This window comes from Hypanus sabinus, chromosome 5 (genome assembly GCF_030144855.1).
Source record: "Hypanus sabinus isolate sHypSab1 chromosome 5, sHypSab1.hap1, whole genome shotgun sequence".
Lineage (NCBI taxonomy): Eukaryota > Metazoa > Chordata > Chondrichthyes > Myliobatiformes > Dasyatidae > Hypanus > Hypanus sabinus.
Window position 1 is genome coordinate 151,947,368 of NC_082710.1, and position 118,893 is coordinate 152,066,260.

The 118,893-nt window shown below is 41.9% G+C and overlaps 2 protein-coding genes and 1 pseudogene across 2 annotated transcripts; 2 read left to right on the top strand and 1 right to left on the bottom strand.

The window, feature by feature from the left end:
* Positions 1-9,714: 9,714 nt before the first annotated feature.
* Positions 9,715-30,282, bottom strand: LOC132394784 (nuclear factor 7, ovary-like). The gene is made up of 6 exons (XM_059971191.1): positions 29,770-30,282; positions 28,475-28,570; positions 14,954-15,187; positions 14,842-14,864; positions 14,643-14,764; positions 9,715-10,213 (listed from the first exon to the last, which is right to left on the bottom strand). Exons 1-6 carry the CDS (start codon positions 30,280-30,282, stop codon positions 10,188-10,190), a joined length of 1,014 nt encoding a protein of 337 aa, XP_059827174.1. The 3' UTR covers positions 9,715-10,187.
* A 262-nt stretch (positions 30,283-30,544) lies between these two features.
* LOC132394785 (uncharacterized) lies at positions 30,545-110,153 on the top strand. Its single transcript, XM_059971192.1, has 13 exons — positions 30,545-30,667; positions 40,255-40,708; positions 43,455-43,550; positions 45,658-45,891; positions 56,242-56,264; positions 57,017-57,132; positions 60,113-60,650; positions 69,780-70,230; positions 83,275-83,370; positions 95,152-95,382; positions 104,252-104,274; positions 104,960-105,078; positions 107,606-110,153. The coding sequence occupies exons 2-13, from the start codon at positions 40,295-40,297 to the stop codon at positions 108,127-108,129; spliced, it is 2,865 nt and encodes a 954-aa protein (XP_059827175.1). The 5' UTR covers positions 30,545-30,667; positions 40,255-40,294; the 3' UTR covers positions 108,130-110,153.
* LOC132394461 (general transcription factor II-I repeat domain-containing protein 2-like) lies at positions 45,917-49,174 on the top strand (annotated as a pseudogene).
* Positions 110,154-118,893: the final 8,740 nt, after the last annotated feature.

A 118,893-nucleotide genomic window follows, 5' to 3' on the forward strand; every position in this document is an offset into this window, starting at 1 on the left:
TCTCTTTTGTTTTGTTCACATTAAGAGACAGGTTGTTGGTTCTGCACCAGTCCGTTAGCCGCTGTACCTCCTAACTGTAAGCTGACTCGTCGTTCTTGCTGATGAGACCCACCACGGTCGTGTCATCTGCGAACTTGATGATGTTCGACCTACACCCGTGTCCGTCATATCGGCCAGTGTTCTCCAGAAATTTTTCCCAATTCCACCAACCCGACAGGCTGAACAACACAGCTGCTTATCTTTAACTCAAACCTAAAAATGCTAAAGCAGAACAGACTGCTCTTACAGAACAGCTAAAATCACAGCAGTAAAAATCTGAACCAGAGCGTTACACAGTATGATAAATCATTTAGCAGCTGCCATGGTGTTCAGTATTGGTTTCTGAATATCTCGGAAGATTCATCACTTCCAATACTTTACCATTGTACTAAACATGCATAGGACAAACTGCTGGATGCACTGCTGGCGTCAGGTAGCATTTGTGGAGGGAAAATTATAGTCGCTGTCTCTAATCAAGAACCTGCCTCAAGGAGAATGACGGTGGATATTTGAAGTCGTTTCTAGCATCACAGTTTCATACGTCCTTACTAAATTTCTATTGTCATATACCCTGCGATTATTCCTGCTCAATAACTATTTACTGTCACCACATCCGCGTCGAAATGTGTGCATATGTACAAACTTTGTATTTTCAACTTGCTCAGCTGGAGGATGCCCTGTTACTGTCTAGGCTGTGACACTGGAAAGGGTTTGCCGCATTAGCTTCCCCGTCCCGTTTGAGAGCTGGCATATGTTGCCAATTTCGGAATTCATGCCAGTTTGTGAAACGGTGGACTCCTTCGTCCATATGCTGAAATTAGGCTGAGAATGAAAATATCTTTATTGCTCCTCAGCAACAGAACAATGTAAAGACCACTAACTAGGCTACTTGAGCTATTGCCATATTTCAACAGTTAAATCCATAGCACTACGAATCAGTGATCTTTAATGTACTATTTAATATTAGACCAGAGAAGCATAGAGTCACTTGGGTATCAACTGACATTTTCTGAAACTGATGTCTTCAGATTCACAGCTGATGCATGAACAAGCCCATGTAATTTAACTCAAAGCAGATGCCCTTACCCACTAACTTGGTGATCCTGATATTGGCTCCTGTCTCAATCATTTCAAAATGACAAATCGTTTCAGTGAGCCCCGCATAGCTTCTACCATGCAATATCCTCCAGCACCTCAACATCTCACATCTCTATACTCCTGTGTTCAGGAAGAAGGAAGATGTCTTAGAGGAACTTTCATGCAAATCTTTCACAATTGGAGCAAACATGATTCAAATGAGCAACCAGGAGCTTCCCTATAGATACAGGATTTCCATTCTTCTCTCTGGCTTTTTCCCTATCATACTAGACCACATGATATATATATATATATATATCCTGCAATTCTACTCCCACAACCCCACCAACTCCCTCAGATATTGCATAAGCCTTGCACTTGCTAACTCTCTCGACCTAACCACATCACTGTGCAGCATCCCCAAACAGCTGACTCTTCCGCACATCTATAGGAGTGGAAACGTTACAGTTACAGTGGTTCTCCAATATAAACCATAAATATGTGTCGTTGGAGTCAATGCACTAATTCTTCTGATCACCCTTTAGAAGCTGTCCAACAGAGGATGCCTAATTTTTCTGAATCTTGCTTTCTGTCTGCCAACTATAAGGCATTCGAGAGACCTCAGGGGACAGTGAGCAGTTTTGACCCCCTTAGTTGAGAAGGTATGTGTTGGTATTGAAGATAGTATATAGGTGATTCATAATCTTGGAATTAAAGAGTGACAATATGCGGAAAATTTCATCACTCAGAGCCTTTACTTTCTTGAGTTTAGAAGAATGAGAGGGGATCTAAGTGAAAGCTATTGAATACTGAAAACAAGAAGTTGAGAGGATACACACAACAACACACACAAAATGCTGGTGGAACACAGCAGGCCAGGCAACATCTATAAGGGGAAGCACTGTCGACGTTTCAGGCCGAAACCCTTCATCAGGACTAACTGAAAGGAAAGATAGTAAGAGATTTGAAAGTAGTGGGGGGAGGGGGAAATGCGAAATGATAGGAAAAGACCGGAGGGGGTGGGATGAAGCTAACCGCTGGAAAGGTGCTTGGTGAAAGTGATACCGAGCTGGAGAAGGGAAAGGATCATGGGACGGGAGGCCTTGGGAGAAAGAAAGGTGGGGGCTGATGAAAGCACCAGAGGGAGATGGAGAACAGGCAAACAACTAAATATGTCAGGGATGTGGTAAGAAGGGGAGGAGGGGCATTAACGGAAGTTAGAGAAGTCAATGTTCATGCCATCAGGTTGGAGGCTATCCAGCCGGTATATAAGGTGTTGTTACTCCAAACTGACTTTGGATTCATTTTGACAATAGAGGAGGCCATGCATAGACATATCAGAATGGGAATGGGACATGGAATTAAAATGTGTGGCCACTGGGAGATTCAGCTTCCTCTGGCGGACCGTGCATAGGTGTTCAGCAAAACAGTCTCCCAGTCTGCGTCGGGTCTCACCAATATATAATAGGCCACACCGGGAGCACCGGACTCAGTATACCACACCAGCCGACTCACAAGTGAAGTGTCTCCTCACCTGGAAGGACTGTCAGGAGCCCTGAATGGTGGTGAGGGAGGAAGTGGAACGGCAGTTGTAGCACTTGTTCCACTTACAAGGATAAGTGCCAGGAGGGAGATTGGTGGGAAGGGATGGGGGGGACGAGTGGACAACGGAGTCGCATAGGGACGATCCCTGTGGAAAGCAGAAAGGGGGGGGGAGGGAAAAATGTGTTTGGTAGTGGGATCCCATTGATAGGATATTTCTTATAGCGGTGAGTCCAGGACCAGCGGGCATTGCCTCAGAATAGAAGGAAGCCCCTTTAGAATAGGGATGAGGAAGAATTACATCAGCTAGATGGTGCTGAGTCAGTGGAATTCACTGCCACAGATGGCTGCGGAGGACAAATCGGGGATATTTTTAAAATTGATAGGTTCTTGAATAGTGAAGGCATCTGAGGTAACAAGGAGAAGACAAGAGAATGGAGTTCAGAGGGATATATAAAAAAAAATCAGCCAAAGTGGAAAAGGGGGGTAAATTCTGGAATTGTTCCAGATGAATGGAAAATTGCAAATGTAATTCCACTCTTCAGGAAGGCAGAGTGGTAGAAGAAAGGAAAGTATCGGTCAGTTAGTCTGACCTTAGTGGTTGGGAAGATGTTGGAATCGATTACGAAGGATGATATCACAAGATATTTGGAAGCTCATGATTGTATATGCAGTAGTTTGTATGGTTGCCTCAGGTGAAAATCTTACCTGATAAATCATAGAACATTGAACAATACAGCACAGTGCAGGCACTTTGGCCCACAATGTTGTACCGACCCTTAAACCCTGCCTCCCATATAGCCCCCTCCCCACCTTAAATTCCTCCATATACCTGTCTAGTAGTCTCTTAAGTTTCACCAGTGTAACTGCCTCCACCAATGACTCAGGTAATGCATTCCACGCAGCAACCACTCTCTGAGTAAAAAACCTTCCTCTAATATCCCCCTTGAACTTTCCACCCCTTACCTTAAATCCATGTATTCTTGTATTGAAAAAGTGGTGCCCTGGGTAGAGATGTTGGCGGTCCACTCTATCTATTCCCCTTAATATCTTGCATACCTCTATCATGTCTCCTCTCATTCTCCTTCTCTCCAAAGAGTAAAGCCCTAGCTCCCTTAATCTCTGATCATAATGCATGCTCTCTAAACCAGGCAGCAACCTGGTAAATCTCCTCTGTACCCTTTCCAATGCTTCCACATCCTTCCTACAGTGAGGCGACCACAACTGGACACAATACTCCAAGTGCGGCCTAACCAGAGTTTCATAGAGCTGCATAATTACCCCGTTACTTTTAAACTCTATCCCTCGACTTATGAAAGCTAACACCCATAAGCTTTCTTAACTACTGTATCTACCTGTGGGGCAAATTTCCGGGACATGTGAACATGTACCCCCAGATCACTCTGCTCCTCCACACTACCAATTATCCTGCCATTTTCTTTGCACTCTGCCTTGAAGTTTGTCCTTCCAACGTGTATCACCTCACACTTCTCTGGGTTCAACTCTATCTGCCACTTCTCAGCCCACTTCTGCATCCTATCAATGTCTCTCTGCCATGTTCGACAATCCTCAACACGATCCACAACACCACCAATCTTTATGTCGTCTGAAAAATTGCGAACCCACCCTTCTACACCCACATCCAGGTCGTTAACAAATCTCACGAAAAGTAGGGGTCCCAGAACAGATCCTTGTGGGACACCACTAGTCACAACCCTCCAATCTGATTGTACTCCCTCCACCACGACCCTCTCCTTTCTGCAGGCAAGCCAATTCTTAATCCACCTGACCAAACCTCCCAGCCTTATGACTTTTTGAATAAGCCTACCGTATGGTACCTTGTCAAATGCCTTACTAAAATCCATGTAGATCACATCCACTACACTACCTTCATCTATATGCCTGGTTATCACCTGAAGGAACTCTATCAGGCTTGTTAGACAAGATCTGCCCTTCACAAAGCTATGCTGACTATCCCTGATCAGAGCACGATTCTCTAAATGCCCATAGATTCTATCTCTAAGAATCTTTTCCAACAGCTTTGCCACCACAGATGTAAGGCTCACTGGTCTACAATTACCCGGACTATCCCGACGACATTTTTTGAACAAGGGTACAACATTCGTCTCCCTTCAATCCTCCGGTATTATTCCCGTGGAGAACGAAGACATACAGATCCTAGCCAGAGGCTCAGCAATTTCTTCCCTCGCCTCGTGGAGCAGACTGAGGAATATTCCAGCAGGTCCCGGGGACTGAACCATCCTAATGTATTTTAACAACTCCAATATCTCTTCTGCCTTAATATCAACATGCTCCAGAACATCAACCTCACTCATATTGTCCTCACCATCATCAAGTTCCCTTTCATTGGTGAATACCGAAAAGAAGTATTCATTGAGGACCTCGCTCAATTCAAGAGCCTCCAGGCACTTCTTCCCACTTTTATCTCTAATCAGTCCTATCTTCACTCCTGTCAACCTTTTGTTATTCACATAATTGAAGAATACCTTGGGGTTTTCCATTACCCTACTCGCCAATGCTTTCTCATGCCCGCTTCTTGCTCTCCTCAGCTCCTTTCTTGCTATCCTATATTCCTCAATAGACTCATCTGATCCTTGCTTCCTAAACCTCACGTATGCTGCCTTTTCTACCTGACTAGATATTCCACCTCACTTGTCACTCATGGTTCCTTCACCCTACCATTCTTTATCTCCTCACCAGGACAAATTTATCCCTAACATCATGCAAGAGATCCCTAAACATCGACCACATGTCCATAGTATATTTCCCTGAAAAAACATCATCCCAATTCACACCCACAGGTTCTAGACTTATAGCCTCATAATTTGCCCTTCCCCAATTAACAAATTTCCTGCTGGAATTCTGTTGGAATTTTTTGAAAGAACTACAAACAGCATAGACAGATGTGAATCAGTTGATGTTGTGTACTTGGATTTTCAAACGGCCTTTGACAAGGCGAAACAACCTACGAGCCCATGGTATGACAGGAAAAAAATCTTGCATAGATATAGCAGTGGCTGATTGCCAGAAGGCAATGAGTGGAAATAAATTGAGCCTTTTCCAACTGGCTGACAGTGACTAGTAGTAAAACACAAGGGTCTGTGTTAGGATCAATTCTTTTTACGTTACATGTGATTGACTTGGTTGATGGAACTAATGGATTTGTTGCGAAGTTTGCAGAAGGTATAAATATGGGTGGAGGGGCAGGTTGCTTTGATGAAGTAGAGAGGCTACAGAAGGACTTAAACAGATTAGGAAAATATGCAAAGAAATTGAAGATGGAATACTGTCAGGAGGTGTATGGCCATGCATTTTGGTAGAAGAAATGAAAGGGTTGCCTATTTTCAAAATGGAGCAAAAATACAAAAAAAACTGAGGTGTAAAGGGACTCGGGTGACCTGCAGGATTCCCTGAAGATTAACTTGCAGGTTGAGTTGGTGTTGAGGAAGGCAAATGCAATGTCAGCATTAATTTCCGGAGGACTAGCATATAAAAGCAAGGATGTACGTTGATAAAGCACTGGAGAGGCCTTACTTGGAGTATTGTGGGCAGTTGGGGGCCCTTATCTTAGAAAAGATGTGCTGAAACTGGAGAGAGTTCAAAGAAGGTTAACGAATACAACTCGATGTTTGACGGTTTGTCATATGAAGAGTGTTTGATGCTATATTCATTAGAATTCAGAAGATTGGTGAGTGACTTACTTGAACGCTAACAAATGATGAAAGACCTTGACAGAGTGGCTCTGCAGAGGATGCTTCCTATGGTGGTAGAATTTAAGACTAGAAGAAACAGTCTCAGAATACAGAGTCATCTTTTTAGAAGGGAGGAGGAATTTATTTATCCAGACAGTGATGAATCTGTGGAATTCAAGGTGTGGAGGCCAAGTCTTTACATATACTTAAGAGAGGTTGATAGATCCCTGTTTGGTCATGACGTGAAGTGATATGGAGAAAATGCAGGAGTTTAGGGCTGAGTGGAAAATTAAATAAGCCATGATGATGTGAGTTTTGGGTTGGGGCAGCCCTAATTCTACTCCGATACCTTATGACCTTATGGACTCAATTCTGCTCCTATATCTCTATAGCTTCTGGTCACATGGTATCTTACAGCTAATCTCACATATTTCAACTCTGCACAGATACTCTATGTGGGGTCAGATCAATGGAACTCAGGAAGTCTTAAAATAGGAGAACTACTGGGCCTTTCACAAATAATCTCTTAGTTTTTGGATTCACTTGGGAATATAAATGAGTCAGAGTCCACGGAATTTTGAAAATTGATTCTCAATGTAGCTATTAATTTGAAATCCACTCTTTAAATACTGATGGATATAAATATCAGGCCAGGGGATTTTTCAATCCCAATAAATTTTGTAATACCATTTACCAACCAATGTTGATTTAATTTAGTTCTTTTCAATTTATTTTGTTCTCCAGTGTTTCTGCAGGTTAGATATAGCTCCCATTGTCAAAGCAAATTTTTAAAAAATGTTTTATTTGTTTAATATTTCTTTGCTACCCTTTTTAAATATCCACAGTTCTGACTTTAAGTGACCTACTTTGCCTTCGCTGATCCATTTCTCTTTACTAACATATGGATGTTTTTTAAGTCAATCTTTAATTTCTCCCATCAACTATTTCTTCTCCTTAATTTTGTTCTCAGCCAAATTCTAAATACCTCCTAATTCATTGTTTTATTTCAGACTATACCCCTTTGTATCTAATACTGTCCATAGTTCCTTCTGTAAACCACAGTTGAGATACCTTCCCCATTTTTGAACCAGTGGAATGAACAACTGCAATTTACGTGCCAGAGGTTGCCCACATTTAATATTTTCCAATCCATCCAACAACTTCTTAAACTTTGTCTTCAATGCTTCTTTCAGTAATCTTCAAAAAGTTAACTCTTTAATCATCCACATTAATGCGGAACTCTGCTGACATATTAATTAATTATTTTTCACAATGCAACACCTACTTTTGGATGACAAGTTCAATAGTCAGCTTTTCAGCATGTTACTTCAACTAAAAACTACTGAAAACCACTCCTTTGATTCATTGCCTGCAGGATTGTTGTCAATTTGTTTTCCCAATCTCTATGAATATTAAAGTCTATGGATAATGACTGTTGATAAGATCTGTAAATATCCTTTTGTATCTTATTGTGACAATTTCCTGTTTAATAATTACAGATGTTCCTTCTCACCACTGTTTAATCACCACAGTAGGATCCATGTAATGTTTCTGCCCTTTGGTTTTCTATTGCTCAATCCATATCATATCTGGATTCTCCTTCCTCACATTTTAATTCCATTTTTACATGTAGATGATTACTAGATGATTAGTTTCCATCCAGTTATATCTGTATTTCTGTAATGACAACTACTTTCATCTGTGTGTGTGACTAATACAATGGCCTCCTGGTGAAACACAATGCTTGCAACTTGTCTTTCTGATATTCTAAATCATCTTAGCAATTTTTGCACTATAGCCCCACTTGTTCTTTGCCTTCTATTTTTGTGATTTTGTTTCCTGCCTTTTGTCTCTATCCTTGTTTCTACCACCTGAGCTTCCCCACTCAATTTCCCCATTCTTCTGTCATCCTAATCTAAATCATCCTGAACAGCATTCATAAATGCCTCAAGACATTCCCGCACCCCCCCCCCCCCCCCCCCCGCCTGAACAGAAGTCATGTCCCAAGTGCAGGTCCCACCTTCCCAAAACTGGTAATGTCCCAGGAATCTAAATTCCTAGCCGCAACACTCTGCAGCCATCCAGTATATCAATGTTGCTGAGAAAATAATCTTGAGGTTACTACCGTTGAGGAAATTTTGCTCTGAATTCTTTAAATTCAGATTATAGGACCTGATCTAGTCTTCTGCATATGTTCTTCCACTTTAGAATATCCCATAATCACTGACACATCCTTGATACCAGGGAGGCAACATGCCATCTTGGATTCTTATCTGCAAACATAAAAACCTTTCTCCATTCCCTTTGCAATTCAAAGTTCAAAATTCAGAGAAAATGTTATTATTAGATTTCACATACAATCCAGAAATCCTACTTCCTATGGGCATACTAGAAAATGTGTAGAATAATAATTATAAAAAGATCAGTGTAAGACCAGGTAGAGCACAGATGACAACAAACTGCAAATAACAAGACACTGTGCAATTGAAACTTATGTCACTATAGCTCTGTCTTTTTCTTCTCTCCTTTTAAGGGCACATTTTCCAGTTATGTCAATTTAGAGCATCTACAGAATATTGGTTAATATTATTGGGTTAAAATTATTTTATGTGCTGAATGTGATAAAAATTCAAACAGAAGGGTAGAAACATAGAAAGCCTACAGCACAATACAGGCCCTTTGGCCCACAAAGTTGTGCCGAACATGTCCCTACCCTAGAAAAAACTAGGCTTACCCACAGCCCTCTATTTTTCTAAGCTCCATATATCTATCCAAAAGTCTCTTAAAAGACCCTATCGTATATGCTTCCACCACTGTTGACGGCAGCCCACTCCGTACACAAATAACTCAAGAGAAGTGGTGCGTTCTGTTGTTCTGAGCAACATTGGCCCTATACAACACAAATGTATACTTTTACTGGGCAATATATCAATTTTCTTCATGGCAGCTGCTGTGTCAAAATTCAGTTTAGTATAGACTAAAGGGCCTATTTCTATGCTGTCCAACAATGACACATAGTGTTGCCCAACTGCAGGAGTATCTCACTAATGATAAAGCATGTTCCAGAAACAGGCATAAAACTTTTTTTAAATTTTGCCCCACATTATATTGGAAAATATTAGTTAAGCCTGTTGAACCCATGCTGTGACATTCATCACCCTACATAGACATGTCACATTTCAGCTAAGTAAGAAGTAGTCATTTATCTGTATTAGTACAATAATAACTAGCACCAAGTGAATAATCTCACCCAGTATATCACACAGCCAGCAGTCAGCACTAATAAAGTCAATGAAACTGAACATTGGAAAGATCATAAAGCAGGTAACAAAAGAGATTCTAGCAGTTTTAAAATCATAATTTAATCAAAAATTCTCCCCAAAGAAATTAAAGTGCAAGCAGTGCAACTGGTTCAAATGTTTTGCTGGTGTCATTTTTAAGCGCTTCCCAAGAAATACATCGGTGGAAGTGTAAAGGTGAGACATGCAATCGGCATCTTCCCACAATAATAGTCCAGATAAATCCCTAATTACCAAGGCTCCTTTTAACGAAAATTGGAGTGAATTCATTTTTTCTGCCCTGTAGTCATACTCTTTAACCAAACCTCTGATCTAGTAACCCTGTGAAGATATAGTGAGGATACCCTCTACAACACAAAAAGTTTTGTTTCCAGCAGCCAAAGTGGCAGCAGCCTGACGTGAGATGCCACAAAATTAAAGCACATAAGAATCCATTAAAATTCACTGGGGTTCAGGAAAATAATCCAATTCTTCATCATTGTTTACACTAAGACGACGCTAGGAAACAAAACGCTGCTCATTTTCTGTCTTCAGATCTAGGGACTGAAATAAAACACAAAAAATGAAGCATTAATCTTCTTAAGAAAGGGATTGAAAAAAGAAATGTAATGGATTATTGTCGTTTTGTCAGCTCCTCTTTGATGAAATCCAGTACAGAACATTTGAAGTATTTCCATTGCAGAGGCTTTGAAACAGGTATCCCTCCTTTGAATCTGCACCACTTTGTCAGTACCTATTGCCCAGCACATTTTGCCTTCATATATGTTAGAGCATTATTCCAGTACAAGGTGAGGCGTCTTCCCTGAGCCCACGAAACTTTTATTTTAAACGATTGACTGGTGTCATGGCTAAAGTAGGAACCATGGGACAAGTGAAGGTTGAATGTTGTGTTTCATAATACTTCAAGTAGTGAAGCAGTTTCTGCAGTGTTAAAAGTGGCAAATGTAAACTAGTTATTTAAAGATGGAGAAAAATACAGATTAGTTATCCTTACATTAGTAGTGAGCAATGCTAAAACCTATATTAAAGAATGTGGCAACGGGCAATGAGATTAGACAAAAGATGGATTTAAAGATTTATTTTGATGAAGACGGATTTATGTTGACTTAACTACTGGAGAAAATTAGGAAGAAACTCGTGAAATATTTACAGAGAACCAGTAGGTCCAGTGTATTTGGATTTTCTGAAAGCCTCCCATAAAGGTGTCAAGCCAGTGTGGAAATAAATGAGACTTTCTCAGGTTACAGCCACTGAAGAGCGGGTACTGCAGGTACCTCTGCCAGTGGCCCCAGATGTTCACTATATACAGTACAACAATCATGTAGATGAAGGAACCAAATATAAATGACATCAAATGCAGATGCAGGTTATGAGGAAGAGATAATACACATTCAATGCAATTTTGATATGTTAAGTCAATGGTTGATGCTATATAACATAGTTAAATGTGACAATAACCTTCTTTGTGAGAAAAATCAAAAGGTAGGGCATCTCATCCTTACCACTACCTCAGACCCTATTACCAAAACACCTCACCAGTCATATATCTCAAATTCTCATTGCAGGACAAGGTACAAGTATTGATAGAATACAGAACGTTTTGGCCCATGATGTTGTGCCAACCTTTTAATCTACTCTAAGGTTAATCTAATCCTTTCCTCCTCCATATCCCTCCATTTTTCTATCATTCATTTCTTAAATGCCACCAATGTAAATGTGTCTAACCCTACCCTGGCAGTGCATTCCATGCACCCAATACTTCCTATATTAAAAAAAAATACCTTTAACATCCCCCTATACTTTCCTCCAATCACTGTAAAGTTATGCCCAAATGTATTAGCCATTTCTGCTCTTGGTAAAAGCTTCTGGCTGTCCACTCTATCTATGCCCCTTGCCATGTTGTACACTTCGACCAAGTCACCTTTCATTTCCTTCCCTCCAGAGAGAAAAGCCCGAGAATGCACAAGCAATATTCATAAGGCAAGGCTCTAGCTTCAGTCAGCATTCTCTCTGCACTCTCTATGAAGAACCCAACATCCTTCCTAAAATGTGGTAACCAGAACTGAACACAATATTAAAAGGGTGGTCTAATAAGAATTTTATATAGCTGCAACATTACCTTGCAGTTCTTGAACTCACTGCCTTGACTAAAGAAGACTAACACAGGATATACTTTCTGAAGCACTCTATCAACTTGTAATAGACTGGGAAAATTGGGACAATGGGAACTAGTGGTCATTGGAATCAAGTGTGTAGGTGCAGCAATATATTGGCCTTCTTGGCAGGCTGTGTTGAATGCAGGAACAAGCATGAATTGCTACATTATAGAAGGCAGTAGTTAAATCACAACTCAAGTATTATGTATGAAAAAGTGTATACTTAACAGAAATCTGTAACAACAGCTTCACAGTTAGGATGTAGGGAAACACTACTCCAGGCTTGGGATGGAAGTAGGTGCAGGTCACAGGTTAGAATAAGAGAATCACAGAATCACTATATGGTGCAAAACATTTGGAACTGAGATGAAGAAAGAAGTTTACTTTCACAGGCTTATAAACTTGTGGACCCCACCGCACAAAAGCTGATGGATGCTGTCACTGAATATGTTAAAGAAAGTTAATACATTTCTACATAAGGCATAAGGAAGTAAGTGTTAAGCTCAATGAAATCATAGATCATCGTACTGATTAGCAGAGAATGCATATGTCTTCTCCATCTCGTGTTTTCAGTGACTATGTGGTCCTGAAGAAACATCAGTGGAATTTTAGCTTACACATTCATCAGTGGGTATGGAGACATATGCACATGATCATAACATTATAGGCATTAATAACCTACAATCATAAAAAGAAAAGTGCAAAATTCAGCAAGCTAGTTCACCCTGCCATACCTATGGGATATTCAAGCTAACACTACACAGAAGACTAAGTGATAAATACTTTTGAATGTGCAATAATTCACATTAATCCAAATGACAAAGCTATCTGGAGTCAGCTGCAATTCAATTAATTGGTAGTCAGAAGCCTGCTGCCTGCATACTGTCTTCCCCATGATCACCTGGGTTTACTCTCCACATGGGACTCCTCCCACTGTCAAAGACATACCAGCTAGTAGTTTAAATGATCATTGTAAATTGTCCATCATTTAGACTAGGGTTAAATTAGTGGTGTACAAAGTGGTGTAGTGGTGCAGTTTAAAGCAGTTTAAATTTTTTCCATATTGTATCGCAAATCAATCAATAAATAGAGCAATGCCTACCTCTGACTGTAATGCACCCTGAAACATCATGCAATCAGTGAAAGCGGATAAAACAGTAAAGATTGTTACTTTAATATAAATTGTTACTTTAAAACCATAAGCATAGGAGCAGAACTATGCCATTGGAACCATTAAGTCTGCTCCTCCATACATTGCTGGCTATCCCCTTCAGCCACTTTCTCCCACATTCTCCTCATAACCTTTAACACCTTTACTAATCAAGAACCTATCAACTTCCTCTTTAAATATACACAATGAGCTTGCCTCCATAGCCATCCATGACAATGAATTCCTCAGGTTCACCACCCTCTAACTAAAGAATTTCTTCCTCAGTAAATGAAAGTTCAAGGTAAATTTATTATCAATATACTTATATGTCACCATATACAACAGATTCATTTTCTTGTGGGCATAATCAATAAATCTATAATAGAATAATAACCATTAAAAAAATCAATGAAATACTACCCCAACTGGATGCTCCAACAGTGTGCAAAAGCCAACAAATTGTGCAAATGTTAAAAAATAATAATACATAAACAATAAATATTGATAACATGAGATGAAGAGCCCTTAAAATTCAGTCCATGGGTTATGGGAACATATCAGTGGTGGGGTAAGTGAAGTTGAGTGAAGCAATGTTACTGCAGCAAAAGAAAACTATAATGGCTAGGGACTTTGGTGCACATGTCCATATATCATAAAAGGTGGGAGAAATGGTAAAAAGGCTGGTGAAGAATGCATACAGATTACTGGTCTTCATTATTGGGACATGGAATGAAGGTAATGGCACAACTTTATAAAAGTTTGGTTCAGCCATATTTGGATTATTGTGAGAATTCTAGTTACCACATTATCAGGGAAAGGAACTTACCCAAACTATCAGGTACCCCACCAGCACTGACCCCCCACAATACCACCAAATCCCCTTATTCATCCTAAATCCTTGATCAATCAGTTTCACCTCATCTGTCTAACTATAGCTCTGCAATCTTCAACTACATCTTCACTCACTTATTATAATCGAGTTCATAATCCCTGATTTCTTCCACTTTCCCATATCATGTCTTCTTCACAAACACTATGAAGTGTCATCTCCACCAACACTGTATAGTTGACCCAATAATATTGCTTCCAACCTCCCATTCTTCATACTGACAGCTTCAATCGGTCCAGCCTACATCCAGTAATATGGCTGCTCTGGCTCAGCTCCTACAGTGTGCACAGCCTATAGGGGCTGACTGGCCTTGTGGACAATTTGCCAAGCCTGACCTTCAGAAAAGAGTCCATCAACACATTCTGTACAAAGAAATGTATCCATTTTTCACAAGATGCTCCATAGTCCTGGGACGTGCAGCTGACCAATTTATATATTTCAGTTTGGTTGCCAGAGGGATAAATATTGGGTCAAATGGAGAAGAACTATTTAACCTTTTTTTGAAGACAACATGCCAAAGTTCTTCCTCATACTCAAGAATAGGCTCCATTTAATACTTCTGAAATAATTTGGGAAGCACGACTACAAGTGGACAGGAAGAGATTTTAGAAATACCGTTTGGGGCACTGGCAGGTTTTCCCGATTGAGCAGCTGTTAAATCAGTACCGGATGATCTCATCACCTGTATTGTAATCAATTCCTTAGAAACAACTCTCCCCCATAGCCTCTAAATATAGGGGAACAACTGCACACACACACACACACTTCCATTCTTACCTGCATTGATCATTCTCCTCATATCCTCCCACACTCTGAGAAATGGAAGGAAAAGCCCATAAAGGACTTTACTGGTTAACTCAATGTTGAACTCTTCCACTTCATGGCACTGGACATGACATCTGGGAACAGGGATAGTGCAGGTAAGCAATAAAATTAAAACAATATAGCACGCTCCACACAATGAAATAGGACATACGTTTTCAAGAAGTTTTCTGCATCCTAAGAGGAGAAAAAGAGAAAACTGTATTAGCAACAAAACTTATGCAAATCCCAAATCCAGGCAAGATTTTTAAAAATATTATGACTACCTTGAGTATCTCAACTGTTTGATTCATCTCTAATCGTGATTTTATCTCCAGAATTTTTTCCTCAAGAGTTGATATATCATTGTTAATTACTGCCACTGTATTGTCCAGTCTTTTCAATGTCATCTTCTCGTTTTTTCTCAGCTGACATCTCATAACCTTTTCTTGCTCTTTCAGGAAATAGTGCATCTTCAAAAATTCTTGTCCAATTCTTTCCGACAGCTGATCCACTTGCACCTGCAGGATTGTTGAAAGTAAACACTCTCGATGAATATTGATTCTACTGTTCTGTAACAAGATCATCATTAATACAGTCTATCAAACAGAAACATTTTTATCCAGCTAGAAAATAGAGATAATGAGGCTCGTTCACTTTACCAATGTGCTTCACATACCCTTTCTTTCTGTTTATACAAAGAAAGGCAGTCTTGGGCACATCCAGAGAAAAGGTAAAATATTTTCACCAATGTGAATGCTTTTAGCTATCACTTCTTTGACAGTACAGGATCAAAAGACATACAGAATGGTTTTCAGATATTACCACCTCTGCATGGTCAACTTTTCACTCATAGAGTCCCTGTTTTAATGGATTTATCTGGAGAGAACATTTCCATTAGCAAAATAGCTTACAATCTGAGGGTGCAGTCTCATGCCAAACTGATACTCCTTTAACCATAGAACACTATAGCACAATAAAGGCCCTTCAGCCCTCCATGTTGTGACGACCCATATAATCTTTAAAAAAAGTACTAAACCCACACTACCCCATAACCCTCCATTTTGCTTTCATCCATGTGCCTGTCCAAGAGGCTCTTAAATACCGCAAATGTTTTAGACTCCACCACGATCGCTGGCAAGTCATTCCTGGCACTCACAACCCTCTGTGTAAAAAACTTACCCCTGATGTCTCCTCTAAACTTCCCTCCCTTAATTTTGTACCTATGCCCTCCGGTGTTTGCTATTCATGCCCTGGGAAACAGGTACTGACTATCCACCCTACCTATGCCTCTCTTAATCTTGTAGACCTCTATCAAGTCCCCTCTCATTCTTCTATGCTTCAAAGAGGAAAGTCCCAGCTCTGCTAACCTTGCTTCATATGACTTGTTCTCCAAACCAGGCAACATCCTGGTAAATCTCCTCTGCACCCTCTCCATAGTTTACACATCCTTCCGTTAATGAGGTGAGCAGAATTGAACACAATACTCTAAGTGCGGTCTCACCAGAGGTTTGTAGAGTTGCAAATGACCTCTCTACTCTTGAACTCAACCCCCTGTTAATAAAGCCTAGCATCCCATAGGCCTTCTTAACTACAAAAGATTAAAACTACATGTAAAGATTAGATGTGTAGGAATTTCTTCATCACAAGAGTGGAGAATCTGTGGAAGTTGTTGCCACTGAGGGTTGTGCAGCCAAGTCAAAGAATGTACTTAAGGCACTGATTTATATATTCCTGAGCAGTTAGGTGGATGAATTTTATGAGAAGAAGGCAGACCAATGAGGTTGAAAAAGAATCAGCCCATGATTGAATAGTGGAATAAATGCGACGAGCTGAAAGACTTAATTCTTCTACTATATCTTATAATCTTCTGCCCTTTGTTTAGTTGACAGTTAAAATGGTGACAGTCATACTAGATTCATTATTTAGAGTGCCTATAAAAAGTACTCACCCCTCCCCTTCTAATGTTTTATTGTTTACCAATATTGAATCACATTGGATTTAATTTGGCATTTTTGACACTAATCAACAGAAAAAAAAACTGTTTCTTGTTAAAGTGAAAACAAATTTGTACATATTGGTCTATGTTATTACAATTATTAAACATAAAATCATTGACTACATAACTACTGATGCCCTTCAAGTCTGTATTTATTAGATGCAACTTTTGTAACAATTACAGCCTTGAGACTGTGTGGATAGTTCTCTATCAACTTTGCACATTTGGGCACTGCAATTTTCCCCATACTTCATTACAAAACTGCTCAAGCTCTGGCAGATTGTGTGGAGATCATGAGTGGACAGTCCTTTTCAAGTCCAGCCACAAATTCTCAATTGCATTGCGGTCTACAGTGTGATTTTTTTTGTTTTAAGCCATTCCTGTGTAGCTTTGGCTTTAAGTTTGGGGTCATTGTCTTGCTGGAAGACAAATCTCCTCTCAACCTGCAGTTCTCTTGCAGATTTCATCAGGTTTTCCTCACTGTATTCTGCTGCATTCATTTTACCCTCTCCCTTCTCAAGCATTCCAGGGCCTGCTGCAATAAAACATCCCCACATCATGAAACAGCCACCAGCATCTTCACGGTAAGAGTGGTGCATTTTTGATGATGTGCTGTGTTTGGCTTACACTGAATATAGCATATGTTTAGCCAAAAACCTCAATTTTGGTTACATCAGACCATCGAACTTTCTTCTGACTTCAGAGTCTCCCACATGCTTTCTGAACTTCCAACAAGACTTCATGAGCTTTTTTGCAACACTGGCTATCTTCTTGCCACTCTTCCATAGAGCTGCGACTGGTGAAGCACCCAGGCGACAGCTGTTATATGTGCAGTCTACCCCATCTTAGCCACTGAAGCTTGTAATTCCTCCGGAGCTTTTATAGGTCTCTTGGTTGCCTACCACACTAGTCCCCTTCTTGCACAGTCACTCAGTTTATGAGGACAGCCTGCTCTAGACAGATCTACACCTGTGCCTCATTCTTTCCATTTCTTGATGATTGACTTAACTGTACTCCAAGGAATATTCAGTGACTTGGAAATTTTCCTGTATCCATCTCCTGACTTTTGCTTTTCAACAACCTTTTCCTGGTTGCTTGGAGTGTTCTTTTTTCTTCATGGTGTAACTTCTGCCAGGATATTGATTCACCAATAATTGGACCTTCCAGACAGAGGTGTATTTTTACTACAATCAATTTAAACACCTTGAATGTACAGTAGTGATCTCCATTTAACTAATTATGTGATTTCTAAAATCAATTGGCTGCACCAGTGGTGATTTGGTTTGTCACATTAAAAGGAGTAATTAATTTAGATTATTTTCCAGAGATCTAATTTGAATATGACAGGAAAAGTTCTTTATCTATTGATTACTATCAAAAAAGGAAAATTAAATCCACTGTGATTCAATGTTGTAAAGTAACAAAACATGAAAACTTGCAAGAGGGGGTGAATACTTCTTATAGGCACTATAAATCTACAACTTTCCTTAGGGTGATTAAATTGTGTGCCATTTCACAGAACACATGTGATTCATCGGGTGCCTTGGCATGAAGGATTACCCTGTAAATTAAAAGCATTTTTTTTGGTAATACAATATACCCTGTGTCCGACCATTTCACTTCACTTACAGGAACAGAGTTTCTGCAGTTAGTTCAGCTGATATTGTCTGCAATTCACTGGCTGCAAAGGTGATGGAAGTTGATGCATTATTTCAATAAAGAGAAATTTTTTTTCCAGCACTATTATCTGCTACAGTGACCGGAAGCTCAGTAATCCAGTACAAAAAAGGTATCTGAAGGACTAATTGCTCTTATCTGCTCAAGTGCAATTCACCAGTTTGGACAAACAGATGTGACACTTCACTTGCTAACTACTAAAATATAATTTTAAAGGTTCTTTAATCCCCACTTCTAGGCATCCGCAGTAACAATGAAAAGCTGAAGTTCTTCAAGACTATGTTAGTGTTTAAATACACCTTTCATGAACCTGTCCAAAGGGGTACTTGGTAAGGCTCTGAAAACCAGTGCCATCCAACTAGTGGGACCATTCACGGACATTTAAAGCCTCTCACTACTACGGGCAGAATTTCCCACTTGCTTCAAAAAGGCAACAATTATACCAGTGCCTCGGAAGAATAATTTGGGCTGCCTAAATGACAATCACCCAGTAGTTCTCACATCGACAGTGATGAAATGTTTTGAGAGTTTGTTTATGACTAGACTGAACTCCTGCCACAGCAAGGACCTGAACCCATTGCAATTTGCCTATCGCCACAATAAGTCAATGGCAGACACAAGCTCAATGGCTTTCAACAAGGCTTTAGACCACCTAGACAACACAAACACTTATGTCAGGATCCTGTTCATTGACTATCGCTCAGCATTTAATACCATCATTCCCAAAATCCAGATTGAGAAAATGCAGAACCTGGGCCTCTGTATCTCCATCTGTGATTGGATCCTCAACTTCCTAACTCGAAGATCACAGTTTGTGTGGATTGGGGTTAACATACCCTCCTCGATGATGATCAACACTGGTGCACCTCAGGGGTGTGTGCTTAACCCATTCCTCTATTCTCTATATACACATGAATGTGTGGCTATGTATAACTCAAATATCATCTATAAGTTTTCTGATGATACAACCATTGTTGAGAGAATCTCAGGTGGTGACAAGAGGACGTACAGGAGTGAGATATGCCAACTAGTGGAGGGGTGTTGCAGGAACAACTTGGCACTCAACATCAGTAAGATGAAAAAGCTGATAGTGAACTTCAGGAAGGGTAAGACGAAAGAACATACAAATTCTCATAGAGGGATGAAAAGTGGAGAGAGCGAGCAGTTTCAAGTTCCTGGGTGTCAAGATCTCTGAAGATCTAACCTGGCCCCAACATATCGATGTAGTTATAAAGAAGACAAGACAGCAACTATACTTTATTAGGAGTTTGAAGGGATTTGGCATGTCAAGAAATACACTCAAAAACTTCTACAGTTGTACCATGAAGAATATTCAGACAGGCTGCATCACTGTCTGGTATGGAGGTGCTACTGCACAGGACCAAAAGAAGCTGTGGAAGGTTGTAAATCTAGTCATCTCCATCTTGGGCACCAGCCTACAAAGTACCCAGGGCATCTTTAGGGAGTGCTGTTTCAGAAAGGCATTGTCCATTCTTAAGTACTTCCAGTACCCAGGGCATTCCCTGTTCCCACTGTTACCATCAGGTAGGAGCTATGGAAGCCTGAAGGCACACACTCTGCAATTCAGGAACAGCTTCTTCCCCTTTGCCATCTGATTCCCAAGTGGACATTGAAGCTTTGGACACTACCTCATTTTTTAAAAATATACAGTATTTCTGTTTTTGCAGTTTTTTTAATCTATTCAAGATACATAATTGATTCACTTGTTTATTTACTACTGTGTTTTTTTTTTGCTGCTAGAGCACGAGGAGTGATTGATATGTCCCTGGCCTAATGTAGGAGCCAATTTCAGAAAACCTAGCACAATCCAGGACTTGCAAAGTTTGGCAAAACCATTTGTACATCCACAATTGCCCTAATCCACGTCTACACATCTGGCACTGCAAGAGTCCAGGAATTATCACCAAAGTCTATGATTATAGAACACAAGAGCAGATGAAACAGAAATAGGAGTAGCCATACAACCGTTCTCTATCATCTATAACCTTTTACCTCAGTGCCACTTGCACTAACCCCATATCTCTTGATTCCAATAATACTTTATCCAACAATATTCTTTAAAATACTTGATGGCACACTGGTTAGAGAGTTTCAAATAGTCACTACATATAGTAATTGGTAAATAATTTTCTTCACATCTTGGACTGGAATGCCTAAACCCTTAATTTGAGGCCATGACTCCCCACCACCTACCCTTCCAAACCCTCTAATCCTTTAGGAGTAAGGCATCTGGAGAAAACCAATGTTGGCAATTTGGTTAAAGGAAACAACTTTTCTGCATCTATCGTTTTAACCTACTAAGAGTTTTATATGGTGCACATTGTAAAAAGAGAATGAGATTGCCCCATATTAACATGAAGTCTGGAGATTATGTGCGTAATTTCCCTATATTCTGCTCAGAAGATAAATCCTCTGATCGCAATCTGGTGAACCTTCATTATATTATATTGCAAAAGGTGCATCCAGCTGCAGCTCCTATCAGACCGAGTCAGGGAATTGGAGCAGGATCTGGATGAACTAAGGATCATTCAGGAGGCAGAGACAGAGATAGATAAGAGTTATCAGGATATAGTCACACCGAAAAGACAGGAAGTAGGCAAATGGGTGACAGTCAAGAGAGGCAGGGCGAGCAGCCAGAGAGAGCAGAGCACCCCTGTGGCCATTCCCATCAACAATAAGCATACCGTTTTGGATACAGTTGGTGGGGATGACCTACCAGGAACAAGTCCTGTCTCTGGCACTGAGGTTGGACCCTTGACTAGGAAGGGAAGGAGGGAAGAGAAGAGAGCTGTAGTGATAGGGGATTCTATAGTCAGGGGGCCAGATAGGAGATTTTGTGGGGAAGATCGGGAGTCGCAGATGGTATGTTGCCTCCCTGGTGCCAGGGTCCGGGACATCTCAGATCGGGTGCAGGTTATTCTCGAGAGGGAGGGCAAGAACCCAGATGCTGTGGTCCATGTAGGGACCAACGATGTGGGTAGGATGAGTGAGGGGGTCCTGCATAGTGAGTTCAGGGAGTTAGGTGTGAAGCTGAAGGGCAGGGACCTCAAGGGTAACAATCTCAGGATTGCTACCTGTGCCACATGCGAGTGAGGCAAGGAACAGAAGGATTATACAGATTAATACGTGGCTGAGAGGATGGTGCAGGAGGAAGGGCTTCAGATTGTTAGATAATTGGGCTTTGTTCCAGAGAAGGTGGGATCTGTTCCGACGGGATGGTTTATAACTGAACTGGAGCTGTACTAACATTCTTGCAGGAAAGTTTGCTAGTGCTGCTCCGGGGGGTTTAAACTAAATTTGCAGGGGGCAGGGATCCAGAATGTGAGAAAGGATAGCAAGATGAAGAATAAAGGACAGGTGGGGACTACACGGTTCCAGAATATTAAGTATGTAGTAGAGAAAGGTGAGGCAGAACAAGTGATAAGGCTGACACATGTACAGAGGGATGGTCTGATGGAACATGGAGTTAAATGTGCAGAAAGAATAAGTAAATTTAGGAAGGACAACAAAATTCAAGGGGCGTATAGCCTGATGGGAGCTCCGGGACCTGGATTAAGCACAATAGGCAGCTATTTAAACAGAGAGAGGAGAAATGGGCTAAAAATTCTATATCTGAATGCATGAAGTGTCAGAAATAAGGCAGATGAGCTTGAAGCTCAGGTGCGAATGGGTAACTATGATGTTGTTGGGATAATGGAGACATGACTGCAGGGAGATCAGACCTGGGAAATGAATGTACAAGGGTATAGGTGCTATTGTAGGGACAGAAATGTGGGCAGAGGGGGTGGGGTGGCCCTGTTGGTGAGGAATGAGATTCAGTCCTTTGTAAGGGGGGGGGGGGGACATAGGATCAGGAGAAGTAGATCCTATGTGGATAGAACTGAGGAACAGTAAGGGCAAAAAGACCCTAATGCATGTTGTCTACAGGCCCCCAAACAGTAGCATGGATATTGGGTGCAAGTTGAATAGGGAGTTAACACTGGCATGTGGCAAAGGTAATGTTGCAGTAGTTATGGGGGATTTCAACATGCAGGTGAACTGGGAGAATCAGGTTGGTGCTGGACCCCAGGGTAGGGAGTTTGTAGAGTGCCTACGGGATGCATTCTTGGAACAGCTTGTACGAGAGCCAACCAGGGACAAGGCTATTCTGGATTTAGTGTTGTGTAATGAACAGGATTTGATAAGCGATTTTGATGTAAAGGAGCCATTAGGAGGTAGTGACCATAATATAAGTTTTTATCTGCAATTTGAGAAGGATAAGGGCAGATCGGAGGTGTCAGTGTTGTAGTTGTACAAAGGAGACTATGGAGCTATGAGGGAGGAGCAGGCCAAAGTTAAATGGATGGATATCCTAGCAGAAAAGACAGTGGAACAGCAATGGCAGGTATTCTTGGGAATAATGCACAAGGTGCAAAATCAGTTCATCCCACTGAGAAGGAAGGATTCAAAGGGGGGGGGGGGGGAGGGAAAGGGCCACAGTGGTTGACAAAGGAAGTTAGAGATTGCATAGCAATAAAAAAAAAGTATGACAGAGCAAAGGTGAGTGGGAAGACAGATGATTGGGAAATTTTTAAGGAACAAAAGAATTTAACTAAAAAGGCAATACGGGGAGAAAAAATGAGGTATGAACGCAAGCTAGCCAGGAATATAAAGGAGGATAGCAAAAACTTTTTTTTTGAAGGTATGTGAAGAGGATGAAGATAGTTAAGCACAATGCTGGGCCCTTGAAGAATGAATTGGGTGAAATTGTTATGGGAAACAGAGAAATGGCAGAAGAATTTAATAAGTTCTTTAGATCTGTCTTCACTAGGGAAGACACAAGCAATCTCCCAGATGTACGGATGGGCCAAGGACATAGGGTAACAGAGGAAATGAAACAGATTGACATTAGGAATGAAACAGTGATGAGTAGACTGATGGGACTGAAGGCTAACAAATCCCCATGTCCAGATGGCCTTCATCCTAGGGTACTAAAGGAGGTGGCTCTGGAAATTGCGGATGCATTGGTAATCATTTTCCAATGTTCCTTAGATTCAGGATCAGTTCCTGAGGATTGGAGAATGGCTAATGTTATCCCACTTTTTAAGAAAGGAGGGAGGGAGAAAACAAAGAAATATCATCCTGTCAGCCTAACATCGGTAGTGGGGAAGATGCTAGAGTCCATTATTAAAGATGAAATAGTGGCATATCTAGATAGCAGTGATAGGTTTGGGCTGAGCCAGCATGGATTTACCAAGGGCAAATCATGCTCGACTAATCTGTTGGAGTTTTTTGAGGATGTAACCAGGAAGTTAGACAAGGGAGATCCAGTGGATGTAGTGTACCTTGATTTTCAGGAGGCATTTGATAAGGTCCCACATAGGAGATTGTTGGGTAAAATCAGAGCTCATGGCATTGGGGGGAAGATATTGACATGGATAGAACACTGGTTGGCAGATAGAAAGCGAAGGGTAGCAGTGATTGGGTGTTTCTCAAAATGGCAGGTGGTGACTAATGGGGTGCCACAGGGCTCGGTATTGGGACCACAGCTGTTTACCATTTACATCAATGATTCAGATGAAGGCATTGAGAATAACATCAGTAAGTTTGCTGATGATACTAAGCTGGGTGGCAGTGTGACATCTGATGATGATGTTAGGGCAATTCAGGGTGACTTGGATAGGCTGGGTGAGTGGGCAGATACTTGGCAGATGACATTTAATGTGAATAAGTGTGAGGTTATCCACTTTGGGAGTAAGAACAGGAAGGCAGATTATTATCTGAACAGTGTAGAGTTAGTTAAGCGAGAAATACAAAGAGATCTAGGAGTCCTTGTTCATCAGTCACTGAAGGTGAATGAGCAGGTGCAGCAGGCAGTGAAGAAGGCTAATGGAATGTTGGCCTTTATTACAAAGGGAATTGAGTACAAGAGCAAGGAAATCCTTTTGCATTTGTACAGGGCCCTGGTGAGACCACACCTGGAGTATTGTGTACAGTTTTGGTCTCCAGGGTTAAGGAAGGACATCCTGGCTGTACAGGAAGTGCAGCGTAGATTCACGAGGTTAATTTCTGGGATGTCCGGACTGTCTTACGCAGAGAGGTTTGAGAGACTGGGCTTGTACACGCTGGAATTAAGGAGATTGAGGGGGATCTGATTGCAACATATAAGATTATTAAGGGATTGGACAAGATAGAGGCAGGAAATATATTCCAGATGCTGGGAGATTCCAGTACCAGAGGACATGGTTTAAGAATAAGGGGTAGGTCATTTAGGACAGAGTTAAGGAAAAACTTCTTCTCCCAGAGAGTTGTGGGGTTGTGGAATGCACTGCCTCAGAAGGCAGTGGAGGTCAATTCTCTGGATGCTTTCAAGAAGGAGCTAGATAGGTATCTTATGGATAGGGGAATCAAGGGATATGGGGACAAGGCAAGAACCAGGTATTGATAGTAGATGATCAGCCATGACCACAGAATGGCGGTACAGGCTCAAAGGGCAGAATGGTCTACTTCTGCACCTATTGTCTACTAGTCTATATTCTCTCTTTCACAAATATATCTACCTCTAGCTGAGGGGCAGGGGATGGGAGACAAATTTGTACAAAATATCCCAATTGCATTCTCAATAAAGGCTAATTGAACTTCACTGTGATTTTACATTTGTACTCATAAGCTTTTGTTGAAATGTCAAATGTCCCAATAATCTGAATAATTTTGCTTAAACCTAACTATAGCTTCAATGATTCATGCACAAGCACATATGGAATGTGTTGGCGTGTGGCCTGGTGGATAAGGCATTGGCCTAGTGATCTGAAGGTCACTGGTTCGAGCCTCAGTTGAGGCAACATGTTGTGTCCTTGAGCAAGACACTTAACAACGCATTGTTCTGCGATGATATTGGTGCCAAGCAAGTGGGTCCTATTGCCCTTCCCTTGGACAACATCGGTGGCATGGAGGGGAAGGCATGCAGCATGGGCAACTGCCGGTCTCCCATACAAACCTTCCAAGTCTCAAATCAATGGTCTCATGAGTCTAACGGATCCTTATAAATATCTGGAACATTTTGCTCAGCGACCACCATTTTAAAAATAGAGCAAAGTGAATGATTCCACATTTATCACATTATATTCCATCTTTCATGTCCTGGCATACACAAAATATAAGTGTAGATTGCCACATTCATATTAAAAACATCTTCTTCCATGAGCGGAAGGTTTGCTATCACAAGGCACATATTAAAATAACTCACAAAATTGGAAAGCACAAGGGCACTGTTAGTAGAAACACATCTCATTGCAACCAGAGTCCCAGGTTCAGTCCTGGCTTTTGCTGCTGTCTGTGCATTCTCCCCATATCCTCTAGGTGCTCTTATTTCCTCCCAATCCCAAAGAAATGCAATTTGTCAGGTTAATTGACCATTGTAAATTGCAGAGGAATGATAGAATCAGAAATTAGTCAATGGCAATGTACAGCTTATTAAAAAATTGAGAGTAATGTATGATTAGTACAAAAGGATGTTTGATGACCTGTCTGGACTTGGTAGACTATAGGGTCTGTATCCATAATCTATCGGTTCAGGAATCTATACACAGTGGATGCATGAAGTAAAATATTTTGTAGGGAGGTGGAGAGATATTAGGAAAGTAAGACTTGCAGACTGTTGTTACAATATGTAAACCCAGAGACAACAGGCCAAATGACCTACTTCCCAACTCTAACCATTGTATATTTTTTTGTTTTGCTTTTTGCAATGAAATGTCATCATAAGAATTGCACACCTCCCTAAAGTATAATTGTCAGAACTACACAGTGTTTGAATGGGAAGCAAACAACTGCAGATGTTAGAAATCTAAAACAAAACTACAAAACACTGGAAGAAATCAGCACATCAGGAATTGTCTGTGGGAAAGGAATACATCCATATAATCTCCATTAGCAGCATATTTCTGATATCAACAACTCTGTAAAAAAATTAAAATTCCAATCAACTTTAAAGCTTGTTCTCACTTTAAATCCCTTTCTCTTTGAACTTGATACCTTTTCCATGAGAAAAAGATGACAATCTCAGAAACAGAATCAGGTTTAATATCATTGGCGTATGATGAGAAATCTGTTGTTTTGTTACAGTTGTACAGTGCAAAACCAAAAAACATAAATTACAATAACAAAAAATATTTAAAAATTAAATAGAGCAAAATGAGGGCAAAATAGTGAAGCACTGGTGGAAATCATGGTGGAGAAAATATTAGCTGCATCTTATCCTAGCTACACCTATTAATATTTAATATACCTCTCTCAGGTCACCTTTCAACCTTCTTTGCTTTTGAGAACTTACCAACCTTTCCAATCCCTTCCAATAATTAAAGCCCTTGCGAACCACATCTAACTGAATATCACACAAAAAATGCTGGAGGAACACAGAAGGACAGGTAGCAGCTATGGAAAAGAGTAAACCATCAATGTTTTGGGCCAAGATCCTTCATCAGGACTGTGTGTTTTTGTGTTTTGTTTGGATTTCAATTCATTTGTGTGGGTGCTCTTCACTGCTGTTTCTCAACCATTGCTCATCAAAGCCAAAGAGGTTGTGGGCTGACTCCATTTCATTCTGTGCCATTGGGTCAATGTTTAAGCTTTCTCACACTAAAGTCAAAATGTTGAGCTCCACTTAGATGGTAATCAAAACAGCTTGTAGAACACTGTATCACAGCACAAGAGATCCTCGTTCAAATCTGGCCAAGCGTGCTGGCCATATTGAGTTTGCATGTTCTTCCTGCAACCATATGGGGTTCTGATGGGTACTGCAGAATCCTCCCACATTTGAAACAAATGATAGTTAATTGTCTATTGTATATTGTCCATACTGTGTATGTGAGTGGGAGAATCTTGTTGGAGTTTAGTGGAAGATGGGGAGAACAAAGCAGGATTCATCTATAGGCTGCTTGATGATTGGCACAAATGGTCATGTCAAGTTCAAGTTATTGTCATTTGCACAAGTACATAAATACACATGTGCAATGGAAACCTTACCTACGGGCATGTAGCATTATTCTAGAAGCATTTACAATTAAAAAAACATAATAAAACAAGTAAAACATAATTAAACATAAATTACATAAATTTATACAAGAACACAATCAGAAATAGAACACAGAAGGGCCTACTCCTGTGCATCTTTCCTCTTTGCTATTTTTAATGACTCCACAAGCCAGGACTTGCAAAGTTTGGCAAAAAATACAGTGGAATAAAAGGCTTGTTTTTGTTTTATTTGATTCTAGAATTAAAACCAGCATCAACTTAAGACTAGTTTTAGGTCACAGGCTTCACAGAGATCTCACACAGATCCTCAACTGAATGTCAAATATCAACTGTTGTTAGTGAAGTAAAGCAAAGAATTTGTCCTTGGCATCCTGGTGAACATTGATTTCATTGATGAGCTATGCAAAGCAAAATCAAACTAACTGGTCCTTATTATTTTGGGATCAAGTGAACTTTGCAATGCACAAATCATGAACACAAGAGATGCTGGAAATCCTGGGCAATATATACAAAATGGTGGAGGAACTCAGCAAATCAGACAATATCAAAGGTGAGAAATAAACAGTCAATGTTTCAAGCTAAGACCCTTCATCAGGACTGGAAAGGAAGGGTGAAGAAATCAGTATAAGAAGGTGGGAGTAGGGAAAGGAGTAGAAGCTGGGTGAGGGGGGAGGGAATAAAGTGAGAAGCTTAGAGAAGGAATGGGCAAATGGATGAAGCATCTGATTGAAGATGAGCATGCACCATGGGAAAAAGGGAAGGAGATGATAGGCAGATGAGGAGAATGGTGAGAAAGAGCCAGGATATGTGTTGCAATACATGAACTAGTCACTGTAATTGCTCTGTTAAAATAATAAACCTTCAAAGGTACATTATCTTAAATGACTGTAAACTACTTAGGAAACATCACCAAACAGAGGCAAATCCTGGAAAGACATTAAGTATCACCTACTGTTTACACATTAAAATAGATGCTTGAAATGCAGGTAAGTAGCTGGGCTGCAAGAATTCACCTCCAATGAAAACCTGAGTAACAAATTAATATCAGTCTTATGCAATAAATACTCAATACTTATATATCAGTGCAATGCAGTCTTACCTTCACTTCTCCCATTTTTTCTTCTTGTTTCATTTTGTCTTCAGTAACTATTTGCAGTTCTCCTTCCAACAAGGCCAAAGCCTCCTTGAATGCTTTCTGGAACATGAAGTATTTTAGTTGTTTGATGGAATTGAGAGTTCAGCAAAACTGGAAAACTAGTCTCATCAGTTGTCAACTGTGTAAACTACTTAAATATGGTAGCATATGTTAGCATATGCATGGCTATACATCAAAGCTCAAGGATTACTCATGCACATAGCAATATACAGGTAATGTCCACACAGCCAACATATGACATCATTAGAGCAGGCAAATCATTCCAATGCACTTCACAGGGCCACATTCCCATAATATTCAATGCCAAACCAATGACAATGCTCAGAAACAACAACAAAGAGGTAGAGAGATTGAGCAATGCATATGCAAGGGCTTAAAGATAAGGCAACTGAAAGACCAGTGGAAACAAAGATATGCAAGCCAGAACTACAGAAGTGCACAGATACAGAAGGAGTGTAGCAGTGGAGGGAGGTGCAAATTTAAAGACCACTCTTCCATCCATCATCTTTTTTGACATTCTATCATCAGGCAGGAGACTACCACGCTTAAAGACAAGAACAGCCAGGATGGGAAACATCTTATTCTCCCAGGCCATTAGGCTCCTAAACTCCCAGCCGCGTAGTATTCGAAGTTGCACTGGTTAATCTGTTCCATACTTCACAACATTTAATATTAATGCTCTTCAGTTTGTTATTTTTGTGTGATTCATCTGTAGATTTTATCCTTACCTTCATAAGTTATCATTGGTTATGTGCTATACACTGATACAAAGTAACATTTACATTATATACCTTATAAGGATGCATGTAGTTAAATAAGAATAAACTTCACTTGACATTTAACTTTTCTGCCGAAGACTGCAAAAAAATTGCAGAACTCAATCTAGATTCTACCTGGTTGACTGTCAACTTCCTGCTGCCTCTGGAAAGTTGCCAACATAAACAATGATCCCACAGCCTGATCATTCTCTCTTCTCCTCTGTCCACCAGAAGATAATAATGCTTGAATGTACCCACTTCCGGGTTCAAGGGCAGCTTCTGTCCTGATGTTATAGAGATTTATTTCATGTGCTTTGCACTTTATTGATCTATCTGCACTGCATTTCTCTGTACTTGTAGTACTATGTTCCGTTTTCCTTTTGTTGCATCTTGGTTTATGTAACAATGATAAACCTACACCAATACCCTTCCTTTTGACTATTATTCTGTTATTCCAGTGGCAGTCGCCCATTACTGTACCTTGTACAACCAGGCAGCCACCTTCACCGGGATGACTTTGTGATCTTGATGCCGGACGTTCCAGCAGTCCACACAAATAACTTCTCGTTCCATTAAACAGAACAGCTTAAGCTTCTCCCCGTGTTCCTCACAGCAAGGTTCCCGCTTCTGCTGCGCCAGCTTCGCATTCAACACCTTAACCTGCTCCGCAATAATACCGAGCCTCCGAGCAGACCTGATATTCACTTCAGTGAAGACGTAACGACACTGGGGACAAGTGTTCTGTTCAGGGAACTGACCCAAGCTATGTGTGATGCAGTGACTGCAAAAGTGATGACCACATTGTAGAGATACCGGGTCAACAAATATCTCAAGACAGATGGGGCACGTTAACTCTTCAATTAAACCGTCCATCTCTCTCTCAGACGCCATGGCGCTGCTCTGTTCGTCAGATATACGTCCTTTCCTGACTTTCGGTTCTGTTTTCCCATAATATGTTCCGCCCTCCAAAGACGTCACGTAGTTCAGAATCATAAATTACGTTTGTGTCCTCTGAATCCAACTATTACTGAACTTAAGTTCCAACAGAAGCTGCAGAAAATAATTTTATCCTCTGGAAATAGTTAATGCTTCTTAAAGTCTCCATTATTCTTTCCATATTAGTGTTGACGTCTTTGCTAAAATTATTACGGTCAGTGGGGAATCCAGAATCACGCTCAGGGGGCGGTCCCATGGCGCCTCTGGCGGGGACAGGGGGCGGGACGGCTGCGCCTCTGGAGGGGATAGGGGGCGGGACAGCTGCGCCTCTGGCGGGACAGGGGGCGGTACCATGGCGCCTCCCGGGATTGGTGGTGTCGTATTTAAGTCCGGGAGAAGTGTCTGTCTCTGTCACTTGAGCAGGAGTAAGCGGCATAGGGAGGTAAGTGTGTTATAAATAAAATAAAGTTCAGGAGTAATTTTGGAACAACTGTAATTCGGTTCATTATCCCCAGCTGAGCACTAAACGAACAACAGTTGTCGGTTTATCGCGGTGTCCGAAACTAGAACATGCAAAGCTGTGAAATGGCGCCTTGACTGTCTGTTCTACAGTGCTCACGGGCTGTGAAGGACAGTTCCATTTAAGTAAAATGCGCGGCCGAGTAGTTTGCAGCTTAGCGAAAGAAATAGTAAATTTATTTGCAATGTTTCTGTGAGCCTCTGTACTTTTAATTATAATTAATCGTCACATTTTTAATTGAAACCATGCAAAATTACTGTGGGGTTTGGGATGAAGTGAACTGAAGACTTGAGTAACTTTTTAAATGACCTTGCGAAAACGAGCACTTTAAATAGCAACTCGGAGTTTCAGGCTGTAAAACATGGAAGCCCGGGCCCAGGGAGCAGCCAAAACTAGGAATCAAGCCCGTGTTTGAAACAAGTTCTGTGACTCTCACTTAGCAAGAATGCCACTGTCAATGAAACATAGCTGCCAAGGGGAGCAAATCTGAGAGGTGGCAAAGGCTTTAAATGTTTCAGATCAGTGACCATAATCTTTTTGTTTTCTTTAAACTCAAAATCGTCTAAACATGCCTTCCCTCGTGCACGTGTTTACAGTTCTATTTCAGTGGATTGCATATTTCACATGTATTCAAATAAGTTTTTTTTAAAACTAAGTACTGGCATGGTGAAGTTGTGGCTGCAAGCTTTCTCTGCAGCTGAAAACATCCCTGTTTCTGGCTTTTCCACTTTTGAAACCAAGTCCTCCACACCATGCATGAGAAGAAATTTGCCATCTTTCTATCTCCCCACGAATTCTGTGTGACCTGGTGAGAGCTTCCACCACTCAATTATTTTCAATTTCCATAACAGCTAGCTTATTTTTGCTGTAATAAATTCAAAGTACATTTATTATCTAAGTATGTATGCAATGTACATCCATCCCTGAGTTTTGTCTTCCCACAGATAGCTATGAAACAAAGGAAACCATGGAACCTGTTAAAAGAAAAACAACACTAACCGCTCCCCCCCCCCAAAACCATGTGCAAAAAAAAGACAAATCATGCAACTTTGGGGGGTGCTAGTGAGATGAGTGCATTATAGATTTTTTTTTAGCTCCTCATGGTACACCAAACTTTACAAGTTAAAACTGCCTTTTTGAACAAATTTTTGTTGCAAGATCGCCGTTGTTTGTTTCTCTTTATGCCACCAAAAAGTGTAACGTGAACATGTCCAGTAAAACTGCACAATGCAGGAAGGGAGCTGCTCGCCCGCGAGCCAATGCTGCAGTTAATGTTAGCCAGGACCAAGCTAGCAAGAACTCTTCAGAAATGCCCTCGGCAGAAGAGGAGGATGAGCTTCCTCTTATTTGGCAGAAAATGTTAAACAAGCTCTTGCAGTCCTTCAACGAGTGGTTTGACAAGTTTGAGCACAGTTTCTGGAGTCTGTTTTCTTCCCAGCAAGCACTCACTGCGAGACTGTTGAACGCCAAAAATCAGAACGACGACCACAAGCAGCGAATCCACTTCGTGGAAACTTCGGTCTCCAAGCTGCTGCAAGAAAATAAAAGACTGCGGGCCATACTTTCAGATTTGGAAGGGAGATCCAGACACAATAATATAAAGATTTTTGGTGTGCCGGAAGGTGAGGAGAAAGGGCGCTGACTGAATTTGTCACTAACCTGATCCCCAAGCTGCTGGGGGATGATAACTTCATTAAGCCAATTGTTATCGATAGAGCGCACTGCTTACAACAGCCCAAACCACCGGAAGGCTCAAGGCCCCGTACGATAATTGCACAGATGCATTTTGCACAGGAGAAAGAAAGGATTCTACGGCTCGAGAGGGAATGCGCGATGGAAAACGGAGGTCATCAAATCTTAATCTACCTGGACTATGCCGCAGAGGTTATGGACGAACGGCAGAGTTTCTGTGAGGTGCTGCAACTGCTGAGAGAGAAGGAGGTCCGGCATTTGCTATGTTTCCCGGCCAAGCTCCATGTTCATCATCAAGGGCAAGAAAAAGTATTCAGCAACCTGGTTGAATCCAAGACTTTTGTAGACCAAAATCTTTGAAAGACTATTTTTAACAACATAAATGAAGAGTCTAAATATGCACTGGGCAGAATTTAATTATAGCAGTTCTTTTTCCTATCCTCAATTTGTTCTTTACGATGTGTGCTAATGAGGGGCTGTTACTTAGAAGTGTTTGTCTCAGATTTTGTCCGGCGGTCCCAGGTTAGGATGAGGGCAACTCTGCTCCTTTGGGGAAGCAATCGTTATCGGGGTTTTGTTCATATATTTGGTAACTGTTCATGTTATTTTTTTGTTGGTTTTTGCTGGCTGCCAGACTGAATGTTAAGTTTGCGTTTTATTGTAATGCAAAAGGTACCACAAATGAATAATGCTCTTGACTCCATAACCTTGGTCACTTGGAATGTGCACAGTTTAGGTCACCCAATAAAGCAAGGTAAAGTTTTCACACATTTGAAGTCAATGAAATCTGATATTATATTCTTCCAAGTAACTCATGTTAAAGCCACTCAGCATGGGAAACTCAGGGCTAATTGGATTTCACAGGTCTATAAGGCACCTTTCACTTCCAAAGCCAGAGGCGTTGCCATTCTCTTCCGTCAGTCTGTGCCTTTTCGTTTTCACTCATCCACAATTGATCCAAATGGCAGGTTTATAATTTTAACTGAGTATATCAGTTCACTTCCCATTACACTGGTAAACATTTACAGGCTGAACTCGGATGATCCAGGATTTTTCTGTAATGTGTTTGGCTTGATCCCAGGTAATGATTCAAGCCACATATTGATTGGGGGTGACTTTAGTTGCTACCTGGACCCGTATTTAGACAGGCTGTCCTCTGCCCCCCCCCCCCCCGCCCCCCCAGCCAATATTCTTGCTTGACAATTTGATGAAGTCCAAGAAGGTGGTGGAGATTTGGAGACTACAACACCCATCTGACCATGATTATTCTGTTTATTTTCATGTACACAGATCATATACATGGATCGATTATTTTTAGTTGACTCTAGATTAATCCCTAATATTGATCACACCAAATATCACAGCATAATAATATCTGACCATAGTCCAGTCAATCTCACTCTTCAATTTTCCTCCCTAAGCAAGCCTATAACTGGTGCTTTTAATCCCTTTTTGCTCAAGGATCAGGCATTTAAAGAATATATTATGATGCATGTCTTGCATTTCCTTGAGATCAATGACAACAGCGAGGTGACTGACTCAACACTCTGGGGAAACACAAAGTGTATATCAGAGGACAAATTATTTCTTATGAAGCAACACTGAAAAGGGCTAAGCGAGGTAGATTGGAAGGGATTAAGAAAGAATTACTAGTGGCTGAACAAGCCAACAAAAACTCTGTGCTCCAATCAGATTATAATATCATTCTCAAATTAAAATACAAATACAACCATTTTAGGGGAACAAATTGACAACATAGTACTTAAATAGTGACAGTTTGAGTTTGGTGACAAACCACAGACATTATTGGCAAAACAGTTAAAAGGAGAACAAGCAAAACGAGCCATTTACAAAATGAAATCCAAATCTGGCCTGATGCTTACGGACTTAAAGGATATTAACAAAAGATTTAGTGAGTTCTATTCAAAAATTTACACCTCTAAATCAACAGCTACACAGGAAGATTTTGATAAATTTTTTGATCCGCTTTACTTCCCACGATTAGATGCAGCTTTCAGGGAAGATTTGGATTTTTTGCTATCTGAGTTACAGGATGCCATCAAAACATTTCCCACTGGTAAGACAGCTGGACCAGACGGGTTCGGGCCAGAGTTCTACAAAGCCTTCAGAGATGTCCTTACACTGACTTTGCTGAGAATGGTTCGGGATACCTTTAAAAGCAATTTGCTCCCACCCTCTCTGTGAAGCAAGTATCTGTGTTTTATTTAAAAAAAGCTAAAGATGAAACAGACCCCGGAAGTTCTAGGCCCATTGCACTACTAAATTTCGATCCGAAAATAATTACAAAAGTGTTAGCAAATTTATCCCAGGCAGGTACTCCTTTTGTAAAGTCCGCAAAATTCTCAATATTTTATGTGATTATGGGAAAGATGATAGAGCTGCTATATTGTCTCTAGATGCCCACAAGGCATTCAATATGATAGTGGCCCTATCTAATTGCAACACTCAAGTTTGGATTTGGCGACACTTTTATAGAATGGGTTAAAATATTATATACTAATCCAAAATCCTTCATTCTCACAAATGGGGATAAATCCAATAAGATCTCTCTGCGATGTAGTGTTTGCCAGGGGGACCCATTGTCCCCCCCCCCCCCTGCTGTTTAACATAGGACTGGAGCTCCTGGCAATTGGCATTAGGGGCCAACCACACATTAAAGGTATTAAGTTGGGCAATATTGAGACCCGTGCATCCCTGTACGTGGGCGACCTCCTTGTTTGTCTATCCGACCTAGCGGTCTCTATTCCCATCCTACTAGAATATTTAAATTCCTTCGGGAGTATTTCTGGCTATACCATAAATTGGGGAAAGAGCAAATTCATGCCCTTCGTGGATCATTTTACTGAAGACTTCCTGAAGAAGTTGTCTTTTAGAGTAGAGAAGGACTGTTTCACCTATTTGGGGATTAAACTGACTAAGAACCCAAAGCATCTTTTCAAATTTAACTTTACAGAATCCTTAGAAAAACTCAGAACAAATATTGAGTCCAGGAGGATACTGCCCTTATCCATTATTGGATGGGTAAATGTGATCAAAATGGTGAGCCTACCCAGGTTTCTATATCTTTTTCAAAATGTGCCTATATACTTAAATGCATCTTTTTAAACAAAAAACTTGACTCTATCATATTGCCCTTTGTGTGGGGCTATAAATCACACAGGATATCTAAGGCTCACCTACACAAACCTCTTAAGAAGGGCGGTCTTGTTCTGGACAGGGTGTAAGGACGGAGAGAGGCAAAAGAAGTGGGGGCGTGGCATTGCTAATCAGAGACAGCGTCAGGGCTGCAGAAAAGGAGGAATTCATAGAGTGGTTGTCTACTGAGTCTCTGGATGGAAATTAGGAACCAGAAGGGGTCAATAACTACTGGGTGTTTTTTAGTAACGGGGATATCAAGGAGAAGGTAGGGAGACAGATTCTGGAAAGGTGTATTATAACAGGGTTGTTGTAGTGGGAGATCTTAATTTCCTTAATATTGATTGGCATCTCCCTAGAGCAAGGGGTTTAGATGGGGTGGAGTTAGGTGTTTTCAGGAAGGTTTCTTGACACAGTATGTATTGGGAAATGAACCTGGTCATGTGTCATATCCCTCAGTGGGAGAGCATTTTGTAGATAGTGATCATGATTCTATCTCATTTACCATAGCGTTGGAGAGGGATAGGAACAGACAAGTTAGGAAAGCATTTAATTGGAGAAAGGGGAAATAGGAGGCTATCAGGCAAGAACTTGAAAGCTTAATTTGGGAACAGATGTTCTCAGGGAAATGTGAAAAATGTTCAGGGGATATTTGAATGGAGTTCTGCATAGGTACATTCCAATGAGACAGGGAAAGGATGGTGGGGTACAGGAACTGTGGTGAACAAAGGCTGGTGAAAATCTAGTTAAGAAGGAAAAAAGCTTACGAAAGGATCAACAAATTAGTTAATGGTAGAGATCCAGAATATTGTAAAGTTAACAGGAAGGAGCTTAAGAAAGAAGTTAGGAGAGCCAGAAGGGGACATGAGAAGGCCTTGGCAGACAGGTTTAAGGAAAACCCCTAAGCATTCTACTAGTATGTGAAGAGCAAGAGGATAAGACATGATAGAATAGGACCAATTAAGTGTGACGGTGGAAAAGTGTATGGAACCAGAGGAGATAGCAGAGGTACTTCATGAGTATTTTGCTTCAATATTCACTACTGAAAAGGATCTTGGCAATTGGGGTGACACAGTCGACTGAAAAGCTTGAGCATGTAGATATTAAGAAGGAGGATGTGCTGGAGCTTTTGGAAAGCATCAAGTTGAATAAGTCACCAGGACAGGACGAGATGTACCCCAGTCTACTGTGGGACGCAAGAGAGGAGATTGCTGAGCCTCTGGCATTTATCTTTCCATCGTCAATTGGGACATGGGAGGTTCTGGAGGATTGGAGGGTTGCGGATGTTGTACCCTTATTCAAGGAACGGAGTAGAGATAGCCCAGGAAATTACTTAAGTGGTTGGGAAGTTGTTGGAGAATATCCTGAGAGGCGGGGTTTATGAACATTTTGAGAGGCATAATATGAATAGGAATAGTCAACAAGGCTTTGTGAATGGCAGATCATGCATTATGAGCCTGATTGCATTTTCTGAGGATGTGACTAAGCAGGTTGATGAAGGTGTAGTAGTGGATGTAGTGTACATGGATTTCCGCAAAGTATTTGGCAAGGTACCCCTTGCAAGGCTTATTGAAAAAGTAAGGAGGAATGGGAATCCAGGGGAACATTACTTTGTAGATCCACAAGTTGCTTGCCCACAGAAGGCAAACAGCGGTTGTAGAAGGGTCATATTCTGCGTGGAGGTTGGTGACCAGTGGTATGCCTCAGCAATCTGTTCTGGGACCATTAATCTTTTTATAAGTGACCTGGATAAGGAAGTGGAGGGATGGGTTAGTAAGTTTGTTGATGACTCTAAGGTTGGAGGTGTTGTGGATGGTGTGGAGCGCTGTCAGAGGTTACAGCGGGATATTGATACGATGGCTGAGGAGTGGCATATGGAGTTCAACCCTGATAAGTGTGAGATGGTTCATTTTGATAGGTTAAATATGATGACAGAATATAGTATTAATGGTGAGACTCTTGGCAGTGTGGAGGATCAGAGGTATCTTGGGATCTGAGTCCATTGTACATGCAATGCTGCTGCGCAGGTTGACTGGTTAAGAAGGCATACGGTGCATTGGCCTTCATCAACCATGGGATTGTGTTTAAGATCCAATTGGTAATGTTACAGCTGTACAAGACCTTGGTCAGACCCTACTTGGAGTACTGTGCTCAGTTCTGGTCGCCTCACTGTAGGAAGGATGTGGAAGCTATAGAAAGAGTGCAGAGAAGAATTACAAGGATGTTTCCTGGAATGGAGGAGCATGCCTTATGAGAATAGGTTGAGTGAACTCGGGCTTTTTTCCTTGGACTGATGGAGGATGAAGGGGACCTGATGGAGGTGTATAGGATGATGAGAGGCATTGATCATTTGGATAGTCAGAGGCTTTTTCCCAAGGCTGAAATGGCTAGCAAGAAAGGGCACAGCTTTAAGGTGCTTGGAAATAGGTACAGAGGAGATTTTGGGTAAGTTTGTTTATGCAGTGAATGGTGAGTGTGTGGAATGGGCTGCCAGCGACAGTGGTGGAGGCAGATATTATTGTGTTTTTTAGGAAACTCCTGGATACGAATATGGAGCTTAGAAAAATAGAGGGTTACCCAAGGACAGGCATATGGAGTTCAGAAAAATAGAGGGCTATTGGTAACCCGAGGAATTTTCTAAGGTAAGGACATTTTTGCCCCAGCTTTGTGGGCCAAAGGGCCTGTGTTGTGCTGTAGGTTTTCTATGTTTCTATGAGATGTAGCATGACCCTTCAAGATGTGCCACCTAGCAACCCTGGATTTAACTTTAGCCTTATCATGGACAATTTACAATGACCAGTTAACTTACAAACTGGTACATCTATGGATAGTAGGAGAAAACCAGAGCACCTGGAGGAAACCCACACAGTCATGGGGAGAATGAGCAAATTCCTTACGGATAGTGGTAGGAATTTCTCTCTCCCAGTTTTTTTTTGCTTGAAATATTGGCTTTGCTTGTCTTTCATTTGGTGCATCCATGTGAACCTAGATGCAATATTTTTGCTTTGCTTTAGAATTCCAGTATTTGCATTCTTATTAATATGTTCATGTTTTTCTGGTGACGTAGGCTGAGAAATTTAGAGGGAAATCTTCAACACCAACCAAACAGAGTTGACCTTAGCTTCATTGAATGCTCCATCTAGATGAATACTTAGAAACAAAAAAGCACATCGCATCAACTGAATTTTAATTTTTTTTTATTGTCACATAGTGAGGTACAATGAAGAGCTTTGCTTTGTATGTGTAACCATCAAGTTTGGCTAACGGCGTTAATCTAGTAGAAGACAGCCTCCAGCTTGGCTAAGCTTGAGAAATCTTGTTTGGGTGGATGCTGTGTGATGTGTTCCCCTGTTACAAATCAGTACCATCTACAAACAGTAAACAACATGCAATTAAATGATTTAGCTTTATAATTAATTTGACTATAGGGTTAGTAAAGAAAAAGGGCCCATTCTCATGAAACAGTCTAATGTGTAACATTGCAGCACACTGTTTTCCCATTTGTTTGTTCTCCATCAATTTTCCCTCAGGCCTTGTCAACTCTGGACTCCATTCCAAGTCCACTCTGTCCTGCAGTCTACAATTTCTCCATTCTGGCAATTTCTCTCTCCATCTTCCACTGAACAAGAGACCATGAAACCTTCTCTTGGACACACAAGAGAGAAAAGCACCTCCCCTCACTGGCCAGCACACATTCCGAAGCTCCCACTATTTCTAGTCATAACACAAATACTGAGCTACAGAGAAACCATTACATTAGCATTGAAACCTTTCACAGGCTGTTAAACATGATATTTGTAAAGGTAACTTTATAGCATTGAGGTAGTACATGGTAAAACGATAAAATGCCCGACAGTGTTACAACTACAGAAAGCATGCACTGCAAGCGGAAGTGTACTATGTCAGGTCATAATGAGGTTGCTTATGAGAGACTATTTCATTGTATAATTTTATGACAATGCGATAGAAACTGTCCTTGAATCTGGTGTACAAGCTTTTAGACTTTATATCTTCTACTGATGGGAGGGAGAGAAGAGAATGCTTAGGGTGGGTGGAGTCTTTGATTATGTTGCTTGTGTTAACAAGGCAGCAAGATGTGTAGAGTAGACAGAGTCCAGGGAGTGCAGGATGTTTTCCATGATCTGTTAAGCTGTGTCCACAATTCTCTGAATTTTCCACTGGTCAACTTCAAAGCAGTTGCTCTAACAAGCTGTGATACATCCAGATGGGATGCTCCTGTGGTGCATCTATGAAAATTGGTGGGGTCAAAGGGAGCATGCCAAATTTCTTTGTCCTCTGCAGGCACTACAGGCCATCTTGGCCTGTCTGTTTTCTTGGTTATCATATCTAAGTGATCAGAACACAAAGGCTATTGGTGATATTCATTCTGAGATTGAGGTTTTCCTCCTTTGTGAGCTCAGTGTCATTGATTCAAACAGTATTTTGTGCATTGCCTCCCCCTTACTGAAGTCTATGAGGAGCTCATCTGTTCAGCCATTGAGAGAAATGTTGTTGTCATGACACCATGCCATGAGGCTCTAAATCTGACATATTGTTACTTGAGATTCAGCCATCTATGGTGGTGTCATCTGTTGAAGCAATTGTGGGTGTTTAAAAAGTATCACTTCATCATTAAATAAGGATTATTTTTATTTCTGCAGATTTTTAGGGACAATAGTTGACAAGACTGGCCTTTAGAAAATGGCTGCTGCTTCACCTCTCGGTAGACTCTTCAGTGAGGTGACCTGCTCCATCTGTTTGGACTTCTTCCAGGAGCCAGTCACTCTGGAATGTGAGCACAATTTCTGCCGGCTGTGCATCTCACGGAGCTGGGAGCAGGGCGAAGCCTTCTACTCCTGCCCTGAGTGCAGGAAAGTGTTCAGGGAGAGGAGGCTGAAACCCAACCGGCTGTTGGCCAACATCGTGGAAGGCGTGAAGGAGCTGAAACCAGAGCCCCGCTGGGGGAGCCCCACCTTCTACTGTCAGAGGCACGACGAGAAACACAAGCTCTTCTGTCTGGGGTGCCAGGGTCTACTCTGTGTGGTATGCTCATGCTCCAGTGAACACAGTGGTCACAGAGTCATCCCCATTGAGGAGGCTTCCGTCATGTATAGAGTAAGTGGGTTGTCATTCTGCAAGGACTGAGGGGGATACCTCATGAAGAGGGGTGTTATGCACAAGGTAGGTGGAATGCGGTTTGGAAGGAAATAAACTGGAGGCATTGGAATAAGCCGCTGGTAGGAAGTGGTAAGGTTGGTAAGTAGTGGGATGTGAAGTGTCTTTGAGGGAATATTGTCTTCACATTTTTCACCTTCATAGCCCACCCTCCAGCTGAGTGATTGAGCAAAGACATGCCGGATGGAGTAAGTGCACCATTAGCCAAAACAGAAAAGTAGGTCACTTTAATGTTGGTAAGTGTTGTTCTGGAAGGGGCCAAGGTTTTCATGGATTCTTACTTTTATACTGAATGCCAGCAAAGTGTAGACAAGCTTGCAGTATGCCGCCTTTACCAGCATATCTACTTGAGTGGCCACTTTGAAGCCTGAGCCTCAATCTCTCTCCGAAGGGTCCTGCCATTTGGTGAGAATGTTCTCTATCTATTTGACCTCCCAAAGAGCAACAACTCACACTTATCCAGATTAATCTCCACCTGCCACTTTTCTGCCCATAATTACAACAGATTTATGTCCTACTGTAACTTTTGACAACCATCTTTGCTATCCACAGTTTCCCGATGCCCAGCAGTTGAAGGGATGTGGATAACAAAAGCAGGATCTAAGAGGGCAGATATGAGAGTTACTGGTTCTGGAGGTGAATAGTGAGAGATATCGATCTGGTGTAAGCAGGATGTGGCAATGTGCCACGGCTGGGTATTCCTGGGAAAGATGGAGATAATGGGAAGAATATGAAAGTACCGAGTAAGATGAAATACAGGAAGAGTGTGGATATACAGATAGAATGTAAGGCGGTCAGGAAGCTGAGATATAGTGTGGACAAAGACATAACTACAAAATAAATAGCCCCTCATTTAAGACTGAGAAGCATAGAAATTTCTGCTCTCAGTGGTAAATCTCTTGAACTCTCAGCCTTGAGGATACTGGAAGCCAGACTGTTAAATATATATGAAATACAGATAGACTAATAATTGAAAGATCAATCTATTAATGGGTTGGAGGAACGGGCATGAATCAACCACAATTATATTGAATGGTGTCACAGATTTAAGAGGCCTACTCCTATATTCTTGTGTTCTTGGACAGCTGTGGTAAAGCAGAGTTCGAGCCAAGTGAAAGGAATGAAACTGTTTTTAAAAGAGGAACGTTTAATGGCTCTGGGTCTGTACTTCCTGGAATTCAGAAGGATGAGGGGAGATCTCATTGAAACTTTTTGAATGTTGAAAGGCCTAGACAGGTTAGAGGTGGTATGGATGTTTCCCATGGTGGGAGAGTCTACGACAAGAGAGCACAGGTTCAGGACAGAGAGGCGCCCTTTCAAAACAGATGTGAAGAAATTCCTTTAGCCAAAGGGTGGTGAATTTGTTGCCACATGCTGTTGTGGAGGGCAGGTCGTTGGATATTCTAAAGGCAGAGATTCATAGGTTCTTGATATGACATGGCATCAAAGGTTACGGGGAGAAGGCCAGGAACTGGGTTGAGGAGGAGAAAAAAAGGATCAGCCATGATTGAATGGCGGAGCGTGCTTGATTGGCCCAATGGCCTAATTCTTACGTGTTACAAACCCCGTAACTGGGTATCTTACCAGCAAAGATAGGAGTATCCGTTGAAGTCTGATGACACTATTTTTAACAGTATTTATTAGTAAAAATACACAAATAATATCAGTGCAAATATACAGCTAATATACGACATCAATACTAAACCTAAAAGTGCAGGTATAAAAATAATCAATAAGAAATAAGCTCTATCGTTGTCTAGGGGGATAATGAATTGTCTGATGGAAATGCAAAGTTCAGTTCGGTTCATGCAGGCTAAGGTAGTTGCTGATCACTGTGCTGCAATTGTTGGGGGGAGAGAGAGAGTAACTTGCCGACTTTAATGATCTTGATCCGTTGATGCATTGTTTCTATGGCCATTCAAGTATGACCCCCTCAGTCTTTTAGCTAGACCGTTCCATGGAGGACTTGTCACCCAGGCGAGGATGGACACACACACAAGCCCCCACCGGTCTCGTAGCGTCTCTCCTGGTGCGTCTGAGGGGTGTTCCCCAGACACTACTTTTATCCCCACTCACGGGGTCTCGGATGTCAGTCAGGTTGGGATGATGCAATCCCTCAACCAGACCACTCTGGTTGCCCCTGAGGGGTTTCAATGAATAGAACAGTACTCAATACACGATTCCTTCTCCAAGAGACAATAGCAGTAATCTGTCTTTGTCAATAGGAGACATTCCAAGCTATGCTGTGCCCCTCTCTCATAAATTTGTATGAGTTGTTTATCTCTCTCATTTACTTTGATAACAGCATCGGAATAGTAGCGATTTGCGATTCTCCAACGGGGGGGGGGGGGGGGGGCATTGGCGATTCTGTACCCTTCTGCCCATCAGAGTTGCTCCTCATTCGCAACATATGGTTTTATGGTCACATCATCCAAAGACAAAATGAGGAGAAATTGTTGTCACATCACATGCCTTCACATTACTTGGTGTCTTTCTGAACTGTGGTTTAATCCAGCAACCGGCTAAAGATTAAACGCTGTAAACTTTAGTTCACTTTCTCATTCATTGACAGACTCAGTTCTGCTAAGTATTTGTGGCACACTGGTTGTGGATATTTTGTGTTAGTGACTTAATCTGCTCAGTAACATGTTAGTATCAGAACTAAAATAGTACATCATTTCTCCAGGAAATGTTGGAAAAAGCCAAAGATTTTCTCCATGCCCAAAGAGAGCAGGCAGGTCAACGTCAAAGCCAGCAAGAAGCAAAGATTTCCAAAATCAAGGTGAGAATCAATCCCTTGCACCAGGTGTTGTATTCCTTGGCTCTCGGGGTACAAAAGGTTTGTACAATTCTTTCTGAATCGATCATGCACTCCTGAATTCGGAGAAACAAGAGGTGATCTTTGTGAAAGGTATAAAACTTTCATGGGAGTGATACAGAGTTCATGTTTCCCCTGTCTTATATATTTAGAACTCAAAGTCGCAGCCTCTGAATAAAAGGTCGGTTATTAAGGATAGGCACATAGAGAAATCTGGAGATGCAAGAAATAACCAGTGCTGCAATCTGGTGCAATAAAAAATTGCTGAAGGAGCTCAGTAGGTCAAGCAGAATCTAAAAGTAAAAGTCTAGATTACTATCATGTGCAGAAGTACACTTAGGCCCAGATGCAATGAAACACTTGCCTACACTTCTACGTACACAGGCACATAGCATCAGATAAGCAGCATTTCCAAAGGGAAAAAAAACATAGATGTTGCAGAAACAGTTAGAAAAATATTAAGCAGAAAACTAAACCTAATTTAAAGAATGAAAGATTAGATTGTTTTGCATCAAATCAACAAGGATTATGTTGCAACTTGTGCCGACAAAGCTTGCTCACAGACTATTAATTCTAACTATTGCCATACTTATTTGGAATGTCAGGGGCAACTGGAACACCCTTAAGAAATCCACATGGTCACAGGAGAACCTACAAATTCTTTACAGACGCTGGTGAAAACTGATTTCTGGTGGACAATTACTGGTGCTGTAAAGTGATTACACTAACTGCTACACCACTGTGTGGCACTTAATACAGTCTGATCGAGTGTAGTGATTAGAATTACTTCAAGTTGTTTCAAGAACTGACTGGTTGAGTGGAAATTGATTTTCCTGAACCGCTGGTGCAGGACTTCAGGCCTTTTATACCTCCTGCCCGATGGTAGCTGCAATTGAGAAGGTGTAACTAGAACATTCACCAGTCTATGGTGGAGGATTGTCAATGGACAGAGTAGCCTTAAATTCCTGAGTGTTAGCATTTTGGAGTGACCTGTTTTGGGCCCAGCACATACATGCAATCATAAGGAATGTGCATCAGCTCCAATTAAGCAGCTTTTTTTTTCTTTTTTTTTTTTTTACAGGGTTAAGGTTTGGCATGTCACCGAACAAACTCGTACAGATATACTGTTGACTGTACCTTGACTGTTTGCCTCATGATCTAGTTTCAGTTCAAATGTTCAGGAATGTAAGAAGCTGCAATGGGTAATGTACTCAACCCAATATATAACAGGCACATCCCTCCCTGCCATCAGTAGTATGTCATATCTGCAAGAAGGGTTGTCTAAAGAAAGCGACATCTTATCATCAAAGGTTTGCACCAGTGGGTCTTGTCATCAATGGAGAGAAGTTGGCAGTTGATGTTTTGAGTCTAAGCCATTCATCTGGACTGAAAGATAAGGAGGGGTGGGTAGACAGCATCAAGTGGTGAAAGGAGAGGCTGGGCCAACAGTATGCAAGTGATAGGTAAGGAGAGGTGATGAACAGATTGAAAAGGGAAGAGTGGAAGTTGTGACAAAGGATGTGTAGTGAAAAGGGTTGCGGATGATATTAAGTAAATCGAAATGAAGGTGGAGTGCAGAACCAAATAAGGGAGGTTGGGTTATTGGGTGGGAATAGTAGGGGAGGGGAACCAGTAGGAACAGTTGAACGGAAATGATTCATCAGCAGCGACAAATTCTTCTATCAGTAACAATTAGGAACGAATACAGTCTTATTGTACTGTAGTATTGGTGGTATTCCTATTTGTTCTGTATTTAAATCCATAATGTATTACATAATTGAACAGTAGCTTATCTTTATTATACTTTTAACTATTTCCATGAAACTTCAGCTATTTGAGGCACCTGTTTAATTGGGCCAAAATGTACTGGTCCTGAAGTGTCCCAATTGACCATTATCCACTGTAATTTTTAATGGATTTTCTTTGTTGCGTTATGATAACAGACCATAGCAAATTCCTAATACATGTAGATGTAAGCAATCAGTTTCATTTGAAGCTATCTTTGGCTTGGTGAAGGTGATGCTGAAAGTCTGATACAGTGAAATGTATTGAGGTTGTTATTTCTGTGCAGGAGAAAGGTGAATTGCTAAAGGAGCAGGTTAAGGCTGATTTGGCCGGCATCTATCAGTTTCTCGATGAGAAGAAGCGGGAGCTTGAGGCAAAGATCGATGAGGAGGTCTGCAAGACAATTCGGCCCTTGCAAGAGGACCTGGTGAAGATCTGCCAGGGTGCCTCCGAGATTGAGCAAACGTATCAAGATACGCAGGTACAACTGAGCTTCAAAGAGCCGCAGGAGCTGCTTCAGGTGAGCGGTGACTGGCAGTCCACCTGCCATGTGATATACCTCAGCTCTGTTCTTTATTTTAAGCATGTTCTGAGTCAATTTCTCTGGATTATATATGAAAAAATCAAGTTTGCATTGAAATGGTCCTCCTGATCTTGACACATTTCCTGTGTCAACTTTTCAGCAATTAATGACTTTAAATGTGACCAGAAGGGAGTGTAGTAGCCATCAATTTGTGCACAACAATATCTTGATCAGTTAATTAATATTCAACATGGCATGTCTGACATTGTGATTTTGCCTACCTCAAAGATGTCTCATTTGCAAGACCAGTATCTCTGACAGTACAGCTGGCCCTTGTCATCTTTTGGGCTCTGCTTGTCTTTACTAAAGCTGGAACCACAGTGTCTGGACTGAGTGCTTCTTGCTGTGACTTGGGGCCTGTCTGCTGAGTGCAATCCCTGGCAGGCTGCTTTTCCTTTTGTCTCGGGGATTTTCTCAAGTCCTGAAATCGGACAATTTCCCATGCTGCTACCCGGCAATGTTTACATTCCCCTTAATACTTTCAGTTTGAAGCAGTGACTGAGGGGCCTCTATGCAGTAATGAGCAGACATCCTGCACTGATATCCCACACCCATCAATGGCTGTCAGAGACACCAGCGAATTCGGGTGCTGGAATCCAGAGCAACAATGCTGGTGGAGCTCATTAGATGTGGAGTGGCATGTGTTTGGGGAGAGCACGTTCTCAACATTTCAGGAAGAACCTCTGCATCATCAGAAAGTGGAGAAGACAGGGAGTGGAATAAATAGGTGAGAGGGGTGAGACGGGCCAGAGTTGACTGGTGAACTGGGGAGGCTGAAGGCGTCCAGTGCTGTTCCTGCCTGATATTAGATTAGTTTCAGGAAGCTATAAAGCATATATGTCAAACTCAAGGCCCGCGGGCCAAATCCGGCCCACGAGATAATATCTAATTACTATTAAAGCTGGCCCCAGTAATCGAAGCGCCTATGGCGTATGATATGACTAATGCTGAGATTATTCAGGTACCAGGTTTTCAGGGTTTTTAGTGTTTATTCGGTTTCCCTGGTTTATTTCCTAAATATCATTAATGAATAATTTTTTTTTCTATTAGAGCTGGCCCACCGGTATATTGCATGCACCACTAATACTACAAATCCCACAATGCACTGCCAGTGCATTGCTTGCGCTTGCCTTACTATCTCGTCAGCATCCTTATGGCGCTAGTCATGTGTGGTCAACTTTCAGCTATCCCTCACCCCAAAAATGGCTGAACAAAAGGTGGACCTTGAAAACGGCTTTTCAAGGCAGGGTGGGAGGCAGAGTATATGTTCGCAGATATAAAGGGCAAACCTGTTTGTCTTGTGTGCGGAGACGGTGGCTGTAATTAAAGAATATAACATAAGATGACACTATGAAACGAAACACCATGACAAATACAAGCATCTGGACAAGAAACAGAAGCTCCAGAAGGTAGAAGAGTTGAAAAGATGTCTGGCGTCAAAGCAGGCCATGTTCACAAAAGCCAAAACACAAAGTGAGGCTGCTGTAAAGGTTAGTTTTATTGTGGCAGCAGAGATCGCTAAATCAGCCCGGCCCTTTACCGAGGGAGAATTTGTTAAAAACTGCATGATGAAAATTTGCGACGTCGTGTGCCCAGATAAAAGGCAAGCATTTTCAAATGTGAGCCTGAGCAGAAACACCGTTGCTGACCGTGAACGTGAGCTTGCCACCAATCTACAACAACAGCTGGTGGGGAAGGGAAGAGATTTCATCGCATATTACCTTGCTTGTGGATGAGAGCAGGGACACTTCTGATACTGCCCAATTGTCAATTTTCATTCGTGGAGTGGACTCAAGTCTGTGTGTAACAGGAACTTTTGGGATTAAGATCAGTGCATGGCACAACTACTGGAAAAGATCTCTTTGAAGAGGTATCCAGATGTGTAAATATAATGAGGCTGCCTTAGGATAAACTTGTGGGACTGATGACAGATGGAGCGCCTGCGATGTGTGGTCAAGAGTGGATTGGTGGGCAGGATCTGGGAGAAGATGTGGGAGGAAAACGGCGCAGGTGAGCTGACAGCTTATCACTGCATCATACACCAGGAATCGTTGTGTGGCAAAGCCTTGAAAATGGAACATATAATGAGCACCATAACACGAGCAGTTAACTTAAGAGCCAAAGGTTTAAATCACCACGAGTTCAAGTCGTTTCTGGAGGAGTTGGGTTCAGAATATATTGATTTGCCCTATCACACAGAGGTGCGATGGTTAAGCCAAGGAAAAGTGCTGAAAAGATGTTTCGAGTTGTTTGAGGAGATCTGTCAGTTCATGGAAAGCAAAGGGAAAGACACAACAGAGCTCCGGGATAAAAAGTTGCTTTGTGAAATGGTGTTTCTGTGTGGCATCACGAGCCATCTCAATGCGCTCAATCTGCAGCTTCAGGGGCGGGGTCGTGTGATCACAGACATGTACGCTGCAGTGAGGGCTTTTAAAACCAAGCTGCGCCTGTGGGAGACGTGATGCAGCAAGAAAACTTGAGCCATTTTCCGTGTTGCCAAACTATGAAAGAGCAGGATTCTACCGCAGTGTTCCCATGTGCAAAGTTTGCTGAAAAACTTGGCATACTTGGTGCCAACTTCACATGGTGATTTGCCAACTTTGAAGCCCAAAAATGCAGGTTTGAACTGCTCAGTAATCCATTTGCAGCTGATGTGGAAAGCGCACCAATCAGCATACAAATGGAACTGATTGAACTCCAATGTAGTGACACACTCAAGGCAAAGTATGACTCGGTGGGCGCTGCACATTTTCTACGTTTCATTCCTGACACAATGTCCCAGCTGCGTACCCAAGCTGCTCAAATGCTCACTGTTTGGCAGCACATATCTGTGTGAACAACTCTTCTCTTTGATGAAGATAAACAAAACATCACACAGGAGTCATCTTTCTGATGAACACCTTCACTCAATTCTGAGGATTTCCTCAGCTCAGAGCCTGACCCCAAACATTGATGAACTTGCATCCAAGATGAGATGCCAAGTATCTGGCTTAGACTAGTGTGAATCACAGAGTGTTGGCCTGTGGAAAAATGTTTTCATTAGAAATTACTCCGGAAAAACTGCAGATGAAGCCATAAGAAATAAATGCAACTGATTTTTTATTTATTTAATGTTCAATGTTGTTTTTGTAGGCAATAACCTAAGCTTTGTTAGTTCCAGGTTAATATGTGTAATAAATTCATTTCAATAAGTTTTGCAATAAACGCTGAACCAGTCTGGCCCTCGACTTGTACCGATTTTTAAAAAAATTTTGGCCACTGTATATTTGAGTTTGACACCCCTGCATTAGGTCTACATTTGTGTTTGCTAATGCTTGATTTCAAACGGTTTATTAATGGAAAAGGTATGGCTCCCAAAACAATCTTGGCCGAAATAGCATTGTTTCTTTCTCGTTGCCTACTTTCTTGTAATCTACGTCTGTAAGTTAATACCAGTCATAAAAAGAATGCTTGCTAGGCAATCTGCTTCATAAAAAATAAAATTCGTAAAGTGAAACAATTTTAGATATAGCAGAGACTGAGACACATGAGAGCAGGTTGAAAAAATGAAGGCAACGAAAGCTGTGGGAGCACGCGCGCGCACAACTGATCCGGCCCGCATGAAGTCGCATTTTTCTTAATCCGGCCCGTGACCTAAAATGAGTTTGACACCCCTGCTAAAGTAATAGAGCATGGAAGTTGTGCCCTCCCCCTCTCTCCTTTTCCATTCCTTAGTCTGGCTCCCCACTTCTCTTTTCCTCATCTGCCTATAAAATCCCTCTGGTGCTCCTGCTAATTCCATTTCTCATATGGTCCTCTCCTATCAGATGTTCCTTTAGCTTTTCCTCTTCCCCCTCCCAGCCTCTCACAATCCTTCCCTCCTCTACTCACCTGGCTTCATCCCGTCACCCATTACCTTATTCTGGCTTCTTACCCATTCCAGTCTTGATAAAGGGTTTCAGCTTGAAATGTTAATACTTTATTGTTTTTCCATATATGCTGCTTAATCTGAGTTACTCTTGCATTTGTGTCTGTTTCCAAACTGCCATCAAACTAGTTCCTTATTTGGCCCATACTCCTTTGTCACCCCCTCCCATTCATGTGCATATCCAACTGTCTTTATGCTATTTATCTGGTACCTACCTTAAAGTAGCTTGTTCCATATAAACTTCACTCTCAGTGCAGATAAATTGTGCATCAAGTCTGCTTTAAGTCTTTCACATCTGATCTAAACCTATGCCCGATAGATTTAATTCTACTTCCCTGGGAAAAAGACAGGGCCTTCACCCGAACTGTATATCTTATCATCTACACAATACAAGGAATAAAGTGCTAGCCTGTGCAGCTCATTCCATTTGTTCTATTAGAAATCCCTTGTGAGACAAATTCTCAGATGAAAGATCATTGCACCAGACGTGAGGACCAAGAAGCTATGGTCAAGGGAGGTGGAAGAGTGCTTACAGTACTGCTTTGAGTCAGTGGCTTGACAATTTTCAGGGATCAATCTTGGGATCTGAATGAATACACCACTATTGTCACTGACATCATGAAGATCCGTGTGGATGAGTATTAACCTTTGAGTATGTACCGGACATACCCAAACCAAAAGACATGAATGAATCAAGAGATTTGTTGTCTGCTGATGGCTGGATCTGCGTCATTCAAGACCAGTAATCCACAACTACACAAGCCATCCAGGTACTAACTTCAAAAGGCTATTTTGAAAGCAACAAAAAACACAATTCTGATTTAAGTTAGAGGAGGAATTGGAATTACATCAGCTCTTGCAAGGTTTGTAGGTCTCTACTTCCTACAAGGCAAAATCTAATGTGAATGGCTGTGATGTTTCACTCCTAGATGAGCTCAATGCTTTTTTTTATACATTTTGAGATGGAGAATGAAACTACACGTGCAAATCCTTGCAGCATTTGGTGACCCTGTGATCTGTCTGAGAGGCTGATGTCAGAAAATCTTCAGTGAGGGTGAACCCTTCTAACACAAGGCCCTGATGGTGTACCTGGTAGGACAATGAAAAACTGTCAACTGACTTGTGAGTGCATTCAAGGATTTATTTGATCTCTTACGGCTTCATTCAGAGGTTCCAACCCACTTCAAAAGGACAACCAGGTACCAGAAAGAGCAGAGTAAGCTACCTTAATGTGTATCACCCAGTTGCTTTCATATCTATTGTGATGAAATGTTGTGAGAGGTTGGTCATATTCATGGCCAGAATTAACTTCTCACTAACATGGACTTGGGCCTGCTGCAATGTGCTTTCACCACAATAGGTCTACAAAGGATGCAATCTCATTGGCTCATCATGTGCCTTTGGATTACCTGGACAATAGTAATATCTAAGTCGGTCTACTCTTTATTAATTACAGCTCGGTATTCAACACCATCATGCTCTCGATATTAATCAAGAGGCTCCAAAACCGGGGCCTGTGTACATCCCTCTGCAACTGGATCCTTAGCATCCTTATTGGGAGACCACATTCAGTGCAGATCGGAAATAGCATAGCATCTTTGCTGTCAATCAACATTAGTGAACCACAAGGATGCATGCTTAGAACAGTGTTTTATTTTATGTACACACACAGCTGTAACTAGGCACAGCTCAAATATCATCTTTATATTTGTTGATGACACATATTATTGGCTGAATCTCATATTGACAAGGAGGTGCACTGAAAGTCACTAAGACCAAGGAATTGATTGCAGACCAGGAAGGGGAAGTCGAGGGAACATACCAGGGTGAGCAGTTGTAAGTTCCTGGGTGTCAACATCTCTAAAGTTCTTTCCACATATTCATTCAGTTAGAGAGAAGGCACAACTATATTTCATTAGGCGTTTGAGGAGGTTTGATATGTCACTACAGGCTCATACAAATTTCTACATGTGTACAATGGAAAGCGTTCTAACTGGTTGCATCGCTGTCTATTGTTACGTACCCCGTAACTGGGTGTCTAACCAGCAGAGAAAGAGGAATCTGTTGGAGTCTGGTGGTACCAAACTAAAGGTGTTTATTAATTAAAAATAAGCAAAACCTTATCAATAATGCAAATATACATATAAAACCAGTTAGCAGTAATAAACCTAAAAGTGTAGGAATAATAATGATAAGCAATAATAAACAAGCTCTATCGATGTCTAGGGGTAAATGAATTTTCATAGAATATAAAGTTCAGTTCATGAGTGATGTAGTAATGGTTGTTGTATTGTAATCGTTGGGGAGAGAGCGAGCAAGATGTAACAGCTACAGTCAGGCAAACCTTCCTTTGCTTTCTTAATCCGTCTTATCTTTGTGCTCACTCAGTTATGACCTCTCCGTCCTTCTGCTAGACCATTCTTCTGTGGTGGACTTGTCACTCTGGCATGAGTGGACACACACACAAGTCCCCACCGGCCCTGCTTTTACACCTCCTGGTTCGGTCTTCGAAGCCACGACCTTTCTTGTGGGTTCCATCACTCAATCAGTGTCCACTGGCATGGCTGGAGGGTGTCTCTCCAGATCTGTATTTTATTCTTACTAATGAGGACTCAGCTATCCATCACTCCTGAATGACTGTGTCCATCAAATAAGGCCACTCCTTCAGTCCACTGAGGAATGTTTATGAGCAAAGTATTGTCCTTGTAGCAAAACAGTAAATAATTCAAAAGGATTCACAGTACAGTTAATCAGCAAACTCCCTTTCTGTTATATTTCTTGCCTGTTTTTTGTCTCTTTCTCATGGTTAGCATAGCAACAGTAATAGTTCGTGGTTCTCGGGGGGGGGGGGGGGGGATGGTTAACTCTTTACCCCATTGTCCATCAGGTCTGTTCATCAATCATAACACTATGGAGGGGTATAGAAGGGCCAAAGCACAAGATCGGAAAAAGCTGCAAAAAGTATCAAACAAAGCCAGCTCTATATGGGCACAAGCCTCACAGCATCGAGAACGTCTTCAAAAGGTGATGACTCAAAAAGTTGGCGTTGTCATAATGATCTCCATCACCCAGGAAATGTCCTCTTATTGCTACCATCAAGGAGAAGATGGAAGAGCCTGAAGATACACACTCAACATTTTAAGAACTGCTTCTTAAAAAATCTGAAATCTGTTTGGATAATGAGCCAGTGTGCACTACTATTTTAATTTTATATAAAATATTCTTAATGTAATTTGTCTTGTTTTGCAATATAGTACTGCTACAAAACAACATATTTCCTGATATATGCCAGTGATATTAAACTTGATTCTGAAAAGGACCTAACATATGGGGCAGCATAGAATTGCAGTGGTTAGAACCACTCCCTCTGAGCTCCAGGGACCTAGCATCCCTGATGACTTCTGTGACTGTGGAGTTTGCACCTTCTCCCTGTGACTATGTGGTGTTTTGGTTGCCTTCCACATCGCATAGATGTGCAGTCAACTGGCCCCAATAAATTAACCTTGCTGTGTGGTGACTGGAAGAATCAGGGAAGAATTGTTTAGAAAGTGGGGAGAATTGAAAATTAATATGTTTATTGTAAATTTGTGGTTGATGGTCACACAGAATTGATGAGCTGAAGGGTCTGTTCTATAATGTATGACCCCAGAGCTGTACTCAGTGTGGTGCTTTTTCACCTTTTCCTTGTTTTATAGATCCATACAGCAGGAAATTAGGTCCTTGAGCAGATGAGTCTGTGCTAACCAATGCCCTTCTACAAATACTCATACTAGATTAATACCATTTTATTCTCCCCATGTTCACATCAACTGCATCAGATTCTACTGTCCACTACACACAGGATGCAACTCAAAGCATCCAGCTAACCTATTGTCTCACAAGCTGTTGAGATGTGGGAAGAAAATTGAGCAACCTGGTTGGAAACTCAAGTGGTCATGGAGAATGTGCAAACTCACTATCGCTAGAACCCAAGGTTGGAGTGGAACTACCATTATAACTGATGCAGTACCCTGACAAGCCACACCATTGACCCAGCTGTACCTCAGTTAATCATCTTTCATCCCTTTGCAATAGGTAGCAAGCTATGCTGACAGAAAAAGACAGAGAGATATACTTTATTGATCCTGAGGGAAATTGGGTTTCGTTACAGTTGCCCCAACCAACAATGGTGTAGAAATATAGCAATATAAATACCATACATAATTAAATAATAATAAGTTAATCAGGCCAAGTGGAAATTAGCCAGGACCAGCCTATTGGCTCAGGGTGTCTGACACTCTGAGGGAGGAGTTGTAAAGTTTGATGGCCACAGGCAGGAATGACTTCCTATGACACTCAGTATTACATCTCGGTGGAATGAGTCTCTGGTTGAATGTACTCCTGTGCCTAACCAGTACATTATGGAGTGGATGGGAGACATTGTCCAAGATGGCATGCAACTTGGACAGCATCCTCTTTTCAGACACCACCATCAGAGAGTCCAGTTCCACCCCCACAACATCACTGGCCTTACAAATGAGTTTGTTGATTCTGTTGGTGTCTGCTACCCTAAGCCTGCTGCCCCAGCACACAACAGCAAACATGATAGCACTGGCCACCACAGACTCTTAGAACATCCTCAGCATCATCCGGCAGATGTTAAAGGACCTCAGTCTCCTCAGGAAATAGAGACGGCTCTGACCCTTCTTGTAGACAGCTTCATTGTTCTTTGTCCAATCCAGTTTATTGTCAATTCGTATCCCCAGGTATTTTTAATCCTTCACCATGTCCACACTGACCCCTTGGATGGAAGCAGGGGTCACCAGTGCCTTAGCCCTCCTCACGTCCAGCACCAGCTCCTTAGTCTTTTTCACATTAAGTTGCAGATGATTCTGCTCGCACCATGTGACAAAGTTTCCCACCATAGCCCTGTACTCCGCCTCATCTCCCATGCTGATGTATCCAACTATGGCAGAGTCATCAGAAAACTTCTGAAGGTGGCCAGACTCTGTGCAGTAGTTGAAGTCCGAGGTGTAGATGGTGAAGAGAAAGGCAAGAGTTCTGCCTAAACTAGCATTAACTAATTGATTGTGAACATTGAGTGCTGCAGTAAGCCTGTTCGCAGCAAAGAGCAGATTTTGCTCCATCAATCAGGGCATAGTTCTTAAATGACCTCTGGGGAATTGTTCTGATGGTGAATGCAATATCTTTATTTGTAATACAGGATGTAAATGCTAGGGGTTTTGTCCATGTTATAAGGGGCAACGTGTGCATTAATGGCTGTATAAAAGCACACAAACACAGCAATACATGAACTTAACAGGAATGGAATATCTACAAAAGGCTGCTTATAATAATTTGTTTCTGTGTGTACATATACGTTTGAAAATTCTGTCAAATTCTGTCCTGGCCCATTTTATTTTTTGTTGGGTAGTGGGCATAAGTAGCACAAGCAAGTGTAGGTCATTCAGCCCTCAATCCTGATCTCCTAGTCAATAAGATAATGGCTAATCAAGTTTTGGCTTCTGCCTTGCTTATGTTCCCTTCATAACTTGTGAGTCCCTTAGAGTTTAAATATCTATCAATCAATCACTGTCTGCCCTGCTAGATCCAAGAATTCTATCTCTGCTGAGCTCTGATGTGAAATATTGCAATGAATAATGAAGGATAGTATAATGGGCTTTGGGAGATTGGTTCAATTATTGTGTGTGTTGCTGATGTGTGCCTCTGGTCTCACTGCAAACAGGAAAAACCCTTGGGCTTTTCCCCTGAAAATTCAAGGCATTCCTGAATCATGAGTTACTGACATTTTTGACTGGGAAAACCTTTCATAAGTTTGTCTTAGGCACAAATGACATAGAAATAAGATCTTGGTTTTCTGAAGGAATTTAGTCGAGCTTTAGACATCTCACTGACACCCCCCCCCTTTTTTTTCAGGGACCCTTGCTCCAATTTGGTTTGCTTTTGCCCCCTTAATGCTGTAGAGGGCTGTAGACTTCACTCTATTACATTGGCTAGTGGCTCCAAGGTCCCGGAAGATCCAACGATGCACGCTCGCACACGTTACACATACTCCACATGAAGTGCTGTCTATTTTTCACGAGTCCATGAGTTTTGGATGGCCTCCCACAAACTAGGGTGCTTCCCTTAGCTTAATCTCCTGTTCACTTTGGGGCACTCTTTCGACACCTGATCCTGACTCGGCCCAATGACCGTTCATTATTCATTCTCTCCTCATTCCTCACATTCCCATCACCCATGTGAATAAACTCTGATTTTTTTTAAGTATCTCTACATGGAAATCCCACCATCAGTTCATAAATAAATGTCATAAATACTCTATTCTGTTTGAGTTGAATGATCCTTTGGTGAGCAATAAAACTTTGTTTTTAACTTTTTAGGATATCAAGCAGCTGTTGGACAGGTACGTTGTTTCTGTTGTGTTTTGCACATGGCTTTTTCAATTCACATTGGTGGATGTGCAGGAAAGATCTCAGCAATTTGAGGGCCCTCCACATTCACTCCTCAATCTGCTTGATAGAGATGGCCTCATCATGGGTCAGATCACTATTTATTATTAACCAGACCCTTGTGAACCATGAAGGACTCACATTTCCGTTTGTTTGATTTTTGACTGTTGAGCATATGTAACATAATCAGAGGTTCACTTTGTAGTAAGCTACAAGCCCAATCTCCTAGAGGTTTGAGGAAAGAATCCATTCTGACACTCCCGCAGAATGACATGTTAAACCAAGGTCTTGTCTGTCCGTGTGTAAGATCCCACAGCAAAGTCTTCACCAGTATTTATAACTTAACCACTCTCCAAAGTCTGGGTTATCACATTTAATGGCACCTAACTGTGAACAGTTTGGTTGCTACAGTTCCTGGAGTCCTCGGAAATGATTGAGCCCAGCAATAAAGACTGTAGAATATATTTATAAGAATTATTACTCTCTTATTTTGTTTGAGCACATTTTGAGTTTGGCAGGTGCTTTTGACTGATTACTTCCCCCTTTCAACCTTGCTGTCTGACTTTGTGTAGAGGAAGTGGCCATAGCGCTGGCAGGCTATATGGTTTCAAGGCTCAGATTCAAGACAGGTGTGGATAAGTTTGTGTTACCTTGTTTCTGTATAGCTTCCCTACTGTCATAAAAACTCCCCCCTCCTGTATTCTAGGTGCAAGCAGAATCACGTCGCACCAGCAGATATTCCCACTGACCTCCACGTTGACTCTATCATCACACCTTTCCGCTATATTAAGATCTGGGATGAAATTAAAGTACTTGTGCCGGGTAAGTGGTTGGGCTTTGAGAGGTGGTTAATGGTGGGTGGTGATGGTGAGGGCAAACTGTTATCCTTGGCATGGGGGGGTTATGATGATCCATGACCCAGTGAAAGCATGTGTATCCTTGGGAAATTTTACATTAATATTTGTGGGAGAAGCCACAGAATGATCATAGTGGAGTACTGCAGGAATCAGTGCTGGGTCTGTTGTTGTTTGTCATCTATATTAGTGAGATGGATGAGCATGTGGTTAACTGGATCAGAATATTTGCAGATGACACCAAGATTGGTGGTGGAGTGGACAGCAAGGAAGACTATCAGAGCTTGCAGCGAGATCTGGACCAGCTGGAAAAATGAGCTGATAAATGGCAGATGGAATTTAATTCAGACAAATGAGAGGTGTTGAACTTTGGTTGGACCAAGCAGGGTAGGTCTTGCACAGTGAGCAGTAGGGCATTGAGGAGTGCTGTAGAACAAAGGGACCTTGGAATACAGGTCCGTAACTGATTGAAAGTGGTGTCATAAGTAGATAAGGTCTTTGAAGAAGACACTTTGGCCTTCATAAATCAAAATATTGAAAACAGGATATGGAATGTTACGTTGAAGTTGTACAAGATGCTGGTGAGTATTGTGTGCAGTTTTGGTCATCTACCTACAGGGCCTTTTTGCTGCTGTACTTTTGTATGACACCGTCCTGCTTCAGATGCTGGACCTAATGTGTGTTGGTGGCAGAAGCAAGGGAGTGAGTGCATTCAGAGACAGAGAATGCCAATTAAATTTGTCTTGGATGGTGAAATCAAAATAGAAGGTCCCGGAAATACACCACTGGTCAGGCAACATCTAGAGAGAAACAGTTAACATTTTAGGGAAAAGTTGGGAAACAAAAGTAAAATTGATTAGGGTCACACTTAGTTGAGAGAACAAGGGGGATGGCTGTGTAGGATGGAGTTAGAAGTCACACTTGCTGACGATGACATGTAAAGGAAGATAGTGAAGGTTTTATTATTCACTGATCTGTCTGTGGGTGATTCAAGTAAGAATGATGAATATGTCTGCAACTGTGAGATGTATTTAACAAAAATGGTGGCAAAATTATGAAATATAACAATGCTGGGGGCTGCACATGATGAACTAACATGACATTAACTAGAAACAGTGGCGATCTGAAATAATTGAATTGAATGGTAAGCAGAAAGGGCTGCAATGTGCCCAGTTGGGTGATGAGAAGGAGGGTGTAACCCTGGAAATCTCACACAAAATATTCAGACTTTTTGAAATCCCATGGCACCAGGTCAAACATGAGGGAAACCTTTATGTTTATTATCTACCTAAGTTTCTTGGCTACATCAGACACTGTCAGCTCACTGTCGATAGGCCATATGACACTGTATCCAGTTCTGGCCACCATACTGTGGGAGCCACCTAAAGATCATTGAGAGGGGATAGAGCAGATTTACTTGAATAGTTCAGCGATGAGAGATTTTTGCTATAATGCTCATTTGGAGAAGTTTGCCTGATTTCCTAGGAACAAGAATTGGGAAGGGGATTTGAATGAAATGTTAGTGTAGGATTGGGTATATTGAAAATGTTAGAAACAAGGTAATGGACAGACTCTGAACAAGAAACTCACAAAGCAGCACAGATGGCCATTCAGCCCAATGTCCATGCCAGTTGTGATGCCTGTTGATACAAATCCCACTTCCCTACATTGGGCCCACATTCCCTTCCTTTACTATCCCAGTACAAATGCCTCTTATAACATTGCAATTGTATCTGCCTCCACCACCTCCTCTAACAGTTCATTCTCAAGTAGTCACCACCCTGTGTGTGTGGGGTGGGGTGGGGAACCTGGTGTTTAAATCTCCTTTCAATTTCTTCCCACTCATCTTAAACCTGTTTTAAGCACCAGCACCAAGAAAAAATATTTTGAAAAACTAGTCTACCTTTGCTTTGCATAATTGTACCAACTTCTCTACCCTCCACACTCCGCCTTCGATGTTCCAGTAGGAACAAACCCAGCCTGTCCAGTCTTTGTAAATGAGCCTTCCATTCCACACAAAATCCGAGTATCCTGGTACTGTTGTGGTTTCTCGTACCCCACAAATGACCAGGAGACGCAGAAGATTCTTCAAGAAGGGTTAAACTTTAATTTGCAAATCAAAGCTGAGACGGTCATTGAGCTAGTCGCTGATTGCCCACTGATCCTTGGACATAGCAATCTCCTGGTTTAGTTGCATTAGCATATGCAATCCGTCTACAGTTGCTAACCACACTTACATCCTCCTCTATTGTTTCTACCCATTGACTTAATCATGTTCTAATCTACATCCCTTAGCAACCTCTCATTAACACACCATTGTCTTCTACATCCTTAAGATTTCATTCTCCTACTAAATTGGGTACATGCATAGCAAATAGCAAGTTTCAAAGCTGACTACATAGTTTTGGTTACACAGCAAACAATCTCAACTTTTATACTCCAATAGTACCTATCACCTGACAGCTCTTCTTGCACCCCTTCCTGACACCTGTGTGTACTGGCTGTCTCCCCTTCCATCTTTATCTGAAGGGTCTTTCCCTCCACAGATGCTCCCTGGCTCAGAGTCCTCCAGTAAGTTATTTGTTACACTGTGAATGGTTAAATGTTGGGAGTATTGGGTATAGAGTTGAGGGGTTGGGGAGGGGCGAAATTGGGGAATTCCAATTTGACGCTCCATGACTTCTCTAATGGTGGACAGCGAAGGTCTCTGATTATTGGGAAATAGAGTGGGAAAGGATGTTATATTCAGTGACGGAACTGTGAGGGTCTCGGATGATGGAGTGACGTTCCAGAGCTACACACTGAGCTGTGCATTACTGGTGAGTCATTGGGTGGGTGCTCTCTAGTAACAAGATGGGGAGTGGAGGAATTGGGTGGTATCCCAGTGCTGCATTCTGAGCTGCTCAGTGATGGATAGTCTTTACTGACTGAGCCCCTGTACCTTTCAGCCCGAGAGTCCCTGAGGCTGGATGCCAGGACTGCGCACCCCCGGCTCGTCCTCACTGAGGACCTCTGCAGCGTGGTGGACAGCGGGAAACGGCGGGAGTGCACACTGGGCCCACAGCGTTTCGACTACTGGCTGTGTGTGCTGGCCACCAGCTGCTTCCAGTCAGGGAGGCACTACTGGGATGTGGAGTTGGGGGGCAATAACTCCTGCGTCCTCGGGGTGGCCAGCGAGTCAGCCAACCGGCTGATTAATGGCCCACTCATGCCAAAGCAGGGCTACTGGGTGCTGGAGTTGATCAAAGGGAACTTGGTCAACCTGGACGGGCTGGGTGCCCGCAGCCTCCCCCTTCGCCACCAGCCACGTGCCATCCGGGTTTACCTGAACTATGAGGAAGGTCAGCTTTCCTTCTACGACGCCGACAACCTGTGCCACCTCTACACCTTGCGGGACAGCTTCACACAGAAGCTCTTCCCACTCTTTAACCCCCACAACAAGAAGGAAGGCATCTGCGAGCCACTCAGGCTGCGTAACCACGTGCCGTGCTGAGGTTGACTTCCCTGGGGTGTGGGTGTGGTGGTGGTATCTGTTCACATGGAGCAACTCTGCCCTATGATGAGTAAACAAAACCTGGGATTTTATTTAACTTTTGGCATTGAGTATTGAAAATGCTGCTGACAATTAACTAAAAACCAATGTCCGACAGGTTTTCGGAATGTTTCTTCAGCTAGGATGACCAGCTGAGGCCCTGCAGCAGTTCACCACAGTAAAGGACACAAGCTGATGCTGTTCCATTCCATTCCTGATGATGATTGTAAGATTTTATGGAGCTGGGGAGGAGTGGGTTTCTGGTGAGGAAGGGCTGTGCATATGGTGGGCTTCATGGGTCACTGCCACAGTCTGGTATAACTGGGTCTTCAGGTACAAAGTGAGATTGAAACCAGAGGCTATGCTTGACACCATGCCTCGGTATCGTGGCTGGCTAGGAGTATTTCTGAGGTGAGCGGACTGTTGTAGGACCTCAGAAAGGGTGGCCAAGACAGGTTACGTTGAGGTGAGGAGTTGGGGAGTGTGGTTCTTGCAAAGATCAATAAAGTTTTCCTGGCAAATAATCAGTGCGTATCTCTACATCCATCCATTATGGCTGCCATTCTGAAATTTCTTCCCTCTTACTACTCAGCTTTTCATTAGAACATACGGAACAGATACAGGAACAAGCCTTTCAGCCACAACGTCTGTGCTGAATTTCATTCCAGATAAAACCAAGTTCCTTCTGCCTACTCATGACCTATATCCCTCCAATATCTGTGTATTCATGTGCCTATCTAACAGCCCTATTAAATTCCACTATTGTATCTACATCCAATACTACCTTAGGCACCTATCACTGCTTTTAAAAAAAAATCTTGCCAGCACATCTTTAAAATTACGCCATCTCACTTTCAATGCATGTCATCCAGGGCTTGAATTTTTTTACCCTGGCAATGAGATCCTACTGTCTATTTATGCCACTCATTTTATGAACTTCTATCAGGCCTCTCCATAGGTTAGTGCAGCACATGATCTTTGGTCCATGATGTCTCTGTAATTGAAATTATTTTGATTTAAAGATTACCCTCAATTCCCTGCCTGTTCCATGTGCCTGTCTAAATCACTCCTTAACATTGCTATCATACCTACTTCCACTACACCCACCCACCTCCCATAAGTGCATTCAGGCACTCACCATTTTGTTTAAAATAAAAAGACATTACCTTCAAAATCACCATTAAACATTTCTTCTCCCCTCCACCCCCAACTTAATCTATGTCCTTTAGCTGTCCGGATTACCCCCGGTGATTCCCTTCCTTTTATCCCTGTATTTTGTCAGGTCCCTAGTATTTTCACTTTTCATAGATCTATTCATCTTCCAATATGACAGTTCTGCCTTTGTTTTCTTAATCTGTCTCATCATTCTTCTGTGTGACCAGTCCAATACAAACCCACTGTTCCCAGCTTCACCTTTCCTGTATTTACCAAACTAACTTATATCCACCAGAATCTGAGAAATCTCAAGATTGGAAGGTCCATGGTTGAGTTGGAATATTCTCCACTGCCTGGATGTGTGCATCTTCAATAGCACAAGCTTTTTACAGGACACAAAAGCCCAGTTAGATGAAACCTTATCCACTTCTGTCAAATGCTGGCATGTAACGATAGCCTCTACAGAAAGAATAATAGGCTACCAAGACTACCAAATCTAAATGCTGCAATGTAGCATGGTTTCAGATTTGCACTGAAATAACTGTGGTTCCAACTAACAGATTCAGAGAGACCGAGAGAAGGCATGGGAACAGGCCCTTGGTCTTGACTAGTCCGTACTGAGGGAAGACATGCATTTGTGTTTGGAGGCTGACAGTTGTTTAAACACATCAGGATACAACAATAATAGGTCGTTTTCTTCATTATGCCCTTGTGATTTCCAGAAAATGATTGCTGAACATTTAACCATGCAACACTCAGCAGGAACACATTGTATGAGAGTCATAGGGCACAGACACAGGCTCTTCCACCCAAATTGACTATGCCAAACATTGTGTCTGCCAGAGCTAGTCCATTAGCCTGCATTTGGTCCATAAACTTTTAAAAGTTTATATCCCTGCGCATATGTTTAAATACCAGCTGGTGTGCAGTGACATCAGTGCCGGTCTCCGAAGTGAAGGTTCTCAACTTCGAATCCAGTCGGGCCACTCTAGGACATGCTTTCCATCTGTGCCGGGTTGAGTGTTGAGCTCACAACTCGGCCTCGTTTAAAAAAAAACAACTCTGTGCTGTGAGAAGGACGTGCGGGACCACTCACAGAATCTTTCCTCCACGACAACCACTTGAAAAAATAAGTGGTCACCGAGGCTCACAAAAAAAATGTTTAAATTTGTAATGGCACCCACCTCTACTACTACTTTGGCACCTCAGTCCATATACCCACCAGCTTGCCCCTCTGGGCTGCTTGAAATCCTTCCTCTTGGAAAAGGACTGTAACAACAAAATCACCCCTCAGCTTCCTACGCCCCACAGAAAACAATCCCAGCCTGTTCAGTCTCTCCTTGCAAGTCAAGCCCTCAGTTTCAGCAACATCTTTGTGAATCTTTTCTGCATCCTGGCTACATAATTACATCCATACATCATGTGGTGATTGGTGCAGTCTCACCTATGTCTTCAACAGCTGCAACATGACATCCCTGTACTCAAAACCTGTCTGCTGAAGGAAAGTGTGCCTTATGCCTTCTTCATTACTCTATTTACCCATGTCACCACTTTCATTGATAATATATATACATACACACAGTACTTGTAGTCCTGAACCTCTGTATTCTACAGCACTTTCCAGGGCCCTGTTGGTCTCTGAGGGATTCAGCATCAGATGAGCTGAAGAAAAAGCAGATTTTTGTGTAGATGCATGATGGAAATACAGTGGATTCCAGTTAATTGAGCCATTGGTTAATTAGGGCAGCATGCTTCTTTGGAACAGCTCTTGATCCAAAACTCATCAAAAGAATAGTCAGGATTCCTTCATTTATTTGGGATACTACGGCTTAACTGGGGCTAGACTTGCAAAACAATTTCTAACTAGTGTCAGACACGTAATTTGTGTGGCCATTAGACACTACTGAGCTTGCTGCAGACAGTTTTCATATAGCTTCAACTGTGTGTGGTTTTGCTCAAAAGCAGTGATTGTCATTAGTAGTTGGCAAGAACTTAGCAGTAAGACAATTCAAACTATTTTGCTCACTGAGGTTTAAAGCATTTGAGCTTGATGATCCCAGAAATGGCTGGAAAATGAAACTACTTCACTGCCTCAACAAGTTAGGGACTATGAAAAATTTTCATGCGTCAGTAAGCATCTTGAATTTTACAATGAAAATGAAGATTTTGATAATGATTTTGATAATGAAAAATTGTATGAAAGCAGCCCATTATCCACACTACATATCTACACTGATTTTGTTTGTTTACAGTCAAGTAAATGAACACAGCAGCGTGCGCTGGATGGATTCCTCTAAAAACTATTAGGAACTAATACAGTTTTTTAGCACTGTAGTAGCATTGATAGTGTTCTAATTTCTTCTGTATTTTATTTAAATATAATTTCCATGTAACCAGGAAATTGGAGCAGCTGCCTATTTGGGCCAAAATGTACTGGTCCTGATGTGTACCAATTAACCAGAACCCAGCAGTAGTTGATCATAATTGCTGGCAAATATGAAGCATGCAAATCAACAGAACATAAAATATGATGCCTGGGTCACAAGTAGTTTTGCCCAATTTCAGAGTTGTGGTGATGGAGGATGGAGATTAAACACACAGCTGGAGTCTTCCAGGAACTGAGTTAGAATGATGTTTTGTTCATCCAATACTGTATGTTGACCAAATGATCTGATGCTTCAGGAACATCAAATAAGAGGAGGACCTGACACTGAAATGGAAGTCATTGATGTCTACGTCAAGCCAAAGCCATTAATTTGGATTAAGTCAATGAGGATTGGCAAATAGAATAGAATTCCTGAGAGCAATTGAAGCAATGGCAATGCAAACATTTTCGACGAAAGACTGGTGGGATAAGAAAGAAACTGAAATAAGTGTAGCACCGCCCAGTAGATGGCAGTGGCGGGTCACAGACTGATCAGCATACATAAATAAGAGAGCAGAGGTAAGAGGTCAAAGGTCCTGATGAAGGGTCTCAGCCCAAAACGTTGACTATTCATTTCTATGGACATTGTCCAACCTGCTGAGTTCCTCCAGCTTGTTGTGCAAGAGGTAAGAGGAAGTAGGAGTGAAGTTGAAGCGTGTTCCAGGAGAAGTTGGAGTCAGAAACGAAATTGGAGCAAATGGAGCCCATCCACTTAACGTGGGAACAAGGTTTGATCCATCTAAGTACCCCACCGATTTGACAGGGTTGAGTATGGGCCAGAAGTAGCCCAGTGTTTATCACCGTGATGGGCCCCGATCCAACTGCAGGGAATGACCCCATGCTTGAGCAATTTAAACACTGAGCTAGATGAACTGAAACAATATGATATCAGAACTGGAGGAGACTGTCAATCCTGTTCTGCTACATTATGTTTTACTGTACTCTTCCTGGTGCTGAGGCTGTAATGTGCTGCAGTTGCTCTGGATTTAGTGTCTGCAAGTTTGGCTACGATTTGCTCCTCTGTATGATGACCATTAGACGGATGAGCATACTCCTGTTGCTCCAGGCTTCAAGCTTTTGGACTCAATTTCCTTCTGAATGCTAATGCTTGCTTTATTGCTTGCATGACTTTTTTTTGTTTTTCCTCTCTCTCCCTCTTCTCCCCCCCCCCACCCCCACACACACACATTTGATGTTTGTCTTTTTAAAATGTAGTTCTTTTGGGTTTCTAGTTTTGTGGCTGCCTGTACCTCCAGCACACAAATCTCCAGATTGTGTAATTTCTAAATCCTTTATAAAGCTATATAAAATGTACTTTGAACTTCAAATATACAGTATGTGAGTTTGCACTACACAGATGTATAAAGATTATGTTCTGCATTGTTTTCCTTTTGTTCTGCATTCTGTTTTTGCAATATTGAGAGAGGTTGTTGTCTTGAATCACTGAGTGTGTGCTTTTATACTCCTGTACTACATTCATTAATTTGGATTTTTAGAAGGCATTAATAAAGTGCCACTCATGAGGCTGCTTAACAAGATAAATCCTGTGGCATTACGGGGAAGATACTGGTATGGATAATGGAATGGTTGACCAGCAGGAAGCAGTGAGTGGGAATAAAAGGGGCCTTTTCTGGCTGGCTGCTGGTGACTAGTAGTGTCCCTCAGGGTTCAGTATTGCGACTTTTCACATTGTTTGTCACTGATATAAGAAATGTAATTGATGGTTTTGTGGCAAAGTTTGCAGATGATACAAAGATAGGTGGAGGGGTAAGTAGCTGGATTTAGACAAGTTGGAAGAATGGGCAAAAAAGGAGCAGATGGAATACAGTGTTAAGAAATGTATGATATTGCATTTTGGTAAAAGGAACAATAGTGTAGGCTGTTATCTAAATGGGGAGAAGGTTCAAACATCAGAGGTGCAAAGGGACTTGGAAGTCCTCATGCAAGACGCTCAGAAAGCTAATTTACAGGTTGAATCTATGGTAAAGAAAGCAAGTGCAATGTTGGCATTTATTTCAATGGTATAGAATATAAGAGCAAGGAGATAATGTTGAACCTTTATAAGACATTAGTCAGGCCACACCTGGAGTATTTTCAACAGTTTTGGACCCACTTCTCAGAAAGTACGTATTGGTGGAGAGAGTCCAGAGGAGGTTCATGAGGATTGTTCTGGGACTAGGTAGGGTGGATGTGGAGGATGTTTCCTATGGTGGGGGTATCTAGAACTAGAGGGCACAGCCTCAAAATTGAGGAGTGACAATTTAGAACATAGGTAAGGAGATTATTTTTTTAACTAGAGAGAAGTAAATCTGAGGATTGCTCTGCCGTAGACTGAGCTGGAAGCGATGTCTGTGCATATATTTAAGGAAGAAGTTGATTGTTTCCTGTTTGGTCAGAGCAGCAAAGGATATGGCAAGAAGGCAGATGTATGGGGTTGAGTGGGTTCTGGGATAAGCCATGATGGAACTGTGTCGCAGACTCGATGGGCTGCATGGCCTAACTCTGCTCTTATGTCTTATGGTCTTCCTGATGCTTTCAATGAGGAGAGGACATTTCCTGGGTTTTGGAGATCCTCAAAGGTGAATGACACCTTTCTGAGGCATTGCTCCTTAAAGTTGTCCTGGATACTAGGGACAATCGTGCCCATGATGGAGCTGAGTTCACAACTTGCTGGGCCTTTTTTTGATCCTCTGCAGTGCCCCCCTCCATACCAGACAGTGGTGCAGCCATTTAGAATGCTCTCCACAATACATCAGTAGAAATTTCCAAGTGTCTTTGGTAACATAATACATTCCTCCAAGCTTCTAATGAAATATAGCTGCTGCTGTGCTTTTTCTAGTAATTGCATTGATATGTTGAACCCAGGATAGATCCTCAGAGATATTGACACCAGGATCTTGACATTACTCACTTTTTCCATTTCTGATCCCTTAATAAGGTCTTGAGTGTTTTCCCTCAATTTAATCTTTCTGATGTCCACAGTCAATTCTTTGGTTTTACTGACTTTGAATGCAAGGCTGTTGCTTTGACACCACTCAACCAGTGGATCTGTTTTGCTCCTGTACACATTCTTGTCACCATCGGAAATGCTACCAACAATTGTGTCATCAGCAAATTTATAGGTGGCATTTGAGCTGTGCCAAGCCACACAGTCATAGGTGCAGAGAGAGTAGAGCTGTGGACTAAGCACATATTTTTGAGATATGCATGTGCTTATAATCACCGAGGTGGAGATGTTATTTCCAATCCGCACAGACTGTGGTCTTCCAGTAAAGAAGTCGAGGATTGAGCTGCTGAGGGAAGTACAGAGGCCCAGGTTTTGAAGCTTTTTGATCAGAAATGTAGGAATGATTGTGTTAAACACTAAACTGTAATCAATTAACAGCAGCCTGACAAAAGTGTTAGTACTGTCCCAGACATCCAAGACCATGTGAAGATCATATCCACTGTAGATCTATTGTGGCAATAGGCAAATTATATGGTGATTAAGGTCCTCACCAAGGCAGAACCAACCTCTTAAAAGTATTTCATCACCATAGATGTGAGTACGACTCCACCATAGATACAAAATAAATCATTTAAAACCACTCAAAGCAGAGAACGTATGTCTTCTTTGAACTCATTTACAGCCCCATACATCCCTCATACCAGATCCACACACCCTAAAAGTTAGACCAACTCAAGGAGCACCCCATGTTATCCTGCAGGTAGATCTACAGCAGTGTGGTGCTCCAGAACAACTATTCCTCAAGCAGACCAGGCAAAGACCATACATAGCTAAAATCCCCTCTGCCCACCAGGACCCTGATCTCCCCCTGTAAGGAACACCCCCCCACCCCTTCCCACACCAACCCATCGCCTTGATTCCCCCATCCTGACCAGTAATCATAACCTCCACATCCCTCTCTCCATCGCCCAACGCGTTCCACCATACTAACCCTAACCTCCACACTTACACGCCAGGCACCTCTCTCCCCACCCATATCCATTTCCCCACCCCTAATATTAACCTCCACAACCCTCTCTCCTTCAACTCTTTGCCTACATCTCCAACCCTAACCTCCAAATGCTCTCCCCTCAACCCCTCACCTCCATCTCAACCCTATCCCTATCTTCCAACACTCCTCTATGGACCCATCCCCACAAACATTCACCAGCACCCCTCCTCTTCTCCCTCCACCACTTCTCCTCCCCCACCTCTACACCTTGCCCTTCCCCCACTCCTCCCACATCCCGCACTCCCCTCTCCCTTCCCCTTCCCCTCTGCACCGTCACACTGCCGCACTCCCTCCCCCTTCACCTGTCGGCTACCCCTCCCCTTACTCCCCCTCCCTTCGCAGACCTTTCCCCCTCTCCCACCTCCCCTCCTTGCCTCCCCAATCAGTATCGAACATTAATTAGTTCGGCCGCCCACTTCCTAATGGAGTGCCCATTACCAGTGCACTGACGGTGAGCCGCTGGATCCTAGAGCTCGGTTGTTTAATAGATGTGCGAGTGAAAACTGACTCAGACTTCATCATTCGTTTACCCTCAACCCACGGGAGCTGTCTTCCCCATCCCAACTCTGTCCCTGGTTACTCTGACTCCGCTCACCCTCATTCCTCGAAACTTCTGTCTCCCGCCCCCCGAGCCCACGGGTCCTTTGAGGAACCAGGACCCAAGAATCGCTATTTAAAACAATTTCAGTGCAGCTGATTTTATTTTGCTCTTAGAAGACTGACTTCTTGGATCTCTCTCGCAGAGGGTACGGTCGCAGCCGATTATCAAGAGATAGGAACGAGGAGCTGTAGACAGGAATGTGGAACCGAATTTATGATCAGGTTATAAGAACGTTACTGGGACTGGAGTCATAAGGAAAGGCTGGATAAGCTACGACTGTTTTCCCTGGAGTGTCGGAGGCCGAGGAGCAATCTTACATGAGGGGCAAAAATAAAATTTAGTGGAGTTAAAGTCACAGTTCTTATCCTTTGACATTTATCGAGGAGTAGGGGAGTCAAAAAAAATAAGGGGGTGAGTGGGGTGAGGCGGAAAGGACAAAGGTGAAGGGGGGAAGATGAAGGACCTAAGGGGTTATGTTTGATAATGAGCAAATGGAACGATTTGCCAGAGGAAATGATATAGGCGGGTTCAAACACAATGTTTAAAATCCTTTGACAAGGTGGATGCATAGAAAAGGTAATTTAAAGGGATGGTGGTCAGCATGGACGAAAAGGACATATTCTCGTACTGACTGACTGATCAGCAATGTGGGCGGACGCAGTTTCAGCGCCCTTGGTGCCGTAGGAAGGCGCAGTCACGTAACACAGAAACGTATATTGGCTTCCTTACTAACATTTACACCAATCCACCCTTATTCTCTCCAAGTTTCTTGTACTCCATCTGTCACCCACACAACATTTTTAGATGTTTATTTTCCCCCTTTCTTTGGAGCTTTTTTTTTGTTTTCTGATCTGTGCAGACAATCACACCCGGAAGCAGCTGACTTCCTAGTACAACGAAAGTGAAAAAAACATTTCCCGATCCCGGAGTCGGACTTAGAAATGGCGAACTTTGACGTGCTGAAGTCGATGCAGGATGAAGCGATTTGTCCTATATGTCTGGAGTTCTTCGTTGACCCTGTGACAATCGACTGTGGTCACAACTTTTGCCGGGCCTGCATTTCAAAGCACTGGGGATCCAAGAGAGGGACGGCCTCTTGCCCCCAATGCCGGGCTCAGCTGCCCCAGAAGACACTCAGACCGAACCGGTTCGTGTCCAACATCGTGGAGAATGTCATGAAGCTAAAGCTAGAGGAGATGTCGGCACAGCCGGAGCTCCGTTGCCAGGAGCACGACGAAAGGCTGAAGCTGTACTGCAGCGATGATCAGCGGCTGATCTGCGTGGTGTGTGCGGCCTCCAGAAATCACCAGGGTCACCACACCAGTCCCGTCGGCGAAGTCGCCGAACACTACAAGGTGAGGGTACATGATAACTTTTCCCAGCGAGCTAGTCCGCAGCAAACCCTACGCACTGATCCAGCGCTGATCCAGTTTTATTCTCCTTTTGCCGGAATCAGGAGCAAAATAAATATTGGAGGAACATTATTCAGCGGCATCTGTGAAGCAAAGGTCTTCTAGGCGTTTCTTTTATTAATTCCCCCCTTCAGTTGTTCCCATTAACTACACACAACGGAAATAGTGAAGCGGCCTATTCATTTTACAGTCCACGGCAATTCAAGTGGTTTTTCACATGCACAAGTAAGGTGTTGTACAGACACAATGGAGAGCTTGCTTGCCTGTGATGTAGGGGCAAGTGTATCTCTGCCTCACGATATTTCAGCGTCTGACAACAAACCCGACTTCAAGCCAAAAGCATATAGTCCTGAACAAAATCTGGCTTCTAATGGAGAGACTAGTTTAGTATATTAGTTTATTATTGTCACATGTACCAAGGTAAAGTGAAAAACTTTGGTTCGGGTATCTTATCACTGATATGAAATTTGTTAGCAGCAGTACAGTGCAAGTCATAACATTACTATAATTTACAGAAATAAATAAACGGAATACTGGGGCATGAGTTTGTGACCATTTAGAAATCTGACAGTGGAAGGGAAGAAGCTGTTCCTGAATTGTTGAGCATGGGTCATCAGGGTGCTGATCTTCCAGCTTGATGGCAGTAATGAGAAGAGGGCATACCCTGGAATGTGTGTGTCCTTGGTGACAGGTGCCACCTTACTGAGGCACTGCCCCAATGGTGAGGAGTGTTGTGCCTATGACACTTCTTACAGTCCTATGCATTGGAGGCTCCGTACAACTCTGTGATGCAACCAGCCAGTATGCTCTCCACTGTTCATCTGTAGAAATTTATAAGACTCTTGGGTGACAGAAAATACAGGGAGGGAGGCAAAAAAGGTGGGAGTGTGGCACTGTTGATCTGACATAGTGTCACAGCTGCAGAAAAGGTAGACACCATGGAGGGATTGTCTACGGAGTCTCTTTGGTGGAGGTTAGGAACAGGAAGGGGTCAATAACTTTATTGGATTTTTTTATAGACCGCCTAATAGTAACAGAGCTATCAATCAGCAGATAGGGAAACAGATCCTGGAAAGGTGTAATAATAACAGTTGTCGTGAGGAGAGATTTTAATTTCCCAAACATCGATTGGCATCTCCCGAGAGCAAGGGGTTTAGATGGGGTGGAGGTTGTTAGGTGTGTTCAGGAAGGTTTCTTGACATAGTATGTAGATAAGCCTACAAGAGGAGAGGCTGTACTAGATTTGGTATTGGCAAATGAGCCTGGTCAGGTGTCAGATCTCTCAGTGGGAGAGCATTTGGAGATGGTGATCATAAATCTATCTCCTTTACAATAGCATTGGAGGGAGATAGGAACAGACAAGTTAGAACAAAGTGTTTAATTGGAGTAAGGGGAATTATGAGGCTATCAAACAGGAAATTGGAGGCTTAAATTGTAAACAGATGTTCTCAGAAAAAAGTACGGAAGAAATATGGCAAATCAAAGCAAGAAGCAGAGAGTGAAGAAGTGAAGGCATCTTGGAGAGAAGCCTTTTTTTTAAATCTGATCGGGGCAATGAGGCTAGACTGCACAGACATTGACATAGTTCTTTAAAAAAACACCATATACAGCAGCCATCATTGTAGCGGACTGAGTCAGAGTTGGACAGCTTTGGCTCAACAGGCAGAGGCAAGAGTAGGTTCCAGTAAGTTCTGTTTTGTTTGTTTAGAGCAGAGAGAATGCCAGGTAGGATGTTGGAATGCTCCCTTGCAGGATGTGGGAAGTCAGGGAGACCTCCGGTGTCCCTGATGACACATGCAAGAAGTGCATCCAGCTGCAGCTCCTAACAAACTGCATTAGGGAACTGGAGTAGGAGCTGGATGATCTCCGGATCATTCGGGAGAATGAGGAGAGTATAGATAGTAGCTACAGGGAGGCAGTTATGCCAAAGGAGCACCACACAGGTAATTGGGTTACCGTCAGGCGAGGGAAGGGGAAAGGGCAGGAAGAGCAGGGCTGCCCTTTGGCCATACCCCTCAACAACAAGTATACCGATTTGGATACTGTTGGGGGTGATAACTTACCTGGGACAAGCTGCGGCAGCCGGATCTCTGACACTGAGTCTGGCTCTGCAGTGCAGAAGGGAGTGGGGGAAGTAGAGGAGAGTGGTAGTGATGGGGGACTCAATAGTTAGAGGTACAGACAGGAGGTTCTGTGGTCGTGACGGAGACTCCCGGGTGGTTTGTTGCCTCTTGGATGCCAGGGTCAGTGATGTCTCTGATCGTGTGCACAGCATTCTGAATTGGGAGGATGAGCAGCCAGATGTCATCGGTACAAAAGATGTAGGAAGAAAGAGTGAGGAAGTCCTGAAGAGTGAGTGTAGAGAGCTTGGTAGGAAGTTAAAAGCAGGACCTCGAGGGTGGTAATCTCAGGATTGCGACCTGTGCCATGTGCCAGTGAGGGTAAGAATAGGATGCTCTGGAGGATGAACACATGGATGAGGAACTAGTGTACAGGGCAGGGTTTCAGATTTCAGAATCATTGGGACCTCTTCTGGGCAGGTGGGACCTGTACAAGAGAGATGGGTTACACCTGAACTACAGCAGGACCAATATCCTTGCAGGGAGGTTTGTTAGTGCTATTGGTGGGGTGGGGGGAGGTTTAAACTAGATTTGCAGGGGTATGGGAGCCAGAGTGACAGAGTAGATAGTGGAGCAGGGGTGAAAATAAATTATGTTAAAGCTTCATGCATAATCACAAATAGAAGGGTTGTGTGTGGTGGCAATAATCTTCTGAAGTCTGTCTGTTTCAATGTGAGGAGTATTGTGGGGAAGGCTGATGAGCTGAGCATGTGGATTGACACATGAAATCATGATATTGTAGCCATTAGTGAATCTTGACTACAGAAGGGGCAGGACTGGAAGCTTAATGTTCCAGGGTTCCCATGATTCAGATGTGATAGAGGCAGAGGAATGAAGGGTGTGGGGTGGCATTGCTTGTCAGGAAAAATGTTACAGCAGTGCTCAGGCAGGACAGATTAGAGGGTTTGTCTACTGAGGCCATATGGGTGGAGCTGAGAAGCAGGAAAGGTATGACCACATTAATGGGGTTGTATTATAGACCACCCAATAGTCAGCAAGAATTGGAGGATCAAATCTGCAGAGAGGTAGCAGACAACTGCAGGAAACTTAAAGTTATGATAGTAGGGGATTTTAATTTTCTGCATATTGATTGGGACTACCATACTGTTAAAAGTCTAGACAAGTTAGAGTTTGTAAAATGTGTTCAGGAAAGTTTTCTGGGTCAATATATAGAGTGAACGACTAGAGAGGATGCAATATTAGATCTTCTATTAGGAAACAAGTTAGGACAGGTGATGGAAGTGTGCATAGGGTAACACTTTGCTTCCGGTGATCATAACTCCATTAGTTTCAACTTGATCAGGATAAAGGTAGATCTGGTCCTTGTTTTGAGGTTCTAAACTGGGAAAAGGCCAAATTTGAAAAAAATGAGGAAGGATCGAAGAAGTGTGGATTGGGGCAGGTTGTTGTCTGGCAAGGAAGTCGTTGGGAAGTGGGCGGCCTTCAAAGGAGAAACTTTCAGAGTGCAGAGTTTGTATGTTCCTGTCAGGATTAAAGGCAAAGTGAATAAGAATAAGGAACCTTGGTTCTCTCAGGATATTGGAACTCTGATAAAGAAGAAAAAAGAAATGTATGACATGTATAGGAAATGGGGAGCAATTAAGGTACTTGAGGAGTATAAAAAGTGCAAGAAAATACTTAAGAAAGAAATCCGGATGGCTAAAAGAAGACATGAGGTTGCTTTGGCAGTCAAGGTGAAGGATAATCCAAAGAGCTTCTACAGGTATATTAAGAGCAAAAGGATAGTAAAGGATAAAATTGGTCCTGTTGAAGATCAGCGTGGTCGGCTATGTATGGAACCAAAAGACATGGGAGAGATCTTAAATTGTTTTTTTTGTGTCTGCATTTACTAAGGAAACTGGCAATGGAAATAAGGCAAACAGTTAGTGAGGTCATGGAACCTATACAGATTGAAGTGGAGGAGGTGCTTGCTAACTTAAGGCAAAACAGAGTAGGTAAATCACCAGGACCTGACAGGGTATTCCCTCGAACCTTGAAGGAGACTAGTGTTCAAATTGCAGGGGCCCTGGCAGATATATTTAAAATGTCACTACCTACAGTTGAGGTGCCGGAGGATTGAAGGACAGCTCATCTTTTTCCGTTGTTTAAAAATGGCTCAAAAAATAATCTGGGAAATTATAGGCCAGTAAGTTTGATGTCGGTAGTAGGTAAATTATTGGAAGGTGTACCAAGAGATAGGATCTACAAGTATTTGGATGGACAGGGATTTGTTAGGGAGACTCAACATGGCTTTGTGCATGGAAGGTCATGCTTAACAAATCTATTAGAGTTTTTTGAGGAGGGTACCAGGAAAGTGAATGAAGGGAAGGCAGTGGATGGTGTCTACGTAGACTTAAGTAAAGACTTTCACAAGGTCCCGCATGGGAGGTTAGTTAGGAAAGTTCAGGCACTAGGCATACATGGTGAGGTAGTATATTGGTTTACACTGTGGCTCAATGGGAGAAGTCAGAGAGTGGTAGTGGAGGACCGATTCTCTGAGTGGAGAATCGTGACTAGTGGTGTGCCACAGGGATCAGTGTTGGTGCCATTGTTATTTGTCGTCTATATCAATGATCTGGATGATAATTTGGTGAATTAGATCAGCAAATTTGCTGATGATACAAAGATTGTAGGTGTAGTGGACAGTGAGGAATGTTTTCAAAACTTGCAGAGGGATCTGGACCAGCTGGAAAAATGGGCTGAAAAATGGCAGATGGAGGTTAATACAGACAAGTATGAGGTATTGCACTTCGGAAGGACAAACCAAGGTAGAACATACAAGATAAGTGGTAGCACACTAGGGAGTGCAGTAGAACAGAGGGATCTAGGAATACAGATACAAGATTCCCTAAAAGTGGTGTTGGTGGTAGATAGTGTAGTAAAGAGAGCTTTTGGTACATTGGCCTTTTTAAATCAAAGTATTGAGTATAAGAGTTGGAATGTTATGGTGAGGTTGTATAAGTGAGGCCAGATTTGGAGTATTGTGTACAGTTTTTGTCACCGAATTACAGGAAGGATACCAATATGGTTGAAAGAATGCAGAGAAGGTTTACAAGGATTTTGCCAGGACTTGAGAAACAGAGTAGCAGAGAAAGGTTGAAATGGTTAGGATTTTATTCCCTGGAGTGTAGAAGAATGAGGGGAGACTTGACAGAGGTATTTCAAATTATGATGGGTATAGATAGAATAAATGCAAGCAGGCTTTTTCCACTGAGGCCAGGGGAGGGAAAAACCAGAGGATGTGGGTTACGGATGAAGGGGGAAAAGTTTAAAGGGAACATTAGTGGGGGCTTCTTCACACAGAGAGTGGTAAGGGTGTGGAATGAGCTGCCAAATGAAGTTGTAAGTACGGGCTCACTTTTAATATTTAAGAAAAGCTTGGACAGGTACATAGTTAAGAGGTGTATGGAGGGATATGGTCCAGGTGCAGGTCAGTGGGACTAGACAGGTGAATGGTTTGGCACAGCCAACGAGGGTCAAAATTCCTGTTTCTCTGCTGTAATGTTCTATGGCTCAATATTCAGGAGATATTTGTGTAGAGCTCTGTATAGGTATGTTTCAATGAGACAGGGAAGTTATGGTAGGGTACGGAAACTGTGGTGTACAAAGGCTATAATAAATCTAGTCAAGAAGAAAAGGAAAGCTTACAAAAGTATCAGAGAGCTGGGGAATGTTAGAGATCTAGATGATTATAAGGAGCTTAAGAAGGAAATTAGGAACCAGAAAGGTCATAAGAAGGCCTCAAAGGGCAGAATTAAAGGAAAACCCCAAGGCATTTTACAAGTATGTGAAGAGAAAGAGGATAAGATGTGAAAGAATAGAACCTATCAAATGTGATAGTGGGAAAGTGTGTTTAGAGCTGGAGGAAATAGCAGAGATACTTAATGAATACTTTACTTCAGTATTCACTATGGAAAAGGATCTTGTAGTAATGACTTGCAGCAGACTGAAAAGCTTAAGCATGTAGATATTAAGAAAGAGGATGTGCTGGAGCTTTAGCAAACTATCAAGTTGGTTAAGTTGTCAGGACCTGACGAAATGTACCCCAGGCTACAGTGGGAGGTGAGCGATGAGATTGCTGAGCCTCTGGCAATGATCTTTGCATCATCAATGAGGACAGGAGAGGTTCCCAAGGATTGGAGGATTGCGGATGTTGTTCCTTTATTCAACAAAAGGAGTAGAGATAGCCCAGGAAATTATAGACTGGTGAGTCTTACCTCAGTGGTTAGTAAGTTGATGGAGAAGATCCTAACAGGCAGGATTCATGAACATTTGGAGAGGTACAATATGATTAGGAGTAGTCAGCATGGCTTTGTAAAGGACAGGTCATGCCTTTCGAGTCTAATTAAATTTTTTGAGGATGTGACTAAACATAGGTGAAGGAAGAGCAGTAGATGTAGTGTATATTGATTTCAGCAAGGCATTTTATAAAGTACGCTGTGAAAGGCTTATTAAGGAGGCACAGGATCCAAGTGGATATTGCTTTGTGGATCCAGAAATGGCTTGCCCACAGAAGGCAATGTGTGGTTGTAGAAGGGTCATATTCTGCATGGAGGTCGGTCACCAGTGGAGTGCCTCAGGGATCTATTCTGGGACCCTATTTGTGATTTTTATAAATGACCTGGATGAGGAAGTGGAGGAATGGGTTAGTAAGTTTGCTGATGACACAAAGTTTGGAGGTGTTGTGGAAACTGTGGAGGTTACAGCGGGACATTGATAGGATGCAAAACTGGGCGGAGAAGTGGCAGGTGGAGTTCAACCCAGATAAGTGTGAAGTGGTTCATTTTGGTAGGTCAAATATGATGGCAGAATACAGTATTAATGGTAAGACTCTTGACAGTGTGGAGGATCAGGGAGATCTTGGGGTCCAAGTCCATAGGATGCTCAAAGCAGCTGCGCAGGTTGCCTCTGTGGTTAAGAACGCATACGGAGTATTGGCCTTTATCAATAGTGGAATTGAATTTAGGAGCCGAGAGCTAATATTGCAGCTATATAGGGCCCTGGTTAGACCCCAATTGGAGTACTGTGCTCAGTTCTGGTCGCCTCACTATAGGAAAGATGTGGAAGCCATAGAAAGGGTGCGAGGAGATTTACAAGGATGTTGCCTGGATTGGGGAGCATGCCTTATGAGAATTGGTTGAGTGAACTCAGCCTTTTCTCCTTGGAGCGAAGGTGGATGAGAGGTGACCTGATAGTTAGAGGTGAACAAAATGATGAGAGGCATTGATTGTGTGTATAGTCAGAGGCTTTTTCCCAGGGCTGAAATGGTTGCCACAACAGGACATAGGTTTAAGGTGCTGGGAAGCAGGTACAGAATAATGTCAGGGGTAAGTCTTTTACTCAGAGAGCGGTGAGTGCATGGAATGGGTTGCCGGCAACGTTGGTGCGGGTGGATATAATAGGGTCTTTTAAGAGGCATTTAGATAGGTACTTGGAGCTTAGTAAAATAGAGGGCTATAGGTAAGCCTAGTAATTTCTAAGATAGGGACGTGTTCGGCACAACTTTGTGGGCCAAAGGGCCTATATTGTGGTTTTCTATGTTTCCATGACATGCCAAAGCACCTCAAGCTCCTAATTCATTATTGCATCAATGTTTTGGGCACAGAATAAATCCTCCGTGATGTTGATGACCAGGAAATTGAATCTGCTCACCCTTACCTCTGCTGAACCCTTGGTGAGACCTAATGTGTGTTTTCCCAATCTCACCTTGCTGCAGTCCACAATCATTTCCTTGGCCTGCTAGATGCTAAGGGTGAGATTGTTGTTCCGACACTACTCAAATAATCAATCCTATCACACTTGTACACACTGTCTCATTGCCAACAACAGTACTGTCATCAGCGAACCAATCGTGCTTCAGCTGTTCTTAGCTATAGAGTCATGAATACAGAGAAAGTAGACTCGTGGGCTAAGCACTCAATGTGATGTTTGCCTATGTTGATCATCAGTGGGGATGAGATATTACTGATCAATATCTATTATGATTTCCTGATGTGAACTCCCACAGCCCCAATGTTTTCAGTCTCTGAGGTAGGTTGGCATTCAATAAAATCATCCCCTCAGAACTAAACAATAAGCTCCAAAACTTTGGCCTTAATACCTCTTGTACAAATGGATCCTTGAGTTCCTTACTTGCAGATCCCTATCAGTTCAGATAGGCAAAAGTACCTCCTCCACAATCTCCATATACTCAGGTCCACCACAAGGCTGCGTAGTTAGTCCCTGCTCTACTTGCTTTATATTTATGACTGTAAGGCTAAGCACAGCTCCTGTGCCATATTTAAGTTCACTGGTAACAGCACCGTGGCTGGCCGAATCAAAGGTGACAGATCAGCATATAGGAGGGAAATTAAAAACATGGCCCTAGTGGAGCCACAACAACCTCTCACTCATTGTCAGCAAGACCAAGGAACTGATTATTGACTTCAAGAGGAGGAAACAAGAGATGCACCAGCCAGTTCTCATTCTGGGATCAAAGGTGAAGTTCCTCTTGTTATCTGTCCTGGGCTCAATGTGTATGTGTACTTAAAAAAAAAGCCTCTACTTCCTTATAAGTTTGCGAATATGAGGCGTAACATCTAAAACTTTGACAAACTTCTATAGATGTAGGGTGGAGAGCATCAAGATTGCATCATGGCATTGAATGGAAACGATAATACCATTGAATGGAAAATCCCACAAATGTAGTACATACAGCCCAGTCCGTCACAGGTAAAGTCATCCACTTCACTGAGCACATTTACACAGAGTGTTGTTGCAAGAAGGCAGTATCCATCATCAAGGACCCCCACTACCTCAGCCATGCTCTCTTCTCGCTACTGCCATCAAGTAGAAAGTACAGGAGCCTCAGGACCTACATCACTAGGTTCTGGAACAGTTATTACCCTCAAACATCAGGCTCTGAACCAGTGGGGATAACTTCTCTTGCCACTTGCTTCATCACTGAATTGTTCCCATAACCGATGGACTCACTTTCAAGGATTCTTCATCTCTTGCTTTGATATATGTTACCTACTGCGGTTTTACCCACACATGTAGAAGGCTTCAGAAATAAACCTCAAGGGGTAAATCCAGAGCTGGAGCCTCTAAAGCCGTCCTACATAGAGTTCAACACTGACTGACAACTTCTGTGATTAATCTGATACCAAACTGTATCAGACTCTGCTTCGAGTTCATCAGATGCATGGAGAGGGGGAGCTTGCTACATGGGCAATGGCTTGCTCTCTAAGTCATACTGCTCAGGCTTGCACATCTAGACAGCTGGGATGCAATATCCATGGACAACTCTGACTGATGAAGGCCTCAGAAGTCAGACAGACTGATGACTATTATTTCCTTTTTTGTATTTGCACAGTTTGTTGTCCTTTGCACATTCATCATGTATTAATCCTGTTGGGTGTGGTCTTTCATTGATTCTATTATGTTTCTTGACTTTACTGATATGCCCTTGTGTTAACAATTTGCAGGGTTGTATATTAACTTTGAAATTTGAGGAAGTCAAGGATCCATTTGCAGAGTAAGGTACAGAGCAAAGTTTTGAAGCTAGGTTAATAGTACTGTGAGGATGATGATATTGAATGTCAAAGTAAAGAGTATATTGTTATAACTAAAGAGAGCTCAGAGCAGGCAGACAATAGAGGGAAGCATGGATCAAAACAGATTGAGGACAAGAGTCCATCTTATAAATCAGAAGCTTAGCTCGATTGTTATACTTATAGACCAGTATCAGAGTTTCAATATTATGTATTTCCCCTTTAAGTAAAGCAGTTGTATGGGATCATGTGATGTGTTGTAGCATAGCATGATTTGGGAACTGGTGAATGCCATTAGTGTTTCTGATGATCTCATCAGGTGTTGAGGAGGGGAAAATCAATCAGCCATGGAGCAGACTCGATGGGCCAGAAGGGCCTAATTCTGCTTATATGTCTTGTGGTCTTATGCTCATGTTGGTTGCTCAAGGAACTCTGGCTCAAAGTTGGAGACCTGGAATCCGAGCTTCAAACACTGTCATGCATCAGGGAGGGACAGTGTTACAAGGGCACTGTGTTTCACAAGCTGTCACACACTTTAGAATAACTACTTCAAATTTGGTTTGTGGCCAGGGCAAGAGGGTGTCAATGTGAATGATGCAGCTCAGGGAATGCAGAGATAGTGCAGGAGTAAACTTGACATTCACCCTCAACAAACATTCCGAGATTATTGTTCCCTGTAAGAGTGAGAGTGGGAGCTGTAGGAAGGATGAATGAATGAACAGTGGAAGAAAGCAATAGAATGATGTTGAAAGGGAAAATAAATCCACCGAGATAAAAAGTCAGAGTACTCAATGGGCCAAATGGTTTAATTTTGGTCCTATGTTTACAAGTTTACAGATACTATTTTTCTTATTCACAAAGTTTCAGCAACCTCATTTAGCCAGCACCATCAACTTGTGTCATTCTGAGTCTCCACTCTAGAAAATAAATTCCTTTTGTTCACTTCACTTGTATCACTGCATCTTAATCATTTTGTCTATAAATGTTTTAAACTGAGAAAAATCAAACTCATCCCTATGTTTAAGTTCTTTTCATTCTTCACAGATATTGCTTGAGCTGCTAAATATTTCTTGCTTTCTCTGATTTTCCCTCATATTCCCAGCATCTGCAGCATTTTTACTTTTGTATAACTTAACGCTTAAACAGAGCAGCATTATTAGAATATACCTTATTGTTACATAATTGAACCTCCTGGTGTATTTTGGAGAAAACTTCAAAATGGATCACAAGATTTTATTCTTTTTGAACTGTATCTTTCAATGGGTTTGAATTCTGAGTTTTACCCCTGCAAATCTTGTACATGGAACATAGAAGATTACAGCATAGGGACATACCCTTTGTCCCATGATCTAATTAAATGTCTGACTAAATTAATCATTTCTGCGTCAAGTTGTCTGTATTCCTCCATTTCCTGTACATTTATGTGCCTATCTGAGAGCTTCTTAAGTATCCCCTTCTTAAACACCTTCTAAACCATGTGTGGTGATGTTTCCACATTGCCACCCTCCCACGCAACTTCCTTGAGTGTGTTGGTTGCTAATGCAAACAATGCATTTCAGTATATGTTTTGATGCACATATGATAAGTAGATCAGAATTTAAATCTGAAACCTACATCATGTTTGAACAACTCTTCTGGCAGTGTATGCCTGGCACTCACCACTGTATCATAAAACAACCTTGCCCCATACATTTCCTTTGAACTTATCCTCTAACCTTAAAGACATATCCTGCAGTGTTAGATATTTCAAACGTCAGAGCTACCAGCTGTCTACTCTAGCAGAGTCATTCATTATACAGCCTTCACCAAAGAAAACAAGCTTGTCCAATGTCTCCTCTTAGCACAGGTCTCCTAATCCATGCAGCATCCTTGTAAACCCCTTTCTGCACACTCTCCAAAGCCTCCTGCTTCTTACTTTAATGGGCTGACCATAATTAAATGTAATACTCCAGATGTGACCTAATGCAATTTTCATAACTTCCTGACTCTTGAACTCACTGCTTCAATGATAGGTGAACATGCCATGTGCCGCTTTGATGGGGCATGGTGGTTAGCGCAGCACTTTATATGGTAGGGAGTGTTGTGCCCATGATGGAACTAATTGAGACTACAACCGTCCGCAGCCTCTTGTGATCTTGTGCATTGGAGCCTCAAATCAAGCTGTGATGCAACCAGTCAGAAAGTTCCTCCATACATATTAGAAATTTGTTTTGAAACTTATGTTAAAAGCAAAGGTCTGGTCTCTTTCATCAGAAGTTGACATAGAAACATAGAAAACCTACAGCACAATACAGGCCCTTTAGCCCAAAAAGCTGTGCCAAATATGTACTTAGCTTAGAAATTACCTAGGGTTCACCATAGCCCTCTATTTTTCTAAGCTCCATGTACCTATCCAGGAGTCTCTTAAAAGAGCCCATCGTACCTGCCTCCACCACTTCTGACTGCAGCCCATTGTACACACTCACCACTCTCTGCATAAAAATCTTGCCCTGACATCTCCTCTGTACCTACTTAACTTCCTCTGAGAAGTAGCTAATAGGCAAGTGAGCAAAATCTGATAGTTGCAGAATAATACAAGGTAAAGTGAGAACATTTCGTCAGAAAAATAGAAAAATAACAAACATTGTTTAAAAGGGGAGAGATTGTTATAGCGAAAGATCAGGGTGACCATGCACAAAATGCAATGTTGCAAACCAGAAGCTAAGAGAGCAAATAGAATATTAGTGCTTGTTTCAAGAGCTTACTTTGAAATAAAAGGTTTCCATTTAAACCATTGTGTCTACAAAATTCCCAACTCAGCAATCCATTGGTCTAATTCCTTCTCTCCTTATTTTCCTGTCGCCCTGTAACTTTATATCTCATGTGCCCATGATCTGTAGTAAGACCACACTGGGAGTACTGTGTACGATTGTTGTGGTCGCATTTAAAGAAGGCAGTTCAAGTAATATATATTTGTTAAATTACTGCATGAGAGCAGTTGTTGTATGAGTAATAGTTGAGTTGATTTGAATCTGTAGTACTTCACAAGTGGGAGAGTGAGAGGTGACTTTACTAAAGCAGGTAAGTTTATGAGGTGAATTTGCAAAGCATTGCATCTGAATAAGTCATTGTCAATTCCAACTGAAAAGTTGGAGGAATTTCTGGAGGAAAGTTGGAGGAAATGCTGGAGGAACTCAGCAAGCCAGGAAGCACCTATAGAAAAGAGTAAATAGTCAACGTTTAATCTCGGCTTGAAATGTCAACTGTTTACTAGTTTCCATAGATGCTGTGTGTATTAAAATATTCAGTCTGTCCAAAGAGTTTGGTGACGTTTTTCCAAACATCTCTTCTACCAGGGAGTTCTGCGGAACGAGATAGATTTACTCAATAAACAACTACAGGAGATTTGTAGAAGTCTGGATGAAGAAGAAACAGACATAAATAATCTGAAGGTAAGAAAAAATGAGAAGCCAAACTGTTAATATAAGACCAGTATTGTGTTATCTAATGGCGTGTGTGAGAGATTGTTGACTCAGTCCAGAATCAGGTGAATGTTTATTTTTCTTGATCAATTTGATTTGCTTTGAAGCCCATTTTACATTTAATCCATTGTAGCCTATTTAAATTCTTTATTTTCATGTCCACGGTAACAATGGAAAGTCAATATGTAAACTGCATAGAGCTCAGCCATGACTCATTGTGTCAGTGCTGGTTTTTTATTCCCTATTCCATTTTAATTTATTTAAAGTGACTGAGAAGAAGGTCACTGTTTGCTTCAGGAAGCAGAAGAGAAATCTCATTAATCCTACCCTCTTATTTCCACTTCCTGTAGTTCAACAACTTCTCCTCTCTAACATTTGCATTACAATCTAATTACCCTTGTCAAACAGCTACAAGTTTCTTTGTTCATGACATGCATGAGATGCAGAACATGTCTTAACTCACCTTCTCACCTTTCCTAGACTAAGCAGTCTTTCTGAATACAGTCGGCCCTCCTTATCAGCATGGGATTGGTTCCAGGAACCCCCCCCCCCCCCACCACCACGGATACCAAAATTCGTGGATGTTCAAGTCCCTTATTTAACATGTATCAGTGCGTAGGTCTTTAGGACCCAGTGGAACCCTGGACTTTATTTAGCATATCTCTGTGCGGTGGACATTAGGAGCTGGTGGCGCCGGTCTAAATTCGCAGCGTTTCAGTTCGCAAAAGTGATCGCGATTGAAAATAAGGTGGAAGTAATAATGCGATCGGAAAAAGGTGAAATGCCATCGGTCATTGGAAAAGCATTAGGCTACAGTCAGTCAATGATCGGAACAATTTTAATGGAGAATGTGAAAGGTCCTGCTCTGATGAAAGCTACAATTATTACTAAGCATCGCACTGGCTGAATTATTGAAATACGTATGTTTCTTAAGTGTTTTATATGCATAGAAGGGCAAAATATGTACTATATACTAAGAAAAACATTTGACTAACTGACGCTAAATAATACCGGATGTACCTGTTCCGACTTCAAATCCGACTTAAAGACGGGCTCAAGAATGGAGCTCATTCATAACCCAGGGACTGCCTGTACTAAGTCATTTCTAGATTACTTATTATACCTAATACAATGTAAATGCTATATAAATAGTTGTTATACTGTATTGTTTAGGGCGGGGGTCGGCAACCTGCGGCTCCCGAGCCATTTGTGGCTCTTTCACCTCTGTGCTGCGGCTCCCTGTGGCTTTGGGAAATAATTGGTCAGTATTTAATTAAAATGTATTTTATGTTAGTTTGTTAGCTTTTGAAATGTAATTATGGTGATCTTGTACAACCTAAGTGTAGCGACACATTTCCTGCCACATCCGAAACGGCTCACAATTAGCCAGCATTCCGGCTAAGGGAGATAGCCTACGGGGGTTTGTGAGTACGCGTCTTTTGCAGCATCTGCGTCCATGGGGGCTGGGTTGAGGGAGGCTTAAAAGCAAGGCTGTTTAGTTCGAATAAGGCTATCTTTGACTGCAGTTTACTGACACCGCTACAACGTGTTTTTATCGCTGGCTGTCCAGACGGAAGGTGCTGAAACGCTTTGTCGCGTGTCTGGAAGAAGTGAAAACTTTCCTGGGCAGCAAAGGGCTCACCTTTCCTGAGCTGGAACAGCCAGAGTGGCTGGAAAAGCTACACTTCATGGTAGACATGACAGCGCACCTGAACATGCTGAACACAGCTCTTCAACGGGGTAAGGACGTACAGCCCTGCACATGTTGGAGGATGTTTTGGCATTCGAGCGCAAGTTGACAGTGCTTGCCAGAGATTTACAGAAAGGCACTTTGTCTCACTTCCCCAATTTGAGAGAGTTCAAACAAGGTCACGACATGATAATTTCGGAGTATTTACATTCTGCAATCATCGCAATGCAAACATCGTTTGGGAAACGCTTCTGTGAGTTCAGAGAGGAAAAAAACACATTATCCTTCCCGGTCACTCCCTTAAGCATCGATCCTTCCCTACTGAATACGACTGCATTGGCAGGTGTGAGTCAACCTGATCTTGAGATGGAACTGGCCGACATAGCCGACAAAGACATATGGGTGTCCAAGTTTAGACGCTTGACAGCAGACCTTGAAGATGTTGCCCGTCAGAAGGCCGTTCTTGCTCAGAAACACAAATGGAGTGATATTGAAAACCTCACAGATGACAGCTTGCGATCCTGTGTAAAGATGAAGGTGACATCATACAGCCCTGATGTGCAGACGCTGTGCGCTGAGGTCCAGGAGCAGAAATCCCATTAACCAAGTATGATAAATATTTTAATTCCTATTATTTTACTTATATTCATATTTTTTCATTGTTCAGTGAAATAGTCCTTTCATTTTTCAGGATGACAGCTGGCTGACGTTATTTTTGGTTTGCTGCTGGCGGAAAATTTAAGTTCGGCGTTTTTCATAAATACAAGAAGGACTCAAATAGACATTGAATATTTTACTTAAAAGTAACTTTCAACCCAACGTCTTTTTTTCGGAGTTCAAAATGTTTTTGTTGCATGCAGAAATGTAATTTCGTTTTCTCTGCAGGAGTTCATCAATTTCATAAATGCAACACATTATAGTTTGTTTATACATAGCATAAAGGCAAAAAAAACGTTGTATGCAGTGTTATTTCATTTTAAATGTCAAACGGGTTTTGCGGCTCCCAGTGTTTTCTTTTCTGTGGGAAACAGGTCCAAGTGGCTCTTTCAGTGGTAAAGGTTGCTGACCCCTGGTTTAGGGAATAATTGCAAGAAAAATAGTCTGTACATGCTCAAGCAGAGTGCTTGAGAGAGAAATTCTGGGTTTTCCCGATCTGCGGTTGGTTGAATCCGCGCATACGGAATCCGCAGATAAGGAGGGCTGACTGTACGGCTCACTTGTTTCCTTCTAATCTCATGCTGTACATTTTGTGTTCACAGTAGGGCTCAATCTATGCTAGAGGCACAACCGTAGTTAAATGGCCATGTTGTGAGAACCCATACTCAGTTCACAGGGCCAATTCTGAGCTTTCCTTCACCTAATAAGTTAATTCCCCAATCATTTCCACTTTGACCAGAAGATCTGTGGTTTTCCAAACTGCTAGATGAAGGATCAATGTAAGCTTCAGGAATGACACCTTCTGTTCCATTTGGAGATCTAGCTTCAGTATCAATCTCAGCAGCATCAGGCAGTGCTGTTCTGTCTATATAAAGACCAGTTCAAAAAGCCTGTCTAAGGCTCCTATCTGGAATAATAATTCAGTTCATGTCTGTCCATTGAGATGGCCTGACTTACTTATTACTTCCTATAATTTTGAATTTAAGGTTTTACATTCCCTGTTTTGTTTTATTATTTTCCCTCATCTCATAGATTTTGAGTGCCTTTGTTAATGCTGTATCGTTGTACAGTTGGCCCACCTTATCCATGGGTTCTACATGTGCAGATTCAACCAACCGCAGATCAGGAAAACCCAGAAGTTGAGCATTGTCTCATTCGGTCGCTACTTGTGTTATGAATGAGAGGAAGGAGTTTAAGGCTAGTAAGGGATGGCTGGCTAGCTATGTAAAGCACTACAGCCTCAAGAACTTAAAGATCATGGGAGAATCAGGATTGGCTGATGAAAAGGCAGCATCAGTGTTCCCACAAGATGGTTATGTCTGTACTGAACATGTTCAGACTTCTTTTTCTTGTCATTATTCCCTAAATAATACAGTTTAACAACTATTTACATAGCATTTACATTGTATTAGGTATTATAAGTAATCTAGAGATGACTTAAAGTATACGGGAGGATGTGCATAGGTTATATGCAAAAACTACACGGTTTTATATATAGGACTTGAGCATCCGCATTTTTTGTTATCCACAGTGGGTCCCAGAACCAATCCCCCAAGGATAAGGAGGGCAAACTGTAATGCCCACCATTAATTTATCAGTCAGGTTACCTCATCAATCTCTGATCCCCACAGAAAAGCTGGTCTCACCCTATCAGGGATATTCGAGTTTTCTTATCTACACTTCCCCACCATTTCTTCACTTTACCTCAACAGAATCACAGAGATGTACATCATAGAAACATACCCTGCAGCTCACTATTACAATGCTGTCCGTAGAACACCCATTTATACTATCCCACCATTCTTCCCCCACTCCCATCAACTCCCCTCCAGATTCTACCACACATCTACACACCAGAGGCAAGTTGCAGAGACCAATCAACCAATCAGCCTGCATATCATTGATATTGTGGGTGGAAACTGGAACACTGAGTGAAATCCCACTAGATCACAGGAAGAATGTGCAAACGGAGGTCAGAACTGAACATAGGTCTCTGGAGAATTGAGGCACCAATGCTATTTGCTGTATTACAGCACTATCCACTTGTCTCCACTTTTGTAATTCTTTCACAATGCCTCCAGCTTGTTTATCTCTCTGCAGAACCTGCCTGAGTGCCTCCAACATTTTCCATTTTTATTTCAGAAATCAATGACCAGTTCTTGTTTTTTTGATTTTCATAATGTGTCCACTTACAATTAATGTACTAGTATATCTGTGGGATGTAGGAAGAAAACTTGCACCCAGCAGAAACCCATACAATGACAAGGAGAATATGCAATCACATGCAGCACTGTACTGGTGTTATCTTGAGCTGTAAGGTAGTAGCTCTGTGCCTCCCCCTGCCCTCGCCCCCTTAGGTTAGGCAAAGAACACTTTCCTTTTCATATGTTAATCACATACCTTTTATTAATGAATCAACTCCTCCTCAATTTTGGGAAAACATTCTTGAACATAAGAACTCACTGTTAATTTAAATTTCTTAGAACTTCTGGCTGCTTTGCAAAATAACGTTAACCTGTTCATGCAGGTTAACATGCAACCAAAAACATTTAAACATTTTCAATTCCTGTCTCAAATTTCACACCAGTACCATCTACTGTAATGGAAATTGTTTGGTTCAATAATTATTCTAAGAAATTTAATACTTCATCACTGAGTTTACTGTCATTAATCGCCCCTGCTCCCTATCAAAGACTTCTTGGTTACAGCCTTTTCACCATCTTCTGTTACTTAAAAATACCTACTTGCGTAATTTCTATTACATCATGGGGATAAGGGAGAGAAACAGGGCCCCCAGGGGAACATAGAACAATATAGCACAGTACAGGCCCTTCAGCCCACAATGCTGTGCTGACCCTTAAACCCTGCCTTCCATATACCCCTCCACCTTAAATTCCTCCATATACCTGTCTGGTAGTCCCTTAAATTTCACTAGTGTATCTGTCTCCACCACTGACTCAGGCAGTGCATTCCACACACCAACCACTCTCTAAGTTAAAAAACCCTCCTCTAATATCCCCTTGAGCTTTTCTCCCCTTACCCTTAAAGCCATGTCCTCTTCTATATGTCCTCTTCTATTGAGCAGTGGTGACCTGGGGGGGGGGGGGGCAATCTGCTTAAGAATGACCCCAGTTAGCCATTGCTGATTGTTTCTCACATAGACATTGTCATCTGTTTTTCCTGCTTTCTCTCCACTTTTACCTTCATGTCTGGGCGCAGTAGGTCCATTCTTGACTTACGCCTACGCCCCATCAGCATCTCTGCTGGAGTGCGTGCCATCATAGTCTGTGGCGTGAGATGGTATTTAAACAGGAAACCTGACAGCCAGGTACTAAGAGATTCCCCTGTCATCCGCTTCAGGCCTTCCTTCACTGTCTGAATGTGATGAATGCCATTCTGCTGCATGAACTCACTGGTGAACATCAAGCCATTACCAGTGACCAGAACGTCAGGAAACCCGTGGACAGCAAACACTTGCCTGAGTTTGTCTATATGTGAGGGGGCTGTGATGTTGCTCATGATGTGAGCTTCGATCCATTTGGAATGTGCATCTACCATTGCAAAAAACATATGCCCCATAACGGGACCAGCAAAGTCCAAGTGTCGCCGAGACCATGGGTAGACTGGCCACTCCCATAGGTGCAAAGGAGTTGGTGCTGGTATGTTCTGATTGTTCTGACATTGCGTGCATGATTTTACCTTGTTCTCCAGATTCTTACCCATTCTTGGTCACCAGACATGGGATCTTGTAAGGTGTTTCATTCAAGACACCCCTGGATGAGTCTCATGAATTTCCTTCCCAATCTGTGAATGGCTAGGGGGAGGCACGATGACCCTTGACCCCCCCCCAGAAAATGCACCCATAATGCAGGCTCAATTCTGTCTTGCATTTGGCATATGACCTCAGTTCCTCTCCTTCCACGACTCTGGGCCAACTTTGTAAAAGAAAAACCTTGACTTGAGATAGGACTGGGTCCCTCTCTGTTCATTGCTTGATCTGGGTCTCCTTTACAGGTGTCTCAGACAGTCTCTCCAACGAAAACACATTCTCTGGAGGCACATAGTAGGTGTCTCAGGTAAAGGGAGTCGACTCAGCACATTGGCGTTTGCATTATCCATACTCGCTCTGTACTAGCCTGGCTGAGGCTAGCAGTGGGATGTATCTGGTCTCACTAAAAAGGCTCATCAGTGGTTTATGGTCTGTATAAATTATGAATACATGCCCGTAGAAGTACTGATGAAAGCATATGACCACAAAAACAATGGCCAGACCTCCTTTTTCCAGCTCTGAATATCCCTTCTTAGCAGCCGACAGGGTAAGTAAAGCAAAACCAATAGGCTTCTCCAAATGGTCCTCCATTACTTGTGAGAGAACTGCCCCAACTCTATAGGGTGAAGCATCACATGAAAGGGTGATCTCCTTAGTGAACAAGCGGCTTTGCTAAGTGGACGAGTTCTTTCATTTACTTGAAAGCTTCCTCCTGCTCTTTACCACACTGCCACTTAGTGTCATTGCGAAGCAGCTTATACATCGGAAGAAACTTGCCATAATAATTCATCATGCCCAAAAATCAAATGAGTTCAGTGACGCGCTTGGGGCCTCCTTAATATCTCTCACTTTGTCCTCCACTAGGCAAAGCCCTTCAGCTGTAATCTTGTGTCCCTGGTAGTTCACATTCGGAGACAGGAACACACATTTTCCGTGATTCCCTGCGTCTGAGAACCGCTTCAGCACATGTTCTAAGTTAGCCAGATGCTCCCCCTCCGTGGCTCCCATGATCAAAATATCATCAAGATACACTGCTATGTTTGGAATCCCCTGCAGCAAAAAGTCCATTATCCTTTGGAAAATGGCAGGGCTAGACACCACTCCAAACACCAGGCTATTGTATTTGAATAATCCCTTGTGACATTCTCCTTTGAATCCTCATCGAGCAGCAGCTGTTGTTAGGCATGGTTCATGTACAGCTTTGTGAACAGCTTAACCCCTGACAGGGTCGCAAACAGGTCATCTGCCCACGGCAATGGGTACTCCTCCATCTTAGAGACCTGATTCGCTGTAAGCTTGTAGTCCCCACATATCCTCACCGTTTTATCAGCCTTCAAAACTGGAACAATGGGAGCCACCCACCTTGAAATCTGGACAGGTTCAATGATGCCCAGCCCCTGTAAACGTTCCAGCTCCTCCTCAACTTTGCCTTTCATGGCATAGGGCACTGACCTGGGCTTAAAAAAATGTGGTGTGGCCTCAGGGTCGACATGGAATTTCAAGGTCACGCCCTTCTGTGGATGCCCAGCTCGTCCCTGAAAACATAACTATACTGCTGCAGAATGTCCTCCATCATGTGTGCATACTTAATTTCATGCCAGTTGAGCCGGATTTTGCAAAGCCAATCATGGCCCAAAAGACTGGGCCCACTGCCCTTAGCTATCACCAGCCTGGCTTCAGCCTTCTGAGCCCCAGCTGAAATATCCACATATAACACCCCTAAATGAGGTATGGGCTGCCCTGGATAGGTCCTGAGTTTTAGCTTGGATGGTCTGATGGGAGGCAGGTTGGACCCCAATGTCTTCTTGCATGTCTCCTCACTGATGACTGATGCAATGGCCCCTGAATCAATCTCAAGCTTAATGTCCTTTCCCCTGACAGTAACTGTGGAATAATATGGTTCAGGTGGTTTCTCATCCGTTTCCACTCCAAACATCTTTTAGGCACACACTTCCTCCTCGTCTGCTTCTTCTAGATGGTATGTGGATGCCTGAGCCTGTTGAGCCTTCTCCTCCGCAAGCTGAACCTTACCCTTTAAAAACTCCTGCACTTTTTAGCTATATGTCCCTTTTTGCTACAAGGATGGCAGACAGTATCTTTGAATTTGCAGTCATTTCCATAGTGTGTCCCTCCATGCTGAAAATATTCCACCCACTTTGCCTGTTTACCAGATTCCCTCCTGACTTGGTGCACTGCAGCCGACTGCGACCTCCCCATGATCTTTCTGTATATCCTTAGCATTATTAGCAGTCATCTCCATGCCTTGGGCAATCTCTAGGACTTTCTTGAAAGTCAACGGTTTGGTTTCCCCCAACAAGTGGCTTTGTGTAGCGTCATTATTAATGCTGCATACTATCTATCATGGAACATGTCATCCAACCCTGCTCCGAAATCACATTGCTCCGACATCTGCTGAAGCTTGGCCACAAAATTGGCCACAGACTGACTTGGCTTCCTGAAATGGCTGTGAAACTTACACCATTGGACTATCACAGAAGATGTCGGATTGTGGTGGTTCCCTACGAGCTTGACCAGTTCGTCATTTGGAATTTCTCCCGGTTTCCGCGGTGTGGCTATGTTCCTTATCAACTTGTACGTCTTTGCCCCACACAAACTCAGGAGAATAGAGTGCTTCTTAGCCTCCTAAGTAATTCCATTAGCACAGAAGAAATGTCCTAACCTTTCATCGTACTCCAGCCAGTCCTCGTTTCCCTCCATAAATTCACAGATAGTCCTGAACATAGCCATCTGAACACGAGGCACCTTGGCCTCTCACAACTCCTGTTCAAAATGGGCGAACACGTCCACAAAACTAGTTCACTTCGTTGCCAAAAATATGTGGTAACTTCTACTTTAAAAAGGACCACTCGACAATATCATGGCCAAAAGAATATCTTTATCTGAGATGGCAAATGATATTTTCAATACAGAGGCTTCCAGGTAACTCATGCGGCATGAGTGATGGAACTATATATAATGCATACCGGGAGTAAAAAGATCAGAACTGAAACCCCGCTGACCCGGGAACCAGCCTCATTTTAAAAACAGCTTCCCGGTTAGTATTAACTTACTTTAAATAATGCTCACATTACAACACTATGGCTAAAGGAATTCTGCTCATCTCCATTCTCGAAGGATGCCTCTCTATTCTGAGGTTGTGTCATCTGGTCTAAGACACTCCCACCATAGGAAATATCTTCTCCACATCCACTCTATCAAGGCCTTCACCAATCAATAGGTTTCAATTAGGTCACCCCTCAATTTTTCTGAATTCCAGTGAATACATGCCCAAAGCCTTCAAATGCTCTTCATCTGACAAGCTGTTTAATCCTGGATTCACTTTCAGGAACCTCCTTTTAACTCTCTCCAGTTTCAGCACATCCTTTCTAAGATAAAGGGCCCAAAACTGTTAACAATACACCGTAAGGCCTCAGCAGTGTTTTATAAAGTCTCAGCATTACATCCTTGTTTTTATATTCTAGTCCTCCAGAAATGAATGCTGACGTCATATTTGTCTTCCTCACCACAGACTCAACCTTAAAATTAACCTTTAGGGAATCCTGCACAAGAACACCTAAATATCTTTGCACCTCAGATTTTTGTATTTTCTCTCCATTTAGAAAATAGTCAACCTTTTCATTTCTTCTACCAAAGTGCATGACCATATACTTCCCAACACTGTATTCCATCTGCCACTTCTTTGCCCATTCTCCTAATCTGACTATCCTTTTGTAGCCTCTCTCTCAGTATTACCTGCCCCTCCAGTTATATTCAAGTCATCTATAAATTTGCAACAAAGCCATCAGTTCCATTATCCAAATCTTTGACATACAACATAAAAAGGACTGGTCCCAAGACAGTCTAATATGGAACACCACTGGTCACCGCCAGCCAGCCAGCAAGGGCTCCTTTTCTTCCCATTCTTCTTCTGCCAATTAGCCAATGATTTATCCATGCTAAAATATTTCCCTTAATAGCACAGGCTTGTAGATTATTAAGCAACCTCATGTTTGGAACCTTGTCAAAGGTCTTCTGAAAATCATGTACACAACATAAACTGATTTTCCTTTGTCTATCCTTCTTGTTATTTCTTCAAAGTATTCCAACAGATTTGCCAAATAAGAGTTAAAGAAACCATGCTGACTAGGGCTTATTTGAAGAAACTTTGAGTATCCTCTAAAGTATTATTGGCTAGCTTACTTTTGTAATCCAGCTTTACTTTTTTATTGTCTATTTAGTTGTCTTCTTTTGGTTTGTAAGCTTCCCAATCCTTTAACTTACCACTAATTTTTGCTCTATTATATGCCTTCTCTGGTTTTTAACTTTGGCTTTGACTTCTCTTATTAGCCAAGATTGTGTCATCTTGCCTTTAGAATACTTCTTCCTCTTTAAGATGTATTTTAGCTGTGCCTTCTAAATTGCTTCCAGAAATTCCAGCCATTGCAGTGCTGCCATCAACCCTGCTTGTGTTCTGTTCCAATCTGCACTCTCATGCCGCTGTAATTTCCCTTACTCCACTGTAATACTGATACATCTAACTTTAAGTTCTTCTCAAACTTTAAAGTGAATTCAATTGCATAATATTATGATCACCTGCCCCTAAGGGTTCTTTTACATTAACCTCCTAAATCAATTCCAGTTCATTGCACAACACCCAATCCAGAATAGCTGATCCTCTCGTGCAGTGTTCCCCAACCACCAGGTCACGGCCCTGTGGTTGGGGCCATTGCTCTAGTGGGGCAAACAATGAGCTGCTCTTAACAAGCCATCTTATAGGCATTCTAGAACTTCCCCTTCTTGAAACCCTGTACCAATCTGATTTTCCCGTTCTACCTACATATTGATATTCCCCATGACTATTGTAACCATGTCCTTTTGGAATGCATTTTCTACCTCCCATTGTAACTTGTCGACCACATCCTTACAACTGTTTGAGGGTTTGTATCTAAGTCCCATCATAGCCTTTTTACCCTTGCAGTTCCTTAGCTGTATCCACAATGATTCAACACCTTACAACCCTATATCACCTCCTAATGATTGAAGTTCATATTTTTACCAACAGAACCACACCACCCCCTCTGCTTCCTGCCTATCCTTTCAATATAATGTTTATCCTTGGACTTTAAGCTCCCAGCTATTATCTTCTTTCAGCCATGATTGAGTGATGCCTACAAAATCAAGATTGCCAATCTGTAACTGTGTTACAAGTCCATCGATCTTATTCCATATACTGCACATTCAGATACAACACCTTCACTCCTGTATTTACCCGTTTTGAGTTTTCAACCTTTTACATTACAATTCATCCTGTTGACTGTATTTTTGCCCTAAGCTCAGCCTCTCATTGCTGGGACTCCCAACTACACATTCCCTCTGTGAGTAAACCAACTACCTCATCTTCAGCACTATCATCCCTGTTCCCATCTGCCTGTAAATCCCTTTTGTGTTCAAATTTTACCAAACATTAGAAATCACCTCCAGTTTCATATACTTCTGTGTACTCTTCCATTTTTGACGTGTTGTACGTTTCCAGTTTCCTGCAGTCCACCATGCACACTTATTGCATCAGTCACTCTTGGCATTCAGCCACTGAACAGTTTGTCTTTCAATGGATAAATGTTGTTTATTCCATCAGAAACAATCTCTGAAACTGCAGCAGAACATTACATCCAAGTTCAAGCAACTGCATGAGTTTCTGCATGAGGAGGAAAAGAGCTTAAAGACAAAATTGGAGGAAAAAGTGGACACCATATTGCAACAAAAGAATGAAAACTTGAAGACAATCTCTGAACAGCACAGTTCCTTTAAACAAGCAGTTTCGGACATGCAAGGAAAACTGAATCTGGAAGATGCGGAATTTTTGCAGGTATATTCTACTGTTAGATAGTAAATTAGCTGCTATTTCTGTAGTCCTTTATGCAGTAAAACTATTAGTCAAGCATGTTCAGAGCTTTTGCAGAGCCAGACTGGTAGATTTTCCAAACCGTTCGCTATTACTCCAACACATTTTAAAAACCAAAGGACCATAGGCCATAAGTCATATGAGCAGAACTAGGCCATTTGGCCCATTGCTGATGTAATGAGTCTGCTCTGCCATTACATCATAGCTGATCCATTTCCCTCTCAGATCCATTCTTCAGCTGTCTTCTTAAACCTTTCACACCCTGCCTAAGCAAGAACTCATCTACATCAGCCCTCCAGGCCTCCACAGCCACCTGTAGGAACAAATTCCACAGATTCACCACCTGAAGGCTAAAGAAATTCCTCTTCCTCTCTGATCAAAATGGACATCCCTTTATTTTGCTGCTGTGTCCTCTAATCTTAGACACCACCACAAAGGCGACATCCTCTTTGCATTCACTCTATCTAGGGCTTACAACATTTGATAGATTTCAGTGTGATTCAACTTCATTCTTCTTAACTCCAGTGAGTACAGGCCACAAGCCATCTATCACTGCTCATATGATAACTCTTCCATTTGTGGGATTATTCTTATGAACCTTCTCTGAACCCTCTCCAATGACAGTACACTCTTTCTTATATAAGGAGCCCAAAACTGCTCACAATACATCAAGTGAGGCCTCACAAATGCCTTATACAGCCTCAGCTTTACATCCTTGCTTTCATATTCTAGTCCTTTTGAAATGAATACTAATGTTACATTCACCTTCCTCACAAGTCATTCAAGCTGTGAATTAACCTGAATTATAACTCTCAAGTCCATTTGCACCTCTGATTCTTGAATTTTCTCCACATCTAGAAAATAGTCAACCATTCCACTTCCTAACACTATATTACATCTGCCACACTTTGCCTATTCTCCTAACTTGTCTAATTCCTTCTGCAGCCTCTCTACTTCCTCAACACTACCTGGCCCTCTACCTAGCTTTGAATCATCCCCTCTGGCCACAAAACCAATAATTCCATCAACCAAATCATTAGCATACAGTGTAACAAGAAGGGGTCACAATACAGGCCCTTGGGGAACACCGCTAGTCACAAGCAGCCAATCCGAAGAGGATCCCTTTATTCCCACTCTTTGCCTCCTAACTATCAGTCAATGTGCTATCCATGCTGGTATCTTTCAAGTAATACACTGTGCTCTTATTTTGTTTAGCTGCCTCATGTGTGGCACCTTGTCAAAAGCCTTCTTGTAATCCAAGTAAACAAGATCCACAATTCTCTCTTAATTATCCTGTATGTTATTTCCACAAAATTTGTAACAGATTTGTCTGACAAAATTTTCCTTCATGGAAACCATGGAACTTTGATCTATTTTGTCATGTTCCTCCCCCTTAACATCCAATGCCAACAGCTTCCCAATCATTGAAGTTAGGCTAACTGATCTATAATTTCCTTTTTTCCACCTCTTTTCCTTCCTGATGAGTGGAGTCACATTTGAAATTTCCCAGTCCCCTGGAATCATGTTTGAATTAATTTACTCTTGAAAGTCTTTACTAATGCCCCCACAATCTCTTCAGCAATTAGTTTTAAAACTGTAGGTTGTAGTCCATCAGGTCCAAATTATTTATTTACCACAGACCTTTCAGTTTCCCCAGCACCATCTTTCTAAAAACAGCAACTGCAGTCACTTCTGTCCCTTAACACTCTCAAACTTACAGCATTCGTCAAGTGTCTTCACAATGAAGACTGATGTTAAATAATTATTAAGTTCATCCACCATTTTCTTGTCCCCCACAAAACCATAAGACATAACACAATTAAGCCATTCAGTCCATCCAGTCTGCTCCGCCATTCCATTTATGGCTGATGCTGGATCCCACTGAAACTCATATACCTGCCTTCTTGCCATATATTTGATGCCTGACCATTCAGGAAATGATCAACTTCCGCCTTAAATATACCCACAGATTTGGCCTCCACCACAGTCTGTGTAGAGCAGTTCACAGGCTCACTATTCTCTGGCTAAAAAAATAAATCCTGCTTCTAAAAGGTTCAAAAGGTCAGCCCTGAATTTTCAGGCTGTGCCCTCTAGTTCTGGATACCCCCATCATAGAAAGCATTTTCTCCACATCAATGTTCTCTAGTCCTTTCAACATCTAGTAGCTTTCAAAGAGATTCCCTGCATTCTTCAAAATTCCAGTGCATACTGGACTAAACCTTCCAAATGCACTCATAGTTTAACCCCTTAATTCCCAGGATCATCCTAATGAGCCTCCTCTGGATTCTCTGCAATGACAACACATCCTTTCTGAGATATGGGGACCAAAACTGTTCACAATACTCCAAGTGCAGCCTGACAAGAGTCTTATAAAGGCTCAGCATTATCTCCTTGCTTGTATGTTCTATTTCCCTTGAAATAAATGCCAACATTGCATTTGCCGCCTTTACCACAGACTCAACCTGTAAATTAACACGTTAGTCATGCATGAGAACTTCTAAGTCCGTCTGCACCTCTGATGTTTGAACCTTCTGACTAGTCAGATAATAGTACACCTCAGCAAATTATCATACATTTCCCAAGACTATATTCCATCTGCAACATTTTTGTCTGTTCTTCCAATTTATCTCAGCCCTGCTGCAGTCGCATTGCTTCCCCAGTACTATCTATCTCTTCATATTATCCGGAAACTTTACCACAAAGCCATCAGTTCTGTTATCAAAATCATTGACAAGCAATGTGAAAAGTGACATTCCCAATACTGACCCCTGAGGAACACTACTAGTCACTGCCAGCCAACTAGAAAAGGCCTCTTTTATTCCCACTTGCTACCTCCTGCCTGTCAGCTATTTCCCTATCCTTGCCACTATCTTTCCTGTAACACCACAGGATTTTATCTGATTAAGCGGCCCCCATTACTATCTCTCCAGTGTCAAGTTCCAACAGTCCAATATCTATTCCTGCCTCTCCTTTTATTTAATCTGACAAACCTTCTGGTATGATTTTTATACTATTGGCTAGCTTACCTTCATATTTCATGAGTTCCTTCTTTACGACTTTGTAGTTATCTTCTGGGTTTTTCCCTTCCCTAAACTTACCACTAATTTTTGCTTAATTATATGCTCACACTTTTGTTTTTATGTTGTCTGACTTCCCTGGTCAGTCATGGTTGTGCCATCCTGCCCATAGAATAGTTTATCTTTGCAATGTATCTATCCTGTGCCTTCCAAATTGCTCCCCAATGCTGTGCCGTCGTCTCTGCTAATGTCATATTCCAATCAAATTTGGCCAGCTCCTTTCTCGTGCCTTTGTAAATCCCTTTACTCCACTGTAATACTGATACATTTGACTGTAGTTTCTCCTCAAATTGCAGGGTGAATTCTATCATATCATGATCACTATTTTCGAAGGTTGCCTTGACCTTAAAGTCCCGAATCGTATCCAGTTCATTTCACAGCACGCATTCCAGAATTGCCTATCCCCTAGTGGGTTCAACTGCAAGCTCTCCAAAAAGCCATCCTGGAAGCACTCCACATATTTTCATTTGGGATCCACATCCTTAATGTGTCCAATTTATTGACATATTGAAATCTCCCATGGCTAACTTAACATTAACTTTATGATATGCTTTTTCAATCACCCGCTGTACTTTGTAGACTACATCCTGGCTATTATTCAGATGCCTGTAAATGACTCCCGTAAGGGTTGTCATACACTTGCAGTTTCTTAACTCTAACCACAATGATCCTACATCTTCCAGTCCTACTTCACTTCTGTCTATAGATTTGATTTCATCTTTAACCGGAAGGGCCACTCCTCATCCTCGTCCTCTGTTTTCCTGCCTGCCCTTTTGATGGATTGATTATCCTTGGATATTAAGTTCCCAACTACAATCATGTTTCAGCCATTACTCCATGATACTCACAATATCATAGTTGCCAATCTCTAACTGCAATCAAGATCATCTATCTTATTCTGTATACTGTGCATTCAAATATGTCACCTTCAGTCCTGTATTTGTCACCTTTTTCAGTTTGACCCCCTTTACACTGCAACCCATCCCACTGACTGTAGTATTGTTCAATCGTCTGCCTGTCCTTCCTGGGTCTACCTCATCCATGTCCCAAATCTTGCCCCCTGCACCAGTTTCTCAGCCACGCATTCATCTACCAAATTATCCTATTATTGCCCCCATCAGTGCACGACAGAGGCAACAACCCAGAGGTTATTTTAATTCACTGTGCATAGTTATTACGTAGTAGAATTATCAATATTCTAGTGTCAAGGCAAGGTTAATGGGACACTAGAAAAAGAACCAGGTTAATTTCTAGAGAATGTGGTAACTGGGACCATAAGACTATAAGAAATTGGAGAGAATTAAATCTTTTGGCCCATTGGGTCAGCTCTATTGTTTCATCATGGCTGATTTATACCCCATTCTCCTGCATTCTCCCTGTATCCATTGATACCCTTATTAATCAAGAACCTATCAACCTTCACTGTAATATATCCAATAATTTGGCCTCCACAACCATCTGTGGCAATGAATTCCACAGATGCACGACCTTCTGTCTGAAGAAATTACAACTCATCTCTGTTCTAAAGGGATGTCATTGTATTCTGAGCTGTGCCCTGGGGTCCTAGATTCCTCCACTATGAGCAATATTCTCTCTATGTAGGTCTTTCAATAATAATAATAATAAACACTAAGTAATACAGGATGAACAAACAAGAACAATTTATTAATACATATAGCCATTCCAAACATTTGTAACACACAGAAATCACAAAGTGAAAAACACCAGGAATGTGCTGAATTAAAAGAGAAAATTGAAGACTGTGCAACATGAACAGAGCGTGTATTGTCCCAGCAGTAATATCTACAACTGGTATCATCCCAAAGTCACTATATTATAGTGACTAATAAACAATTAGGCCTACACAGTAATATTTATGCTTTAAGCCAAGAAAGCCACAATACTAAATACCACTAGAATAGTCCAGAGGTTCCTAGCAATTGAGAAATAATTGAGCTTGGTTATGCAAGTACTTAAGGTTTTACCAGCTTGAGCTGAGATAAAATAAAATTACATTAATAATAATTTATTTACAGAGCACTTTTCATGTGGACAATGTAGTTCAAAGTGCTGTACACAAAAGTAAAATTAAAAATAAGTAACTGAAAATAAAAGATGAAAAGTTGTTAGCTTAAAGCTAAGCTAAATAAATAGATTTTCAGCTGGTGTTTAAAAGTATCAACTAAGTATATATCCCTCATAGTTTTGGGGATTGAATTCCACATTTTGGGAGTGCAGTTTCAAAAAAGTTTGACCTTCCTGCTTTGCTTGTCAGTTCAGCTAGTAACCAAGCTGAAGTTATCTACTTCCATCATGCAGGCTGATTAATTAAGTTCAAAATCTAACAGCATGGCTGGAGGTCTTTTATTCCAAATTTGTTCTCTTGCAACACACACAAAATGCAAGAGGATCTCAGCAGACCAGACAGCATATATAGAAAAGGTACAGTTTTGGACCAAAACCCTTCATAGAATTGGAGAAGAAAAGCTGAGGAGTAGATTTAAAAGGTGGGTGGAGGGAAGAGAGAAGCACAAGCGATAGGCGAAACCTGAACACTCCCTCTTCTCCAGCCCTGAATCACTTTCCAATCAACTTTCCTACTCTTTATTCATCCCTTCAGGTTTCACCTCTCACCTGCTGTTTCTCTCTTCCCCTCCACCACCTTTTTAACCTACTCCTCAGCTTTTATTTTCCCCAGTCCTGCCGAAGGGTCTCAGCCCAAAACATTGAGTATACTTTTGTTCCATGTGTGCTGCCGAGCCTGTGTGTTCCTCCAGCACTTTGTGTGTGATGCTTGGATGTCTAGTATCTGCAGATTTTCTCTTGTTTGTTCTCTTGCAGCTGCTATTTTTGGCACCATTTTCAGCAATTTGGCATCCTGTTCAGCACAGACACTGTGGGCTGAAGAGCCTGTCTATTGTTCTATTCTATTTTCATTACCTGACCGTATGCTTCTTTCAGTCATGTATCTAATTCTGCTTTGAAAGTTTGCATTGAAACGGATCTTACCACTCTTTTCAGACTGCATCATAGACAAGTTGCTGCATTAAATATCCATTTCTTCCCTGTGAAACTTTTGGTAAATCTCTTCTGTTCCCCAGTTACCACTTCCTGTCATGTTACACTTCCACTCTCTCAGCCCACATTCCTGCAAATGTATGAGGTTCAGATACTGCCTTCCCTCCACACCCCTTTCCTTAGCAATATTTAGAATCCCAATCTTTTCCAGATGAAGCATTGGTTCATTTGCACTTCTAACAATCTAGTGCAGTGCATTCAATGTTCACAATACGATCTCTTCTACACTGGAGTAATCAAATGAGTGATTACGTTGCAAAGTTCCCTGAGTTTGATCTGCAGGAATGACACTGAGCTCCTGGTTCCCTGTCACTTCAGTCTTAAGTATTCATGTCCACTTTGACCTTTCTGTCTAGGAATATCTGCTATATTAGATCAGGCTTTAATGCTAGTTGAGGAATACCACCTTATCTTTCATCTAGGAATAATGCAGCCTTTCAGATTTAATATTGAATTTTCAATATTTATGTAAGGTATTCTGCTGTTTTGTTTCTCATTCCATCATAACTGATCATTTCTAAATCTCACTTTAGCACAGTTTTTCTCATTATTTTGTGTAATGCTACACAAGTATATGCTACACTTCTACCAGTTGTATATGTCTCACAGCCTTGCCATTCGTAGCTCTCTAAAAAAAGCATAATCCAATCCAAATGGCTTCTTGATTGCACGTGGATCCTTTTCTCACCCTGTCAGAGAGATTGATTTCGACTTTTTTCTACTCATCCCACCATTACTTTCTCTGCAAAGTAGAACTAGCTTGTTTTCTATCCTTCCCAATTCTGATGAAACATTAACAGTTTTTCCCCACACAGATGCTGCCTGATCTGCTCAGCACTTCAATTATTTTCCATTTTTTCATATTAGATTTACAGCATCTGTAGATTTTTTTTTGATTTTCAAACTTCTTTCAATGACCTTTAATCTCAGCCTCCTCAGCCTCTAATCAATCTCCCACTGAAATTTGTGACTTTGCATTTACTTCATCAAAAGTCACCATGAGAAAGCCCAAAATATATCCCCAAGAAAAATGGAAATATGATCCAGTTAGATAAAATGTGTTGGGTAGTATAATAAAACAGTATTAATTAAACATAAAGAAAATAGAAGTAGGTGCACTTCCTTCAATATAATTATGGCTTACCTATGCCAATCTTGTATCTTTTTCCATGCTATTTCTCCAGAGATTACTCAATTTATCAAACATTTAACCTCCTCTTGTTTAAATACATATAACAATCCAGCTTCAATACTCACCAAGGAAGAGAATCAGAATCAGAATAGGTTTATTATCACCTGCATGTGACATGAAATTTGTTAACTCAGCTGTGACAGTTCGTTGCAATACATAATACAGAAGAGAAAAAAAATTAAAACAATAATAAATAATAATACTCAAAAAAGTAAAACAATTACAATATACTTATATTAGATAGATTAAAAATCACACAAAAAATAGAAATACTATATATTAAAAAAGTGAGATTGTGTTGAAGGGTTCAATGTCCATTTATGAATCGGATGGCAGAGGGGAGGATGCCGTTCCTGAATTGCTGAGTGTGTGCCTTCAGGCTTCTGTACCCTACCTGATGGTAACAGTGAGAAAAGGGCATGCCCTGGGTGCTGGAGGTCCTTAATAATGGAAGCTGCCTTTCTGAGACACCACTCCTTGAACATATCCTGGGTATTTTGTAGGCTGGTAACCAAAATGGAGCTGACTAGCTTTACAACACTCTGCAGCATCTTTTGGTCCTGTGTAGTAGCTCCTCCATATCAGGTAGTGATGCAGCCTGTCAAAATGCTCTCCACAGTGCATCTATAGAAGGTTTTGATTGTATTTGTTGATATGCCAAATCTCTTGAAACTCCTAATAGGCGCTGCCTTGCCCTCTTTGTAACTACCTCAATATGTTAGGATCAGGTTAGATCTTCAGTGATCGACACCCGAGAACTTGAAACTTCTCACTCTCTCCACTTCTGATCCCTCTATGAGAATTGGTATGTGTTCGGTCGTCTAACACAATCAGCTCTTTTGTCTTATTGACATTGAGTGCTGGGTTGTTACTGCGGCACCACTCCACTAGTTGGCATATCTCACTCCTGTACACCCTCTCGTCACCACCTGAGATTCTACAAACAATGGTTATATCAAATTTATAGATGATGTTTGAGTTATGCCTAGCCATACAGTCATGTGTATATAGAGAGTAGAACAGTGAGCTAAGCACACACCACTGATGTGCACCAGTATTGATCATCAGCGAAGAGCAGATGTTATCTCCAATCCACACAGATTGTGGTCTTCTGGTTAGGAGGGTGAGGATCCAATTGCAGAGGGAGATATAAAGGCCCAGGTTTGGTAACTTCTCAATCAGGATTGTGGGAATGATGGTGTTAAATGCTGTGCTATCGTTGAAAAACAATATCCTGACATAGGTGTTTGTGTTGTCCAGGTGAACTAAAGGTGTGCAGAGATCCATTGAGATTGCATCTGCCATTGACCTTTTGTGGCAATAGGTAAATTGCAATGGGTCCAGGTCCTTGCTGAGCATTTACGCATATCCTGAGTCCCAACTAAAAGTTCAATCTCAGTTTTAGATCGACTTCATTGATGAATCATTCTCATCTCTGTTTAAATATTTGACAGATCTTTATCACAACTTTTATTTTCTCTTTCAGGAACTAAAATCCATTCTTGGCAAGTAAGTGCTTTGTTTCACCATATTTGGGTAAGAATTAGTTGTCCTTTACATTATTGTATGTGGCTTTACATCCAAGCAGAAGGAAACAGATTCAATAATTCAGGTCAATGGCCCTTCATTAAAAACTGGAACATGTTAAGAAAATTCCTCTTTGTGTCTCCATGGATGTTGCCTGTCATTCTGATGGGTTTCAGCATGTCTTGCATTTTTTGTAACAGCACTGCACACAAGGAAGTTCATCATCTGCAGTGTCTCTCTGCCAGAGCAACTCACTACTTCCACCTATTGGCTGTTTATCCATACTTTTGCAAAGTTGCTTCCAGCACCTGGTTATCGACATGCCCCAGTAAAGCATTATGTACACATGACATCTGTCATGTATTTGCAACATTTCCTCTTTTTACTGTTCTCATTTCCAAATCCACATTTTCACCTCTGTGCAAAGATACTTTGTTGGACAGTGACGAGTGTTATTATTTTATGTCCATTTTTCCCAGTGTGAATATTTACTCCTTAAATTGTGCTGCTAAAATGTTGGAAAATTCTTTGTAGAGTGTGAGCATCCTAACAATGTTCTGAGGTGAAGAAATTAGAGATTTAGCACTGATTTACTGATGCCCTGAGTAATATTTATAAGGCTTAATCATTTTTAGTATCTCAGTGATATTCTTCATTTCAAATGCAGGTGTTCCGATCTGCAGTTCAAACAGCCCCAGAGAGTTTATGTTGATCTCAACCAAGGTGATATTAGTGGCCCTTTTCAGTACAGCACGTGGAAGCGGATGCTAAAGGTGATTAATCCAGGTAAAAATATTTTCTTGTATTGATAGGGGATTATTGATGTAATGGATGGGACTTTGGTGGAAAAATTAAATAATAGACAAAGCTGTGACAATGCCAAAGTACCTACACAGGCCCTTTGACCAACATCTGTGCCAAGCACGATGCCATTCCAAATTAATACCATCTGCTTGCACATGATCGGTCTCCCCACAAACTCTGCTGGCTCATACATCTGTCTAAATGCTTCTTAAATGTTGCTACTATAACTGCTTCTACAAGTTGCCCTGCCAGCACATTCCAGTCACAGATACTGTCTGTGTGGAAAAACACTGGCTATGTAAATCTCCTTTAAATTTTGCCCCATACCTTAAAGCTATGCTGACAAATATTTGGAATTCCTCTCCAAGGAAATAGGCTCTGACTGTCTACCCTTTCTATGTCTCTAATAACTTCAAACAGGTCACCTCTCAGTTTCCAGCTCTCCAGAGAAAACAAACCAAGTTTGTCTTCTCTTTATAGCAAATTCTCTCTAATATAGGTGACTTTCTCATGGCAATAGAAGTGATCCAGAGATTACTATCCTTGAGGTCCTGCTTTTTAACCTCCTTCTTAACTTTCTTCAAATACTCCGCAACCACTTTCAGTTATCCTTGATCCTGGCACGAGAAAGGTAGCACACAATCCTGGAACCCTTTCTGTGGTGGCCACAGAATCTTCTATCTGCCAGCATGTCCATCGAGTCTCCTTTCAATTACCTCCAGTCTGCCTTCTCCTTTCCCCACTGAACCTCAGAGCTAGTCTTGGTGTCACAGATCTGGCTCTGATGTTGCTTTATCTTGAACAGTTATTCCTCATCCCCACTGCCCAACAGTATCCAAAATAGTATACTCGTGTTTGAGCGGAGTGGCCACAGGGGAATCTTGCACTACCTGCCTACCCTTTATTCATCCCTGATTGGTCAGGTGGTTGTGGGTGAAGAACAAGTTGTTAGTGGAAGCATTGGATGTGGGTTCAATTGCAATATTTTGGATAAGTTTGGATAAGTGCAGGGATGGGGGGAAGGAAAAGAGGGCTATGATTTAGGTGCATAGATGGCACTAAGCAGAATAACAGCTGACATGAACTAGATGACCTGAAAGGTCTGTTTCTGTGCTATGGTGTTCTCTGATCCAACTACCTGAAGCCAACACATTAAACATAAAATATAGAACTGTACAGCACAGTGTGGGCCCTTCAGCCAACAATTTTGAGTCAGCCTATTCGAAAATGCTCATTCTGAGTAATGTGGGAGGGAGGGGAACCATTCTAACCCTTCCCTCCTACATAGCCCATAACCCTCCATATGCCTATCTCCTAAATATCATTAATGTACCAACCACAACCATCATCACTGACCGAGCATTCTGTGCAGTTCTCCATATATAAATACTATTTCTGACATTTTCTCTCAAATTTTCTCCACTCACCTTAAAAGAATGTCATCAGATATTAGGCATGGCCATCCTGGAAGAAAGGTGTTGGTTGTCCACTCTATCTATACCTCTTATAACTTTATACACTACATCTCTATCAAGTCACTTTCTATACTCCACTCTAAATTAAGAAAGCCCTAGCTTGCTCAAACTTTCCAATAAGACCTGTTCTTGAATGTAGGCAGAATATAGGAAAATCTTCTCTTACACACCTTCCTATAATGAGGTGACCAGAAATGAACACAATATTCTAAGTGTGGTCTAACCAGAGTTTCATTGAACTGCAGCATTTCCTTCTGCCTCTTGAACCTAATCTCTCATCTAATGAATGGTAGTACACAATGCACCTTCTGAATTTATGTAGCAACTTTAACGGATCCATGGAGTTGAACCCCAAAATTTTTCTGTACCGCCACACTGCTAATTTCTGCCGTTAACAATGACAAGATTTGTACCCACCTCAATGAAACTCCTTTTTTGATGCTGTCAGCATCCCATATAATGTTAAGTGTATCCATCTTCAGTTTTTTAAATCAGTTTGTGAAGAGCTACAGTTGTATGCATTTCCCACGGACTTATTCCTCATGGACTCTGGACATTTTCCTGATGTCCCACATCTTGAAGGAGAAGCATGCCACTGCCATCCTGGTGAAGAACTGGGGAGTACTTTTGAGACTAGGCAGGGAAAGGTGAACAGACAGACAACAAGTGTTTATGGTGGTTTGAATGTTATTGAATTACACAAGGGGAAGCACTGCTAATATGTTATAAAACTCCCATAGTGTAATGAGAGGCATGCATTAGAAAGAGAAAATGCTGAAACACTCAGCATGTCAGGCAGCATCCTTAGAGAGAAAAGAAAACAGTCAACATTCCAGTTTGGAACTTAAATAGAGAGAAATTGATTCATCTAGCATTTTCTGTTTCTATTTCAGATTTCTAGCATCAGCAGTTTTTTTTTTCAATTTAATTAACTGTCCTGGTATTGTCTAAGCAGCCACCAAATGTTACCAAAATGTTTGATGGCAACTTGTATCAGTTGTCCTCACAAGAATGCCAACATTTGTTTTATTTAGTTCCATTTGCTCTGAAGTTGGATCCCGATACAGCACATCCAAAGCTCGTCCTTTCCAGCGACCAGACCACTATGAGACTCGGTGATAAGCAGAAGGTCCCGGACAAAGCAGAGCGATTCACAAAGTGGCATAGTGTTTTGGCTCTGCAGAGCTTCAGAACAGGGAGACACTACTGGGAACTGGAAGTAGGGAAGAACAGCATGTGGAGCGTGGGCGTGGTGAAGGAGTCTGTGCCAAGGAAAAAGGAATTCACACCTGAGCCTAAAGCTGGAGTCTGGGCCTTGTGGCGCCTGGGAGAGGAATACACCACTATGATTGCACCTCGTACAGCACTCCCTGTGAAAGTAAAACCCAGCAGGCTGGGAGTTTACCTGGACTATGAGGCAGGTCAGCTATCACTGTACAATGCTGATGACATGTCACATCTGTACACTTTCAAGGACAAGTTCACTGAGAAACTCTACCCTTTCTTCTTAACAGGTTGTAACATTGATCCATTAGAAATATTCAACTTAAACATTTAGGTTCATTTAGGTTTTACAGGGAGCCACTTGAAACTGATCCACTTGCAAGGATAAGCAATCTTTCACTGTTTAACAGATTACGATATTGTGAGCAAGTGTAAGCAATGTTTAATTACTTTATTAGATGCCGAGACCCTGACCCTTGAAATCTACATCTCAAATCTCTCTGTTATGATTTCCTACCATGCGTCAGATCAATTAACACTAAGTAATTGATACATCTTCACTTACTTCTAATCTTCCAACTTAAATGTGTACTAAATTCTAGAAGTTCCCACACTGGTCAGAGAGACTAATTTTCAAAGCTCTGTTCCCAAACACTCTGCAATTGGGAATGGACTGTGCAGCCATCCTTTAGCTTAATGTGGTATGTGGAGCAATTTTGTAACCTATGAGTTCCTGGCTGTAAACCAGGACTGCAACATCCTTTCACACAGTCATTTCATAGACGTTTTGGAATGCTAAACCAGTGGCAGGATTGGGGGGGTGTCTCAGTATTTTCCACTTTTTTTTTCAGATTTCCAGCATCTGAAGAGATTTTTCTGTAATTTTAGTTTACCCATGATTTTGTCTTTTTAATTACTTTCTCAACCTGCTCTTGGTGAATTGTGTACACATATCCTTGTATCTTCTTGTTTATCTGCTCTGGTTAGAATTATTCTTGATTTCATATTGCCTCAATCTATTCACCCTGCAGAAATATAACAGATTACACTCTGTAAGCTGTGTTCCATATATATTGAATAGTCCCGATGAAGCCCAAAATGTCCTTTGTACTCTTTTCCATAGATGCTGCCTGGCCTGGTGAGTTCCTCCAGCATTGTGTGTGTTGTGTGCATTTCCAGCATCTGCAAATTTTCTCTTGTTTGTAATCCTACTCTTCCTGTCTATCACTGATCTTGATAGGTTACTATCCTCCTGAGATTTCACCACACTATCATCTTCAAATGTGGAAATTATATCGGGCACACCAAAATCCAAGTCCTTAAATGAAATAAGAAATCATTGATCCGAGTGTAGATTCTCTGGGTAACTTCAATGTAAAAAGTCTTGAATACTTGGTATTGTGTTTCCAAGTCAATTTTCTATCCACACTGCTACTGCTTCCTTAATTTCAGTGCTTTGAATCTTGATTGCAGACTTGTGTGCTTTATTTAATGGCTGTTGGAAGCCCAAAACTACCAAATCCAAAGCATTTCTTCATTGATTCTCTCTATCACATCACTTGTTATTTCAAAGGTTTGGTAGGTAGATGACCAGTTCTGCTGCAAAATTTACTCTAACTCAACTCAGCATATCATCCAGACCTGGTTGCCTTGCTGCCTCCAGCTCTATTGGATGTACTTTGTTAGAGAAGTATGTTTTAGGAGAATGGTAACCCTGTGCACCAGCACCTAATACTATTCTTTGCAAATGAGGTTTGTTGATGATTTGATTGTGTAAACAGCCAGTTGTTTATGCTTCACTTTAATTTTGTATACTAAACATGCCTTGAATGTATCTTAATAAATGTTGGGATATACGATGAATTTTAACAAATGTTTCAACCGTTTGGGACATATAGTTGAAGATTGCAGTCTAACAGTGAATGATCATCTCAGTCAATTTCCTTCTCATTCCATAACCCTTTTGGTTATTGGTGTTGTGGAATGCTGTAATTCATTGGCTTTTTGGCAAGTGATGGGAGAGCTAAATGGCCTCTGTCATAGCAAGGACTAAGCCACAACCCACAGTGCAGCCTGTTTGCAGCTACGCAGGGGGAGGTGAAGGAGTTGAATGCCCCACTAGAGTGCTGGAGACAGTGTGGCAAGGTATCCATCCTGCTGCCCTGCAACCATAAATATTCACTGAGCAGAAGACTGCAGACAGCTGCATCATTCATGGACTCTGGGACTTTGATTATATTTCTTCGTGTGACTGTTATTTACTATGTTTTTCACCTTGGCCTCAGAGTAACCCTGTTTGGCTGTATTCATTGGTATTCATGTGTGGTTGAATGACAATAAACATGAACTTGAACTGGATATAGCAACCAACATATAATATCACTGATGTAATATTAAATGATTTATAGCCATGTGACCCAGGGGATGAGGATGAAGTGAGGTCAGGTGGATGGGATAGGAACTGGGTATGATAAAATGTTTAAAATGCTGGAGTCTAGTCAGTGTGACCTCTGTATGTATGTGTTAATCAAAAAAAATTATGCGGTATCTGTATTGGCTCCAATGGTGTTTGACCAATAAAAATTTGTGTACTTGATATGATCAAATCAAAACACTTGCACATAGTGGTGTGCTGTATTTTGCCAGCAGTGGTCGGGTGATAAGTTCTAGTCCGGGTGGACATCACAGGTTCACAATGCACGTGTGTGTGTGTACACACACACACACACACAGACACACACACACGCACACACACACACATACACAGTTACACGCAACCCTGTAAAAGTATCAGCAGCAATAGAACACACCTGGAGTCTGGTTTTGCTGTTAACAATCTCTATTTTATTAGTAACTATAAAATATAGAAACTTAAACCAAGAGTTAGTAGTGTTATGCATATATAGGTGTAGAAATAAAGTTCCCAAACTCATTCAAGCTCAGGTGGCAAGAGTTGCGGTCCTACGATGGTATGGAAGAAAGTTCAGCTCACAGAATTGAGGTGAGAGAGAGGTGTCTGTAATCCGAATAAACAGTTGTTGTCAATCTTCCCATTGTCCTCTGAATCCTTCAAGTTAGCCAGATGTGACTCCACTAAGGGTACCATCTTCTAGTAGTAAAACCACTAACCCAAGCAAGGGTTAAACACACCGGTCGTTCCCACAGGGTCACCCTTACATGCACTGTGACAGCCACTAATCGATCACTCTTGATCGAACCTCAACCCACCCTTGTGGGCACTCGACAAGCTCATTCATAACGAATGAAACTTAAGGTCGTATCACCATATATATTTATATATATATATATATATATATAAATATTTAATTTGTATTAAAAGTGGAAATAGAGAGAAATTCTCAAAATGCTGGAGGAGCTCAGCAGGTCAAGCAGCATCTACGGAGAGGAATAAACAAACAACATTTTCAGCTGAGACCCTTCATGACACATTTCAGCCCAAAACATTGACTGCTTCTTCCAGTCCATCAATGCTGCTTCACCTGCTGTCCTCCAGAATTTTATGTGAGTTGCTCTGTTCCTGTCAATTGTTCGAAACGTATCTTATTGTATGTCTATTTTATGCACTTTTTTGAAACACATGTATAACTTATTTATTTTTTTCTGATTTAAATTATTTGATGTAGATTTTCTGCAGAAGTTGTATGATAGGCATCTAGTCAGTGGGAATGTTTGTCCTTTATTGTTTATCATATATATTAATGGTTCAATATGCTGCAGATGACACCAAAATGGTAGTGTAGTAGACAGTGCAGAACTGTGTCTGAGAGTACAGTAGGATATGAATAAATTTGGTAAATGGTTGAGAGATGGCTGTTGAAATTTAACACAGAAGAGTGTGAAGTGGTGCATTTTGATTAACCAGATGAGATTATACACAGTGAATGGCAGGGCTCTGGGCCGCATTATTGAACGACAAGACCGTAAGAAATAGGAGCAGTATTAGGTAATCTCGCCCATTGATCATGGGGGCCTTTTTCTACCCTCCTCAGCCACACTCACTGGTCTTTTCTCCAAAACCTTTGATGTTGTGCCCAATCAAGAACCCATGAAGCTCTGCCTTAAATAAACCTAGTGACCTATAGCCTCCAAAGCTAGCTGTGGAAATAAATTCTGCAGTCACCAACTTCTAGCTAAAGTCATTTTTCCACATCTGTGTTTCAAATGTACACCCCTGTTTCCTGAGGTTTTGCCCTCTTGCCCTAGACTCCGACACCATAAGAAACATCCTTTCCACATCTACTCTGTCTAGGCCTTTCAACGTTCACAGGATTCAATGAGATCATCACTCATCTTTCTACGTCCCAGCGAGTACAGACCCAAAGCTATCAAATGTTTCTTGTATGTCAACCCTTTCATTCCCAAAATTATGCTTGTGAACCTCCTCTGAAGAATCTCCAATGCCAGCACACTTTTTCTTAGAAAAAGAGCCCAAAGCTGTTCAGTCAAGTCAAGTCAAATCAATTTTATTGTCATTTCAACCATATCTGCTGGTACTGTGCATAGTAAAAATGAGACGACGTTTTTCAAGACCATGGTGTTACATGGCAGTACAAAACACTAGACTGAACTAAGTAATTAAAAAAAAAACAGAGAAAGCTACACTAGACTTCAGACCTACGCAGGACTGCATAAAGTGCACAAAAACAGTGCAGGCATTACAATAAATAATAAACAGGACAATAGGGCAAGGTGTCATCCAGGCTCTGGGTATTGAGGAGTCTGTTAGCTGGGGGGAAGAAACTGTTACATAGTCTGGTCGTGACAGCCCAAATGCTTCGGAGCCTTTTCCCAGACGGCAGGAGGGAGAAGAGATTATATGAGGAGTGCATGGGCTCCTTCATAATGCTGTTTCCTTTGTGGATGCAGCATAAAGTGTAAATGTCCGTGATGGCTGGAAGAGAGACCCCGATGATCTTCTCAGCTGACCTCACTATCCGCTACAGGGTCTTGCGATCCGAGGTGGTGCAATTTCCGAACCAGGAAGTGATGCAGCTGCTCAGGATGCTTCCAATACAACCCCTGTAGAAGGTGATGAGGATGGGCGGTGGGAGATGGAGTTTCCTCAGCCTTCGCAAAAAGTAGAGACGCTAATGGGCTTTCTTTGCTATGGAGCTGGTGCTGAGGGACCAGGTGAGATTCTCCGTCAGGAGAACACAAAGAAATTTGGTGCTCTTTACGATCGCTACCGAGGAGCCGTCGTTGTTCAGCGGGGAGCGGTTGCTCCGTGTCCTCCTGAAGTCAACAACCATCTCTTTTGTTTCGTTCTCATTAAGAGGCAGGTTGTTGGTTCTGCATCAATCCGTTAGCCGCTGCACCTCCTCTCTGTAAGCTGTCTCGTCATTCTTGCTAATGAGACCCGCCACGGTCATCAGCAAACTTGATGATATGGTTCGAGCTGTGTAGTGCAGCACAATGGTGGGTCAGCAGAGTGAACAGCAGTGGACTGTGCACACAACCCGCCCCCGTGTTCAATGTGGTGGTGTTGGAGATGCTGCTCCCGATCCGGACTGACTGAGGTCTCCCCGTCAGGAAGTCTAGGATCCAGTTACAGAGGGAGAAGTTCAAGCCCAGTCGGCTCAGCATTTCAATCAGTTTCTGATGGATGATTGTGTTGAATGCAGAACTGAAGTCTGTGAACAGCATCCGAACGTATGTGTCTTTTTCGTCCAGGCGGGTTAGGGTCAGTTGGAGGGTGGTGGAAATGGCGTCATCTATTGAGCGGATGCGACGGTACACAAACTGCAGGGGGTCCAGTGAGGGGGTCAGCAGGGTCTTGATATGCCTCATGACGAGCCTCTTGAAACACTTCTTGATGATGGATGTAAGTGCAACCGGACGGTAGTCAGTCAGGCAGGACTCTGAAGACTTCTTTGGCATGGGGACGATGCCTCGTGAATCAGAATCCTCAAGGTCAGGCCTCAACAGTGCTTTATAAAGCATCAGCATCACATAGTTGCTCTTGTGTTCTACACCTCTTGAAATGAATGCTAATATTACATTTGCCTTCCTCACCACCAACTCTACCTGCAAATTAACATTTAGGGTGTTCTGCATAAGGACGGCTCCTAGGTCCCTGTGGATTTTCTCCCCATTTAGAAATTAGTCTGCACAGTTATTTCTACTGCCACAGTGTGTGACATGCATTTTCCTACATTGATATACAGCATAGACTGAAGCAGTCCCAACACCGACCCCTGCAGAACACCACTACGCAGTCAACCAGAAAAAGATTCTTTTATTACCAGTCACTGCCTCTTACCAATCAAGCAATGTTTTAACCATGGCATTAACTTCCCTGTAATTCCATGGGCTCTTAACTTGGTAAGCCACCTCATGTGTGCCACCTTGTCTAAGTCCTTCTGAAAGTCCAAACATGCAACATCCACTGTTTTCCCTTTATTAGTCCTACGAGTAACCTCAAAGAATTCGAACAGGTTCATCGGGAAAAATGTTCTCTAAAGGAAACCATGCTTGTTTTGTCCTAGCTTGTCCTTTGTTACCAAATATTCCATAACAATTGACTCCAACATTCTCCCAACCGCTGAGATCAGGCTAACCGGTGTGTAATTTCCTTTCAGCTGCCTTCCTCCTTTGTTAAATAGTGGCGTGACATTTGCCATTATCCAGTTGCCTGGCACAATGCCAGAGTCCAGTGATTTTTGGACGATCAATACTAATGCCTGAACAATCTCGAATGCTACCCCAGAGTACCGCTCATTGGTCCAGGTGACTTAAGTACTCTGAGGTCGTTCAGTTTTTTGAGCTCCTTGTCCCTTGTAATAGAAACGGCACTCACTTTCCTTCCCTCACACACTTCAACACTTGGCACACTGCTAGTGTCTTTGACAGTGAATATGAAGTTGTGGAGGGATCTGTTTATAGTACTGTCGTTTGTACCTGTAAAAGAGTAATTTATATGTCACAGAGCAAAGAAGATCGTTTAGTAGTTCTACTCAATGTGTTTTTTTTATATAATGAGCAATATTCCTTTCTTTGACACAGTCGTGTTACAGACACAATAGGCTAGGTGTCCTGTTACCGTTGGAATGTTGACTAGGGTGTTGTCAAAGTTTACCAAGAAATCTAAAGTAGTTGGTTCCCTTCGCTCAAGAATCTACTGTTTTCATATACATCCAGTGTGAAAGGGCATTTATACTGAATAGTTTCTGGCTGAATCTTCATCGGGAATTTGCTCACAGTAACGTGACGGTAATTGCAGCAGATGGATTGCAACGGTATGTGAGGCCGGCTCAACGTTACGTTTCCAAGATTATTAGGCATAAAATATGCCCTCAGAAATAAATGAAAAAAGATAAATCTGCTAAAGAGCGATACACATAAAAGCCTGCAAGTGTAACAGACATGAAGGCTTTTGAAAGGAGACACAAACTAACACTTCCATTAAAATCATTATTGATATTCTAACTGAATATCAGGAATCAAATAATCGGTTCTATTTTCGCCGAAGAAATGTAGAAAGAAGTAAATTAAAAGCATGAAACAACAGCTAAATTTAGTTGTTTTAAAATAGCATTAAATAGCACCAGAACTTGATGAATTTCATTCACTGGACATTAACATCTCTTCTGAGGAGGTTGTGCGTGCGTACTGGGGTGAATCTAAAAGGCTTTTTACATCCTCGAACTGGAAACTTTCCGCTGTTATTTCGCATTTTAAAATAGCTAAGATAAATAAACCAATAAATGATGACCTTATTGTCAATTTAAGACAGTTCTCACAATCTCTTATTGCATTGACGGAACACCTAGATAGGTATAAGGTGGACAAAAGAGACAGGCTGAGTTAGCAAAAAATTAAGGGGTGAATCTTGAATCTTGTTTTTACAACTTTTGAAGTACAGTCCAGGATGCTGTATAAATAATGTTCGTTTAGTGTGGGAGGATGTCAATAAGGACTAGTCAAGAGACTTTAGCAAACTGGCGACTTGGAGCTACTGATGCTGTTCTTTTTTACGAGGGGTCGGGGGTCAGGGATTCTGATGTGTGGGGGTCGGAGATTATTATTGTTGTTGCTTTTGCTGCGGCTAAGTGGGAATTTCGGGTCTGCGTGTTTTGTTTATTTTCTTTTCCATGCAGGGAAGGGAGTTGATCTCTTTTCTTCCATCAACGCCCGTGGTCTTTCTACATTTATTAGCTATCTGGAGTAGACAAATATCAGTGCTGTATCGGACATGCAGACATTGACAAAGAAATCAGCCTTTTAATTTAATCCTGCCATATGAGCGGTGTAGTAATTCAAAAAAAAATTATTAAGGCAAACGTAGTAAGAAAAACGCGAAGAATAGCAAAATATTAGGAAGCAACGGGAGTCGGTGTAAATGTCCAAGGATCCTTGAAATCAGCAAAAGACGTAAATGAAGTGGCAGCACAGTTAGATAAATTAGCCAAAAGGACAAAACTGAGTATATGCTTTTATTAAACGGAGCATAGAATATGAGTGCTCCGAGCTGATTTTTAGTCCCCGCAATTTTATGCAAAATGGCATTTCACAAGAAGCATCGGAGTTTCACCATGATATTACGTCAACTGGATTGGATCATCACTGAGGAGAGTAGTACAGGCTGTGGTTCTTTTCGGTTTAGCTGGGAGAATGACGGTACCTAGTTAAAGTGCACAAAATTAGTAGGTGCTGTGATAAGAGTTGGAAGCTGTCAGATGTTTCATGAGCAGAAGTCAGGTCTGAAGCAAGCAGGAGTTAGATTTTAAGTAGATTCAAGAATACTTATTTCATCCATTGATAAGTTGATGTCGATAAATTGGAGTGCCCCGGTAGTGCGACACTATTGCAGCTCAGGCGTCAGGAGTTCGGAGTAAATTCATCCTCAATAAGCAAGTTTGTACGCCCCTTCCCATATGCGCGCCTGTTTCCTCCGGGTGCTTCAGTTTTTCTACCGCAGTCCAAAGACTGGCCGGTTACTAGATAACCTGGTCATTGTAAATTGCGTAGGGTTAAATCATGCCGGAAGAACATATTTGGTTGTGTATCCCTGGTTAAGAAATCTATTTTGGATAGTGCAGATTCATAAAATAAAGAGGTCATGTCAAAGAATAGAGTGAACTCTGGCGTTATCATCGTCCTCAGGCCCTAGGCCCACTGCGGAGCAAGTTTCTTGCATTTACAAATAAACTGCGCTAAATGTTTAAGTGTAATCTTTAATTCCTCTCTGAATTTGCGCTGGGTCAATGCATAGATACACGTATTAACGCAGGAGTTGAGGAGCATGAGTAACACCCCTACCTCATTAGCGATGTAAGAGGGGCTTGTGAGATCCCCACCTTCGAAATTGACTGTGATCCGAGTGCAGATGAAAGCCACAGTTTCCGTTGTCCACAGTAGTATGTAAGTGCCCGACACAGTGAACAGTAAAACAATAGATTTGCGCCGATTCTCCCCCTCAATGTCTTTGACTTTAAGTCCCTTTAAGTGTCGGCGGACCTGGTTGGCTGCTACAATGTTTTTAACTGTTAATCCATTCAACACCAGGATAAGAACAAACGGCAGGAAGGAGAGTGATATGCTACACATCCAAGAGAAAATCACCCACCATTTAGAGGTGAAGTAGGCGTCTTTTGGCTGACAGCCCCAGTTCACGTCATCCAGGATGTAGCGAGGCTCGTACATGAAATGAAAAGGAACGTACTTTAAGCAGCTCAGGGCGCACAAGGAAACAATAACCACAACAGCAGTCCTGTCCGTACAACATCTGAGGCTCAGCCTCGGATAGCAAATGCTAACAAAACGGTCAAATGTGAATGACACGGTTAACCAGACGGAATAATCCAAGGTGACGATCCGCAGGTAAATATTAAAAGGGCACACTGTGCTGAGGGACAGTAATGAGTTAGGGTGATAGTAAATGTATATTTCTCGAAGCAACACATGCCAGATTATCACGAGCAGGGCGGAGATGCCCATCGCCATCATATAGCGAGTAATTCCTCTGGAGAGTCCGCACTTTTCCTGGTACAAGATCGCAGCCGTCAGAATGTTCGCTGGATGAATCACAAAAACATAGCAGGATTAAATTTTATACAGAGACACCAAAGGAGTAAAGTTCCAAGCTACGTTTCGAAAAATCAGTGGTCAGGCCGAAACCCGTCCTCAAGACAAGAAAGAACGTGGAAAGATGCCTGAATAAACAGATGGTGGGGGACGGAAAATAAATCATACAGGAGATAACAGTGGTCAATAGGAGAAAAGGAACGAGGCAGGGACTCGGGGAAGTATTGTATCAGGCAGAGGAGAAGTATTAGCTCAGAGTGGGGAATAGTGTAAGGAGGTGTGGGAGGATTGTTTACCGGAAGGATAAGTATATATTCATACCACCAAATTTGAGGGTGCCACAAGACGGAATATCAAGGGTTGCTCCTCCACCCGGAGGGTGGCTTCATCTTTGAGCAAGAGGAGACCATAGATCGACACGTCAGAACGAGACTGGGAATCGGAATTAAAATGTTCAGCCACCGCGAAGTCCCACTTGTGGCGAGTGCTGCCTAGGGGCTCGACGAAATGGTCACGGATTTACGAGGGTCGCAGTAATGAAGAAGTGGCCACATCGGGATCCCTAGACCCTATAGCTGACCCCAGCATTCGCAAATTGAGAGTTACCTCACCTGGAAGGACTGTCTGGGGACCTGAATGAAGGTGAGGGAGCTGAATAGGCAAGTGTAGGCTTTAGGTCGCTTACACGGATGTGAACCTAGGGGAGATTGGTGGAGAAGGACGAATGGGCAAGGGCATTGCGTAGTGAGCAATCCCTATAGAACGTGCAGAGGGGTGAGTTGAAATATGTTTAGTGGTAGGGCCCCTTTGGTGATGGCGAAATTTGGGGAGGATTATGCGCTGGATGCGGAGGCTTGTGTGGGGTGGTAGCGGGTAAATGGGGTGAGTGGATGTACGGGAAATGGAGGTTATGCCGGCGAGAGAAGCATCAATAGAAGAGGGAGGGAAACCATGAATTGTAAAGACGGATGACATCTCCGATGCCTTGGAATGGAAAGCCGCATCCTGGGTACAGATGTGGCAGCATCGAAGAAACTGAGAAGAAGGAATAGCA

Excerpts from the sequence above, each read along its gene's own strand:
- LOC132394784 (XM_059971191.1), bottom strand. The coding sequence starts at position 30,282 with ATGATTCTGAACTACGTGACGTCTTTGGAGGGCGGAACATATTATGGG. Across the intron at positions 14,865-14,953 it reads AAACAGTTGAGATACTCAAG|GATGCAGAAAACTTCTTGAA; the intron begins GTAGTCATAATA and ends TTCTCCTCTTAG. Across the intron at positions 10,214-14,642 it reads GAGGAGAATGATCAATGCAG|TCCCTAGATCTGAAGACAGA; the intron begins GTAAGAATGGAA and ends GTTTTATTTCAG.
- LOC132394785 (XM_059971192.1), top strand. The coding sequence starts at position 40,295 with ATGGCTGCTGCTTCACCTCTCGGTAGACTCTTCAGTGAGGTGACCTGC. Across the intron at positions 57,133-60,112 it reads AATTAAAGTACTTGTGCCGG|CCCGAGAGTCCCTGAGGCTG; the intron begins GTAAGTGGTTGG and ends TGTACCTTTCAG. Across the intron at positions 105,079-107,605 it reads GCTAAAGGTGATTAATCCAG|TTCCATTTGCTCTGAAGTTG; the intron begins GTAAAAATATTT and ends TGTTTTATTTAG.